The 121,896-nt window shown below is 35.8% G+C and overlaps 4 protein-coding genes and 1 pseudogene across 4 annotated transcripts; 2 read left to right on the top strand and 3 right to left on the bottom strand.

Moving 5' to 3' along the window:
* Positions 1-26,529: 26,529 nt before the first annotated feature.
* Positions 26,530-27,871, bottom strand: LOC132549584 (protocatechuate 3,4-dioxygenase beta chain-like). Its single transcript, XM_060213526.1, has one exon. It carries the CDS (start codon positions 27,869-27,871, stop codon positions 27,242-27,244), a length of 630 nt encoding a protein of 209 aa, XP_060069509.1. The 3' UTR covers positions 26,530-27,241.
* A 3,177-nt stretch (positions 27,872-31,048) lies between these two features.
* Positions 31,049-37,092, top strand: LOC132549585 (monocarboxylate transporter 12-like; annotated as a pseudogene).
* A 3,369-nt stretch (positions 37,093-40,461) lies between these two features.
* LOC132549563 (attractin-like protein 1) lies at positions 40,462-81,243 on the top strand. Its single transcript, XM_060213501.1, has 28 exons — positions 40,462-40,655; positions 48,116-48,316; positions 50,499-50,627; positions 51,641-51,810; positions 52,940-53,099; positions 53,384-53,477; positions 54,264-54,501; positions 55,834-56,017; positions 56,590-56,744; positions 57,328-57,412; positions 57,589-57,665; positions 58,639-58,791; positions 59,476-59,591; positions 62,951-63,107; positions 64,554-64,754; positions 65,057-65,248; positions 65,682-65,756; positions 66,114-66,179; positions 67,166-67,259; positions 67,920-67,975; positions 68,285-68,379; positions 69,443-69,515; positions 70,145-70,293; positions 70,936-70,994; positions 73,910-73,988; positions 75,293-75,424; positions 75,679-75,832; positions 76,406-81,243. The coding sequence occupies exons 1-28, from the start codon at positions 40,462-40,464 to the stop codon at positions 76,501-76,503; spliced, it is 3,636 nt and encodes a 1,211-aa protein (XP_060069484.1). The 3' UTR covers positions 76,504-81,243.
* A 2,132-nt stretch (positions 81,244-83,375) lies between these two features.
* LOC132549567 (zinc finger protein 271-like) lies at positions 83,376-90,605 on the bottom strand. The gene is made up of 4 exons (XM_060213506.1): positions 90,526-90,605; positions 88,285-88,865; positions 87,408-87,760; positions 83,376-86,883 (listed from the first exon to the last, which is right to left on the bottom strand). The coding sequence occupies exons 2-4, from the start codon at positions 88,850-88,852 to the stop codon at positions 84,961-84,963; spliced, it is 2,844 nt and encodes a 947-aa protein (XP_060069489.1). The 5' UTR covers positions 88,853-88,865; positions 90,526-90,605; the 3' UTR covers positions 83,376-84,960.
* A 6,888-nt stretch (positions 90,606-97,493) lies between these two features.
* LOC132549609 (uncharacterized) lies at positions 97,494-121,520 on the bottom strand. The gene is made up of 16 exons (XM_060213555.1): positions 121,172-121,520; positions 117,879-118,031; positions 116,682-116,856; positions 115,479-115,667; positions 115,070-115,217; positions 114,696-114,783; positions 112,624-113,736; positions 110,112-110,210; positions 109,093-109,125; positions 105,375-105,526; positions 104,851-104,942; positions 103,514-103,671; positions 101,792-101,921; positions 101,187-101,251; positions 100,237-100,337; positions 97,494-97,631 (listed from the first exon to the last, which is right to left on the bottom strand). The coding sequence occupies exons 1-16, from the start codon at positions 121,518-121,520 to the stop codon at positions 97,494-97,496; spliced, it is 3,183 nt and encodes a 1,060-aa protein (XP_060069538.1).
* Between the last annotated feature and the right edge of the window lie 376 nt (positions 121,521-121,896).

Genomic DNA, 121,896 nt, shown 5'->3' on the forward strand with positions numbered 1-121,896 from the left:
GTATTGAAGACGCTATTTCCAAACATGTTCATCATTTTCTAATTATCGACGTATATTGTTTGATATTTTGTATGATTTTGACGTCGAGTTTAATATAGAAACTATCTTATAGGCCACAGTGATGTTTACCCATATGAAACTAATTGTAATATTGTCAGATCTTTTCAAAAGTTTATAAAACAAAGCCTTTTAATACTCCTGAATCAGAACTGGTTGTTGTCGGTACTGGATTGATATCAGATCTTTCTAATCTCTTTTTCTCCTCTGTTCTTTCTATCTTGTCATATTTTCCTCCTTTTAACAAAAAAAATTAAAGTACGATTGTACGTCTACGAATTATATATTTTCATGTTTATAGTATAAATGTGTCACGTGCAGTAATGAAGATAAGATATTAATTATTTGTAATTTTATCTACGGAGAAGAGTTCATAAGTTGGTAGAATTTGTCTCTGATCCAGTTATCTGTCACTGATAATAAAATATGTTTTAATCACATTTGTGTTCATATTTACGTACCTGACAAGGAATTGATATAGTATAGAACATACCTAGCGGGCTTTGCAACAATCATGATATATATTTCTTTTAAACTTAAGGAATAATTGGTCATATTAAGAAATAATGAGGTGTATGCTTGTCTCTATAAAATATTGTGAATATATGTATGGGCATATCAGTGCATGCTTTGTACAATTACCTCTTGTTACCTCTTCAGTTGGGAACATAACCTGAAATCTGAATTCGCATACATATATAACTCGTTAACGTTTTTCTCATGTGAGGGTTTCGACCAAGAATAAGAATACTCTATTTATATCTTCAATTCTTTTGCTCAACAGCCAACTGATATTCAGGTTATGTGAATGAATGATGGGTTGTGTGAATGATGTTGTCAGTTCTTTTACGAAATAAATTCTATTACCTGTTTAATATTTACATAAAATATTAAAGCAGTGAGTTTCAATATTTTTGACTGACAGTTGTTTCTTTGTGTATGTTTATCTGGAATGTAGAAGAAGCTGCTATGGCGAGTGGTTAAGGCGTCTGACCGCCTTTATCACTAACCCTACAGCTATGGGTCGCGGGTTCGAGACCTACGTAGGGTTGTCGACAAATACCGGCCGTAAGTCAATGGTTTCTCTCTGGTAACGGCGGGCTTCCTCCACCAATCAAACCCGGCACGGTCTTAAACGACCCTGACTGTTAATAGGACATAAAGCAAAACTAATCAAAACTGGACAAAACAGGATGTAGAATCCCTAGAATCGATCCGCATTTTTACGATGTCTATCTATTCACCGCTTACAATACCTGGTCTGCAGGATTTAATTTCATTGTACACACGAAAGCTACGACTCACCATGACAGCAGGCAAACTGACACATGTAATATTACTACAATCCACACATATCAGGCGTCGCTCATAGCAACCGAAGCCATTTGTTACATTTTACTTAAAATGCATCTTCCTGTGGTTATAGTCTGCAAACAGGAAAATGTAACTAGTTTTCGGAGTTAGCAACAATAATTAACAATGATTAACAAAATGTAATACCATGTTATCCATATAGCTGAACAACTAGATAACTGTTAAAGATATAAAAATTCTAAAGTGAATAAGATGATTTTACCTGATTTTATTTCATTAACGGGTATTGCTATAAATAAGGATGTTTCTTTTAAGCAAAATGTAATGTTAGGGGATGAACATACAAAAATAAAATTAAGATATCTTTTTATTACATTATTAAAAATATTACAGGTTTTAAAGAAAAAAAAGCGGATGGCAAAATCAAACGGAGGCAGCCATTTTGCGCGCCATTTTTTAATTCATGACGATACGTCATAGTTCATAATATGGATCCCGTTCAATTTCTGTATTACGCAGCCATTGTAAAACGCTCAAGGTTAAATTACATTAGTGACATATATGCAAAAATACTACATGGGCATTTTCATTGATATGCGGAGTGTTTGATAAGTAAGCTATTTTCAAATTTATTATTTTCTGATTCTTGACCTAAAAATGTTGTTCCATACTTAGAAAGAACATATCTAAAGCAAAATTTCGTAGCCATACGGTTATAAGCAGTTATCGTATTTCACGGGCTAAAGGCATTGCACTGGTTTTTTTTTTTTTTTTTCTTACTGTCATCTTTTATGGATTTTCAATAGAAAACCCCTTGTCAACACTCCACACAGCTGCTCTTCAAATGCATTTTGATGAAGCTTTGTCGAACTTGAAACCCCTGGATAAGAAGGACCGAGGTGAAAGTATCCAAACATCTTTTGAATTCTATATACTGTCGAACCTTGTTATCTTGATCTTAGCGGGACCATGGGTAAACTTCGAGATAACCGAGTTTTCATTTTTTAGTGAGATAACGAGGTTCGACTGAGTCAAACATATTGATTTTGAAAAAATTATAATATTGGTCAGAATCGATGTTAATGGTCAACAACAACAAATGAAAAGTCAAGGCATGCAGAGCATTACTTTGGTTTCTGCAAGTTTGACGGCTGATTTTGACGATCTCTCACGCGTCGCCCAAGAACGTCCCAGACATGCTCAATCGGTGACAAATCAGGTGATTTAGATGGCCAATCTAACACCTGTACGTTATTCTGCTGCAAGAAAGGTCTGCTGACGCGACTGGTGTGCGCTGGTACGTTATCCTGTTGAAAAATGGCGCCAACGCCATGGCGTCTTAAGAATTGCAGAACCACTGGTCTTAAAATTTCGACCCGATATCGAATGCCGGTTAAATTGCCATTTAACACAACAAGCCTGTTACGAGTCCCCCTACAAATACCACCCTAAACCATTACACTTCCGCCGCCAAAGCGGTCCCGTTCTGCGACGAAGCAGTTCGCAAAACGCTCCCCTCGTCGCCTCCACACTCTGCGCCTTCCGTCACCGTGTTGCAGACAAAACCTGGACTCATCTGAAAACAGAACATTGTTCCATTGTCGTAAGGCCCAACGACGGTGAACACGGGTCCAGTTACGCCGATTATTACGGTGACGTCGCAACAAATTGGGTCCAATGTAGGGACGCTGCGCTTTCAATTGGTAGGCCCTCAACCTGTTGCGGACTGTTTGGGGAGACACATGACGCCCAAACAATGTCCTTGTAGTCTCTACTGCGGTTACGAATCGATTGCGCAAGTGTATCAATCGTATACGACGGTCATCCCTGGCGGTCGTTTTACGGGGACGATCGGATGTTGACCCAGTTTGGTTTAAACGACTTACCAACTGGCAAATTGTCTTAACACTGCAACCAAAATGCCGTGCAACTCGACGGCGAGATTCCCCAGCCTGGATCATGCCTACAGCCCTTTCTCTCTGTACTTGTGACAGTCTGGGCATAATGATAAAGTTGATAGATAGCATTATTCGGTGATTAACGATCTAAGGAACAGTTGTCAGTTTGAATGTTTATGAAATTCAAGCGAAGATACATGTTAGTCGGAGAAAACTCGTGCAGCTCTTTCGCTAATACAGACTTTCACGCTTGAATGATTTTGGTAACCCCCTTTGATTTTGTAATGTAAATCATTACCATTTTCTAACATTGCACAAACGTCATTTTTGTTTTCACTCATTTACAGGTATTCGCCAAGGAAACATGTTAACCTTTCTTTTTTTTGTTGAGTATATATTTAACCATTTGTGTTGTATTTTCGGAAGAAGGCCTAGTAAGTAGTGTGCCTAATCCTTTTGTTTGTTTATTAATAGAATATGTTTGAATGAGCTGCTTCTAAAACCTTTATAGAAAAATGTTGAATTCCACGATCAATAGACATTGCATTATAATTGAGGTCTTCTCCGTCTATTGTTGCTAGCAAATCGTTAAAACCTTAATAATGCTCTGTTATAAAAATATCTTTTTAAATACGGAGGACACCCAACAATAGACATTACCGGGTATGGTATGACCAGTATCATTTGTTTTGCTATCAAACGTAATAATTATTGTCTTGTTTATTGTACATCGGCAATAAGAAATCTAGCTACCCCTGGCTTGATCGATAATCGATATCGCAATGACAACATCCAGTCGACAAATGAAGCTATACGGCAAGGGAACTGGGTGTGACATGGATAGTCTTCGCAGAGGAGGATATGCCCACATAGACAAACACAGTTTCTATTATATCATAATCATTATGAGCAAAGGCCAAACCAAATAATTATTGCGTTCCTGCAATACTCTAAAAAGCACGGTTACAACATTTTTTTTCAATGATTTTTAATCTTAGCGGTTTTGTCATAAAATACAATGTATAAAACTTGTCAAAAAAGAAAGCAGAATATCGCGAAAAATAAGATACCCTGAAGATCAAACAGGTAAAGAAAACACCATTCCATTGGATTTTCTTCCTTTATTTTCGCGATTTCTGAACTATGATTGTAAAATTCGATGTGCAAGGTTTCCATTTAAACCCCATAAGGACCCCCCTTTACGGTAGCTAATGTGTTATCGACAGTTTACTTTGCTGTACGGCGTGCGATGGAAATAGCACAGTTAATGGCCTTTCATATCCGAAACAACTTCACACATTTCATCATTAGCAAATATGGTACAATACCCTGACGTATAATTAGTTTCCGAATTAATTATTGTCTCGTGCTCCTTTTCAATAGCAATGTCAAGGTCGATAAAGATCATCTGTATGAAAGCATGTATGATTTTGCATATACATGAACCAGCCACTGAAAAAGGGCACATGTACCAAACACGAACACTCCTCTTGAAAGAAAATGAATCGTCCACAACATTGAAAAAAGGTCTTAATTTAATGTACAGGTAGATTCAGGATAAATTTCAGTAAAGTGAACAACAACTTATCCTGTATTACTAAATTAAAAGTTTAACCCTGAAAAATTGTATTTGTTACACAGAACATCAACTTCTCGACGTTCCCTAACCATCGCAAACAAAATGCAAAACGATCGTCCAAACTGGTTGACAATAAACGGAAAACAGAAAATGCTAAATATTGAACGAGAGATGCTAAATGCAAACGGGAAACGAAATCATTCCGGAAATCAATCTTTTAAGGGTGTGTATAATTACGGAGCCGGATTTGTAATTCGCAGCAATTAATTTTCGTTTTTATATTTCGATCGCGAAATTCGCAAAAGAAAATTGTTTTACATTAATTGTAGGAGGAAACCGGAGTACCCGCAGTACAAGCAGTTCACTCCCATATCTTTTTACGGTCGTTCGGGGAATCGGACCACGGACGTCTCAACCTTGACATTTTAGATGAAAGGTTAGCTCATTACCAAATTAGCCACTCAACCACCCAACAGCCATGAGACCAATTATGATGAATATGTTGAAACCATGTATTACCAACGTAGATTATTGATCAGGAATAGATTTTGTCTACAGCAGTTAATTATATGTAGTTGTCCAAAGGCTGGTTTTCCAAAAACAAATTTCCGTGCAGTGCAAGATGTCAAGGACTGACAGAAAAACTCACAGCACTGGATTTGGAGTGACGTAGGTTGATAAAGAAATTGCGAAAAGCTATACTGTCGTCATAAATCTCATTTCCTTTTGCGAAATACAGTTAGACGTGTTTCTCGCTCATTCGTGTGTCTATTGATTCCGTTATAGTTTACATTGTTCTCATTTGGCAACGTGACATTACTTACTTGGATTGACCAAGACTAATATTAAGCAGAAGACGCTTACCTTTCCGGAACACCTTGACTAGTTCTGTTTCGTAGAGTATCCCCGTTTTGCTCATATTTTGCCTTTGTTATTTTCGAATTTGAGATTCTGTTGACAGGTAAGTATCTTCTATCAACACTTAATTACAACGTTCGTTAAATACGCTGTGTAGACCATGGAACTGACACAATGCAATGTTAGGTGATCGCTGTTAAGCGTTAAGTCCTGTGGTGGCGTCCAATTTGAAAAATATTATTGTAGCATTTTGAAGTCTTAGCAAAGTTCAGGTACATATATGAGAGATAATGAGGTTTGTTAGAACAAATCTCAAACTAATCTTGTTTAAATACTGTGATTTATTTTCCACCAATTGGAAAGTTGAAATTTCCGATGCCCTTAAGCTAGAAATCAGGCAAGATGATTGTAAACAGAAAACAAACAAAAAACGAAAAAAAGAAAACAATAAAAAGGGCATAATTTTGCTTCCTTTTTGTTGGCGATGTGACGTCATATCAAACTCTATTCATGACATCACAATATATCACTATACACAGGGCTTGTCTATCAAAATGTAGCAAAGTTAAGATTCAGGAGACATCTTACATTCCAAGATATATACTCAAATTGATGCGATATCCGTGTAAAACTTTAATCTGATCTGTTTTTAGAGATTTCATGAAAGTCATTCCGTGAAACCATTCCTGCTTCAACAAACCGAAAATAGTATTACATGTAATTATAAAGTGTACATGTCTCTCAATGATAATGAAAAACATCGCCATACCATCAAGAATTTTTAAACAAGAATATCATGTATTGTCAATGTAGTGATCAGAGTCTCCGTAAGCATTTTTATAACAAAGAGTATTAATGAAACTGATGAATGCTCCCCGAAAACAATTTTATTGGACACAAAATTTAATCAAAGACCAATGATTCTATGATTAAGAAGTTACGTGCAATGAATGTGGTATACTGCACATTCTCTTAGTATGACCAATATGTACACCAAGTTTCAATAACTTCTAAATTATACAAAAGAGAGTTATAGTTCTTGCTTACTGCACTTTTCCTTATCGCGATCTATCTACCTATGAAGTTTCATTTTGATACCTATTATAATTTTTGTGGTATGCTCCGGACAAAATTATGACGGACGGACGGTCCGGACGGACAAAGCGGTGGCTATATGTTCTCCCTTCGGGGAACATAAAAACGTAACACTGTGTCAGAGCTTTGTCGTCTAAGAGGCCGTTTCATCTCTTCATAATATGATAAAACCTTTTAATTTCTTTTTCCTGCTGGTCTAAGTACACGTCAGGTATTTCCTGATGAGATCAGAGCCATTATGGCAATGTGTTGTCTATAAATGTTGCGGTGTTACCGTACGATATCGGTATATTTGTAAGTGAGGAAATTTGTCGGTAACATTATGACGGAGCTTCTCTGTGTAACGGTTTTTTAATATCTCTTTTCCAATAAACATATATTTATACCCAATAAATAATGCATTTAACATCAATTTTCAAATATGGCGACATCGTCCGGGACAATTTTACAGAAACGCAGTCTGACATCTTAAAAAAAAGAGGTAGTGCGTGTTGTTACTGACGGAACTAGGATAACTAGTAGAGTTAAGCTTTATATTGAGACTGACTGGCTTCCTCTAGAGCAAAGACGTAAATACCATGAAATAATTCATTTCCATAAAATGTTTCAGGTCTCCTACCTCAATATCTGCAAGACAGTCTTTTAACGTAATAACAGCATCCATAATCATTAAAATGCACCTGTCGATAAAGTTTAAAGGATCTGAAATTCGTTTCCATTTGATTTGTGATTTATGAAACTCATCACAAATAATTCATTTCAGTAAAGTGAAGTTTCGCTAAAGGCAAATAAATCTAGACTCGTTTCATGATGTCAAGCATTAAATGGAAACTCGAGATCCTACGTTCATTGCTTCCACAGCAAGAAATTAATTATCTATACTGTTTCTTGGTTGTTTTTAAATTAGATAGGACCACGATGAATAATCAATTAAATACGACAAGAACTTCAGTCTGTACTTTGATCGTGTCATACCATACAATATAACATAATGTCTGTAATATGATGCAAGGCATGTGTGAATCCACACAAAACGGCCGTCTTCATCAACATGACAACAGGTGTAACAAAAACGGTTTCAGAGAAAAGAGAAAATCGGTCAGTGAATTATCGATCATAGAACTATTTTTAGGCTCCGGATTAGTGTGTAATGGATCGCAGTGCGATATGTCATGCGTACGACCTTTCTGGCCTTGCAGAGTTACTTCCCTTCATTTCACTCCACTTATACAACATTACTCTTTCAGTTGACTGTGAGTAAGGAAAAAAAGTATTTCTCCACTCGTTACTGTAAACTTTATCGCTAATTATGAATTGCAACGAAAGAGAGTATTTCTCCACTCGTTACTGTAAACTTTATCGCTAATTATGAATTGCAACGAAAGAGAGTAACTCCTGGGACCAAAAGAATGATGAATTATTCATTCATGTCATACCAAAATGGAAAAGACTTCGAAAAAGCTTTATTTAAAAGTGTTGAGAAAATAGCAGATAACTTTAGTGAAATGTTTTTGTTTTTCTTTTCACTACTTTTTTTTTTTTTTTTTTTTTACAATGAAGATTTTGTGGTGCTTTTTTTCGTGAAACCCTAAACCTCTTTTTAACTATAAGTACATGGCGTAATTAAAAATCATTAATATGCAATTGTATTGTGAGTTTGAGGCCCAGATAGGGTACGAGTTAAATATTGTCTTCCTTTGTCAGTTGTGTTTCTATGTTCAGCCAATTAACATAATACATCATATACAGTAAAGTGTGTTGTTCCGAAGGTTTCAGATATGACTTTCCTGTCGAAATTGTATCCATATTTAATATATTTCCTATGTACAATTCGTATCCATGAACATATATATTTATATGTATATACATTGTGATCCAGGGGTTCATTTTACATAATCGACAATTTGCTACTATGATCATGTCAGGAATATCCAGCTGTCTATCACTACAACTTCCAAACATCCTTTATTGGGGTGTAGTTGCTTTGGCAGATGTCGAATTTCTTGTCAAAGATTAAATAAATATCGCACGAGCCCATGGGGCCATTAGCCCCTTGATTTGATACCAAGAAAATTATATTAATTGAAGTCATAAAATAATGGTTTAATGAATATGAGTCATATCGCTGATCTTTGTAATTGTTATTTGTACAGTTTGTAGTCAAAATGTAAAAACAAAATACTTCAAGTGATGTCGGATGAAACCTTTCTCGTGGAACATGATCTGTACATGTACGAGAAAACGTCAATGATATCCGTTAAAACGATACCCAAGGTCAGTGAGCACAATATCGCTACTCCGAACCCGCCAATGGCCATAGCACTAGTTCGGTTATCCGAAGCGCTTGTCCGTAACCGGAGGGCAGCTGGAACGAAACACATGTATCAGATATTATATTCAAAACATTTGGGTTTTTTTATTCGATCTCAGTGAGTTACTGAAGACAGATTTTTAATACAATACAATCTTCAGTAAACAATCAATTCAGTGGAGAAAATGAGAGAAAAAGCCTGCAGAAAGTATATTCGTCACACCATATCAAGTAAATTAGTTATACAATTGCTCACAATCTATTCGTTAAGACGCTGTAAAAATCAACACACACTTTTTAAATTCAGTTGATTTTTCAAAATATATTTTATGCCACTGATAGAAACGTCTCTTTGTAGTTAGAGACTGAAAAGAGATGATCTAGTATAGTTGCTCGTTATTAAGTCTTGTACGTTATTCCGTCTTCATTCATTTGAGTGGGAGTAGCCTCCCTTAGCTTACTATATACGAGCTCTGTTAAAGGGGCTATTTAGTCAAGCAACGTTTATCTTTTTCACAAAAGTTATTAAGAAATAGATTGTATTTTTCTATGTTCAACTTGTTTCCATGTAATCTATTTTTCCTGATATTAGACCAGATTCGTATCTAGCGAAAATCAGAACACCCAAAAATAAAAATCTTTTCAGAAACACATGATTTCTTTGGTAAAAATGATGATTAACCCTTATTTTGCGTTAAATAAGACAGTACCTGAAGTTGTTTTCTTGTCCACTCGGAGCAGTGTTCTGAACCAGTAGAGCTTCTGGTACAATTCGTCATTTGTGAAATTTGTAAAACAGTGGCATATGAGGGTTTTGTTGATGTCACAAGCTGCATAAAACGAAAAAGGAACATCACATTATTGCAATGTTAGGGGATTATTTTTACCAATTTAAAAATGTACGTTTTTTTAAATTTTTGTATTTACATCTTTTTAATCTTGATCTTCACGAGACTATCATATGATGTCATTTTGTCGCCACGTTGATCTATATCACGTCAACGCTTTGCACAGCACTTCAGATAGCAACCATATATTTATATCGATAATTAAGATTCTAGTTAATGAAAAAATATGTTATAAAAGTGGAATATTTGGACGAATTCGAATTTCCTTGTGATGAAGTGATTTTGATTAAAACTAGTCTCCACATTGAAACATTATTGTCGATATAGTTTACAGACAGGTATCATCTAGTGTTGCAAAATGAGAAAATTTATGGCCTTCTGTAAATAATGATTTTGAAATAATGAAATTTCACCTAATGTTATTATAATAGAAGATTTAAATGTTAACTTACTAACTTTTTCATTCCAATTATTTTTTCATTGACATCACCAAATCTTTTAGTGACCTTCCTCGCTTAGGACCTATTATATCAACCTCACTAGATTCCGTATTTTTTGTCAAGTATTTTTTCATGTATAGTTTTCTTAATAATCAATATAGACAGACGTCTTAGTTATCATGAAGGTTGTACTGCTAGAATTAATATATCTTTACTTTTAAAACCCAACGTAAAATATGGCAGTACGAGAGAGCAAATTTTGTGAAATTCAATCACTTGAATTCTACCTGTAATTGGATCGATGTTTTTAGTAATAATGATTTTGTGAACTCAGCATGTAAGCTTTTTACAAAAGATCTTCCTGCATAAAATGATTGCAACCTAACTACCATTCAAAGACTGAATTATTTCCTCTGTGTGTACGATATGAAGTCAGTATGATGGCTGAAGAAAACTCACGATAATTATCGTCATTTCGCAGCGACATAACAAAAAGACACCATGATTGAGACATGTTCGAAGCTAGTTAGTATATCTGGTAGCTTTTTTTTCGAGAATGCGATTTAACAAACTTTAGATTACCCAAGATATACATGGCAGTTAATGAAGTAGAAGACGTTTATCCTTCCGGTTCATCCGTTTATATTTTCTTTCTTCTCTTTCCAAGTTTTCAAATAAAAAATTTAAATGAAACTAATTTTTCTTATTTTCTTAATGTTTTGCCCACGTTTCAATGATTCTGGTGTTGACTTAAGGTCTGATAAACAGGCCGAAAATATCTAGTGATATTTTTAATTTTTAAGTCTGTCAGATACAAGGGGATGATAATTACCTTTAGTTTAATATACCTACCTAAACTAGAGACATTGTTGTAACTAACAGCATCCGTTGCTGTAGTAATAACATCTGTTGTTGTTGTTGTCATTTCCGATGTCGTTGTCGATTGTGTCGTCGTTGTGGGCGGTTGCTTCGTCGTTGTGGGCGCTTGTGTTGTCGTTGTTGTTATTGGCGGCATTGTTGTTGTAGTAACGGAGTCTTTTGTTAACTCTCCTGTATTTATACAAAACGAACTTATTTCTTGTAACTGCGACAACTTTCTATTTTCCTTTTTTTTTTTTTTTTTTTTTGAGAAAAATATCATGCAAATGTATAATTCTTGTATCGCCGATAACTAGCAATACGTCACATCCCTCTCAAGCTTAAATTGCATTTTCAAAACAAGACATAGCTCAATTAATTATTGAAATGCATCTCTTTGACATTCTTTGCTCGTTTGCAACTCATTCCTGTTAAAATATCCCAAATTCCAACGAGGGCATCACAGCGTGAAAGGAACATTGTTTGTTTGTATTCCTCAAATGTGCTTTACGTGTCAATCATCGTATCACTGTTCAAGAAACATACTCCTGACAGGTTGATTCTTTATAACTCGTAAAACTTCCGATGTAGCGTGTACTGCGCAAGTCCAGTGAGAGTTACAAGCCCATATCCGCCTGTAAGGTGACCTACCGATTATAACGACTAAGTACAGAGACTATCAGACTGAGTGGAGTTAATATTCTGAAAAGTGTGATGACATAGTCGTCAGACAATGTGATGCCATGTTTTCATACATGGAATATTCGTTTTATTTGGTGAATTATCGGAAAAAATACTATTCCTGAAAGGCGTCTATGATGATGCTTGTGAAGACTTGTATCTACCTCGGAAGTTGCAACTCTCACAACGACCGGCGTTTAAATTGCAAATACCGGAAACGGAAATAGAAATTCTCACAAACAACACGATTTCGTTGGTTTGTTGGTTGGTTACAGGTTTTTCGTCTATTTGCCTCATCCTATCTCCAGTCGTTGTCTTATCGATGAACGTCAGCGTTCTGTCGACGTGGGCGGCGAATTGCTTCCCAATCTCACTTGATTTCTATTTCATTCATATTTTGAATTTTTGGCACGTTATTATCCCTGATAATCGTTTTATATCGTGATTGATTTGACCTTGTTCTTATTTGGGAAAGTGAATTATTTAATTCGATTGACCTGTTTCTACATTGCGGGAGTCGTCGATGAAGCAGAAGACGCCTACCCTTCCGGAACGCAAGTTCTAAATAGTATTGTACCTTTTTATGAGTTAATATGTATATATCTTTCTTTTGTTCAAATTTTGTCGACCTTTCAATGAATTTAAGTTTAAATTAAAATTGTCGCCAAGCCAGGACTCTCTTTGTTGTTTTTTTATGCTTAAGCCATATGGAATAAAAAAATCTCCTGTTTGACTTAAGTTAGGATATCTATGGAATGAAAGCCTATAACACCAAACCAGTCAAACTTTGAACCCTTAAGAACGAAGATCGCAACTATCAAATTCTCATACCGGTTTTTGAGATTTAAAAGACAAAAACAGAACGCCTCAGCGGCTACCAAAATGTTTACCGTTATATTTTTTCAAAACATTCGTTGAAAACATTTCATAGTAGTCCTTGACATTGACATTTGCTCCCTGGACCGAAAAGCAATCATTAAAAATATATCAAGGAAACCTTGGATGAAGTTTGAGCACAATCGTGCAACCAGAATTGAAGAAATTGTGCGTAAAGAAAACAACGGACGAACTTAGAGACAAAGAGACAAACAACCTGATTACTATAGAGTACCCGCATCATGGATGTGGAAACTTAATTATTAAAACAAATAGAGTGTACCTACCGTAATTAGGATCAAACCACAAATTTGGATCGCAAAGTTCCGGCGCATTCTCCTGAGGGGACTTGATTTGTGTCTTGTTTGAAAACTGCAGACAGGCTATTTCTCCCTCGAAGTTTTGACTTCCCAAATGATTTGTACCAAGAATCACAGAACCAAGTGCTTGAATCTGCACAAGGACTGAACCTAAGCCAAACGTTTCCGAGATCAACGTCCCAGCTGTGTCAATCATAAAGAGATCGAATTGATCGTCACTCCATAATTTGTTGAAATTCACACCAACAAAAGTCCAGACCGACACTGGTAAGGTGAATGTGCTTTCGCGGTTATACAAAAGGTCATTTTGATCGGAAAATGATGCCGTGAATTTGCCATTTGCTATACCCAAATTGAAACCGGAAGCGCCGCCATTGTTGTACTCCAACAGTGTGACGGTAGCTGAATTATTGGTGTAAAATAAATAAAACATCCAATTCATGGCGTTGTCACCATTTAAGATGCCATTAATGTTGTCAATTTGAACGTAGGAATTTGGGATCCCTTTGAAACACATGGCGTCCAGCGTGCCTGCATTGGTTGTTGGCCCTGTCACCAAATCCACGTTATGAAGCACGGCCAGCCTGTGTAACAAAAACAATTAAAGTAATTGAATGAGGGGGATACCATTACTGCTTAAACTTATACAATTATTTATAAATTTCATCTTCCTATTTTTGAACTATTGATACAATATACAGTACACTTTGAAACAAGAATGATTTCCAAATCTTTCGTTGGATGTGTCGAATCAATTTCTGCAACAATGCCGAATATTCTATCTTTTTAAGAATCGGATTTTGAAGTGTTATTGATTACCAGGCGTACATGTTTAGTGTCTTCAAATATTACGTGAGTGTTGAACAGAGAAAGGAAATATCAAATTTAACAGATATTGTTAACCTGTTAATGCCTTTTTGTCACAAAATGAAATACAACTTTTGGCAACCTGTATTTGTCTTTTTGTGCCGAGCTAAAAACAGCATTTGGCGGCTCTTATGTGTGTTAATCCTGTGCTAAAATGCAGTTTTCGGAGATTCTTATACGCCTTTCTGATCCGAGCTAAAATACAGCATTTGGCGACATTTATGTTTCTTTCAGTCCTGAGCTAAAATAAGCAATAAACATATTGTACACTGGTGTTGTTTAAAATAGAGAGAGGGCGATGTTTGATAAAAAATGAATTATTGATAGAAGTTGTGCTGTTGTAACTCTCCTAGATGTTTCCAAATGTTTCATGACAAAGTGACAAAGGAAAAGGTGTCTTAGTAAAGTTGGACAGATACAAGATAATTACGTCCGCTTGTACGTAATATATTTCTTATAATGTGTAACAATTATATAACACAAAACAATATATGTAATCCTGCAGAACAAAACAGGAGCAAATTTTTGGTCAAATGTCAAAACTAAATTAGGGTCGGCAGTAAATAAATACGGATGGTCGGGAAACCGGAAACACGAATATTTATTTGGTCTGATTTGTGAAATACAAATATAATCATTACGTTTCATGAAATGTATCTCTTGTTTTTTTAAGTCGCTATTTAGATGGTTGTTATAGGCAGGGAGTGGTACTCGCATGAGGTCGCTTAGGCAGGTTCGACAAAAACTTGGCAGCCTGAAGGAGTGGAATTCTTTGGGGTTTTTTTTTTTTTTTTTTGTCTGAATTACGTACAGAATTACATACAATATGTACTTTTTTTAAAACAATTGTTTTTTATTTGATCGAAGTAATCAAAGGGGATGGAAACAATGATGTTTAATTGCAAAAAAACATGCTACATCATTGCTTTCGCCCCCGGATCTAGCTCGTGCGCATTGATGCGAAAGTCCCCATAACAATGATTGATTGGTAACAATATTCATATATTCACAGCAGGAACGGATCATGTGTGAAGATAACAAAAACCCTTATAATTTGTTTGGCTATTAATTATTCCGTAAATAGGGCTCATGATGGTTTTGTATTGATCTACCTCATCGATCGCTGGAGGCTATCCATTCACAAGCATACTATTCAATATAAAACAAGACCTGCACAATTATGTTCGAAACGGTCCCTCACATTGTCTTATCCAATCAAAATGCTCCTTTCAATCGTTGATTACGTAGGAGCTCCGGCAACTTTCCTGTCAAGTTGTCGATTGTTTCGGGTCAGGATGTAGGTCTAGTCGAATGATAATGCTTAAACTGTTTGTATTGGTTCCTCGTGTACATGCCCTTAATTCGCAATGTCAATCTCTGAATGGTAAAGGTATTTTTTTCACAAAAATAGATCGATAAAACGATGATCATCAGAACGAGGCAACAAAAGATCACGGCAGGAAAAGCATCCGAAGTTGTCTGGGTTTTTTTCAAATGGAGATTGGAATCATTCTCTGTAGAATTATTCAGTGAAGGTAGGAGAAAACACCATGTGATATGATTCCATTTATCTGGGATATTATTAACTGGAATAGATCCCTGGATTGGGAATATCACGTATGGAAACGTCTTTATACACATTCTGAGAGGCTCACCTCTAAATTCACTGAAAGCAAAGTGAATCGGAATGTGTCACAAAGATTATTACAATCATACTCTCCCTTTCTCATTTCAATGACGCATTTTAGTATGTCGTTATAATCAATTCTCCAATGTCGGAGATGACCGCCATCTTTGGGGTCAGCGTCAGAAATCGGGAGTATATCGGGGATAAGATCATGATAACTATCGAATGAAAAAGTGCGGTACATAACCATTATTTTAGAATTATCTATTGCTACATTGTCGTTTACTGATTTAGTATGGTAACAATTCTTGGTGTCATCAGTCATTTACCTATTTTACCATTATCACTCATGGTACCAATATACCACGCAGACCGTAATGTTACCAATATACCACACAGACCGTAATGTTACCAATATACCACACAGACCGTAATGTTACCAATATACCACACAGACCGTAATGTTACCAATATACCACACAGACCGTAATGTTACCACAATATACCACACAGACCGTAATGTTACCAATATACCACACAGACCGTAATGTTACCAATATACCACACAGACCGTAATGTTACCAATATACCACACAGACCGTAATGTTACCAATATACCACACAGACCGAAATGTTACCATATACCAAACAGACCGAAATGTTACCAATATACCACACATACCGAAATGTTACCAATATACCACACAGACCATAGATAAAGAGTGAGCATGACTTCAAGTTTGGCGTAGAAATGTCCGTTTTGCAAATATTTACTTGAAAAGCCGATTATGCGATGAAATGATTTTAAATATGTTTACATCTGCCATTTTAGCGATCAGTTGAAAAAATGCTTAAACTCGTTTCACTTATCAACGTTGTAAACACTGTTAGCCGACAAACGAAACCATTGTACGTAACATAAATAAATAACAAATTACATATGTTAAAAACTTTTTAAAGCATATTTCTATTTAATTTCAGTCAAGGATCTTTCAATTAAGCCAGCAAAAGTTTGAAACGACATGCCAAACGCGAAAGATTTTGCAAAATGTATATATTCACGATTGTCTCTGATTTCTGAGGTAAAAGTCAAAATAACTGGCTTGTAATAGAAGATCTTGAATTATGAGTAAATAACGATGATTTGATAGACGCAAAGCTTCCGTCAGCTGCATACGAAACTCACATCCAGGGATCGGGTAAATCGCATGCTGTCAACTTATCCCATGTGTATTTATATTTATATGTACGTAACATCGGCCTTGATTTATATATCAAAAGTAAAACTAAACACAAACTTCTAAAAGAGGCATTCTCCTAATCAAGTCGGGTCTAGCTTTAACCCAAATGCTTTGATGTCAGTCCTCTCGGCCTACATTGTAACTTACGAGCTTAGAAGGTAGATAAAATAACTGCTTTGTAATAGAAGACATAAAATCAACACCCATTTTCTCTAGAATATCGAGTAACACATGTCCGTTTCACTAGTGAAACTCCTTGTTTTGAAAACCAGCCAAAGTGACGGGCCGCTTCAAACATGGATCATAATATTAGATGTCGTTCGCGTTTGTTGAAATCGCATCAATTGATATACGTCCTTTGATAGTTTCAATGAAAAACACATCCGGGATCGGGTAAATGTCAACTTATCCCATGTGTATTTATATTTATATGTACGTAACATCGGCCTTGATTTATATATCAAAAGTAAAACTAAACACAAACTTCTAAAAGAGGCACAATTAAATAACCCAAATCGGCCTACATTGTAACTTACGAGCTTAGAAGGTAGATAATTGACTTATCCTATACTGCACTGTCTTTGGTACGTCTTGGGATCGAGAATGACATAAAATCAACACCCATTTTCTCTAGAATATCGAGTAACACATGTCCGTTTCACGAGTGAAACTCCTTGTTTTGAAAACCAGCCAAAGTGACGGGCCGCTTCAAACATGGATCATAATATTAGATGTCGTTCGCGTTTGTTGAAATCGCATCAATTGATATACGTCCTTTGATAGTTTCAATGAAAAACACAACCGCGACATTCGAACAATTTAAATATGCAGCATATTCTACAACATACCCGAGAAAATGTTTTGGCCATGGAACAGAATGTACATAAAGCCTATCAGTTGTAAAAAAAAATGAAAACTTACTTTTTTCCTGCTGTGTTTGTTTTGTTGTGTTTGGATGTTTGTATTGGCCAAAACAACAAAGGCGAAGGGTCTCCTTTCGACAGATTTAATTCATTTTTCCGACCGCACAAAACTCGATCAAGCACTGAAAAAAGGAAAGAAAATCTTTATATGTGTATTAAAAAAATCAAAATTGAAACATCTTAATTTGCCTTGATCACATCATCCTTGCAGTCCTCAAAACATTTACCGTTTCCTTTTCTCGCCGCTAGTGGCGCTGTCATCAGTGAAAATAAAACGGCCGCTGTCAGTGTTATAACATAATTTTAGAGAGAAAGGCTTTCAAGATTACTGGCAAAACGTATTACTGCGAAGCAAAACATATACATGTAAATATGATTGTAAACCGGACACAAGTCAAAAGCTCTCTTCAATACAAATTTCGTTTTACAAATGTACATACAGTTGTTTCTTCCTTCTAGGACAGGACTTGTCTGGGTTTTTTTTTTATTTATTTTTGTACTTTTTGAAAATTTGATTTAATTAATTTTTGCTTGTTTTATTTTTTTTTTATATTATTTTAAAAAGATAACATGAAGTGCTAAAGGTGATCAAAGTCATAAGATATGACACAAAAATAAGTAAATACAAGCACGTTTTCTCTCTCCTTGTGTTAAACTGACATTGTGATAAATGATACTTATAGTGTGTTTACCTTTAAATGCCCTGCCATGAAACCTACATTGTAGAACGCTCTTTGAAGTGATTGTGAATGTATCTAAAACTAGACCACTTCATCTTTCAGGTAAACTGTAAAACGATGATAATACCACAAAATTTCTGCATGTTAAAATGGGAACTTCTAAAAATCTTTCAATCCGCATTCATGATTTTTTTCTAAGTGTAATGTCCTAACAGTTTAATTGTATTTCAGTGATGTAGCTACCAGGAGAATCCGCCTGATATTGACAATGGCAACAAACAAATAAATAAATAAATAACAAGCAAACAAACAAACTTACCTGCTAAACAGCCCAAGAGTATGATTAGATAACTTCTTGAAATCGTCATGCTGAAGAATACACCGACTGAGAGTGAAAATTAGGTGTCATTTTTCGCTAAAACAATATTAAATGGTTTTGCTTCTTGTGTTAATGTTTCAAAGAGCGGCACCAACTGAATGTTCTTACGTAAATGTACCGTAGGGCGCTATATCGTTGGATAGGAAGGAGCTCGGTCGAATTTCACATCACACTGCTATGAAAAAAAGTATTGATCCTGTATTGCTAGCAGGTATAAACGGTCTGTAATGTAGGATACCACATCACAGCTCTGTAACCATCAACATGGTCCGATCCAGGTAAAGATATAACATGAAAAAGGTCCAACATATGAACTACTGTGTATTGGAATGAGTTTGGATATTGCAATTTTTTAAGTCTCAATAAATTTACAATCGTTGACAATTACACATAGCGTTTCAATAGTGTTCTACACAATTTTTTTTACAGTATTCATATATATATATATATATATATATATATATATATATATATCTACTAGGATGGAGCATTGTTTCAAAAGAAAATTTTGTTATGCTGATAAATGAAAACACTTATACATCAAATATTTCGACTGTATAGATTTCAACACAAACCGACCATCCGACCGGGGGCGTGGTCCGGCAGGGTATAACTTAAACCGGTAGGCCTATCTTCGATATCGCAGGAAAAGGCGCTGATATGTTTGAATGGTTTGTGTAAGTATGGAGTGGTTTGTGTAAGTATGGTTTGTGTAAGTATGGAGTGGTTTGTGTAAGTATGGAATGGTTTGTGTAAGTATGGAGTGGTTTGTGTAAGTATGGAGTGGTTTGTGTAAGTATGGAGTGGTTTGTGTAAGTATGGAATGGTTTGTGTAAGTATGGAATGGTTTGTGTAAGTATGGAATGGTTTGTGTAAGTATGGAGTGGTTTGTGTAAGTATGGAATGGTTTGTGTAAGTATGGAATGGTTTGTGTAAGTATGGAGTGGTTTGTGTAAGTATGGAGTGGTTTGTGTAAGTATGGAATGGTTTGTGTAAGTATGGAGTGGTTTGTGTAAGTATGGAGTGGTTTGTGTAAGTATGTAGTGGTTTGTGTAAGTATGGAATGGTTTGTGTAAGTATGGAATGGTTTGTGTAAGTATGGAATGGTTTGTGTAAGTATGGAGTGGTTTGTGTAAGTATGGAATGGTTTGTGTAAGTATGGAATGGTTTGTGTAAGTATGGAATGGTTTGTGTAAGTATGGAGTGGTTTGTGTAAGTATGGAGTGGTTTGTGTAAGTATGGATGGAGTATGGTTTGTGTAAGTATGGAATGGTTTGTGTAAGTATGGAGTGGTTTGTGTAAGTATGGAATGGTTTGTGTAAGTATGGAATGGTTTGTGTAAGTATGGAATGGTTTGTGTAAGTATGGAGTGGTTTGTGTAAGTATGGAGTGGTTTGTGTAAGTATGGAATGGTTTGTGTAAGTATGGAGTGGTTTGTGTAAGTATGGAATGGTTTGTGTAAGTATGGAATGGTTGGAATGGTTTGTGTAAGTATGGAGTGGTTTGTGTAAGTATGGAGTGGTTTGTGTAAGTATGGAATGGTTTGTGTAAGTATGGAATGGTTTGTGTAAGTTGGGGGGGGTGGCTTAAGGGGAGGGAGAGGGGTAATAGATTTCAAAATAAGTTCAAAATGTCGGCATTGATTCTTGGGAAGTCGACAGTGGCGTGCAAGGAGGTGTCGACAAAAGAGGCCCAAGAATGGAGCCCTGAACAACACCAGTTTTCACTTCAGATCAATTTGAACTTTTGTGGTCAATAACAACTATCTGGTTACGACTTATAAAGATAATTTACAAACCAATTTAGTTGCGAGCCATGAATTCCAAAGCTTGAAAGTTTTAGAAGAAGACCCTTATGCCAAACCCGATCGAATGTTTTGCTTATATTACAAAAGACCATTCGTATTTCTGTACGTTATCTAGGGCAGAGTACACAGCATGAGTGATAGCAAGAAGTTTGTACACGTTATGTAAGTCAACACTTAAGGGAGTGGATGGGATGGCTGGCATGAATGAAGCTTTTTCATGTAATTTTTTTTTTTTTTTTTTTTTTACATTATGCAAAATGTAATGTGAATATCTTCAGTTGATGTCTTAAAGACAGGATCAAAGGTTTATTTGTGAATAGGGACATAATTAAGTGTCCTAAGCAATGATTTGTAATTATGACAGTGGGAGAGAAGCCGGAATCGAGAGCCGATTAATCCCTGTTTGTATCAATGTACTGGCTGCGTTATCCGAGGTTCAAATGCTGCACATGAAAGCTTATGTAAATACATTGGAGTGCTTTTTAATTTAGTGAAAAAGGTAAAATTCTAAAATATGTATCACTTCAAATACACGTAATGGTTTTCACGACAATGACTAGACTGGAATGTACAGAATACTCATGAAAATCGGATATGGTGCCTTTAAGGGTCTCTGGCCGGATAGGGAGTCTTTTGTGCACTGGAAGTGCAATCATGAATGGTAAAGTTGTTGAAATTTATCAAGAACTCTCAAATTAAGCATTCTGGGCCCCATCGTCAGTCAAGCTTATTGGTATGCCATAGAGTGAAACGAAGGTGGGTAACTCTGGTAGATCAGAATGCAAACTAAGATGGAGTGATCACTGACCAAATCTGGTGATCGTTTATTATTCCACTTTGGAAATATTGACAAATGTGTTTACTATCCCTATAAACATACGTATCTTACTGACAGGCTGAGCATCATAAAAGTAAAAAAAAACTAGTGAGATATATAATTAGATCAAAGTGTACTTACACATGTACGGGCACTAAAAACTTGATCTGGTTTCCACTATTTCTTAAAACATACAAAGAAAGATTTGTTTAAATTGAGATTCAATGTGTTGAACTGAGGTAGAATTATCCGTTTTAGAAGATACTGACAAATTAATTCAGTGTCCCTTAATTGTAAGTTACTGTGAAGTGAGACATAAAAACGGCGAGTTCACGCACCTCTACGTATGCAATCTGGTAAAATTTGGTCAATAGGAGTTAAATAATGGATCAAAATCGGCACATTTATCAACTTGGTTTATCTATCTTCATTGATTTGTAAGTTAAAACATTGTTTTTGCTCTATTCCGACAAAACAGGATGAGTCTTTGAAAATGTGTAATGTAATCGTTTGCACTAGAGCCAAACACAAAGCATGTGAACAGGTCTACTGTTCCCGACATATCAGGTGTTTGGCATTTGTTACACTGTTACATAATTTGTATTAATCCTAGTGACCACAACTATTTAAAGCGAGAATTGTGTAAGGACAGTGGTCAGTGAAATGTATTTTGCTTTTTGCTTGTTTTTGCATTACATAAAGAGAAGATCATGTTTTTCTTCAAGATTTCCTTTTTTTCGTAAGGACCAAGACGATTTGTCCTTGATAAAACTTCTTGTCTCTAGGATATATACTGTTGTTGTCTATTAACAAAAATACCAGTGTGTCTGCTGCGTTGAGTAGTAAACAAGTTGACAGAGAACTACGAGTCCATTGGCCAAGTTTATGCCAGTATTCATTTTATATATTAAAGCAGAGTATAGTTCATGTGAAATATTTTAGACTTATGGGTATTGAAAACATTATTTGAAAAGGATGAAATAAAGTATATTTGAACCTCGTTATCTCGAACTCTTATAACTCGATGACCCGGTATAACTCGAAGCATTTTGTCGGTCCCAGTCACTCTTCACAGTAAGCACGAGAACTTTACTTAAATCGAATACTCGGATAAGTCGAGGTTTTCCAACGGTCTCGTCGACTTTGATATAACGAGAATCGACGGTTTTTACACCGAATGGCGAAATCTCCGTCATGTTAAATCAACTGTTTTCACTATATTCACGAATTGCCCTTACATCTTCTACGTCAAGAGACACGAGAACCATGACCGAACTTGAAATATTCCTCAGTACTGCTTTTGAATAAATAACATACATTTTTACTCAAGGAAATTCATAACACGTTTAAAGGATTAACCGGTCTGGAGTAAATCAATATCGTTGAAATCAAAACCATGTTTCATTTCAGAATCCGAGTGGTGTTCGATACAATGAACAGTCTGAAGTAGAAAAATCGTGGGCCATTATGTAAATGATGTGTGAGAATAATTCTAGTGTGGATGGAATTCATTAAAATATAACAAAGAAATATATTTATGAGTTAACCAGTTATCTCAAAGGTGTGTGTATTGGTTATACACTACACGGATGGCAAACTACTGTATCTTCATCTCTAATCGTGTAATAATTGGCTGTCCAGAGCAATACACCCAGTTCGCTGTTCTTGTGTTAAATATCCACTCATGCAATACAAGCACGCACGTGTTCGCGCGTAGAAATGTGACGTGTCCCTCCCCAGTTGACATCATATCCCGATATAAGGTACATTGTATACAACCATATACACAAATAGTTATTTGCAGCGAATTCTTGTTTTGGGTTAATTTTCGAGGTCAAACTTTCTAGTTACCGAGAATTCATTTTCTTTGTCAATTTGTCAATTAATTGCATAACGAAAATGATTTTGTGTAACGTGGTTTCCATTTCAGCATATTGCCGAAAGTAAGGGGGCATATTGTTTTTGAGCTGTCTGTTTGTCTGATGTCAACTTTAACCTTGCTAATATCGTTTGCACCGTAAGAGATAGGACTTTCATATTTGACATGTATCTTTCTTATGACCAGGTCTTTCCAACATTTTGACCATGTGACCTTGACTTTTGACCTACATTTGAAAAGAAATAGCATTGGCAATAACTATTGCCATTTATGTTACTTGTGACAAGACCTTTCATTTGGTGTTTTTACCATGTGACTTTGACCGTGACCTTTAACCTACATTTGAAAGTAAGAAAAAAAATCATTACCACAATAAAGACAGGTGTTTCACAAAGTGTACACACAATTAGCACATGCTTTACACAATACAGTTTTAATGTCTCGCTTCAGAATTTTGTTGCAACCGTGGGCATAGTGTTTCATAAACGCATCTTGTTTCCCAATATTTTAGAATAAAATTAAAGAAAAATACTCTTTCACATGTCGAGCTACAGGATGGGATATTTCACACTCTCTGGGTCACAAACTGTGGTCAAACCCTGAGCAAAGTCTCGGGATTTTGCATTTTGTGACAACCCCACCCCCACCCCACCCCAACCCCAACTGGATGGAATATCCCTATCCTACACCCCGACATATGAAAGAGTCTTATATCATTACAGTTACTTCACATACTAGTTGGTAAGACTAATGATAATATTAACAACATATCGGATAAGACAAAACATCACTTTATTCGAGACACATGAAATTCAATAGAGCACATCCTATTGCTGTAAAATTCTCTTCCGGGGAACGGTGTAATTTAAACGTATATATCGTGCCCGATGCTTTCTGCATTAATTCCTTATATCTATCGATCTTTCTCTCCTTCTTTCAACTATATATACACGAGTATCCCACTGCCCTCCCCTTGCCATTAATAAGTGATGTAAGTTTGCCTCTCAAAATAAAAGCTCGATATTGCATGTTCCGTTTATGTGTGCACCTCGTTTCTAGGTAGGTATTTACAAATATTTCATCACGCACTACTTGTATACATATGCCTTGGTTTGAACACATTTAATTGCCAAAATAGGCAAAAATGGACTGGGCGTAAGTTACAAGAACATCATTAACGCCTTTTGCTATTTATATAAATACATATATATATAGCATAAGATGACTTAACTTTATTTTTACGATAAACTTTGACAGACAGACAGACAGTTCATTAATTAACATGTTTACGGTTAATAAGATGATTCCTGATTTCGTGAAATTATGAAGAAAAAGTTTTAAATGATCATAACTGATGTCAGAAAGGGTATTTCACTATGAAAGATAAGATGAATTGAACTTCTCGCAATCTTTTCCTACATGTAATGAAATATGGACAGTTTTCCACCAAACTGTATGGGTAAGCGCAATGATTTCAATTTTCCTAGAGGGAATTTTCCATTTCTGGATAGCAGCATTCCTGCATTCCCAACCTATGGTGTTTTTACATACCGCAATAGATTCTATGTTAAAGAGCTTGTTTGTTCGTCAACTGACGGACAAACTCATAACACATGATTTCAAAAGATGCAGGTTGATAAAAGTTATGGGGAACTTTTATAGTCATCATAGTGATCTGATGGAGAAATATTCTATTTCTCTATGCGATATGAACTTGGACGTGTTTGATGCTCGTGAGTTTGCTTGTTAATTCCGTTGTTGTATACCTTGTTCTCATTTGAGGACATGACATTACTTACTTGGATTGACCATGGTTTACATGGCAAGTGTCGTCGATGTAGCAAAAGACGCTTACTCTTCCGGAACATCTAATTTTATTCTCAGGAATTTCCGTTTCCTTCGTTCATATTTTGCCCTAGTTTTCCTGAATTTGGATTATGATTATGTTCACATATTTTTTACTTTCTTTTTGTTTCTGTAGTGACAGTCATTTAGATACTCAGAATGGTCTTATAGAAAACGGTGTACTGATAAAACGGTGCAAAAACTATTCACGATTTTTGAAATCAATCATGTACTTCTCTCAGTCGCGAGACTGAACACCTCTACAAATTTGTTTAAATACAGTCATGTGTGAATAACAGATTTTATCGTAAATTAGAAAATAAAATTATTTCCTTTTGATTTTGTTCATACCATATAGTGATGCGCGTAAAAATCAACGTTAAAATCGCATAGCAAATTCACAGCCAATATATTGTACAAAAGAAAAAATAATTTTCCTATCGCTAAATGTTTGTTCCTTGATTTTTCAAAAAATACCATCTCGTGGACACTTGATTTCGTCGATATATGTAACCCAATAAATGAATTCGCGGATTTAAAGTACCCGCGTAACCAATGAAAATAAACCCCCATAAAAAATCGATAGCTTTACCGTGTCTGTTAATTTCAAATGTTCATACCCGTGAACTTAATGTTCTGGGACGTGCAAGTAGGTAACTGCAGACCTCGGTTAGGAGTGGTAGATGCTTATCAATACGACAGGACCCGTATTCACGAAGCCGTTCTCATGCTCATACTTAATTTTTTGGTGCTTTTGGTGAGAACGCACTCTAAATTCGTAATCAACAAACCTTCGGAGAAGGGAAATAACTCCATTCCACATAAATCCGGATAAGTTGACTGGGACATGTTTTATAATCATAATCCAGATTGAAGCTTAATAAAGTGGCATTTTCTGTACTTTGAGGATTTTATCTAAAAATTGATTTTCAACAAAGATAAAATTTTACACCCAAAGTATACTTTACTGTCTCATCTGGTAACTTTTTGAGTTTGGATAACGATTTAATTGACTGCTTTTATATAGCTGTGTTTGAATTCGTCAACATCAAGCTTAACACGGCCTTAAAAACTGCAAACCTGATCTAGTTTTATGGTATTTTTTATTGAAACGTTCACTGATCTCCGGCGTTCATCTCAAGTTGTGACCTGTTTGTACTAGACTTATGAAAGTTATGTGCGAGAGCTGTCAGCTTAATTGACAAATCTTGCATACTCTGATATATATGCCATATTAATTAATTTGGATATTCAGTTTGACATTTGACCTATGTATAGTGAACTTTGATATAAAACGTAATGTAGTAAAAATAGATCCACGCAGTTCGCTTTATCTGTTTATTAACACCTGTTACATTGACATTTAATATCACTTGATATAATATGACAAGCCTTTATCATCGATAATGAAATATAACTTTGAATGCAACATTTACGATTTAACGTATCTTTTCTATGGCTTAATACAGTTATTAAATGAGGTGATAAAAAGTACTGCCATACTCTCCAATTTGTTGTCATTTTTGTCCTTCATATAAACCTCTAGAAAGATAGATATTGAAAACTTCATATGCGACAGGTCTTCTGTAGTTATAAAATCATTTTAATAAGATATGTACATGTCATCAGTATAATTAAAAATGTCCGGCGACTTTTTGTGCTCAACTGGACTTTCAGGTAATTTAACAATAGTATGAGACGAACATAAAAAGCAAAATGCAATCAACACTGTATTTGTAATTTTCGAGAAATTTCTTTTTGTCACATGGTTAAAATCATGCAAATTGATAGAAAAGATTACTTCTCTCTCCGTTTTTGTTAATCCAGGAGAATTCAAACCATCGAGAATATCGATCTTTGTGCAGTGAGTAGTTTGACTTATCATCAGTCGATCAAGGTCACTTATCACTTTATAATTTATCACTTCAACTTTTCTTATTAGTAAAGTTCAAAGTTCAAAATGGGTTATTGGTAAAAATTAGCTTTTCACTTGTCTTATAATAGGAGTGTCAGTTCAAGAATGGCGATATATTCACACACTCTAGGTTCGTGACAAACCTCTTCCCCTTTCCAGAACGATGTCAAATCTTACCAGTTGGATACAATTTGAATGGTCGTGAGTTTCACAGAGGAATTCCACGTGTGCAACAAGATCCTCTCTGTCCGAGCTACACACAGTACATGGGTCGTTGGGTCCTAGGTTCAAATCCCCAGCGAAATATAACTGAGTTATGAGCGTCTTATGATGACGTTTTCCGTTCACCATGAAGTGGATATGAGCCGGGCGAAAAGCCTCGCTGAGTAAATGATACTTGCCCGGGTATAGAGTCGAAAATTCGTAATACCCCCGAGAATCCGTTCTCAAGTAGCCCCGACACTTCGCCCCGAGGGTGTAATTACCCGAGAGATCTGCCTGCCATATGTCGATCCTTGTGTTAGTCATGGGCGTGATGCAGTCGCTCTTGTACACATATCCACTCACCACCAGTCTTTCGTGCTGGTGGAGTTCGGGGTCCCCCGTGCAGTACTTTAAAAGTCTGGGCGGATTCGGCACGTAATACGGGCCCAGAATGTCATGACTCGTAGGGCGACAGTCACGTGAATTCACCTCATTCCCTTCCACGGGATAAATCCCGAACAAAATCAACAACGAAATGAAACAGGCAGCCATTTTATAAATCCAGTAGATAAAATAATGATTTCAGTCACGTGAGTGTAATTCCCTTGAACGAGAAACATGTGGCCCACTCGCATGATTAAGAACATATGGTTTTTAAGGACAAAACAAAAGTTGATGGCGAAATATCTACTTCAATCAACAGGACGAATGTCTGTATTTTTTGTTTTTGGTTTTTGTTTTGTTTTGAAGTAAACATGATGTTCATTTCTTTTACTGTATTGTATTTAAGGTCGTTCGTGTGTAAATGAACATCTTGATTGATTTCATCAATGCCCCGCTGAAAGTCTATACACGTTATCGGTTTCCTTAACTTGATCAAGCATTGTTATCTTAAAACATTTCAAAAATTGATTTCAAACTTATGATGGATCATGTAAGCTGAAACACAAATTTTGAAAAAATAATCTCTTTTTAGATATATTAAGAAATAGTTTGAAAACAATTGTGGGCTTGTGTCATGTTTTCTTTGCTGTTAGTTGCCGCCGTGAACTGTAGTGCTGCTAAATATACTAAGCAGATTTAGTGCAACCTCACCTTAACACTGTCGATATATAAACATAGGAGACAGCAACTGACATATTCTGCTTATGTATTCCAACCATACAAATATCAATTATGATTTCAGTGTCAATCATATTAATGAAAAGGAAATAGATAAGTCATTATAATCTGAATGACAAAGTACAGAAGAAAACATTTGATATCTAAATTACTGATTATGTGTCTTAAAATAAAACATGAATTCTAAACGTTGCATCCATCGTTTAGTCATTGACTCCAGATGTTTTTTTTTTATTTTTCTTTGTTTGTTAAGTGCTTGTAATGTTCGTCGGATTATAAGCGTTTGAAATGTTCGTCGGATTGTAAACGTTTGAAATGTTCGTCGGATTATAAGCGTTTGAAATGTTCGTCGGATTATAAGCATTTGAAATGTTCGTCGGATTATAAGCATTTGAAATGTTCGTCGGATTATAAGCATTTGAAATGTTCGTCGGATTATAAGCGTTTGAAATGTTCGTCGGATTATAAACGTTTGAAATGTTCGTCCGATTGTAAACGTTTGAAATGTTCGTCGGATTATAAACGTTTGAAATGTTCGTCGGATTATAAACGTTTGAAATGTTCGTCGGATTATAAGCGTTTGAAATGTTCGTCGGATTATAAACGTTTGAAATGTTCGTCCGACTGTAAGCGTTTGAAATGTTCGTCGGATTGTAAACGTTTGAAATGTTCGTCGGATTATAAACGTTTGAAATGTTCGTCGGATTATAAACGTTTGAAATGTTCGTCGGATTATAAGCGTTTGAAATGTTCGTCCGACTGTAAGCGTTTGAAATGTTCGTCGGATTATAAGCGTTTGAAATGTTCGTCGGATTATAAACGTTTGAAATGTTCGTCGGATTGTAAACGTTTGAAATGTTCGTCGGATTATAAACGTTTGAAATGTTCGTCGGATTATAAACGTTTGAAATGTTCGTCGGATTATAAGCGTTTGAAATGTTCGTCCGACTGTAAGCGTTTGAAATGTTCGTCGGATTATAAACGTTTGAAATGTTCGTCGGATTATAAACGTTTGAAATGTTCGTCCGACTGTAAGCGTTTGAAATGTTCGTCGGATTGTAAACGTTTGAAATGTTCGTCGGATTATAAACGTTTGAAATGTTCGTCGGATTATAAGCGTTTGAAATGTTCGTCGGATTATAAACGTTTGAAATGTTCGTCGGATTATAAGCGTTTGAAATGTTCGTCGGATTATAAACGTTTGAAATGTTCGTCGGATTATAAGCGTTTGAAATGTTCGTCGGATTATAAACGTTTGAAATGTTCGTCGGATTATAAACGTTTGAAATGTTCGTCGGATTATAAACGTTTGAAATGTTCGTCGGATTATAAGCGTTTGAAATGTTCGTCCGACTGTAAGCGTTTGAAATGTTCGTCGGATTATAATCGTTTGAAATGTTCGTCGGATTATAATCGTTTGAAATGTTCGTCAGGAGTTTAAGCGTTTGAAATGTTCGTCGGATTGTAAACGTTTGAAATGTTCGTCGGATTATAAACGTTTGAAATGTTCGTCGGATTATAAACGTTTGAAATGTTCGTCGGATTATAAACGTTTGAAATGTTCGTCGGATTATAAGCGTTTGAAATGTTCGTCGGATTATAAACGTTTGAAATGTTCGTCCGACTGTAAGCGTTTGAAATGTTCGTCGGATTATAAGCGTTTGAAATGTTCGTCGGATTATAAACGTTTGAAATGTTCGTCGGATTATAAACGTTTGAAATGTTCGTCGGATTATAAACGTTTGAAATGTTCGTCGGATTATAAGCGTTTGAAATGTTCGTCGGATTATAAGCGTTTGAAATGTTCGTCCGACTGTAAGCGTTTGAAATGTTCGTCGGATTATAAGCGTTTGAAATGTTCGTCGGATTATAAACGTTTGAAATGTTCGTCCGACTGTAAGCGTTTGAAATGTTCGTCGGATTGTAAACGTTTGAAATGTTCGTCGGATTATAAACGTTTGAAATGTTCGTCGGATTATAAGCGTTTGAAATGTTCGTCGGATTATAAACGTTTGAAATGTTCGTCGGATTATAAACGTTTGAAATGTTCGTCCGACTTTAAGCGTTTGAAATGTTCGTCGGATTGTAAACGTTTGAAATGTTCGTCGGATTATAAACGTTTGAAATGTTCGTCGGATTATAAGCGTTTGAAATGTTCGTCGGATTATAAACGTTTGAAATGTTCGTCGGATTATAAGCGTTTGAAATGTTCGTCGGATTATAAACGTTTGAAATGTTCGTCGGATTATAAGCGTTTGAAATGTTCGTCCGACTGTAAGCGTTTGAAATGTTCGTCGGATTATAAGCGTTTGAAATGTTCGTCGGATTATAAACGTTTGAAATGTTCGTCCGACTGTAAGCGTTTGAAATGTTCGTCGGATTGTAAACGTTTGAAATGTTCGTCGGATTATAAGCGTTTGAAATGTTCGTCCGACTGTAAGCGTTTGAAATGTTCGTCGGATTATAAACGTTTGAAATGTTCGTCGGATTATAAGCGTTTGAAATGTTCGTCGGATTATAAGCGTTTGAAATGTTCGTCCGACTTTAAATGCCGCGTTGTAATGTTCATCCATTATTATATACTTACTCCTTTCAGTAGCCACTGAAATGTCGTCAAAACGACACGGTGGTTTGACCACGTACCCGTTCAGATTATACTCACAAGGGGTCTGCCGTTCCTTTAGTGTCCAATTCAATACCAACCGACAACAGAGAGTACTTAGTAGCATTCCAATGACTTTGTTCTGTCATAGCTTTGAAACACAACCGATGACTTTCCCTTAAAGGACAATGTATGTAAAGAAAAAGAGTTATATAGATAACAACTTGCTTTTAGTCATTAAGAATAGAGTTATATAGATAACAAGATAGAAATAGTATCGTACAATTTACTTAGAGACAAATTTATACAAAATATTCTGATGCCAGACTGTAAACCCTTAGCAGAAATCAAACGGGAAGAATATTTTCAAAACAAATGAGTTGAAGTAAAAGACTGGGGACAAATTTGGGAAAAAACTAAATTTATAGCAATATGCCAAAAGTTGAAAAAATTTTGAATGGAACTTCTTACATAGAATAATCTATACAGAAGCAAAAATTGTAAGTCATTAACAGATCTGATGGGAAATGTCATTTTTGTAGGAATATTGAATCCATTGTACGCTTTTTTTACCACTTCTTTTTGAAAATTGAAAACAGAATGTCAGACAACTTTCCACGGAAAAAATGAACTTCTTGATGTCATTAGGACTGAAGATTAATTTCTTCTTGGTAATTTTGAAGATAAACACAAACACATTATTATGACAATAGCTACTTGTATGAAATACGCAATATGGAAGATAAGACATATTTTGAAATAGCAACACAAAAAAATAAATACAGAGTCTGCATATATAATATTTACATAATTATTACTTCATAATGTAAAAAAAAATTATACAAAGTCCATTTCTCTGAAGTATAAAGATAGTTACATGTCAGTACTTACTTCCTTTTAAATTTTCAACTTAGTAGGAAGAGTTCTGTTTACAGACATTTTTCTTGATATTTGTGTCAACTGTTGTTTTGCTAACTACTTTTTATGCATTAATTGTAATATCATTGAATTTAAATTAATTTTCAAATCAGTTAAAAGAACAACTTAATAAATTAATTAATTAATTATGAATAAAGGAATGAAAGAAAATGAATGAATGAATCAATGAATCAATGAATGAATACTATTGACGGGGAAACTTCTCAATCTCTTACAGCCATGAAATATGTTGGTAAATGTCGAATTGTAATATTTATATAAAGGAAAGTTAAATATTCTACCACGAAAAAAAATTGTTGATAATGCAAGTATTTTTTAATTGATATGTTAACAACGCTAAAAACGTCTCTTGTTTTGACAGTGTCCAGTTTGGTAGGACTCCTCCCAACCACTGGACATTGACACGGTGGAGTGTTTGTTTTTGTAAATTTTATGTTAATATCAGGCGAGGAGATTGACAATTTTTTTATGGTCCCAAGGGAGATAACTCTAACTAGGAATGAAAGGCGTGTGAAAGAGGATGAAAGTAAATATATGTCGAGTGAAAGCGCTTTTGTATGAGGACACATAATGTTAACTTTTCATTTGCCTTTGGTTAAATAGATATTTTTTTCTCTAAAAATGTGTACTTGTAATGAAAGCTAATTTACAGAAATATATACATTGAAGTACAAAGTTGACGGAGCCAGATCGAGGGTGGTCGTGGGTGGCCCTAGTGGCATCGTTTGGAGCTATGGTGGTCAACGGATGCCTTTGACAAGGGATAGGAGTCGTCCATCGTGCCCTATTAGAGACTTTCACTGAGGACAAAACACGACGTCACTGGCCACTGGCAGGCTCTCTGCTCGCAGCAAGGCAGTAATACGGAGGTCAGTAAGTATACACTAGCATGCGATTTACAAACAGTATTTTTATGAAATTTAAGACAAAACATAAAAGAACCTGTGTTTATTTAATTCATATATAAATTTGTTTAATTCGTGATTTTTTTTTTTCGTACAGTAAAGCTAAAAACGGAAATTACTTTATTGTCAACACAAGACAAAGAAGATTATAAAACCATCTAAGAAAACACATTTTAATCACTTTTGATACACATCACTTGACAAACGCGTCAACAGACAGGAACAAAATATATCACAGCGTCAACAGACAGGGACAAAATATATCACAGCGTCAACAGACAAGGACAAAATATATCACAGCGTCAACAGACAGGGACAAAATATAGCACAGCGTCAACAGACAGGGACAAAATATATCACAGCGTCAACAGATAGGGAAAAAATATAGCACAGCGTCAACAGACAGGGACAAAATATAGCACAGCGTCAACAGACAGGAACAAAATATAGCACAGCGTCAACAGACAGGAACAAAATATAGCACAGCGTCAACAGCCGGGAACAAAATATAGTACAGCGTCAACAGATAGGGACAAAATATAGCACAGCGTCAACAGACAAGGACAAAATATAGCACAGCGTCAACAGACAGGGACAAAATATAGCACAGCGTCAACAGACAGGGACAAAATGTATCACAGCGTCAACAGACAGGGACAAAATATAGCACAGCGTCAACAGACAAGGACAAAATATATCACAGCGTCAACAGACAGGAACAAAATATATCACAGCGTCAACAGACAGGAACAAAATATAGCACAGCGTCAACAGACGGGAACAAAATATAGCACAGCGTCAACAGACAGGAACAAAATATAGCACAGCGTCAACAGACAGGAACAATATATAGCACAGAGTCAACAGACAAGGACAAAATATATCACAGCGTCAACAGACAAGGACATAATATATCACAGCGTCAACAGACAAGGACAAAATATATCACAGCGTCAACAGACAAGGACAAAATATATCACAGCGTCAACAGACAAAGACAAAATATATCACAGCGTCAACAGACAGGGACAAAATATATCACAGCGTCAACAGACAAAGACAAAATATATCACAGCGTCAACAGACAAGGACAAAATATAGCACAGCATCAACAGACGGGAACAAAATATAGCACAGCGTCAACAGATAGGGACAAAATATAGCACAGCGTCAACAGAAAAGGACAAAATATAGCACAGCGTCAACAGACAGGGACAAAATATAGCACAGCGTCAACAGACAGGGACAAAATATATCACAGCGTCAACAGACAGGAACAAAATATATCACAGCGTCAACAGACAGGGACAAAATATAGCACAGCGTCAACAGACAGGAACAAAATATAGCACATCGTCAACAGACAGGAACAAAATATAGCAAAGCGTCAACAGACAGGAATAAAATATAGCACAGCGTCAACAGACAGGAACAAAATATAGCACAGCGTCAACAAAATATAGCACAGCGTCAACAGACTGGAACAAAACATAGCACAGCGTCAACAGACATTCGTCATGTAAAGTTTTGGTCAATCCAAGTAAATATTGCCACGTTCCCATCTTAACAACAACGGAACCAGGTATATTCAGGTTGAACTGGTTTCGCACAAGGAAACAATTCCAAATGAGATTGATATGTCAGCTGTAAACTTTCCAGGTAGGTTTTCTCTTTCTGATTTTTTCCATACCTGTGATCCGAGTTTGTAAGTTGTCGATATCTTGCACGATACTAGATATAGTGGGAACAATCCCTTGAATAACGAATCAACTACGACATGTAAACATCTTAAGTTGGGAATGCAGGAAGGTTGCTAGCAAGAAAATGACAATGCTCAATGAAATTTCATCGTGACGTTAAAGCTTGTCTACCTTACTGCATATTCCTTTCTTATTTGGAGGGTTTAAATATTCTTAAAAGGATTTGAAGCCAAAATGTGTTTCCTGTCCAAGATCATCTATTAGTTGCAGATGTATTTGCTGGGTTTATCATTAAGAAGTAGAGTTGCCGAGTAGCTACAATAGTTGGTTCATTAGTGATGACTGCAGGTTCGTCTTCCTGGATACACTCGACTTAGTAATAATGTTTTACGGTGGAATAGTAGGTATGACTTACACAAATTAACAAATCTTCATTGCGGACTGTATTGAATGACTAAACGTTTCATTTATGTTCTCATCTCGCAGTTATGGTAGCAATGAGATCCTTATAGATTTCGTCGCGTTAATTGGGTCTATTTAAAAGTACGGAAATTAATGAAAACTTGAGAAATGTTTATAAGTCGTATGTGTATATGACTTCACTTACGTTTGCAGTCGAAATTTTGGTAGCAATTCAATTTATTTGTAGAGGAGAATACCTGAAACAAGAACAGGAAATTAATGAAAATTTGTGTTTGTTGAGTAATGTCAATGAGACATCGTAAGATTTTTAAAAAATTGAATAAAGAGCACTATTATCTATGTTTTTGTTTTTATTTATGTTGATATAATATGATATTGAGTTGCTGTATATGTACATATGATATCGCGATCAAATGTTTGCGCATTATCAGTTTTTGGTAAACTTAGATAAATTCGCATATTAGTAATAATGATTATTTCTGAACTAAATAATATTACCGTTCAAGTGTATGGGTAAATATGTGGTAAATTACGTCATCTGTTTCATTCTACCAAAGACAGATAACGTAACATGTTGATACTTCAGATTGTCATTTCTTAAGTTTAAGAAGCAGATCAGAGAAACATTGATGCAACACTTGTCCATTTCTCTGTCTCGTTCATAGGCACCGGCGCAGGTTTAACATATACAAAAGTGTAATCGTGATTGGTTTCAACTTTAAGGAGAAGTTGAACTTGGGGAGTGGGGTTGCCCTAACGGGTATAGGTATGAGTGTGATGGGTCTCTCTCCAGTCATCCAGGAAACGAGGTAAATATTAGGAAACAAAGGATTTTTCTTTATCCTGGCAGGAATTTCTTTACAACTCTGTATTTTTGGAACTTTTTATTTTAGATTAGAGAAGAAAAAGTCAATGACATGTTGTCTGGAATTGTCCAATACAACGGTTGATTAGATACATACAATCAATCCAGATGGCAATGAAGCGGTTATTAAGTCCGACAGGACTATGGATGTAGTGCCTGTTGAAGTCTGTTTTTCGCCCATTTTGGAATATATATAATGTTTCTGAATTTGCCGAACTATGCTGTCTTATACAGTGCTATAGCAGTTCAGGGAACGTTTCTTATTTCAATTTCGGGTATATCTTCAATGATAGGAAGGATACCCACCGGTCTAGCCACTAGTGGTAACGAGGTAGATGAAGCTTTGATGCTGTTCGGAACAGTCTCGGTATTAGCTGTATCAAATATATGCTTGCCTCTCTATGGACACTCTTACGCGGGACAGGTTGTTTATTCTGTATTGTAGGTCTATATAGCGGGAGTTGTTTCCCTTTACTGAATGGTTGAGCGTACGTCTTGGCTTGCCACATCTACCCACGGCGGTTAGCATTGAGATGTTCTCTGTGGGACTAGGCATATTGTGTGGCTCTCATTGTGCAGATGATTAAGTCTGTAGCCACTTTAAAATAAGAATATGATATTTCGCGAACATTATTCACGATATTCTATCAATAAGATTTCAATTTAATCCTAAAACAAAGTGAAAATACCTTTCCAAAAACCAAAAGAACATTTTTAAAGTAAAATTTTCGTAAAAATCCGTGCATAAGAATGTACCGAATCAAATTTAACGTGTAAACGTATTGTAGGAGAAAAATATCCAGATACGTTTGTTAAGAAGTTTCCTCTCCGAAATATTTTTAATTGTATCTATACCATACATCGGTAAAAACATATCTAGCTGACGACCCGGGAAGAATATTTTAAGACAATGAGTAAGAATTAAACATCATTTGAGTGACACATCATAGATTGTTATTATGATGCTTATTTTTCATATGTAATGTACCAATTCTCTTTTCGGAACGTTTTTGAGTACTAACTAAAAAATGTGATTTTGAAACTTTAACTGCGTCAACATTTAAAGTTAACATCTTTCACTAGTATTTTAGATGTTTGTAATAAAAGTCACCGTATGCTCTCTTATCGTAGGACTTTTTCTCGACAACGCTGGAACGTATGTTTCTGTGTCACAGGTATTGTATTTCTATAAGTTATGCGTTTGTGTTAAAGTCTGATTATCATCAGCAGAATGCTATCAGTGTTGTATCACTGTTTTTGATCGGCGGCTAATAAGACTGGTCTAATTTCTCAAAGAAAAAAGATTCCCTAAACAAATATTAGAATACAACGTTGCAGTTTCATACTTTTTATTATTATTATTATTGCTTCTAAATGTAAAAAAAATTATCAGTGTTCTTCCCTAAGTGATAAAAAGTGTGAAGAATTCAGGTTCAAGGAATATGGGTTTTTTATGAATAAAAAACGTGTAATAATGTAAAGGTGGTAGACACAGCTGAAAGACTTATAGTACCCGGAGGTTTGCCGTAACCTACATTCCACGTTTTAATTCATTCGAATAGTGGCACGGTTAAGAATACACATGTACTTCTTTTTCTTTGAAAATTACGAAATTTAAGGAAATATAACGCTGTTGCATCTCCCTATCTAGATTTTGGCTTTGCTTTCGACTACTTTGGATTTTACTCAGTCGCCTCTTAGGCTTCAAAATTTGGGCCCTTTGCATCACCAACGTGTCCTGGAAGGACGAAACAGATTTACGGTGCAGTTTGAATTACAGTTGGACTCTGCACTATCTAACAATAAACTTATATTTAAATGCGTTATTCACTTTCACTTTTAGGGTTGTTTTTTTTCACGGAAGTCGATGATCCGACAATGTTTCACTCTGTTACTTTTGTTTTTATTTTCCCGGTTTAATTCTATTCAAGATAATGGCGAAGTAAAGCCTCTCGACAATAGCGACGTTTACAGTAATTGTATTTGAATATACATGTATATCCATCCATGGCGTCTTATAAAGAACACTACGCCGTGCTTCCATTCTCATCATAGCAAAAAGCCTAATCATTGAAAAATATTTTTGATATTATTTTTGGTGTATAACTCCGTTAACACAGTCGTTTTGAGGCGACTTATCCTTGTATAACATGTTAGTGATGTTACTGTACAACATTCGGGACGCCAATGACATGCCATCCAGAGCAATAGGGGTAAAGTTTCTGAACCTGTTCGTTTATAAGCTCCTGAGACCACTACGGGTGGGTTGAACTATGCACTACGGATCTTATCCTGGTGTTGCGCAAGCAATCGATTGACTTATATATCTTTTTATTCATTTTTCACATCATACATTCAATTACACTTGACAGCTAAAGAAACTTAGATTTTAAGAGAAATTGTTATCGGCGTATTGAAGAGAGAAGTAGAGATGACATTCAGCATCTGCAACGTGCATTTTAACCTTTACATCATTTCACTGAGCACGAAAGAATAAAACTCGTTTTATGAATTTACGCCTATTCAAACTAACTGGACTCTTTTCACTTAAAACTGGTTATCATTTTGAAAACTTGACATCACTTCGATTTATACAGTTAAATCTAAAGTCGAGAAAGCGAAAAACGCTTACTGTTATGGAACACCATGTTATATTTCCATGATAACATTTTCCAATATCGCGGGGAAATGTTAATTTCTTTTTATTTGGTATCGACCTCCTGTATTGTTTGATATTCTTTTGCTGTTTTGTCAGTTGTCACCGTCACACTTGACGGAGCTATGTTTACCTTAGTCAGTGCTTATTTGCGAACAACTAAGACCGCGGTTTGCTGTAATCCATTGACACAAAAATTAACAAGAAAAGAACAAGATTTTAATGGCAAGGACTCGGGAACTTTGGCAAATCAAAGATGCTCTTCCTGCGGGATTTTATGTACAACTCTTTGAGATTACGCTAGGTGATAAAAAGTGTTGTCGCGGATTTGAGTTCTCGGCGTCAATTGAATTGATTCGTTTGACGGTGTTATTCATAATAAAGCATAATATATGTCTATTGGTATTGCTAAATAGTTTTCATTTGTGTGTATTGTGTACAATATTGAAGATTGGTGATAAAAATTGTTTTAAAAATCTGTGAAAAAGTGTTTTAATCACTTTAATTTGGATTCTGTCACTCTTGCGTTTGATATTGACATACATTGTGCATTTCAACATCGATAGGAATGCTTGGTAAACGGATAGGTTCTCGACACTGTATTGAATACATTGGTTATATTTGGGATTGTCCAAAATCCCCCGCCGTCTAGTTATCCTAATGTTTCAACTTTTACCAAATTTTGAATTTGAATGATCTGTAAACCGTTCCTTAATCTTGATTAGTTTTTTCATTATAACAAAGGACTACCATGAAAAATGTCTACCATGGCAAATGTCTGCAATGAGAAAGGTCGACCATAACAAAAATCTACCGTGAGAAAGGTTTACCATGACAAATGTCTACCACGAGAAAGGTCTACCATGACAAAAATCTACCATGAAAAGGGTCTACCATGACAAAAGTCTACCATGACAAGAGTCTGTCCTCGATACTCCAGGAGTTCCGCTTACTATCGCTCTCTGCACCCCTGGAATATGTCATGGCAAAATTGAAGGTTACATGTGCGACAGCTTGTGGACAAGACAAAAAGACTAATTTGAAGCTATCAAACACATCAAAGGAATATCGCGCCACATAACAGTATGTCAGTATGTTGAGAGTGGTTGGGGGCAGTGGTAACGCACTCGCTTTTTCAACTAGCAGCCCGGGGTTCGATTCCCAGAATGCCCGCTCACGTGGGTTTTAGCCTTATCAAATGGCGACCAGACAAAGAACAAGAATCACGATGGAAAACTGAATGTCGAAATATGTCATGTGGGAAACTGTTCAGAGCCGCGAGAAATCCAAATACAAGCGATAAAGAAACGACGAAGAAGAAAAGGATAATGAACGATGAAAATAGAATAAGCAAGGACGAAATCTTTAAAATGGATAAAGGACCAAAAAAAACAAAAGGATTTTTTTTTAATGTACAAAACTGAAGAATGGACTGTCAAACAGAACAATATTAACCAAATAGACTTGCCTAATATAAGTTGAGACTAGTTAATCAATATATAAATATACTAGAGAACCATGCAAACATGACACAAAACGAATCAGATCGCTCCCAAAATTAAACATTTGTACTTGAGTGTTTTAGCACAAAAATAAAAGGAAACAATTTTGATAAATTCTTACTGATTTTGACGCTGAAGTTTTTGCTGGACAAACTGTGAAAAGACTATATAGGGATACATGCTCTGCAAAGTATATATTTTGTTATACATAACATCTTTTTTGCAAACCCAATGTATACAAAATAAGTGGACAAGAAACTCTGAAGCCGGATAAAACGGTACGATTCCACATCCGGAAACGAAGATTAGTAAGAACGTACGGAAATTTCCGAACGTTCACTTCCGGTACTTTCGCCCAATTACGGAAGTTATATTTACTAACCATGGCTGACAGACGGGAATCGAACACCGTTAACTATTCAATAGGAATGAAAGTCAATCGGACAATTTTCATGTGTCTTGTGTGGACAGGAATACTTCTAAGTATTTTTTCTCTGGCTTTATCCGAATCTGTGACCTGTGATGGTTTACAATGCAAAGAAGGAAGTTGTGTAAATGGTACCTGTCGATGTAATTATGGATGGAAAGGAGACAATTGTGATCACTGCTCTGGGCGAGTGCTGTACGTTTGTATTCTTAATTTGATATTTATATTGGTGTTTATGATATTGACAGTTTCATTGTGTTAAGTAACTGAATGTTTTTGTGAAATTCGCTTGATTTGATGAAAATAAGTCTAGCATAGTTACTGTCATCAAACATCACGATCTACATATCTGATCTAAGTGTTTTGTCATTGTCCTTGTCGTTTTGGTCTACAGAATATAAATCGTTTATTTACAAGCTACTGCTTTCTTGTAAAGTTTCATCTGTTTGTCGATTGTAATACGATCACGAGCTATCAATTTACCTGTACATTCATGTAGATAGCAATTGGCAGTATAAGATTTGTGCAAGTGATTCCATCAATATGAAAGATAAGAAAGTAGTGAATTTTAATGTATATTAATTAAAAAAAAATTAAAGTAATCATTTAGCACATATTTATGATCTGACATTATAGTCAAAATTACCTCATATGCAGAAATGAGACATGAAATTTAAGCATCTTTAAGTTATTGAAGGAGACTGCCAGGTAGAGGCATTAGCATTGAAGCAATATCGCCATGCTTGTTTATGAAATGAAAGGCTTAGAGCACTTGTAACTTACATTCATAAATGATATAAAACCATAATAATTTTGTCAACATGCAAGGGCCTTCATTAATATTTAACAGTACAAACACGGATAGAAAGATTGTTTTATTAGTAAACCATACATAACGTCAGACCCTATATCTGTGCATAGACAATCTTTGAAGGCCTGAAGCCCAACAAGTTTTAAATTTTCTATATTATGTATTTTGAATGATCAGTTTAATTTTTTTTTAAAAATCAATAAATTAAATGATTATTTGTGCATAAATCATTTGCAAACTGTTGTTCGTTATAATAACAAATATTGGTCAACATAATTGTTACCATATCATAAGAAAGGGTGCAACTTATATTCCGGTGCAGCTGATATGTGTACCAAATTGAAAAAATTGACTCTGCAACTTATATACCGCTGTGAATTATAACTTGGAGAATTTTTTTAATAATGTAACATGTATGTATAGTGCATGTTAAAGCTATTTAGGTTCATTAGCAAGATATATTTTCCATTCATTTTTTATGACATATTTCACAGTTTTATGCTTGTTTTTGACATTTGATGCTGTTTAAAGACTTTATGAGAGTTGTTGTTATAAACCAATTAAAATTAAAAGAGATTTGCAGTCATGTGTACTTAAAGCTCTTACAGCCTATGGCTGTCAGAAAAAAAATGGTCATATTAACAACCTTCATTGACTTGTGTAGGTTAGACAGTGACTCACCAATCAGGAAGACTCAGTGTGACAAAATATGAAACAATTCATACATGTTATTGTAAATGAGTGTTCTGTTTGCTATCAAGGAAGTAGATGATTGAAAATAGACCTTGATATATAATGAATTTCAATCCCTAGTACAGTACATATGTAAATAAATAGAGTCTAGTGCTGTTATCTTTTTAATTTGCCAATTTTGTGCATGATTACAGATTCTGTTAACATGCAAGGAATTTGAATGTACAAATATTGTAGTTGGGAAAAAAATGTTTCACAAACCAGAATTTTCCACTATTTCTTCACAAGTCAACCACTTGTTTATAGATTTATGAATAAGAAATGGAGTATGCTGAGCTTTTTTCTTTTTTTTTCAATAATCAAAGATTTGTCTGTGTGTTAAAACCCCTAAAATTCCAACGCTTAAATTGACAAAATGGGTGTGTACATAGCAGATATGCATGTGGAAGCCCTTGAAAAGGCAAACATCTTTTGTTTCATGGATAATTTCTTGATGATACAGGTCATCCAAGTCTTGTACTTAGATATAGAAAAGAGCCAGATAGAAAACACTAGGAGACACTCTAGCAAAATTCATATAGTGCAAAATTGTTAAAAATATTCAAATTTCCATAAATAGTTATACATGTATATATGTACCCAGTACATGTAACTTGGGGTATATTCAGATTAATTAAGTTGACAGTCAATATAAAGATTATTTGTCAGTATAAAAAGAATCTTGCATATACATGTAGGTATCCAAAATTATCATTAAACTCATTATAAGTTCAAGGTAAAATCTCACTTTTTCTATTGATATATACTCTTTTAATCAATATCATAATCACATTTATATAAACATAAAGCTAGGCAGACACATGATCAGACTTACAATATTTTTTCATTTATCAGCTGACAGAAATCATTCATGAGTTAGTTAACTTTTTCCAAATTAGAATCTAAGATTTGAAGATATTCTCAGGTAAACTATAAATCACTTTGTTTTTTAAATGTTGCAAGAAATGGTTTAAACAATTGACCAGTTTGGCTGTGTTGTCGTAGACTCAGTTACTTGGTATATGTAAATACATGCTTAATAAAAATATAAGATATATCGTAAATTTGCGGGTATAGTGCGCAGGTACTTTTTTGGGGTCAGATTTTAAAAAAATGTAAGGTAAATGTCTTAACAAGTTTTTGAAGGTTTGGTTACATTGTAGATACACTATATTATATATTTAAAAACACATGCGTAATTACAAAATGTCTTCAACATGTTCAAAATTTTATATAGTTAAACATGTATGTCATGAGTTTCAGTTGGTCCCTTTTGCCAGCTTTTAAGTCAAACCACAAGTTACACAAGTCACTCTGTGTCTCATAATCACACAAGTGGTTGTAATGCTTTAGTCATAATGTATGTAACAAAATCCTGTAATTTCATTGTCATACTCAACTTATTGATAAATTAATGATAAACTTTTTCTGATAGTCCTGCATGACCTCTTGATCATTATCATAATCAATAATTCAATAATATAAATTATTTACATTTTGTCTCTTAAGCTGGGTACATGTACACTAAAAAGTGATAAATATTCATGGTATAACTGGAACAAATCCAGACCTGAAGATCATGTTTGTGATGTTGAAGATGACTCATTGTTCTAGTGCTGTATAACATCATATCATAGATGACAGGCAATGCATTCGTAGCTAGCCACATGATCTGCAGATTTTTAGTCTTTATTTAGTATGTACACAATCAATATGATCTGTATATTAGATGACTCCCTCCAATACCATTTGTATAGAACAGGTGATTAGCAAAACTTTTGTAACATTGCCGGACTTTTATTGATGTACATATAGTCTCATTCCTCTGCTCGGGCCAGGTATTGAGACCTGCTCATGCCTTATAGTGACAGCACGTAATGTGAGCCCTAGCGTTGAAGGAAAATTTTACAACACAATAGTCACATATTTATAGGAGGTGTCCATACAAGGGATTTGAGATGATAACATTATGTAATTGTAATGTCTATCACCATGCACATGGACTTGGTTACGTGTATTTCTGGTCGCTGTCAAGGACATGCCTGTTTCGTAATTTTGTTTCTGGAAGAATTATGTAACTTGGCAGTCATGCATTATTTTGATAGCAGCGAGATGTTTTTTTATGCCCAATGATTTTTGGGGCTCGGATATTTGACGTAACTTGTGCTTTTCCTGTACATGTGGAACTCACTCAAATTTAGAGAACCCACTCTATATCTTAGTATTGGGATTCATCAAAACTTTTCAATTGGTGTTCTGGACTCTCTTGTAAAAAATTGTACAAGAATCACTGATGCCCTTCACCATTTCATGGTTGGGCTGGGGTGTATAGTGTTTCCCTTGTCCATCACTCTGTCATTATTTCATATTTCTGATTGTTTACTCTGTAACGAGTTCAGATACAATGTATATAGAACAGATGTACACTTATATAACATAAATAGTAATATAATAATATTATGCAGGTCCAAATATGATTTTGTTGTGGTTAATTTTTTCTAGAGTTATGACCATTGGAGTTGATTTTCATTGAAATTTTCACACAAAAAATGATAAAATCAATGTTGGAAAGTCTGGCCTAACTCCAGTAGGAATTATAAAATTCTACAGGCACAACTATGAATCTGTTTCAGTATGTTATATTATTAATTCTGTTGATTAAGGACTTAAATTTTATTCATGAGAGCTTCTCTTAACAAGGCAAATGACACTAAAAATTTCACCGAGGTTGATGGTGGGGCATTCATATGAATCAAGTCATATGCATCTCTCAATTCAAATTTTTTTCATTTTTCATGATCCATAAATATCCTCTCATGTAGCTTGGTAGTACTGACACACGGTGATCACAGATAGGTTATGATATGTACATTGACTCATGGTGGAAATTCATTGATAAATAATGGACAATAACTCAAGTTTCACTAAAATCACTTTGTCAATCATATTGATTCATATGATTTTAACTGAATCTGTTGCTTTATACATAACTTACACCATTGAAAAATAGAATAATTTGGAGTTAAATATTCTCTTTTCTGAGAAATATAATTTTCTCATTAATATGAATGAAAATTAAAATCAGATTTCTCTTTTTATCTTGTACTAAAAAATGTATATACCACATTGCATGAGAAAGGGATAATTTCATTGGACAGTGATTGATGATGACCTCTACTGGTAACATTAAAAGGTCATTGGAACAGTGGAACAAAGTGGCTCCATCAGATCTTTATAGGTTTGAAGTGAAATGTGAGATATGATTTTAATTACATTTATTTCCTGTTTGAAGTGAATAGATTTTACCTGACTAAAGAGGATTTTTGTCTTCAGATTTTGACAAAAGGTAACATTTCCTTGATACACCTTATTTTCTGTTGCATAAAGCATCTGCCATATATAGATATATAGACATTTGGTTTTCATGTGAGTCATTTTGCCTCAGTACCTGTAGTTTTCCCTTTTTAGAAATTAGTCACGATTTGATTAATTAAAGGTAACAAAACCGTTATCGACAAAGCTGATTAATTAAAACACAACTATAACAGCTCCTTTCTAGTTTGTATATATATGCCTTTAACATTGGCATTTATAGTGGATAAAAATATACTGCATCAATTTAATTAGTCCAGAGGGTGAACATAGGACGAAGGCAGACTCCAATTAGTCCGGTGAGCTTAGTTATAAGGAAGTCCTACATAGCATTTGTACTGAAACTAAATATATGGGTGGGCTTATTACCAGACATAGACTTATCACTGGATAAATACAAGTCCTCCAAAGAGTCCCTGTAGTCTTAGTCTTGTGAACATCAACAGATATGGGTGGGCTTATTACCAGACATAGACTTATCACTGGATGATACATTGAATATAACCTGTATTCTTATACACATACTGAGCTACATTATGTACACAATTTATCTGTAATACAAAATATATATGTGCAATTACAATTAACAAACTTGAGTGTATGGTTGGTTTTTACACTTCCTACCATTGATGGTTTGTGTTTATCAGGAAGCTGTGTTTGTGTTTTGTTGTTGTGTCCTTGGACAACACATTTTTTACCATATAATTCCTCCAGAATAGATTGCATGCGATTGGCCCCATGTATGTTTTTCATTGAGATATATACCATCAGCTACTACCAGGAGACTACACCTTAAAATTACCCTGCCTGTTTATGGGGTAATAAATCCAGTATGCTGGTGAAGGTATTTGTACATGTAACCATTTAAAGATAGTTGATATGCTGTTGATCTGCCAGCCCATCTGGTCTATACCATCAGCAATGGTGTCTACCCAGTTTACCTCCTTACATGTATATATTGATTTTTTGTAATACCCTGACTCATTACTAAACGTGTGTTCTTCACTGACTGACCTGGTTTAGTTGTGGTGTTACATATACACCCATATATATCTTGGTTACATATACACGTAGCTTTAACTGGATACACAGAGATGGGGTGGTTGCAGGACAAGGAGATAGCATTTGTTTGTGATTCTACTGAAAAAAATCCCAACTATATGGGTGTGCTTATTAAAAGGAATAGACATATTGCCTGATAGATGTAGAAAACTGAATTGTACAGGCGTTCAACTTGTGTTTGTTATGTAGTAAACATTTTCATTAGGCTGTAAATGCCATGTCTCAAGTATTGACGACTCATAAAGCTTTATTGTGGGTTATTTAGTTGATGAAGGGACATGTTTAACCAACAAAAATAAAATTGTATAGGCTGAAAATTTTAGGGGATTATTTGCAGGGGATTTTGCCTGCAAGAAATATGGTTCTGATAGCTTAATATAAGCCATACAGTTAAATCTGTTATAAAGGCCTCCTTTGTACAATGGCCACCTGTCTATAAAGGTTACTTTTTTGGTTCTCAACATAATACAATTTATAGTAATTGAACCTCTGTACAGAGTCAACCTGTGTATAAAGGCTGCTTTTCTTTGCTCCATCGAGTGACCTTTATAGACAGGTTTTACTTTTTCTCAATGTTGTATTGTAAAACTACCAACAAAATTTCATTGTCCTGTAATAAGCCATCCTCTAACATTGAGTTATGTGTAACCTCCCAACCTCATTTGGGTTTTGGTATACCAAGTTTGTAGAGCAAACTGATATTGAACCTGATATTTGTCTGTTAAGGTCACAGCAAAGGCTGCCTCTTTTAGATGTTCAAATTTTACATGGAACAGAAAATTAAACAAATGGGACAAATCTGGTGTTAAATATCCAGGTAATATTATATAAGTGGTCATTATATATTAACAGATGTACTTGTTAAAAGTAGGTGATCTTCATCGAGTTGTTTTGTTACACAAGGTGGTTTTACAGAACAGGTAGTCCCATTTAGAGTTGTCCCATGGAGGCTTATAAGAAATTTGTAATCTTTATAGACAGGTATTAAATCGAAGTAACCTTTATAGACATGTACATGTACTATGTGGTGGTTACTTTCATTTAAATGACAAGTATTTGTGATAATAGAAGTGACATTTTTAGACAGGTATCAAATAGAAGTGACCTTTATAGACAGGTGAATGTACTATGTGAAAGTAACTTTTATTTTAATGACAAGTATTTGTGATAATAGAGATGACTACTATAGACAGGTATTTAAAAAGTGACCTTTATAGACAGGTATATGTACTATGTGGAGATTACTTTAATTTTGATCTCATGTATTTGTGATAACAGAGGTGACCACAATAGACAGGTATTAAATGTAATTGACCTTTATAGACAGGTATGTGTACTATTTGGAGGTTATTTTTATTGTAATGACAGGTATTTGTGATAATAGAAGTGACATTCAAGGGTTGTTTGATTGCTGTGTTTACTGCCTCATGAATGCCATCCAAATCATGTAGAGTAATTAAACTATCTAACCAAAGGATGCAGGTAGGTAGCATGAAACCATGCATCTAAGATTTTTGCCGAAGATTACGTAGGCCAATACTCTACGAACTGTGATATTGTGGCCTCTTTTAGGTGTGTTGAACTGTACGAGAATGCATGTAGAATTTCACCAAACTTTTATCAATAGTTAACTAGAGTTTGATCATGTGCTTGTAATAGTATGTTTTATATACTGTAGGTTGACTGATTCTGTTGGGTTTGTGACGGACGGCCATGGTAATTACAGCGTAGACAACAAATGCACCTGGCTGTTGGACACTGGTCAACCCAACTCCAGTATCCAGCTCAAGTTCCATCAGTTCTCCACGGAGTGTGGCTGGGACCATGTGTATGTGTATGATGGTGACTCTGTGTTCTCGCCCCTGTTGGCAGCCTACAGGTACAGTATATATATAAAAAAATAGATAGACAGGAGTTCCTGCCTGTTTGTTACTGAGTGGTTTGCTTGAGAGATTTTATGAACACCATACTACAAATCCAATTGTGCAGCACACCTTATAACATTTTTGTGGTGGTGTTTTTTTGGCCATTATCTCATTTTCAGTATCTCTGATATCAGGTTGTTTGGTGAACATTGACTTTCATAAATTTTCATGGAGAAAGCATTACACTAAATATTTCAACTTCCTGCTCTTCAACTATGAAAATATGATGTGGCTAAAACAAGATTTTCCTGTTTTGAAGCTAAACGGTGAAATTTGCATGTAGCAAAATGATCTCAGTAGATGAATCTGTACTAAAATTTACATTTTTTGATACTGTTTCAGTACCATATTTATCCGGTAATGTTTGTTAAAAAGCCCACTCATATGAAGGAAAGTTCTTATCCAATATTTTGTTGTCCTGTAATCAGACCACTCCAGACTCAAGTAGGAAATCATGTGTGTGACCCAGACTTAGAGTAGGAAATCATGTGTGTGACCCAGACTTAGAGTAGGAGTTCATGTGTGTGACCCAGACTTAGAGTAGGAAAAGATGTGTGTGACCTAGCCTTACAGTAGGAAATCATGTGTGTGACCCAGACTTAGAGTAGGAAATCATGTGTGTGACCCAGACTTAGAGTAGGAGTTCATGTGTGTGACCAAGGCGTAGAGAAGGAGTTAATGTGTGTGACCCAGACTTAGAGTAGGAAATCATGTGTATGACCAAGACTTAGAGTAGGAAATCATGTGTGTGACCCAGACTCAGAGTAGGAAATCATGTGTGTGACCCAGACTTAGAGTAGAAAAATCATGTGTGTGACCCAGACTTAGAGTAGGAGTTCATGTGTGTGACCAAGGCTTAGAGAAGGAGTTAATGTGTGTGACCCAGATTTAGAGTAGAAAAATCATGTGTGTGACCCAGGCTTAGAGTAGGAGTTCATGTGTGTGACCAAGGCTTAGAGAAGGAGTTCATGTGTGTGACCAAGGCTTAGAGAAGGAGTTCATGTGTGTGACCAAGGCTTAGAGAAGGAGTTCATGTGTGTGACGCAGACTTAGAGTAGGAGTTCATGTGTGTGACCAAGGCTTAGAGTAGGAAATCATGTGTGTGACCAAGACTTAGAGTAGGAAATCATGTGTGTGACCCAGACTCAGAATAGGAAATCATGTGTGTGACCAAGACTTAGAGTAGGAAATCATGTGTGTGACCCAGACTCAGAATAGGAAATCATGTGTGTGACCCAGACTTAGAGTAGAAAAATCATGTGTGTGACCCAGACTTAGAGTAGGAATTCATGTGTGTGACCAAGGCTTAGAGTAGGAAATCATGTGTGTGAACCAGACTTAGAGTAGGTAGGAGTTCATGTGTGTGACCCAGACTTGGAGCAGGAGTCCATGTGTGTGACCCAGACTTAGAGTAGGAAAAGATGTGTGTGACCAAGGCTTAGAGTAGGAGTTCATGTGTGTGAGCCTGGGCCTTTGCACTATACTGTAATAATGTCATACCATATATGACCTTATAAGGGGACAAGGCATTGGTAATGGATGTGACCACACACTTCTTAGAGAGTTGTATTTTTGGAGAATTATGAAACAGACTATATAAGTTAAAGCAGATGCCAGGTAGCCTCTAGTATAATCAAAAGTTTGAAACAGATTATAGCAATCTTTCCCACAAAATCTTTTGATAAAATAGAATTTCTTACAATATAACCAGTAACAAATTAACCAATATTTTTGGCCGTACTGTAATCTTATGTACACTAAGGTAGAAAATGGTGAAAAGATTGTAAAAAGGAATAGTACACAATATAAAAACAATGTATTGTAGTTGATTCAGGTACACTTTGTTTCACAGTCATAAATTTTCAAATGCCTGAGAGAGTCTACTTGATGTGTCTTCAGAACTTTTGTTCTATTGACAATATCAACATGAAGAAAATGTTCTGAAAAAACCCTTTGCGAGCATTAAAAAGTTAGCTGGACAGAATGTGGAAGTCATTCAATGAGAAACATGTCAAAGTCAGTTATCATCACCAAGTTTAATAGATATTCTGGTTGAATTGATTTTGTTGATCAAATAAGGTTTGGTTGCTAAAGCCAAGTGTAGTAAATATTCTGATTTAATTAATTTTGTTTCAGTGGACTGATAAAACAGGATTTGGTTGCTGGCGCCGACATTCCCATCATAACCGCCACGTCCGGGAAGGCTTTTATTTACTTCTACAGTGATGCTGCCTATAACATGTCAGGCTTCAACCTATCCTACAGGTAAGTCAACCTATCCTACAGGCTAGTCAACCTATCTTACAGATGAGTCAATCTATCCTACAGGTAAGTCAACCTGTCCTACAGGCTAGTCAACCTATCTTACAGATGAGTCAATCTATCCTACAGGTAAGTCAACCTATCCTACAGGCTAGTCAACCTATCTTACAGATGAGTCAATCTATCCTACGGGTAAGTCAACCTATCCTACAGGTGAGTCAACCTATTCTACAGGTAAGTCCACCTATTCTACAGGTAAGTCCACCTATCTTACAGGTAAGTCAACCTATCCTACAGGTAAGTCCACCTATCCTACAGGTAAGTCCACCTATCCTACAGGTAAGTCAGTCTATCATACAGGTAAGTCCACCTATCCTACAGGTAAGTTTTGCCCCAGTGTATACGGATATGTCAGGCTTCAACCTATCCTACAGGTAAGTCTTGCCCCAGTGTATAGGGGTAAGACAGGCTTCAACCTATCCTACAGGTAAGTCTTGCCCCAGTGTATATGGGTATGTCAGGCTTCAAACTATCCTACAGGTAGGTCATGCCCCAGTGTATAGGGGTATGTCAGGCTTCAACCTATCTTACAGGTAAGTCTTGCCCCAGTGTATACGGGTATGTCAGGCTTCAACCTATCCTACAGGTAAGTCCTGCCTCAGTATATACGGGTATGTCAGGCTTCAACCTATCCTAAAGGTAAGTCCTGCTTCAATCACACATATTCATTGCAAATAATCTCATGTAGGATAGATACCATATTGATCAGCCAATAAGTCCATGTCTGGTAATAAGCCCACCTATACATATTGCTGATCAGTCAAATATTAAACTTCAGGTATTTCATTATTCATTGAGAAGCCCTCCCCAGCTTTTAGAAAGAAGTACCTTATTGGCATCCTAGGCTTACTGCGGGATAGAAATAGGCATAGCTTTTCAAATTGTTTGAATTTTTGTCATGAAAAAATTGATCTGTACAATGATTCTATAATGTGGATAACTTTTTATTTTGTTAGTGTCAACACCTGTCAGAAGGATTGCCCTTTGAAGGGTTTGTGTGTAGATGGTCAATGTCAGTGTCAAAGTGGATACAGTGGCGATTACTGTGAGATTGAACCATGTCAGAATAACTGTACCAATGGCCAGTGTGTCCAGGATATTTGTCAATGTTCACCGGGTTTCATAGGTAAGACGGTGTGCTATACTAGATAACCGGGTTTTCTAACAGTTAAATCTGCTTTTATTTAAAGCTGCTCAATGATTTTTTTAACCTCATGCCCGTAAGGACACAGCTGGAGATCAGACTGACCTTGACAGATCCATGTCACACTTAACTTTATCTTGTATGCTTTATATATATCATGATAATGATAACTTACAAGGTGCAAGTATCATTTCCTATTTGCAAATCTGGCTTCAAGAGATCAAATACCACTTTTTTGTTTGACTTATTGAAATGGAGATGGCTGTATACCATTGTTTCCTCCTGAAACTACATGTCAACACACATGGTTATTAATTGGCTGTAGTTTCTTCAGAATGTTGTCAGATTTGGAATTTATTGATAGTAGATAGGAATATACAACATTTTTCCAATACGCCCATGCCTGATGATAAGCCCAGTCATATCTATTACTACCCGGTAAAAAATATAGAGAATACATGGTCAGTGTCTTACAAAGTAAGCTGTATTTTGGTGAGAGTGAAGAAAGGTGAAAGTGGTGAGCCTCTAGCGAGTCACTTTTGTCTTTCTGTCCCTAGTCAAAATACAGCTATTTATCCTGAAAATCAGACTATTGAAACTTAAACATTTTGTTTTCCAATCTTTGTTTACTTGTTGTTGACGTTCACTGAATTTTGCCCGATGACATATGCCAAAATGATTATTCTGCACAGAAATGTAGTTCCAAACTTCAATGGATATGACAGCGATTTTATGAATTATCATAAATATACTTGTATATAACAACATATCAAATCACTTATTTCAACAGTTATTTATATCGTTGAACATAATTTTTGAATAAATTCAGAGAGTAATTCTGTCAAATTTACAAACATGCTAAAATACACTGGTTTCCGTAACTGCCGAATACAGCAAAAATATTTGTGGCAGGTGTATTCCGGCAATGGCGATATCAGTTGCAGGATAAAATATTCTATTTTTCTGCTGTATAGTAACCCATACTTTGAGTCAGTATTTACTTTTGCCCACCTCAACCCTAGGCCTTATTACAGGACAGAGAAATCTATAAATGTAATATTGGCTATTACTTCTCACAGATATCTTATTTGAGACGTTTTGTTGGTTATAGGAAAGGACTGCAGCACACCGGCCACAGATGCATTGTGGGAGGAGTTAATTGTCCCAGACCTTGATGTTGGACTGGCATCCTCTGCTTCTACTCTCATGGGGGATTACATTTATGTCGCAGGGGGATACAGCTTTATACCGCATCAGTCATTCTTGTCAAGGTAACCAAGTGCAATATGTCCGGTGCGCTCAAGCAGAACTACATATTAATCAGATGAATAGAACAAAGTGTGAAAAACAAAAACAATTTTATATTGTGGATAATAGAATTTTACATTATGTTATCAATTTATGTCATGTGAGATTCATTTGTAACTTTTTCACTTCTACGAAATTTTTTCATTTAAAGTTTGGTGCGTGTGACAATGCACAGTCAGTAACGGATTGTTCTTTCAAATTTCGAATTAGACAAGATGTGCTTATTTCCTCTTACATTTCTTCTTAGGTATCATCCATTGACCAATGAGTGGAGGCCATTAACACCTACAGGAAATGTAATTCCAACCACTAGATATGGCCACACTCTAGTCGGATATCAGGTAAGTAAGATAGATATGGAGAGTGCTATTGGCCACTAGATATGGCCACACTCTAGTTGGATATCAGGTAGGTAAGATAGATATGGTGAGTGCTATTGGTCACCAGATATGTCCACACTTTAGTTGGATATCAGATAAGATTGATATGAACAGTACTAATGACCACCAGATATGGCCACACTCTGGTTGGATACCAGGTGAGATAGATACGGAGAGTACTTCTGGCTACCAGATATGGCCACACTTTAGTTGGATATCAGATAAGATAGATATGAACATTACTACTGACCACCAGATATGGCCACACTCTGGTTGGATACCAGGTGAGATAGATACGGAGAGTACTTCTGGCCACCAGATATGGCCACACTTTAGTTGGATATCAGATAATATAGATATGAACATTACTACTGACCACCAGATATGGCCACACTTTAGTTGGATATCAGATAAGATAGATATGAACATTACTACTGACCACCAGATATGGCCACACTCTGGTTGGATACCAGGTGAGATAGATACGGAGAGTACTTCTGGCCACCAGATATGGCCACACTTTAGTTGGATATCAGATAAGATAGATATGGACATTACTACTGACCACTATATATGGCCACACTCTGGTTGGATATCAGTTGAGAGGGTTATAGACCATTATAATGACAACTTATATGACCATGTCCGAGATGGTTCCTTTACCAATCAAAATACCTAAATATATTGAATACTCTGCTGTGGTAGAAAACTTGTAGAATATCTTTTTTCTCTTTTTTATATCACCAGGACAACCTGTACATGTTTGGTGGTGTGGTTGGCAATGAAAAACCACAAGTCTCTCGAAACTTGTATGTTTACAACATCGTGACAAACACATGGAACGTTACCATTGTGGAAAATGAACTTGTTATTCCTGTAGCTGTTGCAGGGCACACAGCCCACATTATCAACGGAATCATGTACATTATCTTTGGTCATAGTCCCATATATGGGTACAAAAATCGGATACAGGAATACAATATAGGTAAGCACAGAATGGATATAATCACAAGAGATTTGTTTTTGTTTAGACACAATAGTCTGCTGTAATCCCAGGGAAGCGAACCTTAACATCGGAGTCAATGTAGCGAGGTGGGCTTATTACTGGACAATGTTGTAGCATTTGTTGTCCTTATTCCTGAAATTGAAATAGATATGAGTTTGCTAATATGGTATTTATTGCAATAAGATAGGCTAGTGTTTGGTTACTTTGTGTATCTGGCATTAAACCCTTCTATTTCTGTAATTGTATGTCCTGTAAAAAAGAAAATTATGTATTATTGTCTAACAATAAGCCCATCCCCTACTTTGGGTCAAAGTTCAAGTGTTAGCCTCTGGACTTATTATTAGGTAAATATATTGTATGACAGCAGGGGTAGGAGTAAACTGGAGTCTGAGATAGGTTTATACATGCTGTATGTAATTGATTTCTCAACCAAATTTTGTATGTTAGTCAAAAACTTTGAAATGTAAATTACATTAATTATACCACTCGCAATTAAGTTTTGGAGGTAGGAGTAGTACTGTGGAATCACCTGTTTTGGATGTCTGATTATCTGGGTGTCGTCCACTAATCTTTCCTACTAACTTCTTATAAACTTGTGAACTGATTTCCATGAAACTAGGCAGGAATGTTAGAAACCATATGCAGCTGTGCACTCAGGTTTTAAATCATACATTTTGGTTGCTATAGTAACCATGTCACTATACACAAGGTTTTGTGTAATGACTGATAGCTCATCAGTCATTAGATCAAATTTAATGAAATTTGATCAAATTGTGAAACTTATCAAAGCCTTCAATTTGACACATCAGATGTTTCTGGAATTGCTACTGTGGAAATATAATGGAGGCTCTTTATTGGTCAAAATTGAGGTATTTAAGGTAACTGTCTGAATAAGCTTAAAATTGGTGAAGGGGATTGCATATTCATTGTTAATGTTGTCCAAAATGTTGTTTCTCCTTTGGTTGCCATGTTCCAAAAGAATACCTACTGTACATCAGCTTGGAGTATAAGTTATCCACAGGATGTTAATTCTGGTTTAACTTAAAGTGATAGTTATAAATAATAGCTGATATTTATCCCTCTTATTGTCATTATCATATTGACAGTTTCATGCCTGGTATGGGAATGGAACCTCAGTTGCCTAGGTGAAAGTTGGTTTTGTTACAACTGTGCAACTCAACTACTCAAGTCTAAGTGTACTTTTTAGAGATATACAAATTTTTCACATGTTTTTGTAGATTATAGATATCATAATAACTAATGCGGAAAAATGGTATTTGTCAACATCCGTTGCTGTTGTGTTTGTTCCAGCTAATAAGTCATGGTCCATCCCACGTACCAGTGGTGCCATTATACAGGGAGGTTATGGTCACGCCAGTGTGTACGACCCTGTCACTAAGATGATTTATGTTTATGGGGGTTATCATTCTGACAACCATCCTAACTACCAGCTCACTGATCAGATGTTTGGTTTCATTCCTCACCAGAGAAAATGGTAAGTATCAAGTGATAGATTTATTTCATTATCCTGGATAATGCATTATTTTCTAGGGCAAAAAAGAATAAAAAATCACAAATTTTTAAAAAATTTTTGCCAGAAATATTACTGTACTTTCTACTGGGTAGAAAAAACACTGATATCACTGATATTAGAAGTGTGAAATTTAAATTTTGAGAATGGGAAGTGGTCTGGAATTTTAGATTTTAAGTACTGAATATGTTTCTGGCTTGTATTACCTGCTAATTCAGTAATTATAACCAATTAGATGCATAGTATTCTACTGCAGCCGAGTGAGAAGTAAACTAAAGCCAAATGGACTTGTAAGAATCTAAATTTTCTTGTATTATCAGTTTCCAATAAAATATATTGAGAATAATTTGTATTCAAAGGAAAAATTACTTTTGAAGACAATGAAACCTGAAAATACAGATATGTTCTGTTTTCATTTTCATTGGAGTCCGATTGGATAACTAGGAATTGCATCTTTTTTTTTTACTTTAGTTTGTTTAAGGGATATGATGTGTATCTGATATCATAACTTTAATATTTGTTTTTGTGATTTTCAGGGTTATACTTCGGAGTAATGGCAGTCCAAGATATTTACATTCAGCAACGATATTGAACAACTCTATCTTTGTTTTCGGGGGGAACACTCACAACGATACATCTATCAGTTATGGAGCCAAGTGTTACTCTTCTGATCTCATGGTGTACAATATAAGTAATTAACATATTGTTCTTCATTTCAAAATGTAAATTGTTCTTAATTACAAAAGGTAAATCTTAATTTAAAAAAGAAAAAATGAATTGGTCTTCAATACAGAAGTAAATTGTTCATAAAAGCGCAAAAAGTCTTAGAAAAAAAGTGATTTGTTGTTTTATTACAAAAAATATAACTAAGTGCAATCAGTTTTCATATTATGTTTTTTTTTTTTTTTTTTAAATTGGGGTAATGATTACATTAGTGCATCCACAGTTAATGCAACAGAATACAGAAACTGTGATCAATCATATTGTAGAGCAATATTTCATCACATAAAAAGTGTTGAAATAGGGTTGTTAGAATATGTACCTTAACAGTAAAAAGATATATGTATGATCTATACATCATTGTTTCAAGTGAATGTTTCTAAATGAATACCTTTATTTTCTTAATTGAAAATAAAAATGCTCTTAATAGCTGAAATTAATTTATTCATACGGGAAAAGATTGATAATTATTTATAATGAATTCAAGACTCTGATTGTGAAGACAGGAAATTAAATTCAGTAATATATGTTGGCTTTTGTTTGTATTTATCTAGAGTGTAACTCATGGTATACCATCAAGGCACCGTCCCTACCCAGCTTTGGAGCCCGCTATGGTCACACCGCAGTCTTCTACACAATGTATGTATATATAGACCTGATTGAAAATTTCATATTCAAGTTCTTGAAGCCGTTTTTTTCTATTATGTGTAATTCCTCCAATGCAATCTGTTCTGGAAAATTGAAATATTGCAGACGGTTTTTTTTTTTTTTTTTTTTGAAATTGGAATAATTGTTTTAAATTTTGTTTGTTGCAGGAATAATAAACCTAATATGTATGTTATTGGTGGTTTTAATGGCATCATGCAAAACAACCTGATCAAGTTTACACCAGGTTAGTATCTCAAGATGTATAGTCCTGTTATATCAGCTAGTCTGTTAGTTATGGGAAATAAAATGGGGAGGGGGGCGGGTTGATCAAATACAGGAAGTCAATTGTGGGAGTGATCAAATACAGGAAGTCAAATATGGAAGTGATCAAATACAGGAAGTAAAATGTGAGAGTGATCAAATACAGGAAGTCAAATGTGGGAGTGATCAAATACAGGAAGTCAAATGTGGGCGTGATCAAATACAGGAAGTCAAATGTGGGAATGATCAAATACAGGAAGTGAAATGTGGGAGTGATCAAATACAGGAAGTAAAATGTGAGAGTGATCAAATACAGGAAGTAAAATGTGAGAGTGATCAAATACAGGAAGTAAAATATGGGAGTGATCAAATACAGGAAGTAAAATGTGGGAGTGATCAAATACAGGAAGTAAAATATGGGAGTGATCAAATACAGGAAGTAAAATATGGGAGTGATCAAAAGAAACGTCTCATATAGAACCTACTGCCTGTCTCATTGTTAAACATTTGTATAGTAGCATTATTTTTAAATGCATATTTTATCAAACAGGAAAAAAGTAATGATTTCAAGATTTTAGAAATGTTTCAGCATTTTAATTCCATATGTTCACTTAGATATACCTACCTTAGACTAGCAAATGCTTTATAGGTTAATTAATGGCCAAGACCTCCCAAATTTGGTCATAGTTCAAACTTTACATTGTCATGAGTCATGATGACACATGCCATATATTGAAAATATCATTTCCCCTGGTAATTTCCATTTGTAAGATTAATCATTTTTATGCTTCATAAAATTATACCCTGTTTTTACTTTATTCTTTTATTTTGACACATCACGAACAGCATCTGTAAGTGCCCTCATCACTTTTATTAATAGAACCTGTGTTATCTAGAAAAAATCTTTGTCCTGTTTGTGTTTTGTATCTTTTATAACATATTGACAATCTTTCCAGGTAACTGCTCATTCTACGAGACTGAAGAGGCCTGCCTTGGAGGTAAACAAGGGACCCAGTGTGTTTGGGTCAGCAACTCATACTGCAGTTCCAAGCCGGATGCCGTCCTGGACGGGCTTAGCAATTCTTCAGAGATGTGTGACAGCGATAAGGGTAACTATCGTAATATCAGTCATTTTAGCGGGGTTGATATTTTTGCTATTTTGCTGTACCTAAATATGGGCACAAAAATTTAATCTATGAAATAATGAGACACTTGAATAAGATCTGTTCTTTAACATCCAGGTCGTGAGATTTCCATTCGTTATTATCTAATTTGACTTTCATTTGCAAATTGGGAAAATTTTGACCTGTGAAAATTACCATCAATACAGTATTCAATATATGCAAGTCAACCATGTTTTGTCCATGTGATCCTCAGATCTCTGACATTTTGGTCTGAATAAAGATATACACACAATGTGACAGACATCATATCACAGAATTTTCTGCTTAAAATGTTGTAATTATTATTATGCAATTGCATTTTAAAGCTCTATGGTTGGGTGATATTTAGGGATTTTTCTCTGTATTGTCCTTGAAAATCTGAAAGTTTTTAAAATATTGTAGATGATACCATAAAACACCATCTATTTACTTCTAAACTCATATATTTATGAAAATGAATCAGAATTTACTGTGATGACTTCCCTGTGAAATAGACGTGTATCTGTTTCAGGATTGTCCAGATTTTAATCAATATTACGCTGAACATTTTTAACATTGGCTTTTTCTATTTCTTTGTAAGATAATGAAAAAAAATTTTATATTTAGACAGTTTTTTTCTTATTTTTTCAGGAAAGGACCATATTTGCCCCAAATTCACATCCTGTCCATCATGTCTGTCAAGTGCATTCAACTGTCAGTGGTGCAATAATAACTGTACTGCTGCATGTTCAGTGAAAGATAGACTGGTGAGTGATTGCCTCTGGTAATACAGTCCAGTACACCTTTGATAAAACCTCCAATGTTATGGCTTTCTGTTACTATGTAGCCAATATTTGTATATACCTGTATATCAGGCTATTTTTGGTATTTGTGATTTTCCTGAAAATCCTTAAAATATATGATGTGCCATTTTTCGCAAATTTTATTTCTTTGCAATATTCAATCAAGGTTTCAAGAATTTGACAAAGCTGATCTTTGACAAAACATATGTTAAAGTTCTGTACTCCATACCGATCATACTTTATACAAGTATCAAGCTGTAGTCAGCTGACACTTGCAACAGATATTAAAGAAATTTGCAGAATCTTAATGATATGGTGACACATATGGGATACAGCTGCTGACACATAAATGATTAGGAGTTGTTTCTTGTGTAGCATGTCATCAAACCTTGTGTACTAGAATATCATAGTACAAATAAGACATGGAAATTAGCAGATATCTTTGAAAGTGATATCACACAGATGTGATGACTGGAGTATTTTGACATTATTGACATGTGTAGAAATATCACTGGGGATATGTTGATATGTCGCAAGGGATGTGTAGACATGTCACTGGGGATGTGTTGATATGTCACTTGGGATTTGGGATGTGTTGATATGTCACTGGGGATGTGTTGATATGTCACTAGGGATGTATAGACATGTCACTGGGGATGTGTTGATATGTCACTAGGGATGTGTTGATAAGTATCTAGGGATGTGTAGACATGTCACTGGAGATGTGTTGATATGTCACTGGGGATGTGTTGATATGTCACTAGGGATGTGTTGATATGTATCTAGGGATGTGTAGACATATCACTTGGGATGTGTTGATATGTCACTGGGGATGTGTAGACATGTCACTTGGGATGTGTTGATATGTCACTAGAGATGTGTAGACATGTCACTAGGGAAGATTTGATATGTCACTGAGGATGTTTTGATATGTCACTGGGGATGTGTTGACATGTCACTGGGGATGTGTTGATATGTCACTAGGGATGTGTTGATATGTCACATGAATGAATTGACATGTCACTAGGAATGTGTTGATATGTCACATGAATGAATTGACATGTCACTTGGGCTGTGTTGATATGTCACTAGGGATGTGTAGATATGTCACATTAATGAATTGACATGTCACTTGGGCTGTGTTGATATGTCACTAGGGATGTGTAGATATGTCACAAGGGATATGTTGATATCTCACTGGGGATGTGTTTATATGTCACATGAATAAATTGACATGTCACTAGGGATGTGTTGATATGTCACATGAATGAATTGACATGTCACTAGGGAAGTGTTGATATGTCACATAATTGAATTGACATGGCACTGGGGATGTTTTGATATGTCATTAGGGATGTGTAGACATGTCACTTGGGATGTGTTGATATGTCACATGAATGAATTGACATGTCACTTGGGCTGTGTTGATATGTCACTAGGGATGTGTAGATATGTCACAAGGGATATGTTGATATGTCACTGGGGATGTGTTTATATGTCACATGAATGAATTGACATGTCACTGGGAATGTGTTGATATGTGACATGTATGATTTGACATGTCACTAGGGATGTGTCAGTATGTCATATGAATGATTTGACATGTCACTAGGGAAGTGTTGATATGTCACATGAATGAATTGACATGTCACTAGGAATGTGTTGGTATGTCACATGAATGAATTGACATGTCACTAGGGATGTGTTGATATGTAACACGAATGAATTGACATGTCACTAGGGATGTGTTGATATGCCACATGAATGAATTGACATGTCACTAGGGATGTGTTGATATGTCACATGAATAAATTGACATGGCACTGGGGATGTTTTGATATGTCACTAGGGATGTGTAGACATGTCACTTGGGATGTGTTGATATGTCACATGAATGAATTGACATGTCACTAGGGATGTATCAATATGTCACATGAATGAATTGATATGTCACTAGTGATGTGTTGATATGTAACATGAATGAATTGACGTGTCACTAGGGATGTATCAATATGTCACATGAATGAATTGACATGTCACTAGGAATGTGTTGGTATGTCATGTGAATGAATTGACATGTCACTAGGGATGTGTTGATATGTAACACGAATGAATTGACATGTCACTAGGGATGTGTTGATATGCCACATGAATGAATTGACATGTCACTAGGGATGTGTTGATATGTCACATGAATAAATTGACATGGCACTGGGGATGTTTTGATATGTCACTAGGGATTTGTAGACATGTCACTTGGGATGTGTTGATATGTCACATGAATGAATTGACATGTCACTAGGGATGTATCAATATGTCACATGAATGAATTGATATGTCACTAGTGATGTGTTGATATGTAACATGAATGAATTGACGTGTCACTAGGGATGTATCAATATGTCACATGAATGAATTGACATGTCACTAGGAATGTGTTGGTATGTCATGTGAATGAATTGACATGTCACTAGGGATGTGTTGATATGTAACACGAATGAATTGACATGTCACTAGGGATGTGTTGATATGCCACATGAATGAATTGACATGTCACTAGGGATGTGTTGATATGTCACATGAATAAATTGACATGGCACTGGGGATGTTTTGATATGTCACTAGGGATTTGTAGACATGTCACTTGGGATGTGTTGATATGTCACATGAATGAATTGACATGTCACTAGGGATGTATCAATATGTCACATGAATGAATTGATATGTCACTAGTGATGTGTTGATATGTAACATGAATGAATTGACGTGTCACTAGGGATGTATCAATATGTCACATGAATGAATTGACATGTCACTAGTGATATGTTGATATGTGACATGAATGAATTGACATGTCTCTAGAGATGTGTCAATATGTCACATGAATGAATTGACATGTCACTAGGGATGTGTTGATATGTCACATAAATGAATTGACATGTCACTAGGAATGTGTTGATATGTCACATGAATGAATTGACATGTCACAAGTGATGTGTTGATATGTCACATGAATGTATTCTTGTAACTTACAGTCTTTTTTGGATAACTTACTGATCTCACCAGCTAACAATATTTAGGTTTGCTGAAATATGCAAGTTCAAAATTCTTTGGAGTTTCAGTTTTCACCACCAAACTTTTATGCATATTTCAAACCTTTTTGGCTCAGATTTGTAAACAACAGACTTTACATATGTAAAACATTTTGACAGGCTGAGACTGTTTAAGTGGACATAGCCTTGTGTCGTTACCTACAATAGTTGCTTGACTAGCTGCCCGAGGTGGCTGATATGTTAAATTACACCTTGTCTCTATATTGACAGTCCCTTGTGAGCGATGTAGCACAGTGTCCATCTAAATACAGTAAGAAGTGTGATACCATACACAACTGCTTTGCCTGTGCTCTCGTTGACCATTGCAAGTGGAACCGAAAGAACAAAAAGTGTGCGCCAAACCAACCGATGGCTTTTATGGATTCAGGTAATCACAGCACAGTATTATCACTGCAATCAGTTTATGCTTTTGATAAAAAAATATATGAAAATCACATGTTGTCTTTCATGTCCCTGCCATTTTAAGGGTGGCATACAGTGTTGCTCATCGACCCTCAATATCGACCCTCAATATTGACCCTTAATGTTGACTCTCAATATTGACCCTTAATGTTGACTCTCAACATCGACCATCAATATTTATTTTTTTTCAAGCACTGTAGTATCAATTCGTTTCAAAAATTGAATCAGTTCACCATCATCAGATGGTAGGCTGGTTCAATTCACTCGTTCATTTGTGGTCCATCATCTGTCTGTCTGTCCTTAAACAATCCTTCCTATTGCTATTTCTTTAGAAGTACTGGATGGATTATTTTCAGATTTCATATGTAGGGACCCTTTGGCCTTTAGATATGCATTATCTCATTTTTGGACTGATCTGAAAGACAAAATGGTTGACAGCTGGCCATCTTGGATTTTTTATAGTTTATTGTTTTCACAATTGCTTGATGGATCTTTCCCAATTTCATTAGTTCATTGCTTTTTATTTTAGGACTTATTAGAAAAACAAAACGACTGGAAGGCTGCCATCTTGGATTGTGACTATAAAAATCTTTTGTCGCTATTTCTTAGGACGGATAGGATGAATCTTCCTCAGATTTTATTGATACGTTTCCCTGAGTCCAGAAATGTTTACAATAGATTTTATCTTTTCTTATTTTGTAACTGATCAGAAAAACAGAATGGCCAACAAGCAACCATTTTGTGTTTGACAAATAAAGATTATTATCACTATTTGGTAGAGGAATGTTCAAATTCCATATGATACCCGTGTATATTGCAGCTAGATCAAAGGAAAGAAGAGAAGGGAAAAGATCTTTCAACACAAAATAAATATTGAACAGTAGTAGGTGCCAAGATCCCTTTAGGAACTCTTGTTTTGTCATTGGAATCTTTATTTCAAAGAAGAGTAAAAATATTCTTCAGCGAAGGCTTAGGTATGCAGATGATTACTATATTTATCCAGCAATAAGTATATGTCCGGTAACAAGCCCACCCATATCTGTTGATATTCATTAGACTAAAACTACAGGGGCTGTTTGGAGGACTTGCATTTATCCAGTGATAAGTCTATGTCTGGTAATAAGCCCACCCATATCTGTCGATGTTCACTAGATTAAGACTACAGGGGCTGTTTGGAGGAGTTGCATTTATCCAGCAATAAGTCCATGTCTGTTAATAAGCCAACCCATATCTGATTTTCAACATTTCTGATTTATTGGCCTCTAATAATCCTACCCCAAGCTGCCTTTGAATTGAGAGGTTTTAGCCTTCAGGGCTTATTGATCACTACATGCAGTAATGAATATACATCTGTTTATGATGTAGCGCTAGCCTGTTGACATGCGTTTATACAGTGTGATTTGACCTTCAGAAACGCCCAAGGACAGTGACTACAACAGTGAGACAGCCTGTGCTCAGCCCTGTTATATCAACACTGACTGCGAAAACTGTACTCGCCAAAGCTGTATGTGGTGTGCCAACAAGCGACGCTGTGTGGAGACCAATTCTTACGTGGCCTCATTCATTTACGGACAGTGCATGGAATGGACCACGAGTGAAAACAGATGTGCAGGTAGGTCTATGTACTTTTGGTAAGAGTAAACACTGTAAATCGGGATATTTCATCCTGGGTTATTTCCAACCTTATTCACAAATTCACAATTTTGTCTCCTGTTCATTTTGCCCTGTAAGGAATTTATGAAAGGGTTATATATATGTAACAAAAATCACCCCCCATGATGAATTGGCCTCCCTGTTCATAAACAGAAAGGGCGAAATATTAACCATGATGAAAATTTCCTGTTATACAGTACCTCAATGCTTTAGCCACATGCTAGTACTTTGATCCTAATAATCAATTCCTGAATATTTCAGCCACACGCTGTTCAGACCTGCTGACCTGTGAGAGGTGTCAGTCTAACCCAATGTGTGGTTGGTGTAATGATCCAAGTAATACAGGTATTGGAAAGTGTTTAGAGGGTGGGGCTGTGGGGCCTGGACATGACCCCTTAAAGGCCAACAACACCCAGTGTCCTGACGACCGTTGGTTCTTCACCCAGTGTCCAGGTATGAAAATGTTTCTTCATTGCAGTCGCTTTTCTGTAAATTCTATTCCATTTCTATTTTAAACATTTAGAAATTCTGTCATTATGTGTTATATAGTGTGAAAAAAGGTGTATGTATTGTAAGTTATCATCGAACAATATTTGCCCATAAATGTTAATTTCTTTTTATGAAATTACTATAATGTCATAATTTTCATTGGGATTTAATTTTGTTATTTGACAAAAAGAAAAAAAAAGATTTTGTAAGTAAATCTTTCTGAAGACATTCACTAGTACTAAATATCATATCAATTTTGTTATCTGATTTTGTCAATTTGGTGAACATAGGATTTATGGATTAAAAATACACATGAAAATTTAAAAAACCCAAGAAAATTACTGAATGGTAGATTTCTTTGAGGGGTATTAATTTATTTGCTGTAAATACTTTGAAGCTTGCCAGTGTAATGGTCACAGTACGTGCAACAATGATACTGGAGCCTGTGAGAGCTGTCATGGGATGACCACAGGTCAGTATCAGTTAGTTATCTCCCTTGTATTGCTTCAGTTATCTCCCTTGTAATGCTTTCCACTGGTAAGGATCAAGCTGTCGCCCTTGTCATGCTCTTTACTTAATAAAAAGTTGGCAGATATTGTAATAAATGTCTGCAAAATATTTTTTTAAAATCTTCTCCCAGGAGACGTTCTTCTGAGATGGGAAATAATTTATTTTTAAAACCAATCTATTGCCCAATGTTCAGTACATTTTCAAAGGAAATAAAATGGAGAGCATATCCTCATGATAACATTTAATACAAATATTTTATCAAAGATCACACTCAGATCTCACCTGACATGGCTTGTAGTACATTTCATTATTTTACCAGGTGAACATTGTGAATCATGTGTGGACGGTTATTATGGAGACCCAACAAATGGTGGCAAATGTTCAGGTAGGTCAAACTTTATTCAGAGATTGATCTGTCCATTAAGTCTGTTGGGCTGGATGTGTTCATATATAAAAAAAGGACAAACCTATCAATTGATTTTGTAATTACTCCGTTTAAGAAGGAAACTCTGTGTACACATTGGTCATACTAAGAGGTTGTGCAGTGTACTAAATTTATGGCATACAACTTATTAATTACAGAGTTATTGCCCTTCTTAAGATATTGTGTTCAGAGCATAACTTGTATTTAAACAAGTATAATGAAATTTGGTGTATACATTGTTCATACTAAGAAGATATCAAGTGTACCTTATTCAGTGCCCAATGCCCGTGAATTAGATAACTTTGTTGAAATTTTTGTGTAGATGATAACTTTGGGTAGTTAGTGTTTGTCAGGAAGCTAAGAACACACCTGTGTGACATAGTTATGTCCTTAGGCAAGACATCCATTTGTAATTGCTCTTGATGGCATGCAAAGGGCCTCCTGTATGTTGTTCAGTGATGTAGTCACCAGGTTCTAGAAAGAGATTATGCCTCCAAGGGCTGTTCACAGGGAGATAAACCTAGCAAGCAAACAGATTACTTCCTGAAAAATGGATGTGAAAAGTAATGGGTCACTTTGATGAAATTTGTGATTTTCAATCCTCATTATCACTTGGATGGGGATTGTATTTCCAAACAGATCAGAAATTTGACCATAGAAATCAGCACAGAACCTTTGATAACAACCTTTACTGATGATTCTTTACTTTAATTTACTGTCACAAATTCTTCTTTTGGTGAGCATTATACATTTCCTGCTCTTTACTACACAAAGGGTTTGTATTGTATTGTTTTCATCAATAAGCCCAGGCCAGGAAATAAGCCCACAACATCAAGTAAAAATGGCAACAAATATCTTGTCACAGATTTTACCTTGGGTTGCTTGTCTTATTGTAGGATTAATACAATATCATATTCATGCATGATATACTGTGTTTTATTCTGCAGTGTGTGAATGTAACGGACAAGCCAACACCTGTGATAATAAGACTGGAGTTTGTTTCTGTCGAACTAGGGGTGTGGTCGGAGATAGGTGTGAAAAGTAAGTACAGTCAGTCACACAGAACTGTGTGGAGATGTGTTTCAGTAGGACAAGGGGTGTGGTCGGGGATAGGTATGAAAGTAAGAACAGTCAGTCACACAGAACTGTGTGGAGATGTGTTTCAGTAGGACAAGGGGTGTGGTCAGGGATAGGTGTGAAAAGTAAGTACAGTCAGTCACACAGAACTGTGTGGAGATGTGGTCAGTCACACAGAACTGTGTGGAGATGTGTTTCAGTAGGACAAGGGGTGTGGTCGGTGATAGGTGTGAAAAGTAAGTACAGTCAGTCACACAGAACTGTTTGGAGATGTGTTTCAGTAGGACAAGGGGTGTGGTCGGTGATCGGTGTGAAAAGTAAGTACAGTCAGTCACACAGAACTGTGTGGAGATGTGTTTCAATAGGACAAGGGATGTGGTCGGGGATAGGTATGAAAAGTAAGTACAGTCAGTCACACAGAACTGTTTGGAGATGTGTTTCAGTAGGACAAGGGGTGTGGTAAGTACAGTCAGTCACACAGAACTGTTTGGAGATGTGTTTCAGTAGGACAAGGGGTGTGGTCGATGATAGGTATGAAAAGTATTTACAATCATTCTCACACAACTTTGTACCAAACGCAAGGATAAAACCCATTGTATTTATATAATGAAATCATACTTTTAGATGTGATGTACCACACAAGTACTATGGAGACCCCAGAAATGGTGGCACCTGTTACTGTGAGTATAAAATATAACACATACCTTACAGCTACCTCTAGTACTCAGGGTAATATGTCACTATTTTTACAATAAATACTCCTGGTAATCATTATATTGACATCTTAATAGATTAACAGATCAAAGAGAAATCATTTTAGACTATAGGTTAATAATTCTTCATACTATTGTTTTGAATATGAACGTTGGACTTAATTAACAGGCAAGATTTTTAATTACACTGAGTTTTATGTTTGTAATTGATTTTATTGTATTCTGTATCTCTTTCAACTTGTCACCTGTTATTCTGATTTGACCGTTTTCCAACAGATGACCTGGTGACAGATTACCAGTTTACCTTCAATTTGTCCAAACGAGATGACAAGTACTACACCCAGATAAACTTCATGAACATTCCATCTTCTGTAAGTACAAATCCATCATATCTGTAGACTGTAAAATCAAATCTTTTCAATGGGTTCATGTTTCTTGGTTTTACAAAACTGGATTTTTGTTAATGCTTCATGTCATGGGTTGATCTTGTTCAAAATCCAGAAGAACTATCATCCATGTCGATTTTTATAGTAAGCCTTGCTTGAATGCTTGCAAAGTTTGCAAAATTTGAAGACGTACGTTCAGTCATAAAGTTATGACATGCAAGTGGAATTCCCAGTAGTGCTTTGCGCCAATAACATAGCAACATGGCAGACATAGCGACAAATAGTCTCTCTCACAAAAACGCTTCATCATGTGTGCAGACAACAAGAGTATGGCTGAACGAGATAAAGTTATTCAGATAAGGAAGAGTTCTATTAGGTTAAATGAATATTGTCTCTAAATGATTAATCATGTTTCTTTACCTCAATGAAATACATCAGTGATAATACTATGCTTGTTGTAAATGGCTTTGCCGTAATTCATATTATTTCGGTCATTTCCTAGACATAGAAATTTGTGGATTTAGAGTAACTATGAGTTCAACAAAAATAAAAACTATGAAAAATGAAACATTTACAGTATCTGTTATAGAAGTAAAATGGTATTGTGCTTGTTTTTTTCGTTCTGTAAAGAACAAAGTCTTAGTTTCATGAATGTTTAACTAAACACAAGGTTTAATTTTCAAGGAGATACATGCCTCCCAGGGCTTCTGAAAAAACAACAAAGTAATAAATTGAATTTTCAGAGTTCAAAGTCAAAGTAAATTTTCCTGTAAATAGAGCAAGGGAGGTGAACTTAAGTATCCAAGGACAAAATTAAGGTTACTGTTTAAAAATGATAAAAGAAACAGATATATTGTGATGTATAGAGGATATATTTAGTCAGGCATACAACAGTGCTTTATGACTTGTAAGTATTTTACTTTCAACTTCTACGCACATTGTGACTTGTGTGGAGTGTTTAATTTCATATTTGCGGCTTTGCGGCTATACTTAGGAGTATGTTTTGGTTTTGTTTTTATTTTGTTATTTTGTCATTCTTTACTTACAGAGTGACAGAGATGTGGATTTTAAAGTGAACTGCTCTGATGACAAGGCTTTCCTAAATATTTCTGTCCGAACTCGTAAGTTGGAATCACTTCTATTTTTCCGTGATTACAAATCCGGAGATGTGCTTTTATAATTGACCTGCTGATTTAAAAATTTTGCATAAAACTTTAATTGATGAAAAGGTAATTAGATTGAAAATTTTATAATTGACTTGCTGATTTAAAAAATTTTGCATAAAACTTTAATTGATGAAAAGGTAATTAGATTGAAAATAATTCATACCATTTTTTCCAGAGAACAAAATTCCAAATTCATGAAATTTTTTTATTAACATTTTCAAGTCATTAAAGTAAAAGTGAAAATCAAATTTTGGTGAAAAAGTGTGTTAACTATTATCAAAGAATTCAGGAGATTGTACGAAAGATACACAAGTGAATTGCAGCTTTTAATACAAATTCAGAGCTAGATACAGTAGAGCCAAACAATGAATTAAACTGCATCATACAGCTGTTTAATCCTTCAGTGATGCAAAGGTGATTAAGGAAAATCGAAAATGATCGAAAGAAAAGGCAACATCTAGACAGGGAGGTGTAGCAGCCCCGTGATTAAATAAATTTCGTATTTTCATATATCAGATAATTTTAGTACAAGTACATGTGTATATGCTGTAGAATTTAGGATTTTTTATTATTTTTGCATACAGGAAGTAAAAACGAGGTGGTCTTCGTTGAGAGTTACTCATGTAATTATTTCCGAGACAAGTTTGAGCATCAGGATTATTCGTTTGGTTCCTCAGAGAATACAACCTTCCTGGTTTATGTGTACAACTTTCAAACACCCTTCTGGTTACAGGTATGTACAACAGAGGCAGTGCATTTATCCCATTTTCCAAACATATTTGGAAAATATCATTTGTTATTTCATTATTGATATGGTCTGGCTGTAAGATATAAGAATACTATAATCTCTCTCTATTTTTTCATTTTGTTTAAAACGTGAAAGGACCTACAGTTAAACTGCAGCAAAGTGTCCCTATAGAGAATTAACATGTGCTGTAATGATGTTATACAATGATTGACTTTTTGAGGTTAATATGAGGATTTGTTAACCTGAGAAAGATGATATTCCCCGAAGCCGTTATGGAGAGTATCACCTTTGGAATATCGACAAATCCTTATATTAACCTTTGAAAAGTGGATAACTAATTTGTTATTTGACACAGCATTTAAGTTCTTCATATCATAAGTAGAGATAATTTTGCAAGTGAAAATAAGTTTATTTTTAGTCAAGGTTGTCAATTTGCAAGGATAAACTCATATCATGAAAATGCACTGTTACTATTTTGAGTTTAGATTTGTGCAGGATTCACAAATTTCAGATTAATATTGCATTTTGTCAAAACCTTTTGGAGACATCTTGGCCTATCACAGGAGTTATTTTCTCTGTCCTATAATAAGATGTACCTTTTATTATTGATTGTCTCTTTTTCTTCAGATCTCCTTTTCCCAGTTCCCAAAAATAGATTTATTACACTTTTTTGTGACTTTTTTCAGGTAGGTTTGTTGAATGTGTTGTAACTTTATAGTTAGTGTATTTTGTCAAAACTAATCATACCTGGCTCCCAGATATGCTGGATAAAACAAATCACAATCCAAAATACAATTTTGGTTTTTAGAAAAAAAAATTGATACCATTAATACTTCTATCTTTTTACTTAGTATGAATTTTGAATCAAATTATTTTGACGAATTTATTGGTGAAATTTTTTAACATAAAACCCAGAAAGCTGATTTTACCTCAGTTTCGGTGAGCCATGTATAGATGTACTTAGCTAATATTTGAGGTTATTTGGAAATCATCCATGCATGCTGTGAAAGTCCTACCTTTTAACCTTTGACCTTTGACCCATGTAAATGTTATTGAAGTGTGTCTTGTGTACCTCAATAACATTGTCTTTAGAAACAATTAACATTCTACCCTAATACAGCATGTGTTGATCAAGAGATACCAATTTTACTGTAGACATTTTGACATGGCTCAGAATGGTCTGTGTTCTGGGTGATTGGTTAGTAATTTTATTCCTCTGTGTTGATGCATGTATGGGATAGATTTTGGTGCTTGTGCAGTTGTGTGATCGCACAAAGTTGTACAATGTGTGCATGATGTCTGCAAGATGTGTGCACGATAGGAAAACTGGATGAAGTCAGCTACCTCATGTCACAGTTCTATCGTACAGATGAACGATTCTATCATGGTTGTTGTAAATTTAGAAATGCCTTATAGATGTTTTCTAAATACATATGAGTAAAAGTAAGTTATTTCCTAATTAAGCCATAAATCTATAGGTTGCACTCATGTAGATCTATCAGCTACAGACTGAACAGTTATACACAGTCAGAATTTAAAGTGTTTTATTTACAAAGCGCCACAAGTGACAAGGGTTAGTGTACAGACACTCATTATAGATATAGGTAAACATTAAATGGACATCTCTTTTTGTCTCTGTAAAGAATCATCTAAAATCCCTGGCCCTAACACTATATACCAGTATATAGGTAATTTTTGTAGCCAGAGGCACACCATTCACCACTTTGTGGGGTGTGAAAGTATACAATCGAAAGACTAGGTAATGCAGGGTCCAGTGATATTTCAAAAAACTGTCAAATTAAAAATGACTTTGGTGATAATCACAGATCAATTTTTTGATACAGTCATAAGTTCCATTTAATTTTCAATCTGTAATATTAGCCAACCGTTTTTACCTAACCATGCAAAAAAGTGCATTCCTCTTACACAGTTGTGCACTAGTCACTGTACCCGGGGGTATAGTGGGCGTGTGCAGACAATGTACATAAAAAATAACTCTTTTCTTAATTAACATATCTTGATCAGTTTAGTAGGATTTGTAATGCAAAGTAACTGACCCCAAAAATGGCAGGAAAAATCATCTATATTGATCCATCTAAAAAAAATGTCACCAGCATGCATGGAGTTCCAGTGACGTCAAATTGGAATACAGGTGTTTTGGTTTGTTTTTCTTTGATAATCAGAATGCATGACACATTGGTTCTTCTTTCAGATTTCATTTGTCAGATCCATGTCTCTGAATCTGGTTATGTTTTTTACCCTTTTTTCTAGGTTGGTATCTATCAGTTTTGTAGATATATATATATTCAAGTAATTTCATATATGCATTTTGAAATAATGAATGTGTTCCAACTGTATTTAAACACTGAAATTAATTTTGTTGCAAATTTATTATCATATGAAACAAGGATATATTTGATCAAGTGTGTAAATTTCATGTTTCCATAATGTTAGATTCATAAGGAAAAATTATTAGATTTTCAAAATGAAATCTTAAGAATACCATCTTGAAGAAAATTTCTTCTTCGAGAATAAATAGTTGCTTTAAATTTACAGGATAATTGTTTTAATTGTCACTTTAAATTTCATTTTTTGAATTCATAAAATAATCATTAGAATTTCCTTTTAGAAAAAAATCATGTTTCATAAAATGCTCTATCACTGTTAAAATTTCCTCTGAGAATTTTTTTTCTGAATAAAATAGTTATTTTGCTGTAGTCAGTTGCCAAATTTGTTTCATTTTTGAAAGCATAATTATATTCTGAAAGTGTATCCAGATTACATAGCTGTCTCTTATCTTTACTTTAGTATGTCTAATTTACTTTCTTCCTCTTTCCATATGCTGTCTTTCTCATAGTAGATACTAAGTTTATGTAGTTAAAACATAATTTAGCTAACATTTGATAAATTGTTATGATCTGGAGGTATGTCCCATCTGTAGATAAATGTGCTTATGCATTTGTGTTTCTCTGTAATTAGTTTACGCAAAGTCTATGTCATTTTTCAATGTTATGAGTATTCCATCCTGTTATGTGTTAATATCATAAATCTAAAAAAACAAGCGAAGGAAAAGCATAAAATGATGTCAGAAAGTTTTCTCCATAGTAAACTCTTTCTTGTCAAATGTGCATGTTTTAAATGAGGCCAGCGTTTTCCACTTAACATATTCTCATAAATTTCATAACTTTGTGAATAGAAATCTTATGCTCATGTAATTGAGTATAAGATTATAAAATGTACTGCACATGATCAATAAACTTTTCATCAATAGAAGAATTGAACATGTTTAAAAAATAGGTGCTGTACATGTAAAGTCAGGTGTTTTTGTGGGATTCAAATTTTGGGCTCGGGTTGACTTTTTGATTTCGCAAATAAATAGTGCTCACAAAATCACTAACACTAAAGGTAACATTTCTATCAAATTTAATTCTTAATCTTTTCATGGACTTATCAGATTGTGGATGAAAATTGCCCTCAAAATCATTGAAAATAAAATGCCCACAAAAATTTGTTATCTTACAGTTGCTAGAAAAATCTGATCCATTATGTATATCTCTTCCTACATCTATGGCTAACCAGTGTTATACTTTTTTTATTTCAGTTGTTTCCTGTCTCTGCTCATCATAGCAGCAGTACTGTATAAGATCAAACACAAATATGACAACTACAGACGCAGACAGGTAATTATCTGACAGTGCTAATATTTCATGGTTTTCTTGGTTTTATCTAGTTTACACATGTTAAATTTTTTGTAAGTATGCGAACTGGTATACATGCATAACAGATTTTTATGCCCCCGCCATTTATGGCCGGGGTCATATAGTGTTGCCCATGTCCGTCTGTCCCGTCCTGTCCCGTCCTGTCCCGTCGCGTCCCGTTCCGTCCCGTTCCGTCCCGTCCGGTAGCGTCGCGTCCCAAATCAGTATATACTACCTAACAACTTCATTCGGACCTTTCGCTATTATTTCACATCGGGGGGGGGGGGGGGGGGGGGGGGGGCATATTCATGTCTTACAGACATTTTCTAGTTTTTTAATTTTTCATTCACTGTAGAAATGTTTGGTGGATAATCAATTTTGCAATATCTTTATTAACTTTGAATATAGCAAAATAAAATCCCTACAAATATTATCTACTATATGTTATTGTAGATAATCAGTGGCTAGGATGATAGTTACTTCACCACCCTTTTCGATTCATACTTTGCTCTCGCCATTTCTAGATAGAAACTTTACATCTGATAAAAAACTTCTGTAATGAATAAATTCAAATACTGTAATGATTGCTTTTTTTAATAGGTCAAATTTTTCCACTTTTTATCCAAAAGTTTCACACAAAAGGGATGTGGGGTTCACGTTTTTTATCAAGAATTTCATTTTCAAAGAATTTTTGCAGATGAATTCCATCGTCTAAAAATGCCAAAAATATTACACCTGAAAACTAACATTTACTGTACACACATATTTGTGTAAAACTCTCCAGACAGATTGTTATGTTGTTGTAAGTGGCTGAGAAGAAAATTTCAATGAATGTATGTAGAGTTGATCCAGTTTGTTACTTAGAAGTTGATACATTTACTGTACACACATATTTGTGTAAAACTCTCCAGACAGATTGTTATATTGTTGTAAGTGGCTGAGAAGAAAATTTCAATGAATGTATGTAGAGTTGATCCAGTTTGCTACTAAGAAGTTGATACATTTACTGTACACACATATTTGTGTAAAACTCTCCAGACAGATTGTTATATTGTTGTAAGTGGCTGAGAAGAAAATTTCAATGAATGTATGTAGAGTTGATCCAGTTTGTTACTAAGAAGTTGATACATTTACTGTACACACATATTTGTGTAAAACTCTCCAGACAGATTGTTATATTGTTGTAAGTGGCTGAGAAGAAAATTTCAATGAATGTATGTAGAGTTGATCCAGTTTGTTACTTAGAAGTCGATACATTTTATGATGGTGATGTTTTGATTTTACAGCGGATGATTGTCGAGATGGAGGAAATGGCCAGTAGACCATTTTCTTCAGTTACCTTGGAGATCGAACGAAAAGTTGATAATTACATTGCAGAAAAGAAAGATCTTAATTTGGAGCTGAGAAAGCGTAAAAAGGTAGGATATTCCACAGTATTAATAAAATGTTGACGGCCGTAAAGACGATAAAACACAGTAAAAGTTGAATTTTTGCAATGTTTTAATACATTAAATGAAAGGTTTAAGTATTATGAACTTCATGACTTCAAATTTCGTGTTTGATAAATAAAAAACGAATATTATCAGTTTTACTTCATGGATTGTAATTCATATTTGACTTACTTGGCCTAATTTTAATGATCGCCATTTACGTGTGTTTATCTTCTCCTCAGATAAATAATAAACCTAGTCAGGTGGCACTGGAGCCTTTAATTACCCAGAAGGCAGCAGTGCTCACTCTTATAGTCCAACTCCCTACTGGTGATGAGGACTGGACCCCTAGCGGGAGTTCTGGGGTAGCTATTGCTAGTGCGCTGGTCACACTGGGTAAGACCAAACTTTCCAGTTATTTCCCCATACCATATAAACAGAACACAGACCACTTGTACCTAAACTTGAAATGGTACATGCAGCACAGAAAAATTTAACAATAAATAAACACATCTGTTGGAAATGTTTAAGCTTATAAGGCAGTGTCTTGATTTGCTACCTGGAGTAAGAATTTACCTTGTATTGTATATAATAACTTTTCTTGAAATATGTACCTCAGCATTTAGGCATGAGGTAATTTTGAAACTTAACAGTATATTGCCAGTTAGTATGGGACAGATATTGCTCACTCCTGCAAAGATTCAGCAGTCAAGCCTCAATCCTGATCTGTACTTGGCTTTTTTGTCACAAGCTCAGCATGTCTAACTGTTTCAACCTAAAATTCAAGCACTATTTAAGTGTAATTAACTGTGATGTACTTTCATCATAAGCAGTACCTTAGTATTGTTGTTTTTTTTTTTCTATTTTCTTGATTTTATCAAACATGTTCAACAGTAATTTGAATTATTGGGGACCTGATCAGAGTTGCCTGTTTGTTATTTTCACTATTATTATCCTTTAAATTTGCAGGTCATCATCGAAAACAGAGTGTTGAACACAGCGGCAAGGGAGACAAAAACAGATTTAAGAAACATTCCTTCCAGACACATTCAGACACATGTGTATGATAGGAAATTATCGAATCAATGTGTTAGTTCTTGATCTGGAGGTTTTTTACTTGAAAATGTGAATATATGTTGAGTGTGAAAGAAACAGGCCTGTAGTTTTAAAACAGAGCTGAAAACTTAATTTTTCTCAAGTGTTTTTTTCTCGTCACTTTGCTGTTCTGAATCTAATTCATGTAATGATTGATCGTATTTGTACTTGGCTACAAATTTGTACAGTTATGATATAAGGTGTGCATAGAGCCAAGAACTTTGAGTACAAAATAATGGATTTGAGTACTGGACTATGAATTTTGAGTATATGACTTTTGAGTTTTAAGATTAGAATGTTGAAATTAAATACAGAATATCATGTTTTAGTGCAGAACCATGAGTTTGAACACAAATTATCAAGTTCTCTATGTACAGAACTTTGAGTTTTGGAAAAAAAATATTCTTGGTTTTGAGTGCAAAATGAATTTTGGATACAAAATATTGAGTTTCAATACGGACTTTGAGCATGAGTTTTATCAATACAGGCCTACATGTGATTTGCTACCAGTCAACTGATTTTTTTTTATCCCCTAAATTAAAAATATAAAGTATACGGTTTTGGTTATGTAGTGCTCGAGAAAACTATACCCTTACATAGATAACGTGCCTGTGTAAATTTATTTCTGATTTTTGAGGTCCTAGGTTTACTTGTAATACTTGATCTGAAGCAGGATTAATTTATATAAATACCAGTGATTACTGACGAAGAAACTGTCTGACTTCATCAACTATATGCCGCAAATATCAACATATGTGATATGTCGCAAATATCAACATTTTGTGATATGTTTAAAAATTTCATGATTTGTGGTCTATTCCAAACTATTCAAAATATCAACATTTAAGGAGGTGTAAGAAACATGAATATTTAATGAAATACCCAAAATATGAACATTTTGTGTATTGTCTAGGATAATATTTTTGATATGTTCAAAATATCAACATTTATATTAGTACATACACATTGTTGAAGATGTCCTTTCATTCAAAATAAACTTTTAGACAACAGACAGGTTTTTGTATAGTCTTTATGACAAGACACAGGTACCAGATAGCTTAATATGACTGCAGATATTGACATGATGTGCAATCAAATGATGTCACTTGCCATTGTCTGGACAGCTGTTTGATTGGTGATGTGAATGTTTGTATGTTGATGTTTTCCTGTTTATGTACTGATCACAAACAATACTTACAATTTATGGTAAATTATATTTGAGAATTTTTTTTGCATTTCTCTATTTCTAAGAAATTTGAACAAGGCATAAATCTATAAACATGACAAGTGTAAAAATAGACTACTGAAAATCACTTAGATTTCGCGAATATTTAATTTTGCAGACTTACCTTTAGACATATTCACAAATACATTTTTTACGAATGATGATCTAGAAATGTTTTTAAAATTTGGTATGTTGAGGTATTAGGGACAAGGACTCTGCAAGACTTTGAAATCGGTAACCGAGTTAAAATGGATGCCATTCGGAGTTATTTTCGTACAAATAATATTGAGGGATTTGAATTCACAATTTACTCAGATTAACAGATTAATACAAAATAAATGCGACATGAAATATAAGTGATTTACAGTACTCAGTCTAAATTGGTTGTTTCAGTAATAGGTCTTCAGTCTCCTCGTATATTTTGTTAGTTATTCTGAAACATAAAAATAGATTAAATGATAACATTCTGCCATTGAGGTGTAGATGAGATTTGTTAACCTTGTCAATACAGGTTAATCAAGGACAAAACGTCTGTGTAAAATTTCGGTAGGGGTTAATGATAGATGGATAGGTCTTTTGAAGCATTGTCTCAAAATCACAAGAATATGTGCAATCAGTTTGTTCCAATATAACCATCTCCATTGATTTTGGCCGTGTATACCTTATTTATCATTCAATGAGCCCAGAAACTGTCTAATCAATGCTGACATAAGTACAAAGGTGGGCTTATAACAGGACAATGATACAGACATCTACTAAAACTACGATAAATTCGGGGTGGGCTTATTAGCAGACATGGGCTTATTGGTTGATAAATATGGTAACTTGTTTATTTTGATTCAATAACATCTCAGATATCATACCAAAGTGATAGTTGTTGAAAAATGTTTGTCAGTTTTTGTAGTAGTGTTTTGTCTGTTTGTTGTAAATAATGGTGCTTTATTTTCAGAAATACAAAATATATCACAATTTTCTAAAGAAAAAAATGAAATAAAAAATTAAATTATTTTAATTTAAAATGTGTACATAAGAATTGTAAATAGTACAAGAAGGGTGATTAGTTGATCATAGATGCAAGAAATATGTCAAAAGTGTAAACAACATGGCTGATTGATGACTGTGTGTTGTAGAAGACAGTGAGAGAGGTTGTTGTATATAGACATTTGTATATAGCTACTCAACATGGAGAATTCCATGAAACTGGAAGAGTCCCACTGACAGAGATTAACCGTCCGAACTGTCAGCCGTTACAAGATCAATTTTAATTCCTTTGTTAAATATGTGATGACTTATTAATTTGATTTTTTTTTTGGCAAGAGAATCATTGGGGAGGTGGTTGTTTAATACTTGCTATTTCTGTCTTGCAATAAGCCCAATGGTCAACACATAACCTCTAACTCAAAGTAAGGGACTGGGCTTATTACCGGACAAAGAAACAGTATAGATAATTCTATGATAAAACAAAAGAGATGAGTGGGTTTATTACTGAACATGACTTGTTATGTAAATAATGTATTTATATGCATAATGACTTGTCTCCAGTTTAATTATAAAAAGAACTTCACACAACTTCTTAATTTTTTTTAACTTTTGGAATTAATAAACTTCAACATTCCTGTTTACTTGCCATGAACTTATCTCCAACAATTTGAAATAGTGAGAAATTTGTGAATTTATTACAAGTTGTTTGAGAATATGTGTGTGACTCTTGGGTGACTATATCCCATCGCATTCATCAGACAAATAACCAAGGGATCGTATATTCGCTGAGGTATACAGATTGTACAAGATGAATCGTTGTGTTGATAATTATAAACCAGTCTGATTTACTTCTTGAACTATTTTATCATTGTGTAAAACCACTGATTATGATAACTATTTGTTCAGAACTTGCTACCATTTGCTATTAGATCTGTGTTCTTGTGTTTTCCATCATTTCCCAAAATTTAGATGTGGCATGTCTGTGGAAACCATGGGAAAGATATGTGGGAAACAAATTTTTTGAGGAATTAATATGAAGTGTATGGGAATTTTATATACATTGTAGGATGTGTGTGGGAATTGTATGATGGATGTATGAGGATACTGTATGATGAATGTATGTGGGAACTTTGGAGAATGTGTGTCGGAACTTTATGAGGAACGTATGTGGGAACTGTATGACGAATGTATGTGGGAACTTTATGAGGAACGTATGTAGGGACTGTATGACGAATGTATGTGGGAACTGTATGACGAATGTATGTGGGAACTTTATGAGGAACGTATGTGAGAACTGTATGACGAATGTATGTGGGAACTTTGGAGAATGTATGTCTGAACTTTATGAGGAACGTATGTGGGAACTGTATGACAAATGTATGTGGGAACTATGGAGAATGTATGTGGGAACTTTATGAGGAACGTATGTGGGGACTGTATGACGAATGTATGTGGGAACTGTATGACGAATGTATGTGGGAATGGTATGAGGAATGTATGCAGGAACTGTCAGATGAATGTATGTGGGAACTATGGATAGTGTGTGGGAACTGTCAGATGTATCGGGAATGTATTTGGGAACTGTACAATGTATGTGCAATCTGTATGATGACTGAAAGTTGGAAGTGTATGGGGAATGTATGTGGGAACTGTATGGGGAATGTATTTGGGAACTGTATCGGGAGTGTATTTGGGAACTGTATCGGGAATGTATTTGGGAACTGTATGGGGAATGTATTTGGGAACTGTATCGGGAATGTATTTGGGAACTGTATGGGGAGTGTATGTGAGAATCTTATGTACATGTATCTGGGTTCTTTATGAAGAATATATGTGGAAATAAAGTATGTAGAGTGTGGCAATAAGATCACAAAGACTTGTTACCTCTGTTATATAATGGCCTACAGATAGTTTGTATAGATGAAGTACAAATCTGTTGCCATGTAAAACAGTATTTTCACAATCATCAGAATGATACCTGCCACCTTGCAAGTCTTTCTTTTCATGAGTATTTGAATTTAAAGAGTTTTTTGTGGGACTTTGGCTGAGAGAGCATGTGATATCATTTTGTTTTCTTTATGAAGATGATCATTTAATTTATGGAATCATTTAATATTTAATTTGTTTTCTATTGTGTATATGTTCATTACTAATACAGCTTTCAGTCTTTTGATCAAATCACTGTGCACTGTTATATGGCCTGTAAAGACAACACACCAGCCACTGGGAGATATAATGGGTTGTAATTGAAATTGTAGAAAAAGCTAGATTATGTGTACATGTATATTATATCATAAAACCATTGTTTATAGATCTAGTTATGTTACAATACAATCAAATACCAGTAAGTTCAAAGTTTCATCGTAACATTCCAAATATGGTCAAATTCACTTCATCATAATTAAGATATGTGTTTGTATACATTTATGCGGGATAAAATTTAAAGAATAGAAATTTTATTCATTCATGTACAGTTATCAGTAGGTTTGAAAGGTTGCATTCAGTATGACAGAATAAAACATCACAATGTATTTCCCTTAGTTGTGTCTCATTTAACGTCATAATATGCTGTAAAATAATTCATTTTTGTTGGTGACTTATTTTCGTTGAATCGGTTAGTACTCTGAATCCATGAATTTATATGTCCACATATTATTTAACAATAAAATTTGACATTGGCTATAAGACTAACTGATTTGATGGGAAGAATTATCTACAAAATCAAGTGCCAACAGAAATGTATATTTTTAGTAAAGTGCTGAATTTGAGCCTCATGAAAATATGATTTTAAAGTAATAATGTACAAGTTATGGTGACTGTCTTCTGGAAACCCGACTTGGAGAGAATTATACAAGGTATTCAACTGATCCTTCAAATTTGGCAAAGTCAGAAATCAATTTAAGTTAAGAGAGTCAAAAGGTGTATAAATCTGGCCATGTCCCTTCAAACCAAAAAGTCTAAAATTCCTTTTGAGAGTCAAAAAAATATTGTCAAGAATTTACAAAATATCCTTATCATTCCTTAGTTTTTATATATTCTGAAATCTCTGCAAGGATAGAAATGACACAACATACCACCTTGAAACCACATTTTGCATTATTTTGAGCTAACCATGAGCTTAAGCTGTTCTCTCTGCTTCCTAGTCTGTTTCCCGATTCAAATTTTACTGTACTGGATGATAGACTATACAATCAATTTTATTCCAATCATACTGATCAGTTGATAGTCAACACAGAAATATTGTGTCAAACTTGAACCTGTAAATGTCTTGTAAAGGCTATTTTCACTATTTTTGAGGACGGAATAAAATCATGAAAAATAGATTCCTTGAAAATAAAATTGTTCGAGAAACTCATTGTGCATTTCCCAATTTCTGTTGAATATCAATTCTCTTTGCTTCAAGCTTTGTTAACTACAATATTTTAACCATGGAAGAAACATTTACATCATGCTGACAAACCCTGTCACCTTGGACACAAGTACATAATATGTTTGTTTGCTGGGTTCATTGCCCTGTGAACAGTCAGGGAAGGAAGATGCATTTATTTGAAGGTCTTAAAGTAGCTTAAATTTATATTTTCTACAAAAAAAAAAGTGTATAATCAATTCATTTTCATTTCCTTTTGATGTACAGAATTGCAGAAAGTATTGTCATTTATCTATCCATGATTAAGAACTGAAAAAAAATTCCAAACAGAAGATTTGTAATTAATAAACCAAGGTTTTGGGAGTGCATTTCTTCAGGATCAGAAAAAACCGATAAAAAAACTCCAAAAAACACAAGTGGTATACATTGTTTAATAAGAGGTATTTTCATGTCCCACACATAATTTTCTTGGAAAACCTCTGCAAGGGAGAAAACCAAGCCAAGCACGTAGAAATTTATACTATTTTCTTATAAACTAAAATTCATGTAAAGCATTCTAAATATTACAATTGTGTGGATATATTATTTTTTTAATTTTACAAGTTTCACTTGTATACATGATAAACACATGAAATAAATATTTGACACTAGATATTTTGTTGTTAAAAGTTGATAATGCTTTTTTCTTTACCTTGTAATTTTAGCAATTAAATGTATTAATACTTTGTATAACAATAAACCTGATCTATCAAAATAAATTACAACACTGTAAAATCAAATATTTTTGTGGGGCTCAATTTTTGTGGATTTCTGTTTTGTTTTAAAAGACCTTTTTCATGAACACTTGAATCCATGCATGAAAATGTCTCAATAAATCTGCTTATGCTTATTTTAACAGTTCACAGACATATAATTTCATTGATCATGAGTATCCACTAAATGAATGAATATAAAATCTCCACAAAAATTATTGATTTCACAGTATCACAAAAAAATTAAATTCAACTAAAAATTTTTTTGGCAAGTCTTAATGCTACCATATCTAGTATTAGATATTGAAGAAATGTACATTAAGTAGAAAATAATCTCTGGTCAATAAATCAATAGTGATCAATTTCTATCAATTCATATTAGGGGTCATCACTTCACCCTAAAGTATTACAATCATATCTTGATCTTTAATGGTTATGATAAATATGTAAATATCATTAACAACTTGTATCAAAACGATTTTAATTTTCATTTTTAATTTTAAAAGAAAAATTATTGCGTTTCATCAGAGAGACTAAAAACAACAGTACTGAAATCATACTGAAATATCATTAATTACAAAATGTAAAAATTTTAAAAAGTTAAATAAAAACCCTGATTTAGAAAAAAAAAAATAATAATAAAAAATCAACTTCATATATATTTCTCTGGAATATGATGTTTTAGAATTAAGTGAGTGGTTTGATTAAATAAATACAAGAAATATCTACGAATCTTTTCCTACATTTTTGTCCTCTCTCACTGTGAAAATCCAGATACATTTATTTTGAACAACCACAAATTTAGAGAATTCCAATCCAGATTTTTTTCCCACCTAGATATGCAAAATCTTTAAAAAAGTAATCAGGATTAACTCCATAACAAAGAAAACAACATTTAGCGGGACTGAAAAGTCAATCAATAAACCAAAACTACAAGAAAAATTTAAATAAAATTATTATTCAAGTAGATTGAACTCATTAAAACATCAAGCAGAAGTAAACTGAAACATCTCCAGGATGCAAATTAAATTCACCAGCTACTATTACACTGGTTACAAAGTTCCAATACATCTGAAATGCCTTGAACAATACTTAATGTTTTAATTAGTGGTAATATTTGTACTTTGTGTACAGAATCTGTCTCAGTAAAGATTGCTATTTTTCAGGGATTCTGTTTAAGTTATTTTGAAAGGATGAAATGAATTTTGAAAAAAAAGCAAATAGATTCCTTGAAAATCAATTTTTCAAGTAGTTTGTGTATTTATTTCTTTGAAAGTACATCTGTTTTAATGCAACCTTTTGGAAAGACAATGAAATTTTTTTATTGAAAATAAACAACCTTTACTGTACATGTACAGTATAATGAATTACATACACTATACATTTTACACATTGACTAGCCACTTCAGTCAACAAATAAGAAGGATTTACTATATGAGCACTAGAAATTACCCTGTTTCTGAAAATGTATGGAGTATTTTAAGGAATATATCACTGCTCTGAATTTATTCTGAATAAAGCCGAGGGGACTAATATTTACTTGTCAGGGAAGCAGGTATAGTGTCAGCAAATCACAGAATATTGTGGCATTTCTACTGAAACTATTTGTGTGAAATATCGATGGGAATGGACAATTAGTATTTAATCGTAAATGCATTGAACACCAATATGAAGGGCTTATTGTCAGACATGGACTTATTACCAAATATGGGCTTATTACCAGATATGGGTTTATTACCAGACATTGGCTTATCACCAGGCACAGGCTAATTGCCACTCTTATACAGAATATGCCAGCACTTACTCAGAAAAAGGAATTAAGGATTGCATTGCAACATAAATCTTTAAATCTTGTGCTGTTCCTGTAATAAGCCCAGCCCTGAACCATGAGAGATGTCAACAGAATTGTCTTCCCCTCCTTGCCCCCAAACCCTCCTGGACTTCATGCATCATATAGAATGTATTCACTAATAAGAATTCAGAAGGAGTATTCTGCTCCACATCTCATGCATTTGTAATAAGCCCATCCCCTGATCTTGGACATATTGGTCCTCTAGGCTTTCTGCAGAATAAATATGGAACACATTTGCTAAGTTACACAAACTCAGTAAAAATTGCTTTCATGGGACTGACTGGTATTCTGGTTAGAATGATGCATGTAAGGCCACATATACATGTAAGGAGCCGCAGGTGGTGGTGGTGGCAGCGTTGTGCTGTTAGGAGGCAGTGGTGTGCCGATCCCTTGAGGAGTCTGCTGAAGGCTTGCAGGCCCATCCTGAGAAGTCATAGCTAAAGGAAGGGGCACAATGTGGGAAGCCGACTCAGACTCATAGGAATGACCTGGGTCAGCATACACTCGAGGGAGGGGTGGAGATATAGGGACGGGAGAAATGTTGCTCACAAGGCTCTCGCCCCCCGGGGTCGTGGACGCTGGAGGAGGAGCAGACCCGCCCACATTTGGCCGGGTCTGGGTAAAGGGTAGTTTAGGATCGCCTGTTTTATCCATAGTTCTATCTATAAGATTCTCTATCAGGCGTTCATAACCATGTTCTGAGGTTATTCGGTCAAGTTCATTCTCCACTCTGTAGACTGGAACAGATTCCATCTGATGGTCAACAGAGGGCGTCGTCAGTTTGACATCAATCTTGGGAAGTGTTCGGCTTTTCCTCACAACAGGAGTTGACAAACCAGGTCCAGACCCGGAAATATTTTTGCTTTGGTTTGTTGTGTTCTTTTCATGTACTTTCATGTGCACACGTAAGTTATCTGCCCTTGAGCATGCTTTACCACAATAGGTGCAAACATGTTTCTTCTCCACGCAGTGTACAGTCTTCTTGTGTTTAGTGAGCCCTCCCTTGTCAGGAAAACAACGACCACATTGATCACAGTCGAAAGGTTTGAGTCCCAGGTGGCGCCGTTGGTGAGCCTTACACCTCTCTTTTGTTTTAAATGCCTTGCCGCAGTCTGGACATTCATATGGCATTTCTGTCTTGTGAACATACTGATGTGAGTATAATGTTGCGTAGGTTTTAAATGATTTTCCACAAGTACTACACTGAAATGCCTTTTCTTCACTATGCACAGCTGCGTGGATCTCAAGCGTACTTTTGTACATAAACAGATGTCCACATATGTCGCACATAAACCGGGTTCCATCCGCAGTATGGCGGCGGCGATGTGTCTTCATTAGAAATTCTGTTTTGTAATCTTTGCCGCAAATATCGCAGCTAAACCAGACATCAGCAGCATGTTTGGATTCCGTGTGGTATTTCAGGGCATGACTATTGATAAAGCCAAGCCCACATGACTTACACTTGTAGGGACGAATATTACCGTGGGACATCTCGTGAACACGCAGACTGGTCGTGTAGGAAAACGCTTTACCACAAATACTACAGGAATATTTCTTCTTGTTACCATGGACTCCTTCAACATGCATTTTAAGATGATTTGAAGTGAGATAGCTTTTATCACACAGTGTACACTTATGTGGACGTTTTCCACTGTGTTTTAACTGATGCAGTCGCAGACTGTGATTGAAATTAAAAGACGCACCACACTGTTCACACTTGTAGGGTTTGTTATCGCTGTGCAGTCCCCGTTTGTGATGATAAAGGGATTCCTTACTTGTGAACTCCTTCCCACATAATTCACACTGGTGCCGTGAGAACTGATGCGTAGTGGTGATGTGTCGCCGTAAAGCTCGCGTTGACAGATAGGTTTTGGAACACTGGTTGCATTTCTGCACCGTCGCAAATTGATGGTTTGCCCGCATGTGGCGTTGCATGGCGCTCACTGCATTGAAAAGTTTTGGACAGTGGGAACATTTATGTTTGATCACGTCTGGTTTATCAACAGTCCTACCTGGTCTCTTTTTACGATTAGTCTTAGATTTTAGCTTTGATACAGGTTTCTGAATAGGTGAAACTTTGGCTTTTTTAAAGGTCTGCGGCAAATTTTTTCTCTTTCTTTTCCTACGTTTATCGATGACAGGTAAGTCTGCTACCCCATGCTTTATAGTCATGTGCTGAAATAGAAAAAGTTTAGAACATGGATAAGTCAGAAAGTGATTCATCTAATATCATCAGTCAGTATTTTATACTGTTTATATTGTACAGCTGTCTGGAAAAATCCCCTTTCGCCAGAGGTAACATAGTAGAAAAAATTGTAAAAAAAATGAAAGATTTCTTAAAATCAGGTAAGTTTTTTCGTTCATAATTACAAAAATTTAAAACAATGAATGAATAAATTAATAAAGACTTTCCCACAACAGCTTAAAGATAATATTTCCTATCATTGTGATGTCCAGGCAATCTTTATAGATCATTAATCAAGATTACATATCACCTCATTTATCACTGTGATAGGCAGGGCAAATTCTACAAATTACTGCATATTTTATGAGATTGGACAAATTTTACAGAAAAACAGGTATTACGATACTATGAGACAAAACTACTTTTACAGCAGAATGGGTGTTCCGATTCTGTATTACTTTGGTACACAAGAAAATAAATTAACAGACTAATTTGATCTGACAGATCCTATTACCTCATGCATTGCTGTATTGGACGGGCAAATATCCTGACAAATTTTACATATGTAAACATTTCCAATATCATGTTTCACTCTCAAATGTTTCTCAGCTCCTTGTTGACTTCGGAATTTGGATGGACACAGTGGACATGTAAGCTCTTCCTGTCGAAGAGATGTTGACAATTTCTCGTCGTCTGGGGAGAGCACTGGTGTTGGTTTGATGACCACCACGTCTTGATTCTCACCGGTATCTGAATTATCGTCTGTTGTTTCCCCAAATTCTGGGGGTTCGTAGTCTGAATCACATTTTTTTTCTGTTTTGATCTGTTTTGATACCAGGTTAATCGTCAATTTTCTTAATCGTTTACCTGAATAATGACAGAATGCTTTTAAAACTCTACATGTGTTATATATAGCAATACATTTTCAATAAGTTACACATGCAAATTATTTGCAAAGCTGACTAACATGTAGAATGCAGGTTATCATATTTTTTCAATCACAAATCAATGCCTTGTACTATCAATCACTTAAGATTTTGTGAATAGCTTATTTCACAAACTTACCTCTATAGACACATTCCCCAATACATGATTTTGCAAGCGGCGATCTAGAAATGACTATAATTTTTTTACAAATAATGAGTCATTAGATATATGGACTTCGATATTGGTAACCAAATTAGCATAGATGTCGTCAGGAATTATTTCTGTAAAAGTCGCAAGGGATTTGAAATTGCTATTTACTTTCCTTGCATATTAATACAAAAATAAATCTGACACGCAACATAAGTGATTTACATTATTTTGTTTTTATCTTATTTTATTTTTCACCAATCAAATTATTCTGTGAATTTCACATTTATTCATTCTGAGACCTCACTGATACTTACCAGGTGGAGGTGCTGTAGTTTTGTCTGGAGGACTAACTGCAGGTTGACCAGTGTCCAGCGATGAGTCTGACACAGAATCTTGAATGATCGAAGATGTACCGACAGCTTGCTCCACCTGGGGTGAAACCAAATCCTGTGTGTCTGTTTGTGTACAAACATCTTGGCAAATTCTCATTTCCTTTTGAAGTCCCAGTCTGTCTGTCTTACAAACTCTTTCATGATCATGATCAGTCTGGATTTCTACATGAACACAACTATCTGGTTCAGTCTGTATCTCTGCATTCGTAAGTGGCTTCAGAAATACAAGTCCCAAATCTCGTAGGGTAGATAACTCTGTACAACCGACTACATCTTGTAAAACTGTTCTTTGGATTTGAAGAAAATCTTCCCTGTGAGTACTTTTCAAAAACTGATCTTTCCATAAAAAAGAAATTTTCTCAAAATTGTCCACAAATATATCTGAAGACACTTGAAATTTTATCTCTTCTGAAAAATCAAGCTCCTCTATAAGGATTTTTTTCAAGTAGTTGTGAAAACGTAACTTGAGTTTTTCCATTTTCAGCAGCATTGGTTGGTTACATCTGAAAATTCAGAAAAATATCAACTTTATTCCATATCAAATATATACTCAACATCATGCAGCAGCTTCAGTACTTTCAATTCTTAAAAAAATCTATCTTTACCCCACATAAAACTATTTGTACATACAACTTTGTATATGGGTTGTTGAGTAGGCAGTAGTATTTCACCCACCTTTCACCTAGATACCAAGACTCCATTTCCCAAATTGGTGTGAAAAGCGTTGGGTCACCTCCCCACCTACATCGGCCAACAAGAGTGATTGATATCCGTTGGAACATCTCATTTTACAATTTTTGTAAAATAAATGAAGTTTACTCGCCAAAGAAATAAATAACAATCTAATAAGCTTGTATGCAAATTTTCCAAAATAAATGTATTCTGTAATTAATGTTAGTAGTATTTATGTCCAATTTCACATTTTCTCACTTTTTTTCTTTTCTAAAAATGATAGAAAGAAAAATATTCCTGACCAAGTCATTTTTGAGGTATTGAAAGATCAAAAATGTGCAGTGAAATGTACTTAAGATTTTGCATCTTTTATTTTCAATTTGCCTTCCAAGGCATTGAGATTTTTAAATAATTACACTCATGTTTAAAGGTCATTATTCAAACCAATGCCTCTGTTAGGATTTCAAACCCATGACCTCGGACTACCAGCTATATAGCCCGATGCTCAACTGATTGTGCTGAAGAAATGTTCTCTCTAGTCAAGTGGTATATTGCAGCAAGCATTTTACAAGGGCTACACATTTATAGGCCGATGTTTATTGCAGGCTATAGGTTTTTGTTTGTTTGAAAGTTTTACATCTGATTATTTGCCAAATTTCTGATGCCCCATAAAAAATAATTTTGAGATGGGTGAGTCTTCTTGTAGTAGCAAATCACTACCTCATGGAATTATGTACAGGAGGCACACCACAAGTCACCCAGAGAAATCAGGGTAAAGTGTCTGACCTAGGGCACAAGTACATATTGTACACTACAAGACAGGATCGCACTGTGAAAGCCAATCCACATCAAGTTGTTTAAGGATCATCACACCATATGCACAGACCCCGGATCTTCATCTGAGGTTTTAAAGTCCAATGTTGTAGCTTGACTGAGCTATCATAGCCTCCTAAGAAACGAGAGTTGTGTGTATACCTTTCTAGTACTGCTTTGTTGACTGGATGTATTAGAGTTTCTAAAATAAAGGGACGCAAACTGATAACCGCAGTCGGTTCAATACCAGGAATCGGGTGTTGTATATATGAAATGCAACTTTTGTACTAAAGTAAAATAAAAAGAATAATATATATAATCATTATGATCGCTGCTATTTTAAACAGTACAGTATAACATTTCACATACTGTATACACGTCTGTCCAACTCCTGATAAATGTACGTTCACCGTCCCCTGAATTACTTGCAGTGTATAAACATAACTTATTAAGGAGCATTTCCCTCGAATATATGTTGATCTTAATCAAATGCATACTGCCTACACAGCAAGAAAGGTAAATTACAAGACCCCCAGGACAAGAAATTAGTCTGTGTGTGTGGAAGGGAGGTGGTGTCACAGGTATGGCATGCACGGAAACCAATAAACTCACTGTAAGCAGGAACTGCTGACGGTTCATTTCCATTATAACCATAAATGTATTCAAGTCGGTTCTTACCTGCCTGCTCGTACTAAAAATCGAGTAGGAATATATTATGTTATTTTAGTGGCTTCGCTGTGCATCCTACTGCCATATTGCTCTATTTTTAGCAACCTATTAAAATGCAGCTACATACGACACATTATTCATCGACTACATAGGCCTGGTGGGTTAGTTAATCACTTCAAAGGACGAAGAAGACGGGGACCTGCTACAAGATACAAATGTCAAAAAGTAAATGAAATTTCAAGATTGTTCCATACCGTCATATTGTAGACTAATATAATCTTTCTTCGACATCCCCTCCCTTTTACAGTAACTTAAGATCGATGTAGGAGATATATCATCTAAATATGAAGGTGTGTGTGTGGAGGGAGGGGGCAGGAGGTTACATTTGGCTTGCTGAAGTGTTTGCAACTTGATATTTTCCGAGAGCTAAGTTATCATTATCTCACAAGTAATGGGGTGTGGTGTTAAATGATTATCTATTTCATTCCATCCAGTTGGCCTTCTTACATCTTGATATAAATAATATATGTAATGCATAGTTCTTGATATAGGTGTATACATGTTGTATATATCCATTTTTTTGGCACTGGCACTGCAATTGTTGAAATACACCTGCCACTTATACATTTTAGCTGTATTCGGAAGTGACAGCTTTATAGTAGCACATGCGTTCATTCACCGACAAACAAACTTTCTGAGTTTGAAATAACATTCAATAATATAAATAACTGTTAAATCAATTGTTGTGACAAACAAGTTGATTTATGAAAATTTGTTGAATAACATATTTTTATATGCATGCAATTTAATGAACAAGTTCATTCCAAATCTTAGGACCGACGGCACTTTCTGTATAAGAGACGACATACAATTATGTGGTTCGCAAACGGTTTACGGAAGACGAGCAAGGAAGTTTTCCCTGATCGTGAACCAGAAATCAACGGTAAACAGCTGGAAACCACTTATCTGGCAACATGCATTTCAAACCATTCATGTATATGTTGGTAAAATTTACTTAAAATATTTTAACTTTTAACGTACTTTTATTGCTACATCGAAGACTAAGAAAAACATTGATGCGTAAACTATATTATCATTCTTAACGAAAAAAAACTTTAAGGATACTACTTAAATATCTTAAATGTTGTCGCACTCTTTTCATTTGAGAATAATTCATCATTTGTTTTGAAAGCATATTTTGGCAAATCAAATTGGTATTCGGATCTGGATCTTGCATACTTTCATAACCTTTAGGTCATAACAAAACTTTCTTTACTTTCACGATGTCAGGTTTTTTTGTTTTGTTTTTGTTATTTTTCTTTTAAGTCATGATGATACGTTGGGTTGACGCCTTGTAACTTGAGCGAGTCATTTCCCATCACCCGGTGGTATAACTCTCAGATAATTAATCTTGTTCAGTTGTGTACAATGCTTATCTAGTGTTTAATTGGGCATATCTGGCCCTTGTGGCTAAAATCGTTTTTAGGTTCCAAGAAATAACTGTATTTGTATAGTAGACATTTCAGGACTAATGTCTGAAATGGTTCATACGATACAAATCATTAATCCGTAAGTCCGTGTTAGAGCATATGTTGCAGAGATACCTATATCCGGTGTACAGACAAAAAAATCCGAAAAGTGGAAGTTATTTTAATTACAGCTACTTCTGATTATCGACTAGTTTAGCCTAACATGTATAATATTGGAAACGTACTTAGTTTAGAGTCTTTCTGTTAATTTGTTACATGTGTCTCTTTCATGCGCTTTCAACATTTTAAAGTAACCAACTCACTGCTGTGTAAAAATCTTGTGATTAAAATTGTCAGTACTTAAATTTTTATACTATATTTACACTAGATCGTTATTCTGTGAGTCTATTTACAATGAAGTACGTTCTCCATTATTTGAGTTGAATACATCAAGGTTCTGATTATGGGGCACCGTTTTAATTTTTATTCAATGTAAAACGATGACACAAAAATGATTATGATTAGATAATATCGATTCATTACAGTGATACCCGATGCATTCATTTTCTCAGGAATATCACCAGATCTTAGCTGTTTATTTTGAATTAGCGATATCGCATACATGAACGTGATATTTTTGAGACAATCTGGTGATTGACAAACAGACAAGGACGCGCCCTTGTGGGATCTGTTTGTCAGTAAATCTGTGCCATGGTGACGTTACGCTGCGTTTTTTTAAAGGAAATCTTTCAACCAATCATTATTAGCTCAGAGACTCCGATTGCTTTTATTTTCTGTTTTGTAATGGAGGACAAAGTGGACTGATTTACGTATAACTAATTTCCCGTATGGCTTTGTGATGTAAAAGTACCGATATGTATGCATTAATGTGTATGTCGGGGTCTGCGGACCGAGTTGACTGATTCCTAATGTCTATGGGTGTCAGTGGACCGCGTAGCCTAATTTGGTTCTTTTGTCTTCGGTAGCCAGATGCGGTTCGTGTGTTTACGGTAGCCGGTCGGCCGATAAGGATAATTTGGTTCTAGTGTCTATGGGAGCCAGTGGGCCTATTTGCCTGATTTCGTATGCTAGTATGGGAGCCAGTGGGCCGCTTAGCCTAATTTGGTTCTTTTGTCTTCGGTAGCCAGATGCGGTTCGTGTTTACGGTAGCCGGTCGGCCGATAAGGATAATTTGGTTCTAGTGTCTATGGGAGCCAGTGGGCCTATTTGGCTGATTTCGTATGCTAGTATGGGAGCCAGTGGGCCGATGCGGTTCGTGTGTCTACGGGAGCCGGTCGGCCGATTAGGGTAATTTGGATCTTGTGTCTATGGGAGCCAGTGGGCCTATTTGCCTGATTTCGTATGCTAGTATGGGAGCCAGTGGGCCGCTTAGCCTAATTTGGTTCTTTTGTCTTCGGTAGCCAGATGCGGTTCGTGTTTACGGTAGCCGGTCGGCCGATAAGGATAATTTGGTTCTAGTGTCTATGGGAGCCAGTGGGCCTATTTGGCTGATTTCGTATGCTAGTATGGGAGCCAGTGGGCCGATGCGGTTCGTGTGTCTACGGGAGCCGGTCGGCCGATTAGGGTAATTTGGATCTTGTGTCTATGGGAGCCAGTGGGCCGATTAGGGTAATTTGGATCTTGTGTCTATAGGAGCCAGTGGGCCGATTAGGGTAATTTGGATCTTGTGTCTTCGGTAGCCAGTGGGCCGATGCGGTTCGTGTGTCTACGGTAGCCGGTCGGCCGATTAGGGTAATCTGGATCTTGTGTCTATGGGAGCCAGTGGGCCGATTAGGGTAATTTGGATCTTTTGTCTATGGGAGCCAGTGGGCCTATTTACCTGATTTCGTATGCTAGTATGGGAGCTAGCGATTCAATTCTTCTTCTTCCACTACTAAAATAGATTCACAAAGATTTAACATTCTTTTGCCATTTGATACCCTCATAAATGTCTTCTCGTCTTTTGTTTAGTCCACGCCATATTCCCTTTGTCTTTTCTCTATCAAGTTTTAGTCCAGAAACCGTTCCAAAATCTTGTACGATTTTAAGAACCTTAGAAATATCTTTATATTCCGTAAACAATGTTGTATCGTCTGTAAGTTGTGTAAGTTTATGTGTTTTCTTTTAATTTTAAAGCCTTTTATACTTCCGTCATTCCTTATACGATTTACCAGTATTTCTACAGCTAATACAAATATCAAGCATGGCAACAGACACTCCTGTCTTGTTTCCCTACGTATAGTTTGTTTTTAGCACAAACCCTTATTAAGTATAAAAAATATCCATTCAATAAAATCTTTTCCAAATCCATATTTTGCCAAGGTAGTAAAACATAAAACTCCAAGTGTATAATGTCAAAAGTATGTAGGATTGATACTCGGCAATGACCGATCATCATTCCCGTCACGTGCACCCGACTGTTGGCTATCATGTCTTACCTGACATGACCTGTTTGTGCTAAGACACGCGTGAGTGCAGGTATTTGTATCCACACCTAAATCCAGTTTTTCATAGAGCCGATGAACACCACTTTGCCTCGGTCAGCGTTCTGGTGTCTGCGGAAGCCAGCGGACCGTGTTGGCTAATTTATAGTGTATATTGCAGCCGATAATACCGTTTTGACCTTTGTCTTTCAGCAATAGCGGTTTAGATCAATTGTTTTTGACTGCCAGCTGAAAAAATTGGTACAAATGATCGAAGTAGACTAAGTTGAGGCTGCGTTAGATGAATAAAAATAAACAGCTAAATTTTTAGGTTAAATGAAGTTGTTGTATGTTCGATAACCGGAATGATTAATTCGAGGCTAACTCAAGTGATAGGGCGAGGTCAGATGATCGAAATAGGTCATTTCGGGTAAGTTAGAAATGAGTTTAAACAATATTTCCATTCAATATTCAACAATTTAACACAGACATACGATGCGTATATGATCGAAAAACAAGCTTAGGACTTGCATTAATTCCTTTCCCCGTTTTTATATCAACTGATCGGAAGCAGGTCAACGTTTAGTTAAAATGATTAAATCTTTGGTCACACACACATATACTGAGTAAACAACTAAGGTACAGATAATCACCTGCTACATCTTCTTTTAAGAGAACAAGTCTATGTGTTCCAGAAGGGTAAGCGTCCACTGTTCCATTGACGACATCTGGACCGTTTTTACTTTTCTTTTCATGCAAAGAATTATTGAACACATCTAACATGATAACAGGATGATTTTTCAATTAAAAACATTTTATTATCATGTACAGTTATTTGTCAAAGTGGAACAGTTGGGAGTGAAAAAATAAAGAAGGCGATTATTCGATTCGTGATCTTATTCACGTCAAATTAGTAATTGTAAAAAATAGGTAAGAATCTTTATTTTGATGAGCGCACTGTCTAGTCATGAAAACAGAACAAAACTATGTCAGTAATTGGCCAATAAAAAAGTATTCCATATGCTGGTAAAGCAACGTACAGTATGTCCAAATTCTACACATAATCAAACGAATTGTAAGCACATTTTTTAATCTAGTAGTTATACTTGACTGTAATCGTGTCAAGAAAGTTAACAGTAATAAAATCGATCCAGTCAGTGCTATATCAAAGCCATTTATAGACTATTTGATGTTCTGACAAACATAATTCAGAGAGGGACTTTTTTAAGTATAAAGAGAAACTATCTAAATGACTGCAAGCTGACTAATATCCTAACTAGCCACACCGGGTCTAACTACAATAACATACATGTCACATGGAGGTTATCCTCTAAACTCCAAGGGTTACGATCACTGAAGGTGCAACACTTTGTGGATAAGACGAAAATATAGTTTGATCCATTTATGTACACCAAACGAATCTCGAGGTCGCATAACGGTTATCGCCCCTTTGTATCTTCAAACGGAACGTATGAGTGTGTCATTGGTCAACTTTTTTTCTCCTGAACCAATCAAATTACTTCGCTTGTGCCTTCAATTTTCCCATGACATGTTTCGGGAGTGCAGAGAGCGAAAGTGATCGTAAACCCTGGAATATTGAGGATGCATGGAGGTGCAACGTTACGCAAGCTGTTAACTACAATAAAGTAAACGATGCCAGATGATCATGTTTGTTTCAAAAATGGGGTTACACGCAAAAAAAAAAATCACGTCAATGAAATGAAAACAAAGGCAAATGGCTGTGTTAAAAATTTTGATGAAGTACTCAACGAGTTACTGAAATCTGCACAGACATTTTGGTAACAAACCAAAGACAAGTAATTATTCCACATATCAGTGAAGTTGGAATCCGGTTCCAAAAACTCCTCATTGTAAAAATCTTAAGCCCTCTATGTACTAAACGGAAGTAGGGACGTATGATATTAAATGTCCCTGATGGAAGCTCGCGTTTCAATTGAAAAGTATGAAAGAGTTTCGTTAAGGAAGTTATTTTCCATCGTTCACTCTATAAGCTGGTATAACGGTGAACTTGGCAGTTGATAAGTACCGAGAAAGGTGATATTTCTTATCTTTTAAATAATGGATATTTTGACTCCTTTTTTTTTGCTAGATATTAAAATTTCAAGAACCCTCCACACTTACAAAAGGCGAGACCAGGGTGCGTGGCATTCACAACATCTTTGAAAGACACATTGCCCAAGGCTATCATTATTCCATACAGCTTTTGTTCTAATAGATTTTCTATCATTTTCTCATCGCGAGATACTGTAGAATTATACATTTTTGTGAGGTTCAACATTTTCGAGATTTAAAAAAAATCATTGTTCGTGGATACTTGATTTCAGGGATCAATATAGCCCAAGAAAAGCCAACTATACTAACAGTTCATGGACATATGAATTCGCGAATTTAAAGTCCCCACGAAAATTAACGATTTTGCAGTAGTTGACGTGAACTACAATATTTTGGCCATGAAGGGATAGAATATCCCGAGTAAATACCCCTGATAAAATATCACCATGGCATTCAGCTAGGGTCTATAAGAAGAATGTAACAAAGAATAAAAACGTCTAGACTCTGATTTCACACATTACACCGTAAAACGAATGGTAACTCATGCTCCTTTTTATATCACCAAATCCTACCCCTCATCGCATCCTCTAGGTAAAATTTGAAATGATGAACAATGTCATTCTGAATAATGGAAAGCATAAAATTCATATTTTTGATTGATTTTTACTGTTTCCCATGAATTATCAAATGTCTGACGATACTGTCACAACGATATTTTAGAAGTATTCAAAAATACTGACTTCGTCTTTAGGCCGATGACGGACCACGGACAAACCATACACGACATCGGACAAAAGTTTTCATCCTGTGCTAAATATCAGTAAATCACATGATCACACATAGCACATCTCTACATTTGAGGAATAAAAATAACACATACTAAATACGAATGTAAAATGTCTCTTAAAGTGACAGCCAATGAGATTGCTTCTTTAATAAAGACGACCTATTATGACGATTGTTGATAAGTAATAATAACGAGGAAAAATATTTCCTTGTAATGAAGAACTGATCACTTATTATCAAGAAGTTTGATCTCCATGGTAGATTTCGATCGATCGTTAAAAGCTATCTTCAGCAGCTTGACCGCCTCCATGTGTGACACTCCAACCAATAACCGGCCGTCCACGGCCAGAATGGTCATCCCAGGCTACAAGACAAATGGAATAGATGTTTCTAAGTACATGTATTTTGAATGGTCAGTAAACATCAAAAGGGACAAACATCGGACATAGAACAGCGACAGTATACAGAATGGTCATCACAAGGTACAAACATTGGACATAGAACATCGTCAGTATACAGAATGGTCATCACAAGGTAAAAAACATTGGACATAGAACATCGTCAGTATACAGAATGGTCATCACAAGGTAAAAACATCGGACACGGAACATCGCCAGTATACAGAATGGTCATCACAAGGTACAAACATCGGACATAGAACAGCGTCAGTATACAGAATGATTATCACAAGGTACAAACATCGGACATAGAACATCGTCAGTATACAGAATGGTCATCACTAAATACAAACATCGGACATAGAACATCGTCAGTATACAGAATGGTCATCACAAGGTACAAACATCGGACATAGAACATCGTCAGTATACAGAATGGTCATCACAAGGTACAAACATCGGACATAGAACAGCGTAAGTATACAGAATGGTCATCACAAGGTAAAAACATTGGACATAGAACATCGTCAGTATACAGAATGGTCATCACAAGGTACAAACATCGGACATAGAACATCGTCAGTATACAGAATGGTCATCACAAGGTACAAACATCGGACATAGAACATCGTCAGTATACAGAATGGTCATCACAAGGTACAAACATCGGACATAGAACATCGTCAGTATACAGAATGGTCATCACAAGGTACAAACATCGGACATAGAACAGCGTCAGTATACAGAATGGTCATCACAAGGTAAAAACATTGGACATAGAACATCGTCAGTATACAGAATGGTCATCACAAGGTACAAACATCGGACATAGAACATCGTCAGTATACAGAATGGTCATCACAAGGTACAAACATCGGACATAGAACATCGTCAGTATACAGAATGGTCATCACAAGGTAAAAACATCGGACATAGAACAGCGTCAGTATACAGAATGGTCATCACAAGGTACAAACATCGGACATAGAACATCGTCAGTATACAGAATGGTCATCACTAAATACAAACATCGGACATAGAACATCGTCAGTATACAGAATGGTCATCACAAGGTACAAACATCGGACATAGAACATCGTCAGTATACAGAATGGTCATCACAAGGTACAAACATCGGACATAGAACAGCGTCAGTATACAGAATGGTCATCACAAGGTAAAAACATTGGACATAGAACATCGTCAGTATACAGAATGGTCATCACAAGGTACAAACATCGGACATAGAACATCGTCAGTATACAGAATGGTCATCACAAGGTACAAACATCGGACATAGAACATCGTCAGTATACAGAATGGTCATCACAAGGTACAAACATCGGACATAGAACATCGTCAGTATACAGAATGGTCATCACAAGGTACAAACATCGGACATAGAACAGCGTCAGTATACAGAATGGTCATCACAAGGTAAAAACATTGGACATAGAACATCGTCAGTATACAGAATGGTCATCACAAGGTACAAACATCGGACATAGAACATCGTCAGTATACAGAATGGTCATCACAAGGTACAAACATCGGACATAGAACATCGTCAGTATACAGAATGGTCATCACAAGGTACAAACATCGGACATAGAACAGCGTCAGTATACAGAATGGTCATCACAAGGTACAAACATCGGACATAGAACATCGTCAGTATACAGAATGGTCATCACAAGGTACAAACATCGGACATAGAACATCGTCAGTATACAGAATGGTCATCACTAATTACAAACATCGGACATAGAACATCGTCAGTATACAGAATGGTCATCACAAGGTACAAACATCGGACATAGAACATCGTCAGTATACAGAATGGTCATCACAAGGTACAAACATCGGACACAGAACATCGTCAGTATACAGAATGGTCATCACAAGGTACAAACATCGGACATAGAACATCGTCAGTATACAGAATGGTCATCACAAGGACAAACATCGGACATAGAACATCGTCAGTATACAGAATGGTCATCACAAGGTACAAACATCGGACATAGAACATCGTCAGTATACAGAGTGGTCATCACAAGGACAAACATCAGACACAGAACATCGTCAGTGTACAGAATGGTCTTCACTAATTACAAACATCGGACATAGAACATCGTCAGTATACAGAATGGTCATCACAAGGTACAAACATCGGACATAGAACATCGTCAGTATACAGAATGGTCATCACAAGGTAAAAACATCGGACATAGAACATCGTCAGTATACAGAATGGTCATCACAAGGTAAAAACATTGGACATAGAACATCGTCAGTGTACAGAATGGTCATCACTAATTACAAACATCGGATATAGAACATCGTCAGTATACAGAATGGTCATCACAAGGTACAAACATCGGACATAGAACATCGTCAGTATACAGAATGATTATCACAAGAGACAATCATCGGACATAGAACATCGTCAGTATACAGAATAGTCATCACTAATTACAAACATCGGACATAGAACATCGTCAGTATACAGTATACCGACAGGACGTGTTACAGGGCGAGGAGTTAGCAGGCGTTAGAGTCTGTATCTACCTGAATAAGATTAGAACTGGCCGCTGCTCCTTTCTCCAGTACTTTGTCTACCCGTACTTCAGGCTGTCGCTTACTGTTACTTCCCCCAGACACACACAGCCCTACAACAACGATTTGAGGAGACGATCTTAAAAGGTTGTAAAAAGACGATCAAGTTAATAACACATTCAATAAAAACTTAGAAGTAGAAAGAGTATAGCCAAACAGTGATTTAAACTGCATCATACAGCTGTTTCGTTCTTCTAGAACTCGTCATTGATGCTAGGGGCCTGAAACTAACTGTCGATTCAAATAAATGAAGACGAGACTTAGAATTACCGCTTCCTCTAATGAAGTTGTGAATTTTTAATTATCTACTATTTAACAATACATATTTTATATACAGAAGAAAATCCACAAATAAAGTGTTGTCCTGGAATATCACCTGATGAGTTTCCAAGAAGAACTAATGATATTTAAGTTATCAAATGTTCCAACTGCTATTCAGCCAAGCTGGCGAAGGATTGTTTCAGTTGATTATATATAATAATTTACATTTGACTGCATTTTAACTTTGTCACAGCCCTCACCTGAGGGTTGAATTCTTGTATACATTGTTCTCATTTGAAAACGTGACATTACTGACTTTGATTGAACAAAATTTACATTGCGTGTGACATCGATGAAGCAGAAGACGCTTACTCTTCCGGAACACCTGATCTTATTATAATTGTACTTTTTAAAGAGTCTTCGTGTAAATATTTCTTTTGTTCATATTTTGACCTAATTTTACTTCTTGTGGATATGGTTTTCACAAAAACAGAGCAAACATCTTACTGTAACAAACATTTCTTGGTGTTGAAGGAATACCAGCTGAGTTGTATAGTTAGCTATCAAAGGATTCATGTGTTTATTAAATCATCTACAAGCATTTGTAATTATGAATAATGACATATTGTTTTGATGTTTACCAAGAGTCGGCCTGTCTTTGTAAATCATGGTCGTCACTTCTTCTGGACCAATATCCATTTCCCTCCTGAACAATATAAATAGATTTACAACGAGTTATAGATCTCCAGAATATCGACTGGTGATATAGGTTTATATACATCTCATAAATATCTGTAGTTAAAATATACGTGTAAATTGAATTAAACAGTGAGCTACGTAATAATATTTAAGGTTTAAATTAACGCGCTTCATGATTAATATAATTCTGTCCAGTTGGCATTCATAAGCTCACCAATGCCAACTTAATTTTTTTTACCTGGGATTTAAATTTCCCCTTGGACAATAATATGATTACGAACAATTTTCTTACAACGGATACACACTGTCAGTGCCACTAGTTCGTAAATATTTCTTTCTAAATAAACGTCGTGATTTGAATATCACTATGTACCATATCTATATCACTTATAATGCCCGTGTCTATACAGCGCAATATCTATACCATGAGATACAATCATGTATACCACTATCCTTTTGGCCACTAACGACGCCAATGTAATGAAATACGAATAAAAACAATGCTCTATAAATAGCATGTTACCAGAATGTCCCCTATTGCACCTACCGACCAACAGGTGGCGTATTTTGTGGCGTCCATTGGGATTTCCCCGACATTACGTCTACAACGTGTTGTTTAATTCTCTGTTCTTGTTCATGTTGTTCCACCGGCTTGATGTAAAAGTGGCCGCTCTCGTCTGTATATAAAGATATCAACAGAAAACAACAATCTAAAGGTCAAGGTCACAGTAAACAATAATTTCAGGTCAAGGTCACAGACACTGAAAACATTAATTTCAGGTCAAGGTCACAGATACAGAAAACAATAATCTGAGGTCAAGGTCACAGGCACAGAAAACAATAGTCTCAGGCCAAGGTCACATGCACAGAAAACAATAATTTCAGGTCAAATTCACAGAAAACAATAATCTCAAGGTCAAGGTCACAGACACAGAAATAACTAATCTCAGGTCAAGGTCAAAGACACAGAAAACAATAATCTCAAGGTCACAGGCACAAAAACAATTTCAGGTCAAATTCACGGACACAAAAAACAATAATCTCAAGGTCTAGGTCACAGACACACAAATAAATAACCTCAGGTCAAGGTCAAAGACACAGAAAACAATAATCTCAAGGTCAAGGTCACAGACACAGAAAACATTAATGTGACGTCAAAGTAACAGACACAGAAAACAATAATATCAAGGTCAAGGTCACAGACCCACAAATAAATAATCTCAGGTCAAGGTCACAGGCACAGAAATTAGTATTCTTAGGTCAAGATCAACGATACAGAAAACAATAATGTCAGGTCAAAATCACAGACACAGAAAACAATAATCTCAAGGTTCAGGTCACAGACACAGAAAAAAGTAATCTCAGGTCAAGGTCACTCTGGTACACTTAACAAATATCCGATGTCAAGTTCACATGGACACGAAACAACCACCTGCAGTTAAGGTCATGTGGACACAAAACAAAGATCTCATATCAGTATCGCACAAAACAATTATAATCTTTCGAACCTGTATCATTTCTGTAGAGAATATTATTTTAGCATGTTATAACAGAAATACAAATGATACAAATTAATCGGAAAACGGCACAATTTTACATTAAAGCATCATCCAATTCCTAATGTTTAATTTACCGGGAAAAAAAATTCTCTATAAATTTTATTATCATGGTTTTTATTTTCCTGCGTTTTATTCTGTCAGCAAAACAAAAGATTCTCTCGAAATTAACAAATTTTACAGTATAGAGACATAAAAGTGAATTAGATATAAATAATGAAAATAAACGTTATACGGTCACACCTTCAAACACAATACTGACAATAAGCAATACAACAATATTCGTGCAACACTGATATTATCTTATCACAGAAAGTGAAGACAACAACCAGATACAACATGTACCTGCTGGGATATTGGCTGGTTCGACTGTTGATATCGAGTCTGAGGAACAAAATATGGATTTGTTAAAGGAAAACTTTGAAATTTGAAATTTAATCAGTATTCTTCATAGTGATGTGACTGCTATCGTAATTGTCGTTATCCAATCATAACGATATTTTCCATGCACAGGTTTAGACTTTTTGCAACTCAGTTTGAAGCACAAATATGAAGGTTGTTTGAGTTGCCATCTGATGTGAGAATTACTGAATGACTTGTCCAAAACATACAGACAGCTTTAAACTTGATATTTCACCATTTCTAGTAAATGTTAAGAAAATATTTTTGTGTATAGGGCAAAGCTATGTAAATGTTTGATTCTGTAATATTACCTGTCTCTGTCATCAACAGGTGCTTCTTGGGTTTTCTCCCCTTGTTTACATGATTTAACTGTAGGTGGAGCTTTGTTGATAACTTTTCATAGGCCTCCATCTCGATACGATGTACTTGCTGGTCAAAACGGCTTAAATCGTTCGCATACAAAACACCTCTAAATAATAAGAAAACACGTGATCATAGTTAACTGAAGTCACAGCATTTGAACATTTCATAATAGCATCGCAGTATTTCAAGATGTAACGTACAATGTACATCAGAAACCAATCTTCCTTCAATGCTATTTCATACTTAAAAATGCACGTCTTTTCGTCGCACTGAAAAATGACACATTTTTGCAGTGCTCAATTTTCGTAGTTTCCTGAAAATAAACATTTTCGTTGGCATCAGATTTCGAGGTTAAATCTTTTTCACAAAATCCATTCATAATATATAACATGTCAGCTTTGATCTATTCATCATTCCATGAAAATATAAATTGACTGACTTAGCGTATCCACGAAAATAAGGTGAAAACAAAACCACAAAAATGAATGATTTTACAGTAAATAAGATGCAGCATATGTGATTTTAGTGCTAAACTATAATGTATTACATTTTCGGTGTTTGGTTACAGTTATAAAATGTGATTTCAGTATAAAATTACTTTTTCAGCGTTTGTTCACATTTTCTATGAATTATGTATAATCGCTACAAAAGCTCATCCAGGGTTTAATCATTTGTTACTGGCTGGCCACATATTACTGAAAGTCGAGAGCGAATAACTTACCACTGTTCTACCACTACGTTTCATATGATTAAAATAATACTTTGAAATCTTATTTGTTCCCTCCGGGTTATCTTAAAGAAAAATCACAATGAATACCTACTTCCTTTCCCCAATCAGGGATCACACTTGTGTAATATATACTATTTGAGGGATGTGTATTTGACGTGGGTTACAGGGTTTGATAATATGGAATTTCCGATGTACACAAATACAAAAACAGAATATATTTAATATTTGGATGGACTAAATAAGATTTCAAATTTTTCACTTGATCTTATATAACGTAGTGGTAGTACTGAACCGTTGCACGCTTCCATTAGGGCCAGCAGGAGTGATTAGAATAAGTCGTGATTACTTGTTACACAATCTGTTGTGTAATATATATTTTTTCACTTATTTTCGTTATCTTGGGTTTTTGCGTATATAAGATGTGTGTTTCACTTTTTGGTTACCATGGAATTCTATGTATGTTTCACATTTTGGTTACCATCGAATTCTATGTCTGTTGCACATTTCGGTTACCATGGAATTCTATTAAAATCCCATGTTACTATCACGTTTTACCTGATATCTCGCAAAAGCAACATCTTCTCTGGTTTATCTAGAATAGGAAGAACTGCCTGAATCATGCGGTCAAGGTCACGGCAACTGTGATACTGAAAGTAGATTGTGTATGAGCTAAAAAATGTGCCCAACGATAACCCATATAAGCCTTGTCAATGAATTTTGTGAATTGAATAGTTTTTGTTTTTCAATTTCTGCCTGGCAGACAGTTTCCTTCAGGATTCTTATGCTCATTGGCTGATTAAGTGGCTTGAGTCCTATATATTAACAAGGCGTGTGTAGGCTATCTTAGTATTCCTTCCCTTACAGTCTGTGTTAAGTTTCTACATTACGAACTGATGAAACAAGAAGATCACTTCCTTTACTAGTTAACTTAAACATATATTGTTACTCATAGAAATTAAGGAAACTGCACTCTTCTCGAAAAACCAACAATAGTCCGATGCCTCATAGTATCCTGCGGTGTCGACAAAAGTTGTGGATTATTGTGTTATGTATTGGCCGGATGTGTCATGTTTACTTACAGCTTCTACATGTCTCAAAGCAGCCGAGTTTTCATCAGAACTAAGAAGTTTCCTAAACTCCTCCTTTAGTACAGCCATATTGTTTTTGTTTATAGAATTTTTGTGTAGCTTCATGCTGCCGTAGTACTCTCCCCTTGGATCCATACTTTCTTCTGTAACGTAGGGAACACATCATCATATATTCTGGTATAGATATAATGGTATTTTATCTTATTGGGTAAAATAGGTGTGAACAAGGATATCTTACAAATGATTAAATGAAGGTAAATAAGAGATTCTTACCGTTTTGGTTGCACAATGACATGCTTTCATTTTGGAAGCTATTTCACGTTCGCAGGGTAAACTAAGACTCTAGGCTGTGGACAAACTACTTCGTATTTTCAAATTAGGAAATCTTGAAGGGTTTCTTCAGAAATAGGTTATTGAACACTGCGATCATGAGTTATTACTCATACAAGAGCGCTCTAAATATAGAGTAAACGTGTGTGCTCAAAACTCGAACTTGATTTTTCTCAGACTATGATTAACTAAGCTGGAGGGATCTAAGCCTATGATAAACTAGAGTGATTTAATATGTAAACTAAAGTGTTCTTTAACCATGGTAAATAACAGTGTTCTTAGACTTTGGTAACAAATCCACGTCTGTAGTAAGCTAAAGTGCTCTCAGACAATGGTAAAAGATAGTGCGCGAAGACTATTGTAAACTTAAGTGTTCTAAGACTGGTAAACTAGTTCGTTCTATGACTGGCAAACAGGAGTGATATAAGATTTGTAAACTAGAGTGTTCTAACAATAATGAAATGGACCGCTCCAAGACTGGAAAATTATACTGTTCTAAGACTGGTAAACTAGAGTGATCTAAGGCTGGTAAACAAGAGTGATCTAAGGCTGGTAAACAAGAGTGATCTAAGACTGGTAAACAAGAGTGAACTAAGGCTGGTAAACAAGAGCGATCTAAGGCTGGTAAACTAGAGTGTTCTAAGACTGGTAAACTAGAGTGTTCTAAGACTGGTAAACAAGAGTGAACTAAGGCTGGTAAACAAGAGTGATCTAAGACTGGTAAACAAGAGTGAACTAAGGCTGGTAAACAAGAGTGATCTAAGACTGGTAAACAAGAGTGAACTAAGGCTGGTAAACAAGAGTGATCTAAGACTGGTAAACTAGATTACTCTAAGACTGTTAAACTAGAGCGGTCTAAGACTGGTTATGTGGATTGCTCTAAGACCGGTAAACAGGAAAGCTCACGGGATGATAAACTAGAGAAGTCTGAGGTTGTTAAAATAGAGTGCTCTTAGATTGATAAAGTAGAGTGATCTAAGGCTGAGAGTGATCTAAGGCTGGTAAACCAGAGTGAACTAAGGCTGGTAAACAAGAGTGATCTAAGGCTGGTAAACAAGAGTGATCTAAGGCTGAGAGTGATCTAAGGCTGGTAAACTAGAGTGATCTAAGGCTGGTAAACAAGAGTGAACTAAGGCTGAGAGTGATCTAATGCTGGTGAACTAGAATGATTTAAGGCTGGTAAACTAGAGTGATCTAATGCTGGTAAACTAGAGTGATCTAAGGCTGGTAAACAAGAGTGATCTAAGGCTGGTAAACAAGAGTGAACTAAGGCAGGTAAACAAGAGTGAACTAAGGCTGGTAAACAAGAGTGATCTAAGGCTGGTAAACAAGAGTGAACTAAGGCTGGTAAACAAGAGTGATCTAAGGCTGGTAAACAAGAGTGATCTAAGGCAGGTAAACAAGAGTGAACTAAGGCTGGTAAACAAGAGTGATCTAAGGCTGGTAAACAAGAGTGAACTAAGGCTGGTAAACAAGAGTGATCTAAGGCTGGTAAACAAGAGTGATCTAAGGCTGGTAAACAAGAGTGAACTAAGGCTGGTAAACAAGAGTGATCTAAGGCTGGTAAACTAGAGTGATATAAGGCTGGTAAACAAGAGTGATCTAAGGCTGAGAGTGATCTAAGGCTGGTAAACTAGAGTGATCTAAGGCTGGTAAACAAGAGTGATCTAAGGCTGAGAGTGATCTAAGGCTGGTAAACCAGAGTGATATAAGGCTGGTAAACAAGAGTGATCTAAGGCTGGTAAACAAGAGTGATCTAAGGCTGGTAAACAAGAGTGATCTAAGGCTGGTAAACAAGAGTGATCTAAGGCTGGTAAACAAGAGTGATCTAAGGCTGGTAAACAAGAGTGATCTAAGACTGGTAAACAAGAGTGAACTAAGGCTGGTAAACAAGAGTGATCTAAGGCTGGTAAACAAGAGTGAACTAAGGCTGGTAAACTAGAGTGATCTAATGCTGGTAAACAAGAGTGATCTAATGCTGGTAAACAAGAGTGATCTAAGGCTGGTAAACAAGAGTGATCTAATGCTGGTAAACAAGAGTGATCTAATGCTGGTAAACAAGAGTGATCTAAGGCTGGTAAACAAGAGTGAACTAAGGCTGGTAAACAAGAGTGATCTAAGATCGTTGAACTGGAAAGCTCTAGGGATGATAAGCTAGAGAAGTCTAAGATTGTTAAAATAGAGTGCTCTTAGATAGATAAAACAGAGTGTTCTAATGCTGGTGAACTAGAGTGATCTAAGGCTGGTAAACTAGAGTGAACTAAGGCTGGTGAACAAGAGTGATCTAAGGCTGGTAAACTAGAGTGATCTAAGGCTGGTGAACTAGAGTGATCTAAGGCTGGTAAACTAGAGTGATCTAAGGCTGGTAAACAAGAGTGATCTAAGGCAGGTAAACAAGAGTGAACTAAGGCTGGTAAACAAGAGTGATCTAAGGCTGAGAGTGATCTAAGGCTGGTAAACAAGAGTGATCTAAGGCTAGTAAACTAGAGTGATCTAACGCTGAGAGTGATCTAAGGCTGGTAAACAAGAGTGATCTAAGACTGGTAAACAAGAGTGATCTAAGACTGGTAAACAAGAGTGAACTAAGGCTGGTAAACAAGAGTGATATAAGGCTGGTAAACAAGAGTGATCTAAGGCTGGTAAACAAGAGTGAACTAAGGCTGGTAAACAAGAGTGATCTAAGGCTGAGAGTGATCTAAGGCTGGTAAACAAGAGTGATCTAAGGCTGAGAGTGATCTAAGGCTGGTAAACCAGAGTGATATAAGGCTGGTAAACAAGAGTGATCTAAGGCTGGTAAACAAGAGTGATCTAAGGCTGGTAAACAAGAGTGATCTAAGGCTGGTAAACTAGAGTGATCTAAGGCTGGTAAACAAGAGTGATCTAAGAGGAGGTAAACAAGAGTGATCTAAGGCTGGTAAACAAGAGTGAACTAAGGCTGGTAAACAAGAGTGAACTAAGGCTGGTAAACAAGAGTGATCTAAGGCTGGTAAACAAGAGTGATCTAAGGCTGGTAAACAAGAGTGATCTAAGGCTGGTTAACTAGAGTGATCTAAGGCTGGTAAACAAGAGTGATCTAAGGCTGGTAAACAAGAGTGATCTAAGGCTGGTAAACAAGAGTGATCTAAGGCTGGTTAACTAGAGTGATCTAAGGCTGGTAAACAAGAGCGATCTAAGGCTGGTAAACAAGAGTGATCTAAGGCTGGTAAACTAGAGTGATCTAAGACTGGTGAACTAGAGTGATCTAAGACTGGTAAACTAGAGTGCTTAAACACTTGTAAACTACAGTGCACTAACACTGCAAGACTAAGTGCTACTTCAGGTAAGTGAAGAAAAAAAAAGTTTTGAGAACACTGGTACTACAATATTAGAAATAGCTTACTTTTGTCCTTCATATAGCTGCCTTTATCAGATTCTGAAACATTTTGACATGTTAATTAATCGTATGCGTTAAATTCAAGAAAGAGTAGGATTGTTGGTGTTTACATACCTTTAAATAAACCCTACAGGGATTTGTTTTGCGGTACATAACAAACTCCATCAAACAACTTGTGTAATATTATGTAGGGAAAGGTTGATATATGTAAATAATTTACATATCAAATGTATATCTTGACTGCAATACTTTTTTTTGGATGACTTAAATCACAAACATTATACAAAAATGTAAATGTATCCACAATCTATATAATGAGCTAAGCATACATTGTGTAGGTTGCAGCTGCTGAACGTCACGGCTGGTGAAACAAAATCGATAACCACTTCATATCGCGTTATTTCACCTTATACGCATTTAATGATGTATTCAGTTTATGTACAAAAGTGACTAAATCAACTACACAGTAAAGATTTTCGTGCTGGGTTTTATGAAAAAAGTCTAATAACGGCACATAAAGTATAAATAAATTTTTCAAATTGATTGGTACATAACTATAAAGATATTCAAGTCTGTACTGATTACGTGGTCTTGCATTTTATTTCATATTTTCGTGGGACTCTAATTTTGTGATTTTTTCATCTTTTTTCCCCTTTAATTAATCTCGCTCACGAACTTTCATCTTTACACGTGATTAATTTTGTGCAATCAAATTTCAGCGCATTATCACTTTTTGGCCATTTAGCACTATGGCGAAATAGCAAATCTACGTGTCATGTAAATCATACATATAAAATACAACTTACGCAAACATATTTTAGCGCAATACTGTCAGTGCCAAAGGCGTTAAAATAAGATTACCGCCACAAGATGTGCATTTACAGAATATCGGAGAAATGTAACCAAGGGACTTTCTGTTGTATCGATTTAACATTTCTATGATGATATCGCATTCACCACTAGTAGGGAAATTAACTCAAATATACAGAATATATGAGAAAAAAAAGCTACAAAAAATTTCTCACTCGTAAGACGCAAACTGCCCTTCAGTTTTTCTTTGATAGCCTTCCATTTGCCGCTGATAATGCTGTCCTCCTTTCGTCCAGGCACGTCTAAAAGGCCGTCTGAAATACCCAAGATTATAAAGAAATAAAAGTTGAAGTTTTGCAGATCATTGAGATAAATGGTTTGTATTTTACTTGTTGCAAGACTGAGGGGATCAGTTTAGGCGTCATAACTAGCACAAAGATAAACTGTCTGTATCAGCCATAATTCACATGGACTAGTGAAGCAGGGGGCAGACCACCAGCATTGATGTCACAATTGTTGATTTTGAAAGTTTCGCACAGAGTGGAATAGATAGGATCGTGGCTAATGGAGTATGATAGACGTGTAGGGTTAAAAAATACTTGAATGGAGATACGACTTGTTGGGAATGACAAACTTTTGGGGAGTTAGTGACTTGTAGGGTACGACAGACTTGTAGGGAATTACGGACTTGTGGGGCATGGCAAACTTGTGGGGAATTATTGACTTATAGGGAATCACGGACATGTAGGGTATTACAGACTTGTGAGGCATGACAGACTTGTGGAGTATGACAGACTTGTAGGGTATGACAAACGTGTAGGGAATTACAGACTTGTGGACCATGCCAAACTTGTGGGGAATTATAGACTTGTAGCGAAATACGCACTTGTAGGGAATTACGGACTTGTAGGGTAGGACATACTTGTAGGGAAAAGCAGACTTGTATGGTATAACAGCATTGATGGGAATTGCAGACTTGTGGGGTATGACAAACTTGTGGGGAATTATAGACTTGTGAGGCACGATAGACTTGTGGGGAATTGCAGACTTGTGGGGTATGACAGACTTGTGGGGGAATTATATACTTGTTGGGCACGACAGACTTGTGGGGAATTGCAGACTTGTGGGGAATGACAGACTTGTGGGGAATTATAAACTTGTTGGGCACGACAGACTTGTGGGGAATGACAGGCTTGTGGGGAATTACAGACTTGTGGGGTATGACAGACTTGTGGGGAGATACAGAGTATTGGGAATTAATGACATATTTTAGCATTTGATGTATGATGGGCAAAATGATGACTTAATTAGTGTAGAAGACTTGTAAGGTATAACTAACTCGCAAGGAACGTTCGACTTATTTGGTGCGACATATTTATTGAGAAGATCACACTTGAGGAATGGGACACATCTGTAGGATATGATATGCTGTGGAGCATGACAGATTTATAGGGAATGCTTATTGGGAATGTCAAACATATGGGATAGGACACATTGATATAAAATGTTTTTCGTTGGATATCATATACGTATTACGTAAAAAACACTGAGCACGTCGGGCTTGCACGGAATGGTGTATACTATTAAAACGGCCTAAGCTTGTAATGATGTCTGACATAAAAAATGCACGACTGTTTGTTGGTTAATCTATTGTTACAAAGTCAGTAGATTTATGTAAATAGGTATAGACATTCTAGGTCATTAACTAGATTATATACACAATCCTGCAATCATTACAAAGATCAGTCTCCGCTCCATCAACCTTAACGAGGCCGTACTACTCACTAACCTTTCCCTCCTTTTAGAGTTATTTCCGGTTACTACAAAAAATACTCCTCACGTGTGGTTCACATATAAATCCGATAATTTCGCGTGACTCAGTTCTCAAAACATTACGGTTTCGCGGGCTCTTGGTCAATATAATCGAATAAATCTTATACTTATTTTAACAGTTCTTTGACGTATGAGTTCGTTGATTAAGAAAGCCCTCGCAAAGACCTAAAATAAAAGCCTACGAAAATTAATGATTTCACAGTAGTTACTTAATTTAAAGAGCAAATATTTCGCGGTTGACCCGGATGAGGCTACGTCATGGGAATTAAATTTCGCGCATTACCTTTCTTAGGAGTAAACATCACATGTTCGTCCACATTTTCTAAGAATTTTCACTTTAGAAATATTTGCCGAGTACATAATTAAGGATGCGAATACAGCGAAATTCCATCCAATGCGTATATTTCCAACTATGCAGTATTTAGACAAGCGGACCTGTTTAAGTTTATCGGCGTTGTAACAACTTGTTTTCATTTTCTCTGAACGTTCGTGTGAATTCATTATTATTTTAAAAATCATTTGACGATATTAAGTTTATATCCTCTGTTATTCTTTTACGCTATTAAAAGCCATGGTAATTGAAGGATGTGCCAGGTTTAAGAGGTAGAGGAAAGCTGGAGTTTATGGAGTAAAACCAACGACCTGCGGCTGGTACCTGGCGACTGCCACAGGTAGGTCTCGAACCTGATACTGTAAGTGAAGGCATTTTAGCGATGCTTGAATTTTAGTGACTGTTGAGCCACTTTATGTAATATCTCAAAATATGTCCGGAGAAAAAGAAAACAACCGTGATGCTTGAACTACATGTACACACAAATACGTGAAAGAAATTTGTTGGCTACATCACAGATATGTGTATTTGTTCTAACCTTTCCCATATCAAAGTTAACTTACCCGGATGACTCGTACCTGGTCGATCTTCTGGTGAGAGCGAAGTCATTTCTATGAAGCCGATATTTGACTGTCGTTGTTCTAAATCCCGAATTTGATCGTCAAAGTTTTGCATCACACACAGCAAATCTTCATCCTCCAAACCGATATCGTACGGGTCTGTGACAGCAGTCTCCGACCCGCTGTCCTCGGGCCACCGCCCGGCCATGGCCCCGTCATCCTGTTCCCCGTCTCCTCGGGACCCCTCGTCGCTATCTGTTTCACACTTTTGATGTGAGTAAGAAAGTGATGACTCCATGTAGGGCAGTGCGTTAGATGTCGATTCAGTTTCCTGTGTTTTAGTGTTTCTATCGACAGTACTTAGGCTGTTATTAGAAGTGACATTTACAGGGGCAACGCTTTGCTGGGTAGAATCAATATCTATGGAATTTGTCAGGGGACTGAACTCGAACTTGATCTGTTTCACTTCATTCTGTTCCATGCTATCTTCACTGTGGTCAGGAATACTACCATCGCTCCGGACACTACTAGTGTCCGACGTATGACTAGCTGGATGGAGAACAAGAACTGCACGGTCATGATTTTCATCACTGTTGTCAGAAAGGTCAAGGTCACTCAGGGACTCCATGTACTGAGGTTTCAGATCAACTAATTCAACACTACCACTCATTTCTGGGTTATCTCCCATATCTATATTGACCTCTGGAAGGTCATCACCCCTAGCAATGATATCATCCATGGTTATATCATATTCACCATGTACACCAGATGAATCGTCTGTGTCACCAGAGCTAATACTGATCGTGTCCGATTCCGACTCACCGGGAAGGTAGGCGGGGTTTACCGATCCAGTAACCTTTGACCGTTGGGATCTCGAATCTCCTGACAAATTTTCAATCTGCACAGGACCATAAGTCCAACTGTTGCTCTTTGCGACATCATTTCTCTGCACGTGCGGTAAATAAATCTCTGATTGAAGTGGGAGCTCGTTGGATTCCTGGTGATTCGAATAAATGGCGGACTGGATGGGGACACGAAGATGTAGACCCCGATTTCTCTGTGACCCTTTGTCTAAACACGTGTCTCGCAGCTTGGTCTGTTTTATCTTGGATTGTCCTTGGATTATTGAAAAAAATATTTCATACACAATGTGTAAAATATGTTGATATGGTAGGCAACACTTATACAAATGGCTACTTATCTTCACAATAGAATTACACATGATAAAACGATAAACAACCAATTATCACATGGTCATAAGGGTCACAAGGTACCCAAACAACTAATAGTCACAAGGTAAAAAGGGCCACATGGTAACCTTAACAGCCAATCATCACAAGGTAAAAAGGGTCACACGGTAACCTTAACAACCAATTATAACAACAAGGTAAAAAGGGCCACACGGTAACCTTAACAACCAATCATCACAACAAGGTAAAATGGGTCACACGGTAACCTTAACAGCCAATCATCACAACTAGGTAAAGATGGTCACACGGTAACCTTAACAACCAATCATCACAACAAGGTAAAATGGGTCACACGGTAACCTTAACAACCAATCACCACAACAAGGTAAAAAGGGTCACACGGTAACCTTAACAACAAATCATAACAACAAGGTAAAGATGGTCACATGGTAACCATAACAGCCAATCATCACAACTAGGTAAAGATGGTCACACGGTAACCTTAACAGCCAATCATCACAACTAGGTAAAGATGGTCACACGGTAACCTTAACAGCCAATCATCACAACAAGGTAAAGATGGTCACACGGTAACCTTAACAGCCAATCATCACAACTAGGTAAAGATAGTCACACGGTAACCTTAACAACTAATTATCATCGCAAGTTCAAAAGGGCCATGCGGTAACCAAACGTCCTATCGTCACAAGTTAAAAAGAGTCACATGGTAGAAAATGAGCAAAAATATTTGTTTGAATTCTTCAAATAACTATTTTCAGCTGCAGCAAATTTCTTCATTTGTAAGTCTTTTAATGTTGACCGGCATGATGGCCGACATTTTTGATTGACAGACTTGTCAATTGAACTATTGACCTGATGACTCACCTTTCGTAGACGATGACATGGTAGAAGAGTGGGTGTTCCAGGAATACTCCGCATACAGTTCCTTGTACGCCGGGTAACGCCCCATGTCCTATACAAAAACACTAATATAACTTCAGGGTAGCGATATCAATAAACGTTAGTTCTGAAGTACAGATAATGATGCACTGGCTAGCCTACCTACCCTCAGTATGATAATAAATTGAGTCATTGTATAGCTTGGTCTACCTATCCTCAGTGTAAAAAATGAGATGAGTCATTGATCGGCCTAGCCTACTTACCTTCAGTGTGAGAATGAGACGAATCATTGTACAACCTAGACTACCTACCTACAGTGTGAGAATGAATTGAGTCATAGTATAGCTTAGTCTACCTACCCTCAGCGTGAGAATTAGGTGAGTCTCGCTCTTCAGCACATCCACGGCATTTAGGTGCGATATGTTGCTGAATGAAATTCCATTCACCTCGAGAATCTGGTCACCTACCCTGACTCCGTGTCTCTCCGCTATACTGCCTTTGTCCACTCTGTGTGGAAATGTTTCACAAATGAGTCTCAAAAATTCAATGATTTTTGCGGAGACAGTCTTCAGAAAAATGAATAAATATTTTAGTATATATGTGTACATTAACGATCCACTTTGATTAAATTCAAATTGACGTTGTTACTACGTTGCATTGATACTGGTAGTTGTACATGATTATTACTGTTACAAAATTTCAAGAAGTCTAGACTTGTTAAACTATTTCAACTATTTGTTAAACTCGTCTGCTTTATTATAAACTTACTTTGAGATATATATTCCGATGCCGTATTCCATGCCTCCACGAATGTTAAATCCGAGCTCTTTATGCCGACCAGAAATCGACAAGGTAAGCCTCCTTTCAGGGAAGTCAGCGTCAAGTCCCCGGATGTAACCAGTGCCTCCCCCTTCTTCATACTCACCTTCCATTAGGAGCCGAGTGTGGCTGTTATACCTGTACCACGAATACACAGTAAAGGACATAGTTAACTGTAAATACAGCAGACAATCCATTTTATTGTATACTGTCAGTAAATTACCATATACGCGGTTATTTTCGCGGGGATGAAATGTTCGCTATTTTGCGTTATGCTAAGATGCATGATAATTTAATCCGTAAAATAATGAGACACATGTGTAATAAAAGTTTTGAGTCCAGATCGTGGATTTTCATTCATTATTATGTTATTTGACCGTTTTATTAGGAAATCGCGAAAATAGTGGCCCATGAAAATTACTAGCTTTATGGTAAACGTATCATGGGTTACCACATTATGAAATAAGGGATCGAATCGAGACATTTGTTTTACACGACGGACGCTATATCGATGGTGCCGCAGTAAAATTCTCCTTAGCTGAGTCAGTATGAAGCTTCTTGCATTTTGCTACGATGAACATATTTCGTGTTTTCCATTTCTCGATAGCAGCTTCCTCCTGTTTACGCAATCTGTAGGGTTGGTGAATAGCAGCTGATTCAATATTCTAGGCCCTGTTTCGAATATCACGATTCCAGTGAAAGATGTAGTGTCAAGAAATGCGAGTTGATGGAGCGGAAAGAAAAACCTGACCGTCGTCGTTATGACTAAATTTATATGATAAAGTTTATTTTGTTAAACAATATGAAGTTCGATGTGTTCGATGCTAGCTACAATGTCTGGTGATTTAATTGTTAATATCCCGGTACTTACTTTAAGTACGTGACATTATGAAATTTGCATGGAGGATGCTGTCGATGAAGCACATGACGTTTACCCTCCTGTAAGCTCTTATTTTCATTTGATAACTGTTTTTATCGATTTTGAATTATGATTAAGGTTTTGTTGGCATTTCGACATTTTTCACAACTTAATTTATTTCAATAGTTTTAAGTATTCCTAAAACAATAAAATGTTCGACTTTCGATGTACAAATGCTTTGAATAGGAAACAAAAGGACATGTATTCTCTAACACGACAGTGGTCATACATACCATGTCACTTTCTCTCTAGACAGTCGCCATTCCGGAAGCTGGCCAGTTCGTTCCACAACTAGCTTCAGTTTGTTACTTCCGGTCAACACCTTGACCGCTCCACTGCTGGTCACTTCTTCTACATTTATGTTGTTAACCTCCAGTAGTTTATCTCCAAGTTCGAGTCCTGCTTGTTCTGCACAACAACCAAATGATAAAGCAAATGAAAATCTGTACAAAAGTCATATCATCGGTAAAGTGAATTTGCCATGACAAACATATTTAGCGGGTTGTGTGTTAAACGATGACATCGATAAATAGTGATATTCATCTTTTTTTCAATTCTAAGTGAAATCCTTTTCAATGTTTCCTACGAACAATGTATTGCGTTTTTCGTTGATTTGCTTATTTGCAATTCTGGCCTGAGAAGATGGAACAATAATATAAAAATGTAAAAGGCGTTGTGAAAAGTGTTCCTTATTTGGACATGTCCACTTAGGAAAATCAAATGAGCATTTTATATCATAAACTGCCAATCGTACACGGGATACTGCATCTACGAACTTAATAATAGGAAAACAGCGTCAGGAATGCCAAGAGAATCTCCCGCGCTAAACATTTAGAATGATTCTCCGAGAAAGCTGTCTTCAATAAACCAACGCTGAATGAACTTCTTTATAATTACAATTCATTTAAAAAGTTAGACTGCATTGTTTAACATATCCGGTCCTTTCATGCCCGCCCCTATCTCACCGACACTCCCCGAGACCAATGGTGTAGTACAATCTTCCAGAATGCAGGTGGTATATACATTTAGTCACTGTGGTTTGTCGTAACCTGTGTGTCACGCTTTAATACATACACATGTACTTGGCGTTCTCCTTAAACTATCAGATATATGAGAACGGAGAACCATGAAATTTATAGAATTATGGGGTTAGAGCTCCCTTCCCCCTCCTTTGTTAAATTCTTTGGTTTTAAATATTTTGCATTCGCCTCCTACATTTTGAAAAAAAAATAAGTCATAAAAAACAGCTGTATTATGTAGTTTGATTATTTTGCTCTATTGTATCTATATCTAAATTTGTATTGAAATATGTTGTTCATTTTTGTGCCATTTGTTCAATCTTCGGTTCCATTCCGCACACAGTGATAGCGTGCCCCATCACGAGTCCATGCTCGGCCCTACCACTCGGGCTGTGTTACTGCGGTACCTACCTGCCAGACTACCCGGCTCAATTTCGCTGACATAGACCCCGAGTCCATGCTCAGCCCCGCCCCTCACACTGAATCCTAGGTTCCGGTCCGGTGACACCTTCTGTATAGTGACCACCACCACGTCGCCTCGCGGCAATGAGTCAAACACACGTTCTGCAAAACATCACAGCTTTTTGTAAAACATAACAGCTTTTATCGGTAGATAGTACACATTATGAACTTAATTTTATGTAATTCCATGTGGTATAGGAAACAAAAAATTGATAAAATCTTCATGCCCTGATAAAAATGCCACTGTACGCCAAGTTTGACAGCTCTCTCTCTGGTATAAGTTTACATGTGATTTTGTCAAAGTATCATTATATAGTCGTGGTGACAGACCCTCATTACCAGATTTAAGCCAATATTCGCAGTTAGAAAGATAACATCCATGACACCTTCATCAAATCCTCAAAATAGGCTTTAATATTAAGGATCGATAACTGAGAATATGTTTATAAATTGATTCCAGTTCAAAACAAGATGCTGATATTCAAATGTGTCAAGTCAGAATAATCAATAACCTTCAAATATATCGTAGTTGCGTTTGTTTTGGTCTTGTCAACTGAAGTGCACGTTGCGCCTTCGTTTGTCTTGTCTTTAAAACAACAGAAATAATTTTGGATTTAGAGCTTCGTCATAATCTACACTGTACATGTAGGTAAGAGACTCTCAAATCTCCTGTTTTATTGACCAAACTTGAATAAAATCCTTTCCACTCAAAAACTAACAGATGTTTTCTACGTGTTTTAAAAACTTGCCACACCATTCCTTATTTTCGCAAATACTTCCTTCGAAAAACACAATCCTGGTCACAGCACCAAAAGTAGAAAATGCGACAACTAGACAGGGACTAGAACCTTGGATCTTTATCATGAACTTTTGTTTAATTTCTCTTGACATATCACCAGTAGTAACATCAAACACAATGAAATTGGATATGGAAAGAAATTTTAAAACTTATATAAATCCATCTCCATTTAGAGAAAGAAAAGGCAACCATGGATCTTTGAATCGGTAATCGATATTCTAGCCAATGACGTGGTGTGTGTTTTAAATCCGTTCACTGACACAGATAGTACGGTGAAAAATGTACTGAAAGATTTGATAATGTAGCACTAAAATTATCTTATTTGTTTAAAGAAAAATGTTCGTTACTGGTAGATTTATCATATATAATGCAAAAGATTTTTTGTGATCTTGCGGATAAAATTTATTTGTTTAAATTAAAACCTGTCAGCATTCTTTGAATGGTCACGTGCTGTCAGTAAAATATGTGCTCTGCCTAGCTATTACCTGATATTTTTCCTTCGTCAGAAGGAATATTTAGTAATTATGATAAATTTCCCAATGACTTAATCGTATTGATTGTTGATTTAACGAAAAAAGTAAAAGTCATTTAAGTCACACCATTACTACTGGATTTGTGTGTGGCGGCTATGAGCTGAATAGGATATTGATAAGTGTATTGATGAGCTCAAACCCTTCACACATCGCTTTATAGTAATAAGTATCGAGTAATGGCGACAGATTGTATCGGGGAGCATCTCAAAAGTTTTAATTCAAAACGCGGGCAAGGAAGATAGGGTATAACTGGTTCAAGAATGTCGTAAAATAACGGTTAAGGAAATATGTACAATGTGCTATGACAGCTAATATGTATTGTTAAATCTCTTATATTCCAATAACGGTTGAGGATGCTCATGTCTTAGATACAATAGAGGCTGGTAATTTCATTATCTTCTCAATATGTAATATTTTTGTTTATTATTTGACATGAATGGATTCATTTGCATTTCACATATATATATGTGTGTTGTAATTTAATGAAACAATTGATTGATTGATTGATTGATTGATTGATTGATTGATTAGTTGATTGGTTGATTGATTGGTAACCGAAACTGCAAACATTCTACAAAAATCGTTATAATGCGACTATCAAATTTTCTTTACTCCAAACGTCTTTTCATTCCGTAAAGTTACTTGAGTGTTCACACCAAAGTGTTGAAATTCACAAAGTTTTCTGTACATATTTCACCGTAGTCTAGAAAGTTTCTATACTACACACAAACCACAATGTCCAGACTAACAAGGTTCTACTGTACACACAAACCAAAGTGTCCAAACTAACAAGGTTCTACTGCATACACAAACCAAAGTGTCCAGACTAACAAGGTTATACTGTACACACAAACCAAAGTGTCCAGACTAACAAGGTTATACTGTACACACAAACCAAAGTATCCAGACTAACAAGGTTCTACTGCACACACAAACCAAAGTGTCCAGACTAACAAGGTTATACTGTACACACAAACCAAAGTGTCCAGACTAACAAGGTTCTACTGTACACACAAACCAAAGGATCCAGACTAACAAGGTTCTACTGTACACACAAACCAAAGTGTCCAGACTAACAAGGTTCTAATGCACACACAAACCAAAGTGTCCAGACTAACAAGGTTCTACTGCACACACAAACCAAAGTGTCCAGACTAACAAGGTTCTACTGCACACACAAACCAAAGTGTCCAGACTAACAAGGTTCTACTGCACACACAGACCAAAGTTTCCAGACTAACAAGGTTCTACTGCACACACAGACCAAAGTGTCCAGACTAACAAGGTTCTACTGCACACACAGACCAAAGTGTCCAGACTAACAAGGTTCTACTGCACACACAGACCAAAGTGTCCAGACTAACAAGGTTCTACTGCACACACAGACCAAAGTGTCCAGACTAACCAGGTTCTACTGCACACACAGACCAAAGTGTCCAGACTAACAAGGTTCTACTGCACACACAGACCAAAGTGTCCAGATTAACAAGGTTCTACTGCATACACAAACCAAAGTGCCAGACTAACAAGGTTATACTGTACACACAAACCAAAGTGTCCAGACTAACAAGGTTCTACTGCACACACAAACCAAAGTATCCAGACTAACAAGGTTCTACTGTACACACAAACCAAAGTGTCCAAACTAACAAGGTTCTACTGTACACACAAACCTTAATGTCCAGACTAACAAGGTTCTACTGTACACACAAACCAAAGTGTCCAGACTAACAAGGTTCTACTGTATACACAAACCAAAGTGTCCAGACTAACAAGGTTCTACTGCACACACAAACCAAAGTGTCCAGACTAACAAGGTACTACTGCACACACAAACATTGAGACCAATGGTTTAATACATATAGTTCTTTGTTACTTGTGACATTTACACTATTTCAGCCTCTACTTACCATGAGGGTTGGGTCGGATGATGATTTCCGGAGAATGTCGGCCATTTTGCCGCCGTCGGGTTACCGTTGGACTCGGTGCTAGTCTGGCAGCAGACTGTCGAAAATAATCATCGAACTCGTTCACGTGGGCACGTGGGATTAAGTCCCGGATGTGTCGTAACAAATCCAGCTTTTCTGGAGAATGAAGTAATTCCCGGAGTTCGAACACCAACTTATCAATCTGTCTGTATCGCTGGAATTCCTTTAATACATGGAAGAGTGCTCTCCTTTCCGACTCGGATAAAAGTCTCCTAGCCTCAAAATGGAATGTACGGATGAGCTGTTTTTTTCTCTGGCTCAACCCAGGCATCGTAACACTTGGGCTGACTGGAATGGCAGGATCATGAAATATTAAAAACCTCCTGGTCTGTTCGTGTAATCCAGAATTACTTTTTCCATGAAAAAACGATGCTACATGCTCTCATCATCCAATTACCATACCTGTACACTTTCACCTGTCATATGTAACTCCTTCAGGTGTGCTCGGTAGATCACGTCCGTCCAAAACTGTCAAGTGATACAAACTTTGAATGAGATACAGAAAAGAAACAAACCAGTAAGAAATACCAAGTATTGATGTTACTCATAATAAATGAGCCAGCGGTAATCAAATATTAACGAGCGGCCCACTCACCTTAAAGGTAAGCTACGGCAGGTAAGGCCAATGTATAGGGTAATACAAAAAT

Source organism: Ylistrum balloti, unplaced genomic scaffold, assembly GCF_031769215.1.
Source record: "Ylistrum balloti isolate Yb309-2 unplaced genomic scaffold, AGI_CSIRO_Ybal_v1 Utg370066, whole genome shotgun sequence".
NCBI lineage: Eukaryota > Metazoa > Mollusca > Bivalvia > Pectinida > Pectinidae > Ylistrum > Ylistrum balloti.

What these genes read in the sequence shown, in the direction of transcription:
- LOC132549563 (XM_060213501.1), top strand. Translation starts at nt 40,462, where the DNA reads ATGAAAGTCAATCGGACAATTTTCATGTGTCTTGTGTGGACAGGAATA. An exon ending in GATGGCTTTTATGGATTCAG is followed by an intron (nt 63,108 to 64,553) that starts GTAATCACAGCA and finishes TTTGACCTTCAG; the next exon opens with AAACGCCCAAGGACAGTGAC. An exon ending in TTTTTTGTGACTTTTTTCAG is followed by an intron (nt 70,995 to 73,909) that starts GTAGGTTTGTTG and finishes TTTTTATTTCAG; the next exon opens with TTGTTTCCTGTCTCTGCTCA.
- LOC132549567 (XM_060213506.1), bottom strand. Translation starts at nt 88,852, where the DNA reads ATGCTGCTGAAAATGGAAAAACTCAAGTTACGTTTTCACAACTACTTG. An exon ending in AACTACAGCACCTCCACCTG is followed by an intron (nt 87,761 to 88,284) that starts GTAAGTATCAGT and finishes GTCATTATTCAG; the next exon opens with GTAAACGATTAAGAAAATTG. An exon ending in CCAATACAGCAATGCATGAG is followed by an intron (nt 86,884 to 87,407) that starts GTAATAGGATCT and finishes TTTCTATTTCAG; the next exon opens with CACATGACTATAAAGCATGG.
- LOC132549609 (XM_060213555.1), bottom strand. Translation starts at nt 121,520, where the DNA reads ATGCCTGGGTTGAGCCAGAGAAAAAAACAGCTCATCCGTACATTCCAT. An exon ending in CATGTCATCGTCTACGAAAG is followed by an intron (nt 113,737 to 114,695) that starts GTGAGTCATCAG and finishes CAATAATCCAAG; the next exon opens with GACAATCCAAGATAAAACAG. An exon ending in CTTTGAGACATGTAGAAGCT is followed by an intron (nt 104,943 to 105,374) that starts GTAAGTAAACAT and finishes ATCTACTTTCAG; the next exon opens with TATCACAGTTGCCGTGACCT.
- LOC132549584 (XM_060213526.1), bottom strand. Translation starts at nt 27,871, where the DNA reads ATGGCTGCCTGTTTCATTTCGTTGTTGATTTTGTTCGGGATTTATCCC.